Here is a 144,179-nt window from a genome sequence, read left to right on the forward strand (position 1 = left end):
TAGACGTTTCATAATTACAGTGTGAAGATTTCATATGCCTCCTTATAGCCTGTGTTCTGAATCTCTCATGACCATGACTGGCCACCACTCCATAGCTCCACTCAGACGGCCACCATCTAAAGATGTGATCTGTAGAAACAATGGCACTTAGTTAGCCTCTGAAGGGTTAAAGAAGTCAAGTCCTTCACGACTAGGAGGAAAAGGCACAAAGGAATCTTGTTAGGGTCTGTTGAAGATTAACAGACCCCCACACAAAAGCCCCAAAGCATCCCTCGACCTTCTGAAAAACATGTACTAAAAAGGTTACCATGGGAACAACCAATTAAATAAACTAATAAAAGAGGACAACTATCTACACCTCAACCAAACTACACAAACAATAAAAAAAAAAAGCACCATAAATCAAGTTTTAAATGTAGCCAGAAATGTTGAGGGTGGGGGAAGGAATAGGAGAGAAAAGAAAATAGAAGCCCTTAGTCCATGATGGTTAGAGCAAAGCCAAAATAGCAAAAACACCATCAGCAGTGGGCCCAAGACTGAAAATAGCATCTCTAGCTTGAAATTTGGAGGAGTCTAAAAACTATAGGCCCTCCTGATTGATGTTTCTGTGGGAGGTAAATCCCATAAGCTCATGGGCATACCACTGTGCTCTCTTTAGGCTTTAAGATGCTATCTCATGGACTGAGAGCTTCTGCTGGATGTCAAGGCCATTCTCCCTTGCCTCAGAGAAAAGAGGTTTAATGCCCAACCTGCAGCCAACTGGAAACAAGTTATCCGTAGGCTAACAAAGTAAATTCACTGTCCCAAGGCATTTCAGGTGCTGAAAGCATCTTGAGTCATGGAATCATGGGCCAGAGAAATTGTTTAGAGAGGATTAGGAGGAAAAGTAGGTGAGAGGGTTTTTTGTAGGATTGACTGATTTAAGGAAAATCTTAGAGAAAGGTTCACCTCACCTCTTCCATGCTTTGCAATTGCTCTCTCTGTCTTTAAAGATTATTCATAGAGTTAATTAAATGCATGCATATGACTTCCAAATTAAATTTGAGAACAGAGATGCTAACAGAGAACAGTAACTGTCAAGCATCTCTGGAGAGCCACACCTATCGTGAGAACTTGGAAATATTTCTTTGCGAACAGACCCCTCTTACACTTCTTAAAGACAAAATGGAGCCCTGAGAACTAAGAGACACTTGGCAACATCTGGATAGAGCACAGAATCCATACAGCCCTCACCTCCTGGGGACTTGCTATAACTGGCCTACATGGAAGGGGGCCAGTTATGTTTGTTTTAATTTGGGGGAGTATTAGATTCTAGGAGTTGTACTTGAAGATGCTCAGTGATACTGGTCTCTGGATTTTAAACATGGTTTGTTTGTACAATTATCCCATCACCTGGATTCTTAGCAAACTGTGATGTAGTCATTTCATTCTCTCTCTCTCTCTCCTCTTGGCCTCCCTCCCTCCATAGTCTCCACTTGTTCTTAGGGATAATGCACATTATGATATTTAATGACCGAAAATTTCCTTTTGTGTTTTGGGTCTGCTGGAAGATTTTAGAATACAAAAATTGTTCCAGTTGCCTATTGTGCTTGGAATGAAATGTTTTATATTTAGTGACATTGTTATTTGCCGTTTCTGTGTTCCCTTAATCTCTAGGGCAATGGAAGTTTCCTCAGCGGTCTAGACTGAGCCACGTTGAGGGAGAGAGACTTGATAGTACCTATTACTGGTTCTGTGGAGATACCAAAGTCATTGGGTCTTAACTATTTGTCAGCAACCTGTGGTTCCTGAACAGATGTTGTTCCAAGGTCTTCAAGTTTGCCATGTTTGTGGTCTAAGGCAAAACCATTCTCTTAGAGGGTGGAGTCCACCTCATTCTTTTCGTTTACTCATTGTGGGATTGGAAACATTACTGGGGCACTGTTCAATTAAAAATAATGGAAAACCTCACTTCATTAGAAGGGCAGTGAGCATGCTTTGAGAGCGGATGGAAGAACTTGCTGGACTATTTTAGCTGCAGTTCAAATTTCAGAATCGAATCTGATTTCTTTGGTGTTTTAGCTTCGTTGCCACTGACGAAATGTTGTTTACTGCTTCTAAAAGACTTCAAACTTTAGAGGGTATCCTGAGATCAAATGTCAATTACATGATTATATTTTGATGATTGAGGTGGAAATGAATCAGAAGCATATGACAAATCGCGAATTTTTAAATTATGGTAGCATTTGTCCAAAGAAATACATGTTTTATTTAACTGGGCAACATAATGATTTATCATGTTCAAAAAAAATGCTAAACTCTGAACTTGGCATAAGTCAACCTATGTAATACTCCATGGAATGATTCAGAATGTGAACTCTTTCCCAAAGTATGAAGTACAATGACCCATCTAAAATAAAATAGTGCAAAAGTGTTATTTTACTGACAAGAAGATGAGCCACAGTGAACACACCCACTCTTAAAAAACCTTGGCACTGGTTGGGTGAATTGCTTTCACTTCTGTGTTCACTGGCACTTGGAAGATCTCTTCTGCTGTAATGTTCTGCTCACGTGGGATCCAAGTGCACACATGTGCACCACTAAAACATCAAAAATTCACATTAATCTTCCAGTGATACTATAAACAATGTTGGATGACAAATGACAATCCTATGTTCATTGCAGCTTTGATTTTCTTTTTCTAGATTTTTTTTGAGATTTTTATTATTTATTTGACAGACAGAGAGACAGCAAAAGGAGGAACACAAGCAGGGGGAGTGGGAGAGGGAGAGTCAGACTCCCCATGAAGCAGGGAGCCCGACACAGGGCTGGGTCCCAGGACCCCGGGATCATGACCTGGGCTGAAGGCAGACAATGACTGAGCCACTCGGGTGCCCTACAGCATTGATTTTCAGTTGCCAGAGAGTCAAACAACAGAAAATTATCATTATAAATTTCATCACAGATACTTTCACACTACTCATCTTTTACTTTTTTTTCTTTTCTTTTCTCTTCTTTTTTCTTTCTTCCTCCCTCCCTCCCTTCTTTCCTTCCCTCCTTCGTTTTTTCCATCCTCCTTCTCCTTCATTCCTAGGAGCTACATAGGGAATACAGACTGATCCAAAGGAACATCAGGACCATGAAACTCAAAGTGTACAAGAGTAGAGTTTTTGTTGTTTTCTAGAAAAATCCATGAGGACCAGTACTGTGACTGGCACTCGGGTAGTACATGCTAGATAGACCTGGTGTGTGCAACCAGACTGATGAATTCCTTGAATATAGTTAGAAGGTGGTGTCGTATGCCTTACTAAATTCTCTCTGCTCAATTAGGTATCAGTGATTTGTCTCCTTAGTCAGGCCATGAGTATAAGTAGTTTCATTGCTACTTCATGTAGGATATGCAGACCCTTTGTGGTCAATTTCTGCCCTGTGCCCATGCTACTCCATTGTCCTGAGTGACAACTTTTTTGGAGTGGGGGAGGGGGTATGTTTCCTCATTAGCATATAAAATATATTCACCTTGTTTATTCTTATTTTTAACAACTCTCTCAGTTAATATAAATGGAGAATAAGAGATCCCACTAGTAATTACAGAACTGAAGACTGGAAATAAGAAGATAAAAAGAATAAATCATGGTACATTAATTGTCGTAGTTTGTCTCATTAAAAAACACATTTCTGTAAGTACTGATACGTAACTATCTTCAAAAAATAAATGAAAAAATGAAGGTGCCGAAGAGTGTATGTCATATCTTAACATCTGTCACTTTAAAAGGAACATGTCCACAAGTCTGTCTGTGTATAAACCCACACATGTATATGCTTAAACTATTTCTATGTGGAAATTCAACAAGAAACTTGTACCATTGATAGCTTTTAAGTTGCAGGGGGGAAAGTGGGAGCTGTAAATGGGGGGTCAGAGTGAGACGTTGCTTCCCTTGTATGCTCCTTTTAATGATTTGATTTTATCAAGTGCATATTTTACTTTTGAAGAGAACAACTATTCTTTAAATTTTTAAAATAAGTACAACTTCATTTCAACACATTTGGAAATACATTGGAATGAGTAGTTTTCAAGGAAAATAAAACTAACAAATTTGTCTGAAGGTGATGTAGTAGGCCTTAATACACCAATCTAGAAAAAAGTTAAAATGGTGTCAAAAAGCACCAGGCTCAAGATAGTTTTGGATAAGCTACACCAAACTTGAAGGATGCATAATTCCCATATGATGTATTTTTTAAATTCCAGAGCATAGATGATGATAGGACATCACGTGACTCAACTTCATATAGCTAGCACGACTCTCATAACAAATCAGACAAAAACAGTATAAGAAAGGAAATATGCAGGTCGTTCTTGGGAACACAGATGAAAAACTTCTAAATGAAAAATTAGCCACACCTACGGATAGGCATATTTTTTTACATCATACATAATCTATCGTCACCATCTGGAGTTTACCCAAGAATGCCAAGAAGGTCCAATCGTAGAAATCAGTGACTGCAATTCACAGAGGAAAGGAAAAGTTGTTACTAGAATAAAAAGCGTGTTTAACATTTCACAAAATTGAAAAAAGGAATATTAAAACCACTAGTGGAAAGTAGGAAAGCTTTGGATGATTCCACTAAGTTCTGGAACAATCTACGATGAACAAACAGAAAAGTGGATGGGCGTTTCCAGCTGTTGAGAACCTGCACGGGTGTCTTTGCTGTGTGGAAACGGATGACGTCTGTGAAGGCAGAAGACCAGAAAAGGAGGACTCGGGGGCCTCACCTTGGCCAGTGTGCAGTCACGAATCTGCATTCTGCTTTTTCTCTTTTCTCTCCACTTCCTACTTTCCCCTTCCTCTCTCTGCTGAACTTTTAGTTCCAGAGATGTGAAAATTCACTTTTAGGAAAAAAAGTTTCCTCCGGTTAAATGCACTTGAGAACCAGGCTGAAGTCTCTTCATTGGATGTTCATAAAACACGATGGCATATAAAGGCTTCTGGAAAATACATAATAAGCAACTCTCCCTGCTTTTTTTTAGAAACCAGCATTTCCCTGAATCATGGGACACTTCTTGTCCTTGCTGTTCCTCAGTATTTCTTGTGACTGCAGAGCCTTGCTCCGTGGAATGCGAGTTTGGGAAATGCTGCTTCAAATATAGAACATTTTTGTTGATAAACTACATGGAGCACTCCCAAAGACCAAACCACAGAGTTCCTTAATGTTCTGACCCCCACCACGTTCAGAAACCCTTCTCCTCCAGCCATCAGGGACTTGCTGCCTCCGAGGTCCTCACAGTTAAGTCCGGTCCATCAATTTGGAGGTGAGGCTTGCCTCTTTTCTCCCCGCACTTGATTTTCAAGTCTCAGGAGTATCAGGAGTCATGGAAGTCTTCTGTGCCCATTTCACATAGCATGGGCTCCAGACCACCTGACTCACCAATCAAAAGGCAGTTTGCTGGGATCCCCTGACCAACGAACCCTCCAAAACATCAGTCCCTAGACGCAAAGTATTATTCTCACCCCTCCTGCTGTCCTGAGTCCCTCTGACATCCTCACTAGCTTCCCCAAGGAATTCTGAGCCCATTGGCGCACCCTAAGATTTTGTTCCTTTACTTAAATGTTTCCATGTCTGTGAACCCTCACTTTATTCCCTCCTCACGTTAATCCCACTAGCCCGACCCTAATCCCATCTCCTTCCTTCTGCGATGAGCACTGCTTTTCTGATTAATCCCATCTGACATGCTTTTAGGATGCTTTGCTCTATTAGCACAAACTTCAGTCTTTTTCATCTAAAATACCAGTGTAAGGGTGTCTGGGTGGCACAGTCGGTTGAGTGTCTATCTTCGGATCTGGTCATGACCCCAGAGTCCTGGGATCGAGCCCCACATTGGGTTCCCTGCTCAACGAAGGGCCTGCTTTTCCCTTTCCCTCTGGAGCTTCCCCTGCTTGTTTGCTCTCTCTGTCAAATAAATACAATCTTTAAAAGAAATAAAACGCAAGTGCCTGCAATCCAAGACTGCAAACAAAAACCCATCTCTGGGGGCACCTGGGTGGCTCAGTGGGTAAAGCTTCTGCCTTCATTCAGCTCAGGTCATGATCTCGGGGTCCTGGGATCGAGCCCCGCATCGGGCTCTCTGCTCCACGGGGAGCCTGCTTCACCTTCTCTCTCTGCCTGCCTCTCTGCCTGCTTGTGATCTCTCTCTCTGTGTCAAATAAATAAATAAAATCTTAAAAAAAACAAAAAAAAACATCTCTGGCGATGCTTGCCTCCTCTCCCCTTCACAGCAAGGTTCTTCAAAACAGAGGAAAGTATTCACATTTCAAAAAGCTCCATACATCCATAGAACACAAAATGGAAAAAATCAGAAAATGAAAGGAGAAATAAGAATCACTGATTTCAGGGACGCCTGGGTGGCGCAGTTGGTTAAACGACTGCCTCCGGCTCAGGGCGTGATCCTGGAGTCCCGGGATCGAGTCCCACATCAGGCTCCCAGCTCCATGGGGAGTCTGCTTCGCTCTCTGACCTTCTCCTCGCTCATTCTCTCTCTCACTGTCTCTCTCTCTCAAATAAATAAAATAAAAAAAATCTTAAAAAAAAAAAAAAAAGAATCACTGATTTCAGATCCAAGTACCTATTATTCTGAGATCATACTGTATTTCATGACTTTTAAACATAACATTGTATCTTTGAAAAACTATAACATTATTTTAATGCCCGCAAAATAGTCTATTAAATGGGCGTAACATAACAGTTCTTCCTTTGTTGAATGAGTGATTTTCTCCCAATTTCTTTCCAGTAGAAATAATACTGTAATTTACCTTCAACACTAGTCTTTGTTTGCTTTTACAATTATTTTCTATGACATTTTCCTAGAAGTGAAATTCAGGGACAGGATATGATTTTTTTTTTTTAAGGTTTTATTTACTTATTTGAGAGAGAGAGAGTGAGTAAGAGAGAGAGAACAGAAGTGGGTAGGGGCAGAGGGAGAAGCAGACTCCCCACTGAGCAGGAAGTCTAATGCGTGACTTGATCCCAGGACGCCAAGATCATGATCTAAGCTGAAGGCAGAGACTTCACTGACTGAGCCACCGAGGTTCCCCGATAGAATATGATCTTATTTGAAGTTCTTATATGCTGCCAAAATATATTCCAGAATGTAGGTACTAATAGATAATTTTGTATCCATTTACTGTGTCTCTAATGCACAGTAGTTGAATATTCTGATTCTTTGGAAAAAGTAACATTGCCAACTTAAAAATTTTTATTGCAGTTACAGTTGTGACTGCCACTAAACTCTGGTGATTATATCCTGTAATTAGTCATTTCTAATCTATATGAAAATTCTAGATATGAAGGTAATGATATGATTTTATGGAAATTTCATAGATGGCCATGTTCAACCTTCCCACTTGCTTCTAGGAACCTTACAGCCACAGTGATACCTTTAGAAAGTATATCTAAATTTAAAGTATGAAATAGAACATATAACACTATATAATTCACTATTCCACATAATATAATTATTTTTGCTTTACCTTTATATTTATTTTTAGGTTATTTTATTTTGTTCTACCATATATAACTTTGTAAACATCTTAGTCTAATTTTAGAATAAAATGGGACATAAATAAGTATCAAATTTGTGATATTTTATATTTAGCCTTTTACTAAATTCTTTTATCTTTACTAGCTCTTTGTCACAAAGAACAGCACTCTTGGCTTGATTTTAATACCGCTGATACTTATTCCTCACAGAAACCGTATTCAAAGTGCTGCGTTAATGACCCAAAATGGGATTTTTTGTATTAATTTATATGTTCTTTTAGGGTTTTCTTTGTTGTTCTTGGATTAACCTTTAATCTAGCCAAGATATATTTTAGCTTAATGTGTAAGAGAATAATCTTGTGCCTATTTCTCCCCAAAATTGCCCATTTGACCCTGATTATCAAATTACTCATCTCTGGGGTGCCTGGATGGCTCAATGGGTTAAAGCCTCTGCCCTCGGCTCAGGTCATGATCTCAGGGTCCTGGGATTGAGTCCTGCATTGGGCTCTCTGCTTAGTGGGGAGCCTGCTTCCCTTCACCTCTCTCTCTGCCTACCTCTCTGCCTACTTATGATCTCTGTCTGTCAAATAAATAAGTAAAAATCTTTAAATTACTCATCTCTTTTTCAATGACTGGTAATCCTTCCTATAATTTATACCAAGATCATAGCTATGCATATGTGCCAAATTAATCAATTATAATACTTCCAAGGAAAAGCTCACCACCTTATTCTTTAAAAACAAGCAACAGCAATTATTTTTGCCTTATTATTATTAGAGTTTAACTTTAAACTCAGCCCATGTATGGACTTACAAAAACAATGTATATACTAACCAAGAAAGGGTCCACTCTTTTCCTGGAATTGCAGTGGTAGGTATTCTGTTTGTAAAATTTGCAGGGTATCATTAAACCCAAATATTTTCAAACTTCAGTCATTAAATTACCTTCTTTCTTGTTACCATGTCTATGAAGTGTTCCTTAGTTAATATCTCAATGATCCTTGTAAACCAAAAAGTAAGCTAGGAGAGGAAAAAGAAGAATGGAGTGGGGGTGAGGGGAAGGAATCTGGGTGGGAGGGCTGAGCCAGGTCTCCCCAAAGCTGCTCTTCCTACCAGTGACAAACTTGGTTTCTTTTGTTGATTTCTTTCTAGCACCTCTCATCATGAGTCATCACTCTTGACTGCTGTCCTTGAGGCCAGGGCTATCTCCTAACGCACGCATCTCCGGCTCCTGCTCTCAGCTTAGAGCCGCTGAAGCCAGAGTTGGCCGTAAGCCATTCATTACAGTGCATCTCCTATTTTGTTCTGTGTTTGATCAGTAATTTATTGAATCAGGTGTTACTGAATGTTGGCACATTCTGCTTTTATATGTTAGCTTCATCTTAATGCCGAAAGACAGAATGGTTTGGCTTTGGGTCTTCTATGTAGCCTTTAAACTCATGATGCATGTACAGCAATGGAAGGGAGAAAGGCAAGTCAGTGTCCAGGAGTTTCTCATTCAGAATCAATCCATTTCAACCACAACAGAAAAATTCACAGGAATTTTGTTTACGAGTCCCTTCCACTTAAACTTATGGTAGTAGCCAAGTGAATAGAGGTGACATTCATTTCTTTATTACTGTATAATACTAATAATACTGCATAATACTAGTAATAAGATCCCTTGCTAAGATATAGAAGTAAATATGTCTTTAAACTTCACAATTAGTCCCTCTTATATTTTATTCAGAGCTATATCTGTCTTTAACTGCATTTAATTTGTCAACTAAGTTTTTCGTCTCCGTCCCTGGAATTTTTATTTCACTTTAGTTCATCTTAGAGTCTAAAAATTCCATTTTTTTCCCTAAAACTGCCTCTTCTTTTCTCACTATGTCATATTTTTTCATCATATTTCTAAACAATTTCAAAACCAACGTCTTTTGTGCTTTCTTCTTGATCTTGAACTCTGGGGATTCTGATCTTACTATAGACTTTGCTCACTGTCTCCTCATGGAAGATGGCTCCCTTGTGGAGTTTGTGATATTTTGTTAATGAATTGATCTGCTGTGTGTGAAAGTGTGTGAGTGTGTGAGTGTGTGTGTGTGTGTGTGTGTGTGTGTGCATGTGTCCAGTACAAGGTAGAAGTGGTATTAGAAAGGATTTTGCATGTGTTACATCAAGGACACCACCCACTAGACTTAGGGTCCTTCCTAATCAGCATGACCTCATCATTTCTTGATTATATTTACAAGGCCACTATTTCTGTATAGGTTCACGTTCCCAGGTAGCTATGGTTAGGACTTCAACATGGGGTGCAATTCACCCACAATAACACTCATGCAAGCAAGATTATGCTTGGGAAAGAGAAGAATTCGCGTATCTCTGGGCCAGTGTGTGTGGGGTGGGGTTTCTGCTGGCACCTGACATATTTATTTCATTTTATAAGTATGTTTCAGTCACTCACAGCTAAATTCCAAATTATGAACCCTTTGCTCAGGAATGTGCAATAGGTATAAGAATTGAACCAAAATTCTTCATATTATTCTGGTATCTCAATGGGCACATGAGCAAAATCTTAGAGATTGCATCCTTGTAAAAAGGTGCTTGACCAGGATAGATTTCCATCTGGAAGTGCCTCTTACAAGCTGACACTCAGAATTGACTCAGTTTTCATTGGTTTGTCCTAAGCAGTGCCTTCCTTGAATAAAATCCACATGAAATATCACTGAAATTGCGAAGTGTACACGGGCCTTCCCCAGTGAAACCTGCACTTTGGCATAATACATTCATTATTCAAGGGACCATTCTTCCTGGCAACGTCATTGGGGACTTATAAGAAAAATACTGAAATTAAAGGATTGCATGCAAGAAAAATAAAACTATTTTAAGTGAATTTAAATATATATTTTCAGCCTTGGCCACGTCTAGAAACTGTATAATAAAAGAAGTTGTCGAAAATGAAGAAAATGAAAGATGAATTTGGTTAATTACATGTATAAAATACATATCAGTTAAAAAAAAAAGAGATCCTTAAAAGTTGGTAGTAACCAATAAACTGAAGAATAAAGCTCTGAAAATGCAAGTATATTATAAACATCAAATACTTCAGAAAGGTCTTTGAATTTCTGATGGCCAAAAACCACTTTTTCTTTAAACAGCTGCTGCTTTTTTTTTTTTTTTTTTTTTTTTTCTTTGCGAGAGGGCAGGAACAAGCAAGCCAGCTGCTGGATATCACTAGTATCAGCTTTGCCCAGAAAATAAAAATCACATTCTAGCATTTCCAGCTCAGAGCCCCACAAGTACAGAAAAATTATTGCAAAATGACACTGTTTCTATAAGAGATAAAAGAAGCAGAATTGTTAGCAAATCTATTATTTCAAGCTTAACACTTAGCTCGTGGGAAAGACAGCAACTGAACAGCAGTTGGATGCTAGGAAATTCTGGAAAAGGCATATGGTGTTGTGTCAAATGCTAAAGAACTGAAGATTCCATTCTTGCAGATAAACCAGGATGCCAGAAAAGCAGCCTCTTTATATTTAAGTAGATTACATGTCAAATGGTAGGAAATGTCTAGCTGACTAGACAAGATGAAGACTTCTCCGTGTGGAGAAGCTCGGGGTGGGCTACTTCCAGGGAAGGCTACTTCCAGGGAGCCCTCCTAAGATAACGAGCTTGAGGAAATGTACCAGGACACGCTTCTATTCCAAGTGGTTCAGTCAAAATATAACAGGAAGCCATGAACTCAGAAAGCTGCCCAGAAATGTTGAACAACAGCAAAACCATCCAGCCACTGGATGTTTCTGTCATCGCCATTTAACCATTTCAGGCGGGGGTGGGGGGGGTTACGCCATTTCTAGAGAAAAAGGCAGGAAGGAAATGTACCAGCTGTTGGTAACATCACTAGTTCAGCAGAAAACCCTGTTCTGGAGCCACTGGAGGCCAAGAGAGCAGGGACATGGGCTCCCACCATTACGGCTCAACAAACAGCAAACGTCAAGAGCTCAGACAATGGAATCAGACTGTTGCAAACCCCACATTTTCCTTGTGAGGCTTTTGGCGGTGGATATAATAAATCAGCAATGAGTCCACAGCCAACGCTTATCCCTCACCTACTACATGCCAGGCCCTATTCTGAGTTGATTGCATTAAGTTAGCACAATAAGCAAGTGGGAGGTGAAGGAATCCAGGGTTTCTTTCCCGGAAGCCTGGCTCCAGGCCCCATGGCTTCCCCTCTTGGCAATGCCTCTTTGCCCTTCCTGAAACCACAAAGAGAAGCTGGACCCCTGTGTGACCTTGGGGAAGCCACTCAACCTTTCTGTGCCCTGTTTTAAAACGGGAATGAATAGTAATAGCACATCTTTCATGAAATGCCTTTAAGTTTTGGAAAAAGTCTTGTTCACGTACTCCTCCCACAGCCTCTGACACATTGTAATCCACCAGAAGATAATTAATATACTTTTCTCCATAACCATATCCCTTCAGACCCATTACGCAGCCCAGATTTCTTTGGATTCTGCAGTTTATAATTATTGATAAGGTCGTGTGAACCATAATTATGAAATCTCACAGGCTTATGCTTCCCTGCCCTCTGCTCCTTATTTCAAGCCCCTGTCCCACATCCTTTCCCCTCCTAGACTCCCAGTTGCCTCAAGGATTCTGGGGGGCCTCTCACACACACTCACCAACAGACCCCTGACACTTTCCACTGCAACCCATAGGCAATGCCCAGTGTCCACAAAGCCACCTAGGGCAGCCCCTTGCTCTGTCCTTGAAACCCCCCACACTGTGCATGAGACTGTGGTCCTTGGTGTTGGCTCCCAGGGCTCACAAAGCTACAGATTCCTAAAGACCAAACAAAATGAATCTGTGTTTTCCTCGCTGAGCCTCACCATGTCCCCTTGACTTTTAATCAGTCACCTCCAGCCGTTGGTATAAAACAATGTCCCTCAGGCTTTGTCCATAGCTTCTCCCTGCCGGGCTCAGGTTCCAAGTCCATGTCAGGGGTCTGGGGAACAGACACCATCTGCCAGGCTGAGTCTTGTGATGAACAAGTGTGGAGATCCCCAAAGGTTGCCCCAAACCAGTGAGTCTAAGCTGGGATCCCCAGATGACCCATGTGCCTGGGTGTTCCTGGTTTTATCACCCATCATCTCCTTTTATGAGATTGCCCTGCTATTCCCTCCTGGAACAGTCGGGCAGCCTCCTTTAAAAACTCCCAGAAACATTGTGAGCCGCATCACGGAGCTGGTGCTCCAGGCCTGGGGAGGTCAGAGGGAAGAGCATCCGGAGGGCTGATGGTGAGATCACAGACGCCACGGACCCTGCCTCCTGGCACGTGCCTGGTGTTTCCCTACCAAAATGTTTGTTGTGGCGCAAGCCTGTGTTCTGTCTCAAGTGTCTGTGTTGGAGAATTAAGAGGACTGCATTTGCTTCAGCCAAGTTAAGATGATTTGAAATGTCCTTTTTCAAGAATCCCACCCCTACCCTCATTCCTGTCTCTCTAGATTTTCTGAGAATTTCTGAGTCTCCGCTTCCTGCAGCCCTGCCAGGGGGAGCCTGCCTTCCGTGTGTGTGGCCCACCAGGGTCCCACACTGCTTAATTGGGGGCCTATGGTTTATTCACCCTGTATCATTTCGCCAGTGTTTCTTTTTTGGCAAGGAAACCTTTTTACATCCCACACTTCCGATTACACGAGTCCCAGACTGCATCCCTACAGTCTTCCTGCTCTGTTTCTTTCCCTTGCTTCTCCTTTCATTCCGTTTCATGAGAAATCATGATGACTGGAAAGATGGAAAAGTATACCTTGGTTTGCCCCCAAATTGGCTGTTTTTAAAAACCTCCTAATACAGGGGCACCGGGGTGGCTCAGTGGGTTAAAGCCTCTGCCTTCGGCTCCAGTCATGATCCCAAGGTCCTGGGATCGAGCCCCACATCGGGCTCTCTGCTCAGCAGGGAGCCTGCTTCCTCCCCTCTCTCTCTGCCTGCCTCTCTGCCTACTTGTGATCTCTGTCTGTCACATAAATAAATAAAATCTTTAAAAAAAAAAAAAAAAACCTCCTAATACAGTTTAAGACGGACTTCATGGGTTTGCTGTTTCACTCTGGGTGATCCCCTTATGTGACTGGGAATCCCCCTATATGGCGGGAGATGCATCTCAGTATCCCGTCCATCCAAGTCAGCCAGCTGCTGAACACCCTTCACATTATCCCTCCCTTGCTGACATGGTTGGGGGGTGGTGGGGAGTGGGGGAGAGGAGGGGTGGGTGGGATGACTTCCTCTCCGGGCTGTGTTCAGTGGAGAGCTGCTGCCCATGGAGCCAGAGCCGGCACCACAGAAACTCTTATCTTCAGCTCAGGTCGGGGGAGGGGGAATGTCTTGCCCTTACGGGCAAACGGTGGCTCTGGGACCCTGGCAAGGTGCATCTTGTGACCTGCAGACTCAAGGCACTCTGCAGGGAGGCTAGGCGGCTGGCCTGGGCCACAGGAGGGACAAGTATGGAACAGTCAGTGAGACGTCCTATGATTTAGGACTTGACGTTGATAGGAGGGCAGGGTTGTTTCTCAGCAGTTTTGTGATGGGAAAAAAATTCAAGCGTTAGGAATAGGTCAGCCACATGGCCCCCATACCCTCCTAGGCCTGAACCCCAAAACAGGATAGGTTTTGATTTTCTTATCCACAGTCATTTCCCAGAGGCAGGGGAGGGCCCAGAAAGGCCAGGTCTGGTTTTATTTGGGAGGCTTCCCCCTCCAGATGCCTTCCTGAGAGGGGATACTTTTTCATTTGAAGAAATTCAGTGCCCCGGGGAGCCACTGTGGGATTTTACAGTGCACCCACCACCCCTCAGAAAGAAAGCTCCCCCTGGCCTGGGAGAGGTGTGGGGGCTGCTTATCTCCCAGCACCCCAACATTTTAATAAAACATATAACATGGTCTTCCATATCCTGTGACTGCAGTTTCCAGCCATCCCTTCTTCTAACGGGTTTGCAGCCCGAAATTTCTTTTTATTCAGATTCTGAGGTCACTCTTCTCAACTGAATTCCTGTCTCCACATTCCCTAGGACATTGAGAACACTCACTCTGCTTCATTCCCAGCACACCACCCCTGGTGGTGTGGAACTCAATTCCTTCTGTTCTGTTTCCTAAGGTACTTTTTCAATATCAAAATCATCTTTTGTCCGAGATTTCTGATGTCTTCGTAACATTTCTGTTCTAATACCAATCGCTGTAACGTTTATCGCAGTAAGATTTCTGGACTTCGCCATCTAAATATTGGTCAAATGTTTGCTTATTCTGCTAAACTTTAGTCACCACCGGGGGAGGAAGAAAACGTGGTCTGTCTTCTGCTGCTGTATCTTTAGTTCCTTGAACAGTTTTGAGAGCATATTTTGGTCCAATAAATATTTGTTGGCTGAACTGAAAAATAAATGAATGATATTATAATTTCACTACAGAAGAAATGACTTTTTAATGGAAACCACATCACACAATTTCAAGACAGTCTAATGATGGATGCAGAAGAGCATTTTCATTTCTGGAGAGCTGGAGACGTGGAGGGAAACAACAAGGCAGCCAACATATGGTTATTGGACCCAAGGAGAGGTCAGGCAGGAACTTGCCGGGCACGGGTTTTGTTAAAGTGTATATAAAACAGACACCAATCATAATTTTGGATATGTAATTAAGCCTTTGATTTAATCTCTATATAATTCATTTCCTTTCTAAGGAAAACGAAAAGTAATAACTTCAACTGTTCTTTTAAGTAGAAACATTTTTGATATCCTTGGAATGGCAAAAGGGAAATGAAGAACAAATTTGGAGAGGAAGCATCAATGAATTTCTAAACTGGGAGGTTTGTAGTCCACATTGCTTGAGCTCCACTGGTTTCCTTGCTGTCCCTCCACCATACCAAATATGTTGTGGCCTCAGGACCTTTGCATATGCTATTTGTGTGGCCTAGAAAAGCTCTTGCCCCAAATTTCTGTCAGATTTTCTTATTTTTATCAGGCTTTTATTCATGAGGATTCTACCTAACTCTGAAAAAAATAAAGCCTCCCCCCCTTCCTTGCTCCCATTAGACTCCTAATCTTTCTTACTATTCTCCATATTTTTCCATGGAAGTTATAACCAAATGACTTACAAGCTATTTATTTGTTTTAATTATCTGTCTCCCCCACTAGAATATAAACTCCATGAACACAACTTTGTCTGTTTTACTGTTAAATATTTCCTTCCTAGAACAGTGTTTGGTGAATTCCAGTGTTTGGAACAACAGTGCATCACTCAGTAAATATCCCAGGAATTAATACTTGAATGAAGTTGGAGTGATTGTAACTGTCCTGCATCAACCATTGTTTTAGACCAAATGCGGATGAAAGTCTCCCGTTAGTGTTTAGAACTGGCTCACAGCAGCTTAAGAGAGAGGCTGACATACGTGCTTTTCCAACCAGCATTCCTTGACCTCAAGCTGGTAACTTAAACCTGGCCATTGTGGGAGTATTTACACCAGAGAAGTAGGCAAATGCTACACATTAAACTCCGCCCCCCCCCTCCCAGAGAATCAACTGCTAAAAATTTTCTAGCACACTGTTGTTCTTACCCAGATATTTGCCTAAAAAATGATGATGCCCATATATAAACACAATATTCAAAAAAAGTACAGGCATACCATGGAGATAATGTAGACTCAGTTCCTGACCACTGCAATAAAATATCACCAAAAAGTGAGTCAGATGAACGTTTTGGTTTCCCAGTGCATATAAAAGATGTTTATACTATGAGGCTGTTTACTAAGTGTGCAATAATAACATTGTTTCTAAGAAAACAGTGTGCATACCTTAATTAATTTTAATTTATTACTAAAAAAATGCTAGCCATCCTCTGAGCTTTCGGTGAGTCATAATCTCTGATCGCAGATCACCATAACAAATACAATAATAGTGAAAAAGTTTGAAATATTGCCAAAACTGCCAAACGTGACACGGAGACACACAGCAAATGCTGTTGAAAAAATGGCACCAGTCGCTTGCTGGCCTCGGGCCTGCCCCACAGCTTCAATTTTGTAATAAACGCAGAGCACAAGAGAGCAAAGCAAAAGGAAACGAGGTTTAGACACATTAGCAGTTCAGTGCCCTTAGGGCGAAAAGGAGTTTTAGAGGACTCAGGGGTAAAAGAAAAGTCCAGTAAAATTGGTGACACATGGGAATTTGAGATCTTGGGAAAACCAAATTTAAATGACTTCAGAAAGCATGCATCTTGGTGGCTCAGTCGGTTAAGCGTCTGACTTTGGCTTAGGTCATGATCCCAGGGTCCTGAGATGGAGCCCCGCATCGAGCCTAGCATCGGTCCCACATTGGGTTTCTGCTCAGCAGGAAGTCTGTTTGTCTTTCTCCCTCTGCCTCTGCCTGCTGCTCCCCTGTTCGTGCTCTCTCTCTCTCTCTCTCAAATAATTAAATAAAATATTTTTAAAAATAAATAACCTCAAAAAATAAGAAAATGGATTCAAAGTATAGAAAATCATTGAACACAGGTTCTGAAAGACTATGAATTGTGTAAGAATATTGCATGTAAAGGATTTAGAGTGGGGTCTAAGAACACAAGAAGGCCCGGAGGTGTCTTAGACTCAGGATCTTCGTACAACCCCGCAGCGTCAAACAAACAAAAAAACAAAACAAAACAAAAAAACCCTCCTTAGAGATGGAATCACAGGCCAGCTCTCTCCCTGCACTGACCTCATACACCCTTCTATTCTTCTGCTGTCTCAGTGAGCTTCGTGGGAAGGAGCCCCGGGGTCTGGGCTGGACTCCCCAGCAAGTTCTGACCTGCTCCTTAGAGTTGCGAGTCCGCTCTGTTCATGCCTTTCCTGCCAACCCCAAAAGTGCCATATTGCGACCTCCGTGATTTGGTGCCTGACGCACCTTCCCGCCCCTCTGCCTGAATGTGCATCTCTCCTCAACCAGCAAACTCCTCCTTCATCCAGATCCATCTCAATGGAAATCTTGCCTCACTTTCAGCACTTTGGGGGATCAAAAAGGCGTAAGTTTCCCATTCTCAAGGCATCAATGAGGCATGTCACCTGCTGCCTGTGTGGAGGTGTGGATGTTAGCAGTGTCAAAATCCCTTTGCTTTGTCCCCGTTTCTTTGTAGGTCTTGTCTCACTGATCTTTATTATTTATTTATTTATTTATTTGACATCATAGTGTACCTTGGCAACTTTGGGTCTGCACACAGCACCAAATGTCAAATGATACATTGTACTTCATTTCAGAAATCCCCTTGTTAATGGATATCTAGCTCTTTGGAATGTTTGGCCACTTCATACAAAGTTGTAAAAGACATCCTCCAGCAGGCATCTTGGGGAACGTCTACATTCTACAGGGCACATTTCTGAAAGTGGTCTGTGTTCCCACCACAAATCCCCTCACCCTTGCCAAAAACAGTGGGTGTTATCAGCTTTTCCAAACACTGCAGTGGGCTTGAGAGCAGGCAACTCAACGGCTTTGTTTGAGGCTGAAAGTCAAATCCTTTAGTTTTACGGTTGGGGTGTGTGTGTGTGTGTGTGTGTGTGTATTTATAAAAACTTCAGATCCATAATTTCTGTGCAACCGTAGCTGTTTTCCTTTTGGCGTCTGGTGGTATCTCCTGCCCTTCAGATGGAGAGTGGCTCTTGGAAGCCGGCCGGCCAAGGTTATCATGGGGGGCTCTGTTGAGTCTGTGCCCTGGTGATGCAAGCCGCGCCTGGGGGGCCTTCCCGCGGCAGGAGCAGGTGTGCGGGGCACATGGCACCGCCATCAGAGGAGGTCACTGCAGAGGGCAGAGCCCCTGAACTGGTGCAAACAGTTCCGGTGGCGGCGGCCTGGCTCTCCGCACCAGCCTGGCTATTTAGTCTGGGACGATGAGCAGGGCACACACAGACACCGCGGCGGCCCTTCGCATTCCTCCAGGCGAGCTCATTTATCAGGAGCCAGGCTGATTAAGTGTAAAGGGACGGGTGTCAGGGGCCAGGTGACACGGTGCGTGCTGCCTTTCACCTCCAAGGAGTGAGGGTCAAGTGTCAGCCCTGGACACTCTCCAAGTGCCTTCTCAGGAGGGTTGAGGCGCCTCCTTGTTCGGGAACAGGGATCTTTTGTTCACACACACACGCATGCGCAGAACCTCAGTTATCCTTCAGCATCCGCACGGCAAGCCCTGTATGCAGATCCTAGGGTGCCGAGCCGCCGGCAGAGATGCTGCGTCATGCACATGCCCATAGGCAAACACACACGCAACCTGAGCCGCCAAGCCTGGTAGAATGCTTACCGGTCCCGGTGGGGTCCATTGGCCAGGGGAGGCCACGCATGCTCTGCAAGGAAAGAACAGTCTCATGGATTATTCAGCTCCATGGAAGTATTCAACTTATGCTATTGTGAATTTTTTTTTCCCTCCCAAAGTTGTTTTTGCTTATATTTGCTTATATAACCAAAAAAGGGCACAATCTTATAGTGTCTTGCTTCACTGTGTGTCTCCCCCAGTGAGGGGTGTGAAAAATGTACATGCAAGAGGTGGAATTATAGAGTAAGGAGGCTTTCTTTCTTTTTTTTTTTTTCTTTCAAAAAATGGTTTACAAATTCAAAATGTATCATTTTTCTGGGGAAAAAAAGATATGTGTGATAGTACCAGAGTTCTGTCCTCCATGAAAGAAGTTAGGGCATGTGAAGAAGAGGTTTCTTTAACAACCTAATATCCCTTTATGCCCACACTAGCTATTTAAACGGAACCCGTGATCACTTTTTATAAAAGTAGATTGAGTTGCACAACTGTAGGAAAGGGGAACCCTGCTCTCAACGGCTGTCATATTAATTGACTTGAGGGCACTGCCACTCCCATTACGGACTTACAAGGCACTTTGAAGGTAACAAAAATCGGCAAATGTCTCCTGAAAAATAACATGTATTATACATGTTAACGTACATGTATTGTATTATACATGTTAACGTACATGTATTGTTTTTGACATATAATAAATGCACAGATCTTGAAGAGTACAGTTAAATGAGCATATACATGTATTTTTTTTAAAACATAGGAGCATACTTTATGAACTTTCCTGCAATTTGCTTTCTTTCTTTTTATAGACTTTATTTTTTTTTTATTTTTTAAAGACCTTTTATTTATTTATTTGACAGACAGAGATCACAAGCAGACAGAGAGGCAGGCAAAGAGAGAAAGGCTGAGCAGAGAGCCCGACGCGGGGCTCGATCCCAGGACCCTGGGATCATGACCCGAGCCGAAGGCAGAGGCTTTAACCCACTGAGCCACCCAGGCGCCCCACATACTATATTTTATAGAGCAGTTTTCGTTCACTGCGGAATGGAGAGAGAAGTATAGAGTTTTCCCACAGACTCCTGCCCCTGGATGCATGTACACACACACACACACACACAAACACACACGCAGGATGAACACACCCCCCCCCACGATTGCCACATTTGTTACAATTGATGAATCTGTGTTGACACATTCTCACCCAAACCCATGGCAAATTTTTTCGAAGTGTACACAGACTGCACGCCATTTTTTCAGGTACATTGCCACACTGAACATAAGTGGTATAGAGGAAAGCTTCTGCAACGCTTCTCCCCAGAGATTAAGTAGATCCGAGAAACAGAAGTAGAATGGACAGCCCAAAGGAGTGGGGGCATTGAGGGTATTACTTACTGTTGCAATTGTGCTGCCTTTGGTTGTTTGGTTTGATTTTTCCCTAAGTCAAATGTACCAAACACTGTTCTGAATTTGTGGGAAGATCCTTTTTATCCTCCCCACCCTCTGCGGAAAACCTAAGTAAGGAAATGTTTCTAAACATTTGTTTCAACTAAACAAATGTTTCAAGTTGGTTCCAAGGAGCCAGGTAGGAGAAACAATCATCCAGAAGGGAGGAAGTCTTCCAGGCTCAGATCTTATAAGGTTTCCTGCAGCCCTCCCCCAAGTCACATTGTCTTCATTGCTTTCCTTGACCCCCTATTACCCTCGTGATCTCTGCCCTGTTGCCTGCGTGATCTTTTCAAAACACAAATCCATCACGCAATTCCTCTGCTTGCTAATAGGACGAGATCCAATTGACTCTGTTGCTTACAAGATGAAATACTAATTTCCTGACAAATAGGCATTTGGGTTTCTGTTACACCTCCTGATGTCCCTTTGGCCACTGTGGAACTGCACCATCACTCAGCAAGGCTGGCTGGCCTCTCCATGCAGAGTCCTCTGTGCATTTTCATCCCTAGAGAGCTAACTCCTCTTCTGCCCCCTCCCTGGAGCCTTCCTCGGTTGCTCAGGCAGAGCAAGTTTGTTGCCCTCTGTCCAACCTCAGCATCGCTGTATTCCTCCCCCTGACCAGAACACCCCATATTCTCTCTTATTGCTTTTGTGCATAAGCCAATCTCTTCATTAGACTGCAAGTTTGCAATGGCAAGCATCGCTCTTTTCTTATTTTTGTAACCCCACCATCTAGATATCTGTGCAGGCAGGAGTTCAACGAACGTGTTAAATAAAGGAATAAATGGTAGTATTGCCGAGTTAAGGAAACTGGAGAACGTCGATTAAATTGGGGGAAAAAAAAAAAAAGCCCAGCTGTAGGTTTGGTGATTGTGTTAACAACTATAAATTAAATTCTTCTTATGTACCTGGGACTGTAAGCATACATATTCCCGAAGCCATTCCCGGAGACTGCGATTTGGGATGTCTGTCATCGGGCTCGGGCCCCTGGATGCTCCTTACTTGTCCGAGGTGGTACCTGTGACTGTAATATACACACACGGGAAATTCCAAGTGGGAACAGCTTGTTGAGCTGTTAGGGCAGATGGTGTAACTGACTGTCCCAAGGAGGAGCTTACAGTTACCATGGGCTTGCCAGAGGCCAGCCTGGTACTTGAGTGGCCCTAATCATTTTCAACCTCTTGCCCTACCAGCCGTAGGGTCTCGATCTCCCAGGGATGCTTCCCACGTTAGTGAATTCAGAATAAATTTTAGTTAACTAACTGAATCCCATTCTCTTGCATAACGTGAATCTCTAATGTTCTCCTTTCTTGTTGTACAACATGGTTGCATAAATTCAAGTCCATGGCTAGCAATGGTCATGTTGACTATCCTCTCCAGAATGCCACACTCCCAGCATACCCTCAAAAAAAGAGTCCTGAATTAGAATGCAATTATCTCCTTGGTGAGCGATAGCCCACAGCAGTTCAGAAGCTCTGGTCTGAGGCCCACTTCCGGCTGCGCCTCCCCTATTCTATCATGCAGGAAGTGATCACCATGCCCGGTCAAAGCTGAGATGTGGCAAATATTCATTTGCATTGGTTTATCCATCTATTTCAGACCCAATCCTGGAGACAGGTTTTGAGGGAGGGGAGGAGTCAAATCAATGGTAGACACGACAAGTGAAGTTATGAGGTGAGGGGGGTCAGCCATACCCGGTACCCGAGGGTGGAAAGGGATGATGGCCAAGGCATTTCACTTCAACCTCCTGACATGAGTCTGGAGTCTTATTTACAGGAATAGTGCAGTGATTAAAGACAAGCATTCTTGGTCTCTGGATGTTAACAGCTACATTCGAGCAGCACAAGAAATTGTTTTTCAATTCCACGTCTCCCTTCCACCATAGAGAAGTGGAATCCTGCATCCCATAGGGGCTGCAGACATTGCCCTTGCCCAGCCCCTGGAGGGCACACGCCAAGGTTTCCTCTAATCAGGGCCACAGCACCAAGAACAGCGCTCAGACAGTGGAGCTTAGTCTCCTGCAGCCTGCTGGGTGGGCCCCAGACACCTACCTACCACAGGTGTCTCTTGAAACAGTCACCATGTGTCCAGAGCGTCTGCTGCATTCCCTCCTAATTCTTGCTTAACACACTGACGGTTTTTCATCTTAGAGTTGCTTTTCTGTGAAACCTAGAGGTGTTTTCGTTTTTTGGCACAAGCAAAGACATTATATTCACCCCCTTAAATTTCACATTGTTTGATTGCGTCACTCTCTATCATTTATTGAGATGACTGTGAACAATCTAATTTTGTTGACGTATATATTTTCTGAGCCTTTCCATTCAATTTCTCCTAAAAATCCCATAAGCCTGTTTCCTTTAACCAGGTAGTTGATAACTTTTGTGACTGTACAGACGTAGTATATATAAACAAGAAATCTATAGCATTATCAACATAATATATTGATGATATCATGCAAATGTATATTACACCACTGAGAAAGTGATAGTACTGTTACTAATCAGATAATGCTGAACACAGAGCCATTGGTAGCCAGTAGCCAGTAGACATGTCCTTCAAGTTGCTTCCCTTCCTCTAGTCACTGTGTTACCTTACAGAACTAGAATACATCTCCATCCTTTTCTTAAAATTGAAAACATTTTGCTCCTCTCCAGGCAATCCCCATCACTGTCCTCCTTTAAATGTTATCAAGAATAAATTAACAATCTACTCAGCATGTTTTCCTCTTGCTTTATCCATCTATGTCTTCATAATCAATTATTTGAGGATTATATGATGACAATCAATTATGAGTTTCATCTTAATAAAAATGTCAGAACAGGGGCGCCTGGGTGGCTCAATGGGTTAAGCCTCTGCCTTTGGTTCAGGTCATGATCTCAGGGTTCTGGGATCAAGCCCCACATCAGGCTCTCTGCTCAGCAGGGAGCCTGCTTCCCCCTCTCTCTCTGCCTGCCTCTCTGCCTACCTGTGATCTCTGTCTGTCAAATAAATAAATAAATAAATCTTAAAAAAAAAAAATGTCAGAACAGCCCATGTTGTGTCCATGATTTTTGGAAGCCCAAGTTTATTTTCTACTTGGCTTTTCCTAATATAACTACCAGAAATTACAGGAAACTTGTTTTTTTTAATCTTGAGCCCAACTTAGAACAAAATTTCCTCATATCTGAATTCACAGAAGTGCTAATTCACAGTCAACAAACGTGTTCAAATAATTTTATTACTTGAAATGTCTACCATATATCAATGTCTACCATATATCAATTGTTTTCCACATATTTAGGGAGCAGAGAATCTAAAAAGTCATGTTGTTCTTTACAGGGCCCCATAAGATATTTAATTCTATGTTACACCACAAAATTATTTGTCAATAAAACACATACATCATTATGCATATGAAATATCAGGTCATGTGCATAAGTACTCATGAAAATGGTATCTTATTTTTATTTTTTTAAAAATATTTTATTTATTTGACAGAGAGAGATACAGCGAGAGAAGGAACACAAGCAGGAAGAGTGGGAGAGGGAGAAGCAGGCTTCCTGCCAAGTAGGGAGCCCGATGCGGGACTTGATCCCAGGATCCTGGGATCAGGACCTGAGCCAAAGGCAGATGCTTAACAACTGAGACACCCCGGGGCCTGAAAAAAGGTATTTTATCAAGCGTGACCAACTATTTACAAATTTTTCCGTGACAGTTAATTTGCTGCTGATTTCACTGGGCTAATTTGTAGGAAAGTTGGAGCATACACGGTACCCATTTTTCTTTAAAAATATTTAAGGGAATTCCATGGAAAAAAACCCTAAAATTCTTTTTACATAAAGTCCATATTTTATAAAGATGTTTGAGGCATTCTGGACAACATTATTGAATTTAAGATATTATAACCTGTTAGATAACTATCATCTTTCCCAGTATCCAAATAAGAAAATCGATGAACCAGGTTGTTAAATAAGTTTTCCAATCTGATATCCGAGCTCATTCCCACGACACCATCGCACACCTCCCATTTCTTCTCCACTGAGATCATTTGTAATCAGACAGCCAGAGCTATGCTCCCTAACCAGGATGGACAGCCACCTGATGAAGAGCTCTCAGACACGCTGCTGAGGTTTCAATGCCAATCTTGTCACTGAGCACCTGGATGGTCTTGTAGAATCACCTTAATCGGAGTCTGCTAAGGAGTGCAGAGTCATAAAACAATAGCGACTATGGCCAGGATCATGGAAACAACTCAGTGAGGTGAGCTTGATAAAGGATATCGGGAAATGCCTGGCAGAAAATTAGCCTCCAGGGTCAGCTCTAACAACTGAGTTGTTGCTACTTTCTGTTACAATATGATGCAATCCTTATTTCTCTCTTTTACTTTTTGATCTGTCTTGTTTATGACTTAAAATACGCATCTCAGTATACAGCCTATCTCATCCTCACAAAATTTGCAAGGTACACGGATGCATTTTTTCAGCTCTGATCCCGTCCTCTGCAGCAGCATCTGAGTCCCAGGGAGCAGTTAGCAGGTGCAAAGAGAAGCTAAGAAACCCAAGTCATGCCAGATGCTGTGCTTTTGCAAGATTAACGTTTCCAGGTGTCCCGAGGGAGAGGTTCAGCATCCCTATCAATCCTCCCTTTATGCCCAATTTGCATCACCATGAGAACTACATCGTCCTTGGCCTTCTTCGGTGGCTGCTGCCTTTAATATTAGTCTCACCATGAAACGGGTTTGTCATTATTTGAATCTGGTAGATCTTTTCAGCATGGAACTGTAACACGGACCTTCATCCATCCCTTTCCACGCCTATAAACAATGCTGCCAAGACATTTCAGAGTGAGTTGATGTCAATCCTGATTTCCTAGAATCCCACTCTGGGATCTCTTATTTCTGAATTCTGCCTACAAACATTCATTCGTTGATGCTGACACCCTTCAACATAAGATTTTCTTTCTTACCTCGATGAATATTTCCCATGAGGCAGGACTACCTTCAGCCCCCTTTCCAAATTAGTGTGAAATATTTCTCTACCCTAAATGGAACCAATAGCCCTAGGAGAGAAAAAAGAATTCTCATCTTTGAAAGTATACGATCTTTGGATAGGTGAGACGGAACACAGCTTTAAGTGCATTCTATATATTTCCCAAGAGATCACTTAATTTTCTCACTCACTGGCCCACTCCTTCATTCATCCATCAGTATGACTCTGCCAGAAGGAGGAGAAGACGTAGTTTTGAAGACAACAAGCAGGCAGGAATACGGAGTTCGAAAGCAGTTCCTGGTAAAATACTCTATCTGAGGACATGAATTCAAGCCATGGGTTGAAAAGAAGATGGAACGTCTTGAGTCTCCTGCTGCTCTCCCCACTTCTCTTGCCTTTCTGGTGGGGTGCACTTGCCCATAAAATGGAAAAGCTGAAAACTTACATCTTTTCAACACAGCCCAAAGGTGTCATGAAAATTAGAAGCCATAAAATCATAGATTCTAAAAGTTAGAAAAACCTTGAGGGTGATCTAGTTAATGTACAGACATAGAATGTTCTTCAGCGGGATGCAAATGTTCCTCATATTCTTCCTGGGAATTTTTTTTTTTTTTTTTTAAGATTCTATTTGTCTGAGAGAGAGAGACAGAGCACACGAGACCGCAGAGAGGGAGAAGCAGATTCCCCGCTGACAGTCTGATGCGGGGCTCAATCCCAGGAACCTAAGATCATGACCTGAGCCAAAGGCAGACATTTAGAGACTAAGCCACCCAGGTGCCCCTGAGCATTCTTTAGAATATGAACTTGTAGTTTTGTGTGTGGCTGCATGTTTCTCTCATCTTTAAAAACTAATTTATCCTATTTAATCTGAGTTTCTTGTCTTTTCTTTTTTTCACATAAATGTAGTTGTGTGAGGGGATGGACAGAGCAGCTGAGGGCAATGCTTCCTGTTAAACCACATCAATTTTTCTCTTTTAAGAGCATCAACGGAGGCCTTTCCTCATAAAACACACCATGGTTTTTGACAATTGGTCAGACGCAGTGGCCGCTATAACTGGAGAGTTAGCTAGTACCTGGGAAGTCACCAAACTATGTGCTTGGACATTTCCAGAGGGGACGGCAACCAAGTGACAGGTGCCCATCTGTAGAGGACTGAAATGCCAAAGAAGAGCCAGTCAACAGCCAACTGACAAAACTCATTCCCAGTCTTTAGTTAAATCAAAACCAGTTGTGCCTCACTGAGAAAAATAGCCAATTATCTGGTTCTTTACAAAAGTAGACAGAAGAGCCTTCGGGCCATATTCTGATGTTCTTGTCTGAAGGGGGTACCCTATGGAAATCATAAATCAACAAATTTCATGGTGAAAAATATCTGATTTCATGCCTACTTACATTTCTACAAATGTCATATTGAAACTATGAAGTCTGTGCTATGGTGGGGACACCCAGAGGCTCGCTCCCCTTAAAATTCTCCTGTATTTTGTTGGCTTCCGCATGATCTTGCGAGCTTCCTGAATCACAGCTATGGAAAATGCTGGTTAAACATTTTTTCTAGGCATGTTCAACTTTATAGCATAGGCTTGACTATTTTAAAATCAACTTCCATCCTGCTTACTTTGTGACCCTGTGACATGGGACCAAACGGGCTGCTCCTTAGTCTCCTCTTAAAGAAGACATTCTGTAGCCCAAGCCCTCCCAGGACCTGTTGTACACTGGAAGTGATCTGTTAAAGGGGTTTCATCTCCTTCAGCAAAATTTATTTAGCTCAAGGGCTCTTGAGTTTCTTCCCTTCTAAACTGAGAGGCTCCATGAGATTTCTTACACCCCGCACTGAATGTCCACAACATTCTGGTCTGTTTCTTCCACCCTTTGGTATCCACTCATTTCTTCATGATCCTCCTGACACTGTCTCCCGGAGAAATGTACCACGCCTTTCCCTCTGAATTTGGAGGTCTCGGACCACTCTGGTAATGAACCAACTCCATTCCTTCTGCACTGTTGGTAGGAACGTTTTGTTCCACTGTGAATATCACAGCTAGGAATCGGGGAGCAACCTTTCCTTTTACCACCTATCCTAGTACCAACACAACAAGGGTGAGCCTTTTGCTCCCACCCCATCTCTACTTCTGGTGGAGACCTGCCCTTTTTACAGGAAAGGACTGGAAGTCAATCCATGTGTCCTGGAAGTCAATTTCATGTGTCCTGCAACGTTGAATCGTCCCTCCTCTGAAGTGCTCAGTCCATCACCGGACCTCTCTCTCTCTGCAGGGGGAAAGTCTCCCTTGCAGGAATGCTGCTGGAGAGATTTGGAGACGGCTGTATCCCTCTGGCCTCTTAGCGCTGGCCCTGGGGAGAAGCACACGGGTCTTCCCCATCAGACGGGCTTGTGGGGCAATACTGCAGATTAGCTCCAGGGGTGGCCAAGAATGGGCCCAAAGACAGAGGGTCACAACAGAGAGAACGCTAACTGGCTCCCCACAAGTCTTCACAGGCATGGATGATGATTTTTGAATAAAAAGTTTGAATGTCCTTCCAGTTCATCTTGATTAGCTGGGGTATGTCTTCCAATGTGCCACAGATCCTGCTCTTTCCTACTGTTTATACCTTTTCCTTACCTGGCATGACTTACTCACTCGCATTCTTCTGCTTCCTGAAGGCAAGTGGTTTCCAGCTCTGAGACCCTGTGAATTAGCATCCCAAATGCCCACTACGGAAAGAGCTCCAACATTTGGCAACTCTACCATATTTAATGTATGTTAATGGGTTGAATTCACAAAGGAATGGCTTTTATTTTTTTAGGCTATCCATACACACAAATACAGAATTAGGAAATAAAATGTCTTCATGTTCTGTGCTTAGCAAGACCCAGAAGAAAAATACAATCCAATTCTCATGTTATTTCTGATGCTACCTAGAGATCCAGCAGAAAAAAAGCCAAACCACTCTAGTGTGGGAAGGATTCTGAGTTAAGAACCTAAAACAGATTTTCTAATAGCACAGAACCAAGAACCTCTTCACAGGTCACGCGGACAAGAGCGGTTCAAGGGGGTCGAGGTCCCCAGAGAACCTTTCTAATGGGCGCAGCTGGGAACGCCCCTTTGCTGACAGCGCCCGTGCAAGCTGCGTAAGGACAGTGTCCTTGGACCTGGGAGGGTGGGGTTCTACAGGAAGAAGCTTCGCGAGGTTGAATGCACATCAGTGGTGGTTACAGCAATTCTGAGTATCCTGTTTGTCCTGACCTCCCTTTAGCACCTGGTGGTGGGAGGTTTGGACCAGCCAAGAAATAAAGCTCTCGGAACTGGTAGCGCCTTAGAAAGAGCCCTAGATTAATAAGAAAAGTCCCAAGAAGATGGGTAGGGGTCCCTAAGTTTAATTCTTTTGACCAGATACTTGGATAGAATGTAGTATGTGTCAGGCACCATTCTAAGCTCTTAAAAATGGCAACCTTAATCATGATAGCCACTCTGGGAGGTCAGTGTTATTATTATTGTTGCCATTTTCCTGGTGAGGAGATTGAAGATCAGAGACCTAATGTAACTTGCTCCACACAGCTCCAGGAAAGGAAGGAATCAATCCCGTCGTCTTCCTGCTTACCTAGTGCCTTGCGACTTTTTCCTAGTGAAGTGCCAGGTCTGCTGGCCAGGAGGTGGGGTTGGCTCAGGAGGGCAGTCTTTTCAAAATGGAACCGGATGACTTTCCCTTCTGCCTGCTCCATTGTTTGGAGAACAATGAGAGAAGAAAGTGAGAAGAATGGGCTTGCTCTGCTCCCCACCCTCCTTTGCCTGACTACCCCCAGCTCCTCCCTGGTCCCTCCCTCCTCCTTGGCTGGGAGTGGAAACACTTGCAACAGAAGTATTTTAGGAGTTCTCCAGGAAGTGAACTGGATTAGGAATGACGAACACTGGATTCTAGCATTTACTCTGCCTCTAACCAGCTGTGTGACCTTTGGAAAATCAGAACGTCTCTGGACTTAGGATGCTTCATCCGTAGAGAGAAGAGAATAATGCTAAGCTTCTGTAGAGTTCAGATACTCCATGATTCTATGATATAAACAAACCAAATATTTTAGCAAATGTTCCTAAAATGTTGATAAAACAACTTAAATTGACTGTGTTAATTTCAATTCCATGCATTTCAAAAACAGGATCCTCCCTCGTTTTTGTTTTCACTCCTGTGTTTTGTTTATATAAATGTTCTTACTAGTTATCACAGGAGGTAAGGAAGGCTTCATACTGCCGGACCAGGTTGCACTGGATTTTATTATTTTATATTATGTTATATTATTTTATAGCAATCTGAATGTCATAATACGAATCAGTATAGTCCAAAATAGTGCAGAGCCTGTCAAGATTTTCTTGAGGAAATTCACAGGAACTTCCTGTATTTTCACAACCACTTAGCATACGCCAGATGGAGAAAATAATGCACTGCTTCCCAGGGAAGTGGGACATTTAGTAAAGCGGGTTTTCGCACATAAAAATACTATCTTTTCTCTCTCAGATCAACCCATGGGTCTCTGAAGGGGAAAATGGTCAGACATCTGCACTGCTTTTGTGGGAGGAGGAAATCACTCTCTAAATGGGAGAAGGACTCCTTCCAGCTCTGTTAGGTAGAAGTGCTTCCCTAGGTGTGGAGACTTGAATATGAGACAGGCCTCCGGCCCGGCTTACAGAAACGAGGCTTCCAGAAACAGCAGAGCGAGCGCTCTGAGCACGTCCAGGCCAGATCAGTAGTTTGCGGGCTGCCTTCAAGGCCTGCATCTGAAGCCACTGGCACCTTATAAAAACCCAGGACCGAGACTGGTTAGCCCAGAGAATCCCTGTGGTATCTGGCCGTGACCTTCTGCTGTGGTGGCTGAACTCATTAGCATCTCCCCGCCCTGGACCCAGATTCTGCCTCCCTGGCCAGGCTCCCCTGCAGGGCGACCTCCTGAAGGTTGCCAGGCCTCCACATGGGGCCGTGAGGCTTCCCTACAGAGAGGCTGTCTCCTCCACCCAGCACTGAGGTGCCTCTGGTCATCCCTGACTCCATCTCTCATCTCGTATTCAGGGATCAGCTGCTGTATCTCCAGCCTGCCCTGAACATCATGGTTGTTTCTGCTCCAGGTTCTGTGGGGAGGCCTGGGCCTCGGCTAGATGCTTCTGCTCAGGGTCTCTCATGGGGCTGCTGCAGGTGACAGCCGCTCCGACCAGCCCCTGGGGCTGCCCGCCCTTCAGGCTCCTTAGCAGGCTCAGCCTCTAGGTGTTCGCTGTGCTCTGCTGGGTGACTCAGCCTCTTGGGGTTCGCTGTGCTCTGCTGGGTGACTCGGCCTCTGGGGGTTCACTGTGCTCTGCTGGGTGACTCGGCCTCTGGGGGTTCGCTGTGCTCTGCTGGGTGACTCGGCCTTGCTCCCGTCAGGTCATCTCAGGCCCTCTCGCTTTCCACGTGGTCTTTCATGCAGGGTTTCCAAGCCAGTAGCCCAACTTCTAACATGAACTCTTAGGGCTTCCAAAGTGACCAAAGCCCGAACTGCCAGGCCTTCCACAGAATGAGCTACGGGAAGCCAGTGAGCAGGTGCAGGAGGCAGCCCAGGGAAAAGTCTGGGAGTGCCGGGGTGGGTTGGCCTGCCAGGTCAAGCCTGCTCTGCAGTGCTCCCACATGACACCCCCGGCTTCCTCCTTCTCCTCCTCCAAGTCCTCCCTCTGACCTCTCCCCCTCAGAGTCTGTGCTCCGCTCCCAATCTGGAACTGTAGCGTCACCCTTCCTACTCTCCGCCCCCTTTCCTAGCTTTACCTTCCTCCTTTGGACCATACTCCTTAAACAAAACGTCTGTTTCACCTTTTGATCTCTGGCCATGATAGGAAGGTCGGGAAAGACAGAAACCCCCTCATTGCTGCATCATGTTGGTTGAAGTCCCTGCAGCATCCCCAGTCCTGAGAACAGCACGTGGCAAACGGTGAGATTCCCCAGACAGGTATGGAAAGAGTGAAGCCTGGCTCCCACCTCCCCTTCACACCCCTGCTTGGTGCTACTCTGGGTGACTGTGCCCCATTTTTCTAGACGTGAGCAGGCTGGTCCCTGAGTTGTCGAGGTTGACAGCAAAGGGGACCCTCTTGGAGTGGCTTTGAAAGACAGGGAGGGATGGGTTTTAAACAGGAGATGCTGGTGGGAAGACATCCCGGGTATGCTTGGTGTCCTCCCACGTGGTGCATGAACGGAGGGCAGAGAACGATCTGCCATGGTGAGCCTTAGCTGGCAGGAACCCAGGATTCCATGGGAAAGATGTCGAACATCAGTCACCCTGCACGGGTCTGGGATTTCTAGGCTGCAGAAGTCTATGAAAACCGGTGTCTCTCCAACAGGACATTAGCATCTCAAACTGTGAGCTTAGGGGATTGGCGATGCAAAGGAATGGGCGTCAGCTATTGACCCAGACGTCCATACAACGCTAATCCTGACCAAATTGCTCCCATTCCCCAGATGGGAAAATGGAAGTTACATAACCAAGTCAAGATCCAGAGTAAGATGAAATGTACACCCCACCCCATCCCATGCCTGTCAGTGTTCCGTATTTTAAGTAATCTTCCTGCTTGATGACCTTCTACTTTCTTACATTCGTCAGCAGAGGAACTTGATCCTTTGTGTGTGAAACTGGGGAGAGACCATAGAGATGGTTTTTGGATGGAATAATGAAAGAATCTATTATCTCCCAATTCATCTGGGTGCTAAACTTCAGAAAGTTATTATTTAAAGGTATTAATAGCCTGAAGTTATCAGGAAAGCAGAAATTACACTTTACATAACATTTCACCGCTCCCCGCTTCACCAACTACTCAATTTCTTAGAGCTTTTAAATCCCAGCTTCCAGTTTGTGAATGTTGCATTTGGCAAGTAGGGAAATGAGTTCTTTCATACAATAGTGAGACACCAATATTTTATTCCCTTTGGTTGGCCTGCATTCTTGATCTTTCCAAGGGCATGCCCATGGATTCTCTAAAAAGTGATGGGTTCCCTGTAACCGAAATTATTCACCAGAGAGCTGGGGACGATTAGGGGACCTGCATTCTGTGGAGGTGAGGTGAAGTGACTTCATTGTCACTTCCAGCTTGAAGAATCCACGTTTCTTTCTAAGATCTCCCTTAAGGACGCAGGATTTGTAAAGGAAGTGGTAAAGAATTTTGGTAACTGACAGCATAAGATATATACGGTTGAAGTAGTAAAAGGCTAACAGAGTGAGTAGAAGTCAGAGTAAAATGGTTTATATTATCTATTTAAGTAAGGAAAGGCTGTTGAAGACTTCAGACCAAAAGCAATTTTAAGCAGCATAAAGCTATTGAAGAGAAGGGGATATGTAATATAAAAAAGATAGCACAAAACATTTAATTTGGGTTTGGGCTTATCAGATTTCTGAGTCTGTGTCCACCCAGTATGGGAAGACTTTTAAGCCTTGTGATCGCGTGTTAAATGTGAAAAGATGTAATGTTTTGGTGAAACTTTCAAAGCATCCATTGAGTTGCTCTTAAGGTGTCATACGACATGAAGAGAAAGAGATGACGATTTTGACTAATTTTATGTCGTCATTTAGAGAGTGTGAATGGTCAGCAAAATGCCCTATTGGAAAACTGGATAGTCACAGGCAACATAACGGAATTGAACCTTTCTCTTCTACCACTTACAAAAATTAACCAGTAAGACCGGAAACCATGAAACCACTACAGAAGACGTGAGGGAAAGCTTCTTGATGATTATCCTGGCAACAATATTTTGGATATGACCCCAAAAGCACAAGCAACAAAAACAAAAATCAGTAAGTGGAACCTCAAAACCGAAAAGCTTCTCTGCAGCAAAAGAAGCAAGCAACAGAACGAAGAGATAACCTGTGGAAATATTTGCCAACCATAGTATCTGATAAGGGCTTAAAATCCAAAATATGTAAGAAACATACAACTCAAAGAACAACAACAACAAAAAAGACCTCAAAACAAATAATCGGTTAAAAAATGGGCAGAGTACCTAAATAAACAAGTTTTCAGAAGAAGACATACACATGGCCAATGGGTATATGTAAAGATGCTTAGCATCGTGAATGCAAATCAAAACCACAGGGGTTGTCATCTCACCCTTGTTAAAATGTCCAGTGCCGAAAAGACACGAGACAGCATCGGGGAGGGCATGTGGCCCAAGGAAACCGAGGCACTGTTAGTGGGAATGTGAATTGGTGCAGCCGCTACGGAAAACAATACGGAAGCTCCTCAAAAAATTAAAAATAGAGTAACCCTATGATCCAGCAATCCCACTTCTGGAGATACACCCAAAGGAGATGAAATCACTGTCTTGAAGAGCTATCTCCACCTCCATGTCATTGCAGCATTATCCACAATAGCTAACATATGGAAACAACTTAAGTGTCCATTGATGAATGCAAGGATATAGAAAGTATGTGTCTGCATATACACGTACGCACGGGATGTTAGAAGGGAATTCTGGCATTTGAGACAACATGGATGAATCTTGAGGACATGACGCTAAGTGAGATAAGTCAGACAGAGAAAGCAAATACTGTATGATCTCACTTATATGTGGAATCTAAAAACATCAAACAAACAAACAAAACAAAACAAAACAAAAAAACGATCTCATAGAAGCACAAAGTAGTATGCCGGTTGCCAGGTGTTGGGAGATGGGAAATGGGGAGATGTTGGTCAAAGGGGACATACTTCCATTTTTAAGATGAATGAGTTCTGGGGACCTGATACTTAGCATAATGACCATGGTTAACATATATTTAACATATAGGTGATTATACTTGAAAGTTGCTGAGAGTAGATCTTAAATGTTCTCAACACACACACACACACACACACACACACACAATTATAATCAGGTCTTAGATGCATTAACTAACCCTACCATAGTAATTTTTCACCATTTACATGGTGAAAAATATCTATATGGTGAAAAATTGTGTGTGTGTGTGTGTGTGTGTACAATCACATTGTACGCCTTAAACATAACATAGTTTTCTGTCAGTTACACCTTGGCAAAGCTGGAAAAAAGACTGACACACCCAAATCGAAGTATTGTTACGTATTTCTTTATTTTATTTAACAGCTGTGTCGAGGTATCCTTTACACAACTTAAAATTCACCCACTTCAGATCTCCAGTGCAATGAGTTTTAGTAAATTTACACATAGATGCAAACTGTTCCCACAATCCCGTTCAGAATATTTCCATCACCACCCCCCACCTCCCCAAATTCCCTCAGTCCCTCTCAGCTCTCACCTCGGCCCCCTGGCAACCAGCCACCAATTCTTGTCATTATTACAATTGCTCTATTTCACAAGCCATGGGAGAGTTTGTGTGTCTGAGCGTGTATAGGAGAGTAAGCCTAAGAGATACGCGCAAAGAGAGATAGAGAGAAAACGAATCATGAATGGCTGAAATATGAGGCCAGAAAATAATTCTTTTTCAGGATGTGTGCTTGCTAATACTTTGTTTTAAATAGCTTTTACTTTTTCAATGTTTTCAAATGCTGTAAGAAAAGAGTGGGGGCCTTCATTTTATTTATTTATTTTTAAAATGTGTATCCTTAAACCTAGTTGTTTTAAGGAGTTTCGAAGTGATTTTGTTTGCCATTAGCATCGAGGCCTCCCTTTTCAAACAAAATCTTAACTGGGACCCCAGTGTATAAAAGAGGAAAATCTTAGCAGCCATCATGGACCGGAGATGGAAACCCGAAAGTGTAGTCCCCTGGACTCTTGCCCACACCCGCTGGCTTCTGTCCTTCCCTTTCAGCTCCTCTCCTGCTTGCCAGGTGGTACCTCGAGGACTACCATCCAATAAATGAAACCTTCTAAAATGTCTACATTCCTCCTGGATGCAACTTCCTTCTGTCGGGGCCATGTGCTCAGATGGTTCAAAGGGCAGGGTGGGGAGGTGTCCGGTCATCCCTGGCCCCTTTAGAAAACACAAAATCCTCCCCTTTGACAGTTGTGGGTAAGGGATGTCCTCACAATTTTTATTCACATATTTGCAGATGACCCCTTGCTTTACTTCCTTAAAGTAGTAACTATCTGTTATTAGTGGCTTTGATTTAAACTTATTTCCCCAATACACAAACGCTTGATGACCACCTCTCTGTCACTTCTAGTTACTACTAACATGATATTTCATCCCTTTTGAATATATATGCTGATCTGATTTTGATGACATTTTTAACTTCATGGTTAGGAGATTTTTCTCCTTTTGCCTAGGGATGTCCTATATTTTATTAACTGATTAAATAATGGTCACACGTTATTGTTTTCTGACATAAACCCCCCTTGGTCATGGGGAACTCTTCATTTAATGCATTATTAAATTTTATTCCTGATCGTATCTTAACTACTAAGCTTCTGTATCGGAGTTCCTATTCTGTTATTATTTTTTCTTTTTTCTTTTTTTCAGGTATATGTTATCAGCTTTCAGTATAATTTATGCTCACCTGACTTGGAAAGCTTGGTCACATTTTTTCATGGAACAATTAAAAAGTGTGGGAATCCCCTCATCTGAAAAAATACTTCAGTAAAACTGTCTGGATCTGGATCTGGAGTTATTTTTGGAGATAATTTCTTGGAAAGTTTTTGTTTTGTTTTAGTTTTTTGTTTGTTTGTTTGTTTTTCCTTTTTCTCAGTATTTTTGACCCCATTGGTGTTCTGTTGCTTCATGTTCTATGTGGTGACTTACATTTTTCCAGAAAATTATCCTTTCAATAAAATTTTCAGGTGTATTTTGTAATAAACTTTGCATTGTTTTCTTTTCTTTTTTAAAAAAAAATCGCCCATGTCTTTTTTTTTTTTTTTCCTATTCCTTATTATGGGTGATTTGGTGCCTTGTCTTAATTTTTCCCCTTGATTAATGTTGCCCAAAATGTGTTCTCTGTTTCTCTTTTTTGAAGAACTTGTTCCTAGGTTTATCAGTTGACTATTTTCTGGTTACCTATTTCATAATGTCTATTTTTATGAATTATTTTTTAGTCTGATTTGCATTCAGCTTATTTTGTTATATATTTATAAACATTTTGAATTTAATGTTCAGGTCACTTATTTCATTTTTTAAAACTTGTGTTAATGATACTCCTAAGGGCATTAGCTTACTCTGAAGAGTTTTGGCACATTTTAATATGTTTTCATGTGCGGCATTTTAATTGCTTTCTAAAGAGTGGGTAATTCTATCCAAGAAATTAACAGTTTCATCCATTTTATTAAACACACTGATTTCATTTTCATTAAAGAAATGGACACTTTGATCCCCTCCCCGTCCCAATCTGCAGACCTTCCCCTGAGACCTCTTGACAATCGACACTGGGCAGTCTGAGGCAGACTTGATGTTTATTCCTTATGAAGCAGCCTGTTTTCTCCACAGCCTTATTCCAACTTTTAAAAACTCATAGAGCCACGGTCCATGTGGCTGTGCTAAAATAACTTTGGTCCTCTGATTCCCATAGCCTGACCTTCACCTTGATTAAAGAACATATTCTTTCATTCCATGAGGCAGTGAAGGAGTCTTTTCCGTAAAAGGTAGGCAGAACCAGGCTCTCCCCTGTGCTTCTCCCTGGCGCTTCCTCTCAGGGATCTTACTCCATGAAGCAAGGTGCCTAGGCCCTGCCTCAGTCTGCCATTTACATTCATGGCAGTTATAATCTCCCAATGGGCCACGAAAGACATACACGGGTGGATGCAGACTAGGAACAGGAGGTTGTCACTGGCTGCCTCAGAAAGATGCTCTCTCCAAACTAGACTGCTTCTGTGGGGCTTCCCGTAACGTGTCACATGTGTGAGATGCAGGAATGCGAGTGTGAGAGCTTCCCTGTCTGCTTCACATCGTGTCCTCTTATGTTTTCTCTTCAAAAGGAACATGTGGTGGCTTCAGAAAGTTTCTCAATCCCATCCATCACTCATGTAACTCTCCCTATGACTTTCAGATGAAGGAAAATTATAAACGAGCTCTCTCAGAGTCTCTGCTTAGGCAATGCTCTACCTCCCCATAGGTTTTGTGGACATTTCCAAGGAAAGCTGAGGGAGAATAAATTAGAACAATTAACTAGACGGGACCACAAGCCTCTGATTGTCCAAAAAAAAAATAAGCCTCTGATTGCCTTTATTTAACTTGATAAATCCTTGAGCTAACTTTACAGTTATTAGGCTTTCACTCATAACTCACATGTTCTGAGGACCTAAGAGCCAGAATTAACAAGGATTCTTCCAGAACGTCCTTCTCAGAAATGCTGGGCTGCTGAGACTCAGCCCTTACCAGCTTCTTAAATGTCTGGTTTATCTATTAGAGAAATGTTTGGCCTAATATAATTAACATGCAGGCTGTGAAACAAAAATATTTTAAAATATCCTAAATATTTTAAAATATCCTAAATATTTTAAAATATTTTTTTAAAAAATCTATTATTAATAAAGGCACCGATCATTGCTATCAGATCTGCAGTAATGTCATAATAATACCTCACACCACACACAAGGATACAAACCATTGCTTTCTTTTGATTTTCAATATGAATCTTCAATATAGTCATTCCCAAATTTACATATGATGTAGAAATTTGATGAAAATAAGATAAGTAAGACTTAAACTCTGTATCTCAACTATCTATAGTCAACCACGGGGCGGGGGGAAGAATAAAAAATAGAAATCAAGAACAGACTAAAGCTTATCCAGTCTGCCTCGTGCTTTAAACATCGAGACAGAGTTCCCAGCAAACCCATTCTTGGTTTGGCAGTTTGAGATAAATGCATGGGGGTGATGCTCATTTATGGGATGAAGGTGGAGACCCAAGCTGTTGATTCCAGCTCTCCTTCTATTTCCTCAAACTCTTCCTCCCAGTGCTTTGCCCAATGTGGTCTTTTATATTCTAAATCAACTTAAGTTTGAACTTTTTAACTTAACATTCTAAGTACAGTAGTCTAATGATTGCTGTTGATAAAACTAATGGGATTTTTGTTTATTTCTTGTCACTGCTCTTCATCCCTTCTCTGGTACCCAGAATAATGCACGATACACTAAGTCCTCAATACATATCTGTTGAATATTGAAAGACTAAAACCCACAAAGCTGTTGAGTAATAGATAACCACATTGAAAACAACCCATAATTTCATTTCTATTTTCCTTTCTCATCTTCATCTAGGTGGTTTCCCACAGTATTTGTAGATATATAAATATAACGCATTTACTAACTTTATCACCCTTTTTTAAAAAAATTTTTTTTTGAAGATTTTATTTATTTATTTGACAGAAAGGCATAGCGAGAAGGGAACTGAAGCAGGGGGAGTGGGAGAGGGTGAAGCAGGCTTCCCGCTGAGCAGGGGGCCTGATGTAGGGCTTGATCCCAGGACCCTGGGACCATGACCTGAGCCGAAAGCAGACACTTAATGAGTGAACCACCCAGGTGCCCCTTTTTTTCTTATTTTAAAAAGCAGATATATGGATAAATGATTTCTCCCAAATTCTGAGAGTCAAAGCGAGGCTAGGTCATCATTAAGGCCATCAGCAGTTGTCTCAGAAAGAACATGGCTCTCTTAAAACAAGACTCTCATCCAATCAGCCTGTCCTCCTCGGGGCATGTCACAGGAAGTCTTGGACTTCCAGAACCTTTGAGATGGTATGTCTGTCACTCAAAGATCACTATAAAATCACTACAAATTAGTGTTATTACTGCTGAAATGTGTGATATTAACATTTTCTCCCTAAATTTCACAAAAGTTTGGCAAGACATCTATATTTCTGACCAGAAAATCCTAGTGTGAAATGAGGACAAAAGAGTTAGGGGGAAAGAAGGAATCGCTGTCTCAGGGGTGAGGAGGGATGGAGCAGTCAATGACCTTGAGTCAGTATAAACGTGCTCTTCTGGAATGCCAGTCAACCATTGGTTGGAATTCAGGAATTCAAGAAGAGAGATGATAACAGGCCAGAGTTGTTTAAATGTTTTCTAGGAAAAGGCAGACTTTGCTTGGGCATTATAGAATCTGTATAATTTGCAGAGAGGAGGAAGAGAAGTGTATCGTAAGTAGGACGCTGATAAAAACTCCAAACAGCACGCAGAGGCATGGTCTACTCAGGCAACCATGAGGTTGTTGGTTGGGCTGAAGTTATAAGTTAATATTAAGGAGGCATATTGAAATAATTTTTGGAAAGCAGATTTGGGATTGCTTCAGGTGCAATGCTGGGGCCTTTAAATTAGGCAGACTCAGCATTGTGTAATATATAGAATTATAGAATCACTAGGTCGTGCACCTGAAACTAATATAACATCGTATGTCAACTATATACTTGAATGATAATTTTTTTTTAAAAAAGCACCATCATCCTTCTCAGAAAAAAAATAAATAAAATCTATAAATAAAACAGGCATCCTCACTTAGGCTTGACTTCACAGATTAGAAATAACCTTCTAGAAAGTCGAGCAGTGTCCCGGTTTCAGTTCCAGAGAACTGAAAGAACAAGCTTAACCCTCGTGGTAACATCTGGACTTGAAAAGGAGAATAAAGGGGAGAATCAGATTAGAAGATAATGTTTAACATGAAATGCTGGATGTGAGGTCATCAGACCTTAATTGAAGATAAAAGAAATTTCTAGAGATTTTGGAATTGCATACATGTAGGAGACAATGACAAAGTGGAGGGATTTGAGTGAAATTAGGAGTTTTGGAAGATTGAACTCAACCCTTCATTTGAGTAAAACAAAGTGTATTTGACATGACTTCATTTGTTCTTAAATGAGCATTTGTTGCATGTAAAATCTGAAAGCCTTTTTTATTCAGAAGCTATTTTAAAATGTACTCATTGAATTTGCTTTTATATGTTTTTAATTGTTTTACAAATGGACATGCACGCTGCTAAACTCATTTCTCCTAAACCAATTTATGGGAAACAGACATACATTGGGGAGAGTTAACCATCCACATTATTAATAACACAAGGAAAGTTAATTTGTTTTCTGGTTTTTGTGTTCTCTGCCGTGCTGAACAGACAGAGAAAGCAATAGATCTCAGAAGGAATCTAGGTGGGAAAGGAAAGGGAAACCAAGAATTTGTTAGGATAAAGCTGGGGGCAGAGGCAACTTTGTCCCATGGGTCATAGAGGCAGAGATGCCATTGCTATCAGTTTCTGGTTCTTCTAATGCTCCCTTTGCACCCACTTTACAAACTTCTGGAAAGCCAGAGTTCATGTAGACACCACTGGTCTTAGCTTATTTTTAAACATGTTGCAAATACCTGGAGGTGAAGATCCCGTGCTCTAATCTGTTGTGAGAAATAACCCTATACCGGGAAGAAGCAAGAGTGCCCCAGGACGAACATTTTGCAGGCTGGTACAGAGTGGGAGGTGCGGGCTCTGGAAGTCTGGGTGACACTCCTGTCCCCAGTTACCTCCCGGCTCCCAGATTCAATCTCCTTAAGCTACAGTTTCCTCAACGGTTGAGGAAGAATCACACACCATGGGAACCTCACAGTGTTGTTGTGAGAATCGGCGGAATCCAGTTCAACCCCGAGTCCGGTGTTTGGCACCTTCCTTTGGCTGCTACAGTCGCACCCTCTGTGGAGAATCTCTGACCGGTTTACATTCCACCCCCGGAGAAGCTCTCCATTCTGTACCAGAAATAACTTCTCCTGGGCAGTCTTTAAGTCTACTTCTTACTCTGCATCTGGCTTTCTAAAAAAAAAAAAAAAGAAAAGAAAAAGAAAAAGAAGGAAAAAAAAAACGTTATCTCTCTTTACAGTTCTGCTTCTGAATCTACTTAGCCATGGGAGAGAACTCACAGCAAATTGCATGCCAGTTATTAATGTCATCTTGTTTCCATGTCATCTTCGCTCAGAAATCAAGATAGAGTTCAAGTCTAAAACCACGCAACATGCAGAGAAAATGGGCGGTTTTGTTTTATTAAGGCTATTCATAAAGAGTGTCTCCTACCAGGGGCTTTCTGGCATTTGGACGATGGATTACTAATAAAAGTAAGAACTTTTATTAGGTTTTACTTTGTATGATAGTCTTGTTTCAAAAACGAGGCAGCTATTACAAGAGTAAATTTTATCTATTTCTGATGCCTTTTTTTTCATCTTCCATGCATCTGTTGGGGTGGGCCCCTTTAATATCCCAGAGAAGTTTCCATTGCCTTGTGATGAAGTGTGGCTCCCTGCCTCTGCTAGGCGCCTAGTTCTACTGCACCATCAGTAAACAAACACAGATATTTTTCCTGCTCTTCATCTTCTGTTGGTGGACTGATAGTCACTGTTGTGGATTTTCCATATCCTATTTTGTTCTTTTATTAAAAAATGAGTTAAGGATCCATTCTTTTTTTTTTTTTTTTAAAGATTTTATTTATTTATTTGAGAGAGAGAGACAGTGAGAGAGAGCATGAGCGAGGAGAACGTCAGAGAGCGAAGCAGACTCCCCATGGAGCTGGGAGCCTGATGTGGGACTCGATCCCGGGACTCCAGGATCACGACCTGAGCCGAAGGCAGTCGTCCAACCAACTGAGCCACCCAGGCGTCCTTCTTACGAAATTGTGTAATTCTGTTCCTCTGCGGCATTGTCTAGCCATAAATCTGGCATTTCTGGTGGCCTTTATTCTCTACCCACATCACCACCCATTCATGTTCAAATGCTCAGAGAGACCCACTCCAGACTCTCCTGGGGGACTATCGTCTCCTTGCCTCAGCGTTGAGATGTTCTCTGTCAGCCATGACAGGGACAAGCCAAAGGGAGTGGAGACGTGTGCAAGGGGTTGTTTTGTCCCGATCTTCAGGTGTCATCTTGTCCACAAATGTCCTTCCCGTGATCCTTGTCTTCTGGTACACAGCTGCTCACAACGTGTGGTTATTTGAGGGTAATTGAGCAACCCTTTGTGATGAGGCTGATGATACAGAAGCAGCCGCTGAAGGTCTTCCCGTCAGTCTGGGGCAATGACTGTGGGACAAACTCCTAGCCCTGCTCCTTCACTCTTCTCATTTACAGCCATGGGGAACAAAAAAAAAAAAAGAGAGAGAGAGAGACAAAAAGAGAAAAGCAAACATCTGTAGGACTCTTCTGACACACAAGGATGTGTTTGAACATCGTAGTAGCATTTGGAAGTGCCTGTTCCATTTGACAGAATTTGCAAATCACATTTTCCCCCCTCAGAATAACTTGCAGTGTGGAAATGCTTCCATATGCTACAAGTTGTTCTCATCATTTTGCTGAAGGGGAAACACAAAGAAGAGAGCCATCGCCGAGTCTGTGACTTGCACAAAGCAGAGAGCTGCAGTGGGTGCACGCCTCATGGCCGCCTCCTGTCGGGTCTGACCTCAGGTGTGCCAGGCTCGTAGGTCATGCTCCCCACCTGAGTTCTGGTAGGTAGCTTCTCTCTTTAAAAGATCACCTCAGCACAAATTCATTAATAAGTCTGCTACTTATTACGACAGCCAATGTTTCTCAGTGCGTTTATCGGTGAAAAAAATTCAGCTCTTCTGTGTGTCACAGTCAGAAAGTTCCATGTTCCGATGGTCTTGCTTTCGCACGTCCTGGTGGAGAAAAACTCTCTGTTCGTGTGCTTGTACTAGAGTCCATTTTGCTAATTGTCTTGATAAGAATAGAGCAGCTTTGAGGAGGAGAGTCAACAAACGTCTCAGCTTCAGGCAAGTTTTGTGTCCCCTGCCTTTGCATCAGAAAAATGGTCTTTATCCACTGGGGTAAAGATGAAGAAAGAGTTGTACCATGCATGCAAAATCCATGACAAGTCAAAGCATGGATATTGGGTTCCAAGTTTGCTAAGGAGCTGATTCTTCCCTCAACGTTCAGGACTCAGAAATACTGATATTCCTTAGTCTGTTGACCATCTCGACAAAGATTTATTGAACATCTACTACATGCTGGACCAGAGATACCAGATGAGGTCATGGTCCCATAAATTGAAGAGCTTATATTCCAGAGGAAAAAATTTGAAAAAGCAAATACTTAATGCAAGTCATATTACAAACAGTAACTGCCCTCCGGGACAAAAGACAGAGTGGTTCATTTCTGCTTGAGGAGTTGAGAAAGGCCTATGGAGGGCATGACATCTGAGCTCAGTCAGAAGGAAAAGAGACATTTTTCTAGGTGCAACATTGAGGATAAATATTTTGGTCTGAGGGAAGAGCACACGCAAAGGTGTATGAAGTGTACTGTTTTCAGGGAACAGAGAAAGGACCTGTGTCATTACAGCATAAGGCCACAGGAGACCCAGCCTGAACACGGGTCTGCCACAGTAAGGGCCATTCATTGAAAAGGAGCAGTGGGGATCATGACTTAGAAAAGCAACATCACTGAGGTTTTATTATAGAAAAGTACATACAGAAGCAACATGAAGAATGAAACGGAGGGCAGGACAATAGGTAGCTGACCAATGAGGGGGCTGATGTCAATCTAAGCTAAGAGTCCCATGGGTCAGCTCACCCCAACTATCTATGGTGTTTGCTTTTAAAGAATGTGGTAACACTGGCAGAAAATATAAATATGAATCATCACATTAAACATGAGACTACCCAAATATTCTTCTTTTAAAGGTAAGAATCCATTCCTTCTCTCAATTCTCTTCCACTGCAATAAAATACAAATTAAGAAACTGTATTTTAAATAGCTTTATGTAGGTCTTGAAAAAATAAGGGCCTTTGCTGCTAGTGTGGCATATTTTGTTTTATTTTATTGTGTTTTATCAGTTTTTATTGCCGGAACCAGTAGTTGGGAATTTAGAAGCCCTACCTCACCAGCAAAGCTAGAGATGCAGTTTTTGAATCTGACCCTTCATTCTGGAGACTCAGTTCATTAGGTGGGTCAGTGAGTGTCTTTGTGTCCCTTGGGCAGTTTAATGGCTTTTCTTTCAGGTTTGGGCCTTATCATTTCTTCCCTTCCAGAACTTCACCTCTCTCCTGTATGCGTTGTCCTTTTTGACTTGGTGAGATAGAGCGTGAATTCAAGAAATTCCTAAAGGGAAAAAGAAAGGAGCAACTGACCTTTTTTCTTAACCGAATCTCATGACTCACATCCAAAATGATGAGTTTTGAAACAAATAAAATGAGATCCATATCCCAGAGCATTCTTGCATTTGAATGATGAATTGTCAGATGAGGGCCCTAACTTAGGCTAAAAACCAGATCAAACCAAAGAAAACCCTTGGCTATAACTTCTGAAACCCGGGTGAACTTGCAGGGGAAATGAAAAGCCCTCAGACCCTTAGAAGGCATTTTCTACTTGTTTTTGAGCCAGGTCCCAGGATTTGTGATGCGATTAAATTCTCTGAACCTAGGTGTGTTATTGAGCGAGATGGGTCCCCATTGTGGTCCCCATTGTTGCTGGCCGGGGCGTGCCCACGGGAGAAGTGCAACATGAGGCATCAGAACGATGAAAGATACAGACTTCAAGGGAAGGAGCAGAAGCTAAATCACGTTCTTTGTTTTCAAGGCGCATATACCAAGATGGGCCATTTCATGAGCACCGGCCTATGGCCCTCTCGGGGCTATGGCAGAGGAGGGCGAGTCCTTGCTCCATCCCCAGGCTTCAGAGGAAGGCTCCCTCCCACAGGTGGACAGGCAGTAGGGAGCCATGCCCTCGGGCTCTCCCTGATGCCCCTGTACAATGAACTCTTTGATGGGGGGCTATGTTCTCATGACAAATCTAGTTCAGGCACCAAAAACGAGAGCAGGCGAATTCTGCGATTCTGAAGCCCAACACAAATGGGTCTTCTGTGAAAGACGACGTCACCCACATGGCAGTGGCTCTGATGGGACTTATCTCATTTTCCTCCTCTATTCTCTGTCCTTCCCACTCGCGTCCCCGAAATACCCTGAGGGAAGCAAAGCAAGATTGAAGAAAAAGCACGTGCCCCAACATGTGGGCAAGCATGTGGCACCTGGCAAAGACCATGTCAGCTCGACCTGCTGTCTGTCCCCAAGCTCACATAACGAGAACACTTCGGGCTCAGTTCTCAGCAGATGTGACAGGATTCGGCCACATGATTCTCATTAAGGGTCCTGGGAATCTGGCTGTGGAAGCCCCAGCCCTGTGCAGAGAATCATCCTCATTGTTTCGTATATCCCCCGAAGTCATAAACGGTTGTTATGTAAATGTCGTGTTGCTTAATTCCCAGTGTACCTTTATTCTCTCTAATCTTCTGCTAGACGTTTATGTGCCCACAGAGCCGGGGTGACTGACCAGAGATTCCCCATGCAGGCAGGTTTGCTCAGAACTGCCTTTCTGATAAAATCATCACTGAAATGGGCAGAGAGAGAGGACTAGAAACCGTTCACAAAACTCTCTCAATACCACACCCCAGAGAAACGAATAAGCCATTGCCACAGAAAGATGTCACGCAAACAGAAAGGAGGAGCCATGCCTGCTGCAAGCCCTCCTGTTCTTAAACAGCGATTTGCCAGCCAAGACTGCTGCTTCTGGATCAGAGCCCAGCCAAGGGTTTCGGCACCCACCACGCTCTTCCCCTGACTTCCCCACGTGTGAAAAGGGATGGCTGTAAAGAGGCGAAGGCAGGCAACTCGGAAGTGTCAGCTGACACGACCTGGGAACCCAGACACCTGTTGATGGGGACAAACGTGCCCTCCGGGTAGAGTTTGCCACTTTCTCTGGAGGGTTGGAATTAGATCTTAGTTGTTGCAGGTGTCAAGGTTAGAGAACAACATGCCAAATTTGCCCCATCTCCTGCAAAGATAGAAAATGATAAAGCACGAGTGTCGAGCCTAACAAAAGCCTGTCCCATGTTACACAGTATCTGAGCGGCAAGTGGTCCCGAGGGTCTTGTAATTCCAAGCCTCATTTTATAGGTGAGAAACTGAATCAGAGACTATGTGTGACCTACTCGATGCTGTCCAGCCTTAGGCCTGGCGGCAAGAATGAACCTTGCTTCACCCACGAGCATTCTTTCCAGGAACCTAGACACGAAGCATTTTTAAATGCTTTTGATTAACCCAGAACTGATCAATCTAATTCTCAAGTTTGGATGTAAATAAAACTCTTTGGGTGCAGTCCTTTATTTTATCTTCTTTTATTGCATCATTAAACTGGTGGATTATAGAATCTTACGGATTTCTTTTTCTCTTTGGCTTTATATTTCTTTTGTGAACACATTTTAATCCTGACAAAATGAAATACTATAGGTAAACATTTGCATAATGAATGTATTTCTATTTGTCAAAAAGTAGTTTGAATAATTTAAATAAGAAACTTAATTTCATTACTCAGACAGAGCTTGAATTTCCTGCAATATAAGTTCTTTTGGCAGACTTTGGCCTACATTGGGCTATGTGAAGGGGAAACAGGGCTCAAACTTGCAAGCCAAGGCTGTGGAATCAGGAGAACTTGAGTTTAATTCTCTACTGATCTTGACTGAGATACTTAATTGCCTGGAGTTTCTGTGGCTTTCCTTGGAAAATGAGAATGTTCATATTGCCCATATTGCTGTTATGAAGAATAATTGAGATGATTTAAATCAAAGGAACAAGAAAATGCTAGAGTATCTTATTGCTCAATAAATGTTGGTGACTTTTGATTACTGGTAGAAATGAACTATGTAGGCATACTTAGGAAAAGGCAGGATTTGTCCCAAGAGATTTCTAGCCTTTTTTGTGTGTGTATATATAAAATATATAAAAATATTTTATATTTACCACATATTAGTCATTCACGTGTGGCACACACACACACACACACACACATACACGCTCGCTCAACACAACTTTTCCCAAGGTCTGCAAGTGGTTTTCACAACAACAGGAACAGAGTGAAGAAGACAAGGGAGGGGGGCCAGGATCATTCAGACCTTTTCACTCTGTGCTTTTGTATTTTCCCACGTGCAACTCAAGAGGTGAATAACCAGGTTTCTTTCTGAAGCTTAAAAGGAGAGAAACTTCGTTACTCTGTGGCAAGTGTGATGTAACAGGACATTTGGGGGATTTTCAGGCAGAAGAATAAATATAGGGCCTATCACAGTGCCTTGCAGTCATTTAATTAGTCAATTGCTATTTGCTTATTTTGTTTGGTCGCTTCAGCCAAGTCATAACTTTGTCTTGAGGCCTGCCAACGTCCAGGAGCTATGGGAAGGGTGGGGTCCAAATGATAAGCAAAGGAGGTATTGTTTTGCCTGGTAAGGAACCCCTTTGTGGTTCCCAACAGTCTCTTTTGTTTTTCCAAATCTCACACTTTGCAAGAGCTGTCTCATTGATGATGATTCAGCAGCCAAAGCTACAGGCACAGTCACTAAAGGATGACTTGCCCCAGGCTTTGGACACTCTTACTGCCTGACATAGCACTTTCTTTTCTTTTTCTTTCTTTCTTTTTTTTTTTTCCTTCTTGGTATAACCTATTCTTCCCAGAATTTTTTTTTCCTCCATTTTTTGCCCTCACTCTAATTCAATGAGAACCAACACTTCTAATAGATTCTGAGTTGCTGAATTTTTCAGTATAGCTATTACTTGTTTTTGACTTACTTTACAAATTACACAAAATTAATTAAAGCATTTGGAAGTCCCAATGCTACTTCAAAGGCATACATATCAGGTAGACTCAGCAGAAGAAAGCAGCATTACATGAGTTATTACCATTTTGAGTTTCATGGAGTTTACTTCTTTTGCTTTCAGACCTTATCACAACACAGCTGAAGAGTCATTTTTTTCTTATTATTTATCTCTGCATTTACCTGGTTAAAAACTAACTGCTTATGCCCCCCCCCCAAAACTTCAAGTCATATCCTCCATCACATACAAAAGCATACCTGAACTGGATCATAGACATAAACATAAAACATAATACTTCTAGAAGAAAATAGAAGAGAAAATCCTTATGACCTTGAGTTCTACAAATTTCTTGGATACAGTATGCAAATCGCTATTCATGAAATAACAAGCTAATAAATTACCTGTTATCAAAGCTAAAACTTTTTGCTCTTCAAAAGACCCTACTGATAGAATGAAGAGACAAGCCACAGGTTAAGAGAAAAATATTTGCAAATCATCTAGCTGTTAAAGGACTTCCATCCAGAATATATAAAGCACTTTCAAAACTTGACGATGAGAACAAATTATCCCTCTCCAAAAAATGAACAGAAGTTTTGAACAGACATTTCACCAAGAAAATATATGGATGCAAATAAGCACATCAAAAATGCTCAGCAGGGGCACTTGGGTGGCTCAGTTGGTAAAGCGCCTGCCTTAGGGTCAGGTCATGATCCCACGGTCCTGGGATTGAGCCCCATGTCAGGTTCCCTGCTCAGTGGGGAGTCTGCTTCTCCCTCTCCCACTGCCTGTGTGTGCTCTCTCTCTCTCTGTCAAATAAGTAAATAAAATCTTTAAGAAAATGTTCAGTAGCATTAATCATTAGGGAACTGCAAATAAAATCAAAATGACATACTACTATAAACCTCTTAGAATGGCTAAAATTTTCAAAAACCAGACTGTATCAAAGTGTGAAGATATGGAGCAATTAGAACTTTGTAAAGTGGTGCAACCACACTGGAAAACAGTCCAGCAGCTTCTTATAAGGTTAAACACCTCCTATTGTATAATCAAGCCGTTGGTATTTACCCCAGAGAAACAAAAGCATGTCTGTTCAAAAACATGTACGGGAATGGTTATAGAAGCTGTATTTGAAGCAGAACAAGACTGGAAGCCCAAATGTTCATCGGCAAATGAACAGAAAAATGTGGTATAGCCTCACAGTGGAATAGTATTTAGCACTAAAAAAGGAAAAAAACGAATTGGACACAACAGAGTGAATGAGTCACAAAATAATTATGCCCAGTGAAAAACATCAAAAAAAGTATATACCATATGATTCCAATTATGCACAATCCTAGAAAATGTAAAATAATCCATAGTGATAGAAACCAGATCAGCCAGGAGGAAGAAGTGATGAGAAGGGGTAGAAGAAGAGAGTACAGAGGAGCAAGGGAGAACCTTTTGGGGGAGACTGATGTGTTCATTTTCCTTTCTTTCTTGTTTTAAATTTTATTTTATTTCTTTTTAGTGTTCCAGCATTCTTTGTCTATGCACCACACCCAGTGCTCCATGCAATCTGTGCCCTCCATAATCCCCACCACCAGGCTCATCCAACCCCCCCACACCTCTCCCCTCCAAAACCCTCAGTTTGTTTCTCAGAGTCCACAGTTTCTCATGGTTCGTCTCCCCCTCTGATTTCCCCCAACTCACTTCTCCTCTCCATCTCCCTATGTCCTCTGTGTTATTCCTTATGCTCCACAAGTAAGTGAAACCATATGATAATTGACTCTCTGCTTGACTTATTTCACTCAGCATAATCTCTTCCAGTCCCGTCCATGTTGCTACAAAAGTTGGGTATTCGTCCTTTCTGATGGAGGCATAATACTCCATAGTGTATATGGACCACATCTTCCTTATCCATTTGTCCATTGAAGAGCATCTTGGTTCTTTCCACAGTTTGGTGACTGTGGCCATTGCTGCTGTGAACATTGGGGTACATTTTCTTAATTTTAGTGAAGGTTTCATAAGTATATATAGATGTCAAAACTTAACACATTAATGCTATACATGTGGGTAACTTATTCTATGTCAGTTATACCCTAATAAAGCTTCTAAAAATAAAAATATAGCAAAAAAAAAAAAAAGCATTCTAGTCACTTAGGAGGTGAATCTGATAAAAGGATGTGCGAGAAAATCTTAGCCCAAGGCAGGTGGCTCTCCCTGCCACTTAGGCCGTAAAGGACCCTTACGCAGGTGAGTGAAAATCCAAGAAGGTGGGAGACTTGTGCCCGGTGCCCAGACCCTGGTTAGGATCCTCGAACAGCGAGTCCAGTCATTGCTCTTAAAAGGTGTGGTGGATAGAGTGTAAAAATTATAAAGTAGGCTCCTTTCCTCCCACTGTTCTTTGTGTCTCAGCCTTTGGCTTCGGCCAGTGCTCTGCCTGGGGATTGCACTAACAGTCTCACTGTTTCTTCACTTTTCAAGCCGTGGATTGGCTATCGGTAGATCAGTCCATATCAGGTTAACGAGAAAAAGCTACCCCATTGGCTCTCAGGGGCTCGCTGGCCCTCCTTATCTTTAAAAGCCTTTTAAACTTCATGTAGACACACAATCCTGAGGCAGGAGGGAAACGTTTTGGATTAAACAATCCAGCACAGTTTGTAAACACTTGCCTTATACAGCCACCGGTATTATGCTCCCCGTACAGGCTACCCTTTTGTCCTATAAAAGGGACACACAATACCCCTGGGATTAGACTAGCTTTAAAAGTTCAACAGTTTCTCAGTTATCTCCTTCTTCTTCTCCTCCGTCTCCTCCTCTTCCTCCTTCTTCTTCCTCTTCTTCTTCTTCTCCTCCTCCTTGTCCCTCCTCCCCGTCTTCTTCTTCTTCTTCTTCTTGGTAGAGCAACTGTCTCTTTAAGGGAAGTTTGCTTTTTTAGCCCTGTGTCCTCTGAAAAAGTACGTTTTTTCTGTTTTCATGTAAATTTCACTCTCATTATCATCTTCTCTGGTGAGAGATATTTTACAGTGAAAACCTTTTCTAGGGCTGAATGGAAAACCGATCCCCTGAATGGTACCTGAGTATTAAGATTGCTATCAAAAGGTGTGAAAACATTGTTTTTGGCTGGGAACAAAGGAGTCCAGAGTCTCACCTGTGGCTTCAGCCATGGATGAGAAAGCGCTATCAGGACCAAGTGTGACAGAGGGACTTTGGAATGAAAGCCATGATTGTGCAGCCCCATGCACGTAACAACAGTGCGCCCGGCCTGTGAGGAGAGCAAACATACCAGGAACTGTTTTCTGAGCAGGAGGAAGAACTTAGCTCCTCGTGACAGTCGTGACAGCCTCCTGGGGTGTGATCCCATCTGGGGTGTGACCCGTGTGGCTCAGGAGAGCTAATGGGCCCACAATAAACCAGACCTTCGACCTGAGGCTCATTCACTAGCAAGAGGCTCTTGCCACTTGAGCTGACCCCCTGTAGACAGAATGGAGAATGATGCGATTACCAGGGTTCAGCCTCCCGGGTGATAACAGGACATAGAAGCTAGTCGTGTCCTTGATGGTAGCCCTTATGGGAGCCTTCTGACGGCAGCTAGTTCGTTTGCTTGTGCCGTGCTTGATGCAATCAGAAAAGCAATGCTTTCACACAGTCGGCTGGCCCAAATTGGTAGTAATGAAAATTAACAAGTAAGATTTCCATGTTTCTCTTGTAATTATTTAAAGCGCTAGAAAGGGTCGGGGGAGAATTTGATTAACCCGCTGCTGGCATTTAGCTGCAGTTCTGTGGGTCTAGACTGGTCTCAGATTTTCCTGCGTGCAGCTTTCCAGAGGGCTGTGGCTTTACACTGAGTCTTTCTTTCGAAACAGTAGGATTTGGGCTCCGTTCCAGCTATATGCAAGTATTTATTATTAGTTCTCGTAATCATAATCACTATAAACATTAATGCATTTTAACAATCTGGCAGCCAGTATCTTAAATCCCCAGGAATCTTACTTAAATCCCAAAGAAAACTTTCTAACAGTTGTTTGGGGCACTAGGCGTAGCATTTACAAGCAAGGAAAGACCAGTTTTCCAATTTCAAAACGGCCTGATTGATAGTTGAGGACTAAACTAGCGTTTCGGTCCCCTGGCCTTTAGACCGTTGCATCATATGAGCACACAAAGAAGATGTAATTGGGGCACATATAATCCAAACACCTCCCGGCAGGATTTTTTATGAAGGGCCATAACCTGGAAAAGAGGCACAGCGATTGCAACAGAGTCAACATGTTTGAGTTTGTTGTGGGATCTGCCAAGAGCACAGGCCATTTGAATTTCATGGATTCATAGTATTGGGCCTTCGATGACTCTTCTGCTATCAGAGGTCACTCACTCTTGGTTCAATCAACTTCCTGTTGACCCAAAAAAAAAAAAAAAGAAGGAAAAAAGAAAAGAAAGAAAAAGCCCCAAAGGCTTCTTGGACCTTAACAGCTCTTACAAAACAAATTATTATGATTTAAGTATGAATGATTCAGAAACATATGGATTAAATTTCCTTTCACATACATGTGGGTTCAAATATTAAAGGGGAAAATGCCTTGGAATCCTGCATTTGGGGTTTGAGCCCGTCTTATGTATTTGACTTGTAGCTTTAAACACACGGCGTGGGGAGGGGATGCTGGAAACCGCCACCAAGCAGGCGCTCTTTCTCTTGCTTCTATTGCACATGGAGATGCTCTGTGATGGCAATTAGCCATCATTTCAAGTTGACTGTTCTCCAAGGGACACAGACATCTCAAGGGCAAGGACTCTGACTTTTTGTCTTCGACTCTCTAGACCACAATACAGTGCATGCTACATATCAGGAGAGCAAAAGAATCTTGGTGATTCGGATCCACGGACACATGGGTTCATTAACTAGTCAGTTCAAACCCACTTCGCCTGGCCTTTCGCCATCTGAGCTTCTGGTGCAGGTTGGTTCAAACTCAAAAAGCTGGAGATGGCCAGAGACACTGGCTCATCAGGGACCATCCCACAGCGCTTCAAAAACTTTCAACCAACCACCCTCAGCATTGAATCCCCGGTGGGTGACTCTCACTATGTTTTCAGTTGTCAGTTGTCTGAAACTATCCCCCACACCCCCCACCGCCCAACAGTTTGGGTTTGGTAAAACTCAGAACATGTTTTCCTAAGAACATCCCCCACAATCCAAACCCATGTATATTTTAAGGGAAATTTAATCCATGTGCCCCTCAGTTCATTCGCACAGATCATCACCATGCTTTTTAGTAAGAGTTATTGTGAGATTTTTGTGTAAATATTTTTTGTCGTGTAACTCTGAAGTTGTATTTTCTCAGTAATATCTGAGGCAGGCTATGCTGACTGCCCACACTCCAGTTTCCATTCTTCCTGATTGAATTTCAGTTCTGTTCTGATACTGGGAAACCATATGTTCCAGACACCTCCTTCCCAGGCTGGGCAGGAGTGCGAGCGGAGTACGGTGAGGGGCTGGGATTTATTGGGCTAAGCAAGGATGTAAATATCTTCCCCGGTGATTAGTTTGAGTGCACGCATATGACCATCTCTTGACCAGTGCGTGTGCTCCTGGGCAAACATCTGCAACATTTTCATTGCTCTTAAATGTGATTGGACTCTTCCTGCCTCAGATGTTGTCTAAGAAGACATGGTCCTTGGACCTGCTACAGCCATTGTGACACCAAGAAAGAAAGGATGAGAGAAGGCAGCTCCGAACCTCGACATTCTTGGGCTTCTGAATTTACCAACCTGAAACCAAACTGCCTCCAGACATCTTGTCAAGTGAGATAACAAATCCCAGTATCTTTTAAGCCTTGATTAATTGAATATTTCATCTCTCACTGCCAAACAAGTTGCAACCAAACACAACACATAAACTCTGATTTCAGAATTTCTGGATCGGTATGAAAAACTTCAGAACACATTGATACGAAGTCCTACACTCTGTGGCACAACTTGCATTTTTACCTTTTGTAGTTCACAGCCTTATGGGATTTCTTAGGAATTAAAAATTAATTTTAAATAAATATAAATAGTGGAGGGTTTCTGTGTGTGGGTTAACCCTTTCCTCATTTGCTTTTGGTGTTCAATTGCTGGTTTTATTCTTCTTAAAGAAAATTGTGAATCAGTGTAACAAAGACAAATTCTTTGATTCCTTACTCTTTCCTGAATTTGAATCAGGCACTCGAAACAAGCACTTGAAGAAATAAATTGAACTGTTTAAAGTATATTACCTAAAATGATGAAAATAATTAACATAACTTAATCCCTCCTGTCTTCTTTTACGCCTTGCTCTAAGCCACGTTTCCAAATGCTCTGATTTGTTAAGATCTGCTTCTATACTTGCTTATTGACCCTCCATGAAGACAGTCATTTGAAACAGTGGTACAGATTTTGGGAAAACAAAAACCAAAGTAAGGATTTTTCCTTGATTAGATTATGAGCTGCATAAGACACAGATCTCATTCAATCATTCTCTACAACATATAGGGCACAGTGCTTTGCAGAAGAGCGATCAATGCAAAATAAGACACCCAGTTATGGGTTGTCTGGTTTTCCTTTTTTTTTTTAAGATTTCATTTATTTATTTGACAGAGAAAGAGAGCACGAGTAGGCAGAGGGGCAGGCAGAGAGAGAGTGAGAAGTAAGCTCTCCACTAAGGAGGGATTCCTACGTGGGGCCCAATCCCAGGACCCCGGGATCACGACCTGAGCTGAAGGAAGACCCTTAACTGACTGACGCCACCCAAGCGTCCTGGGTGTCTGGTGTCAAATATAAAATCCTGGACTGTGAGAGGTTAGACAGACCAATGGAGGTAAACACATCTAGTGGATTTCAGAATGTGCCTGTCTGTGGTCCAGGCCATACTGAATCACGTTGGTGAACCGGCCATTTTATTCGTGATGCCAAGTTCACACAAGGGAGGCCACTAGTGTGAGTAACACCAAACGAATGTCCCCGTGTGTGGTTTCAGGCAACACCTATCAGAAGAAGGACAGTGTTGGGATTCCTTTCAAGTCATGAAGCCATCCTTAAAGGGCAGGATTTGATTAAGTCACGAAGAGCAGGGAACTTCAGGAAGGACAAGAGAGCGCGAGAAAAGGGACTTCTGCAAAAGCAGCCTTCAGTGTAAGCAGACACTTGTGTTGGGGGATAGGAAAGGTGGGACAGGCAGGCACCGCTGCATTCTGAAGCTCATTAGCGAGCTCTACTGATTCTCAGCCTTGGGGTGAACCAGTCCAACCATGGATTCCGGGACTGCAGTGTGGGTAGGGCTCACCTGGACATCTTGTGAAAATGCAGAGTCTCAGCCAATGGGACTGGGGGAGCCAAGAGCCTGCATTTCTACGACGCTCCCCTGTGAGGCCTCCTGCTGCTGGTCCCTGGACACACCGACTGGTTAACATTAGGCCAATGTTGCAGAAATCTAGCCAGGAGTTAGGAACGCTCTTGAAATAATAGTGACATGGAAAGGGAGAAATTTTGAGAGGCCCAGAGAATGAAAATCTCAGTATTACTGGAAAAAAAAAAAAAAAAATGACAGCAGTTTGTTTTCCTAAGTTAGCAGTCTGTTGCGTGTTCCTGGAGTGAATTTGTGTTGCGTGCTGTGTAGTTGAAGCTCGCAGAGCCCAGGGGGTGAATCTTGCTTCTGTGATTTCCAGTCTCGTGCTCCCTGTGTTTCCAGTCTGCTGATTGTGGCTAATAATTTGATCTCTGTGGGGCTGGTGGGAATGGTTATACCGATTCATGTGTCCACCAGGCACCCTCCACCAGGCACTGTTATTATTGTAATCATTCCTGTTGTTATTTATGAATCTTACAAATCACGTGAAAAGAATTTTTAAATATCCCCAAGGAGAGCAGATATCTGCACTCCTCAAGGTACCTTTATTTCCATAGAAAGCAGGTTAGCCTCTGCTGATCGTCTCGAGGAAACCGTTAGGTGATGATATCAAACAGGATTTCCTTGTAACTGGAAGAATCTAATTACTTCCATGTGTAGGTCTGATGAGGTGGGAAAGAAAAAACATTTATGATCTGAACCCCTTGCAAATGGCCGGGGCTGTAAGACGTAATTCCCACCAGTAAATACATGGCATAAAACTTGGAAGTGATGAAGCTTTGAGTCAGCGAGGAAGGCCCCACCGCCCACAAGGGACGTAACTGTGCTGTCACAGTCATTTAGATGAGTTATTTAATCCCCTTCTTTCTGTGAAAACTCTATTCTTCCTCAGGCACTGTCTTCATCCACGCCCGCCCCCCTCAGGTGACGCACCCTCCCAGCCTTCACACACACACACACACACACACACACACACACACACACACACGTGTGTGCGCGCGTGCGCCCAAGGCGCTCGTACAGTAAACGAGAGCTGGAAGGGACCTCGGAAATCATTATTATTACAATGACTTCATTCTGTAAATGAGAAGACAAAGGCATTTCGAGCTCACGTGTTCACCCAACTCACACAGAGGGTTCCAGCGTCCTCGTGTTTCCTCAGGTAAGAGTCAAAGAAAAATCTGTGAGGAAAGGAAATCACACCACCTTTTATGATTCCTCTTAGGGAAACCGTTTCCCTGGTGTGTATTTTTGGTCGTATGATGAAATAGGCAGTACAGGGCAGTGGTTGAGGGTGTGAATTCTGGCTGAGGCTACCTGTTTCACGTCCAGCTCTATTTCTTGCTGGCCATGGAAGCCGGGACAGGTTCTTAACCGCTGACCCTCAGTAACCTCATCTTTCAAGAGGGGTTCCTTATACAGTCCCACTTTGCAGGGTGGTCGTTCCACTTAAGTTGCTTGATAGACATTGGGAGCTTGGAGTCATACCTGGTCCATCACGGTCTTTCCGCACCTGGCATTTCCTCAGTTGACGCGAACTGAACACACTTTTTCATTGAGATTTGGCTATCATTCCAGCGATTCTTGCTCTCTTCACTCCAATATGTGATTGATATAGCAAAGATCACCCCATGATAGGTGTCATAGAACATTCTTCAAATGACCAGAAAATCAAAATGCAACCATTAATGTAAATAATGGGCAAACTTTTTATTGGGAAACATTTGGCAGAGGATAGGCTCCTAAAAGGCAAATACTATATTTAAGGAAATGGTTTAATGTTAAAAAAAAAGCCTTTAGATACTATCAACAAAACCAACTTGCATAACCCCACTTGCCTGCTTCATTATATTCCTAGTGTTCATCTTACATCAAAAGCTAGATCTGATCTAGATTAAAAAACAAAAAATGTTTCCTGAGTCTGCTTTCCACTATCCCCAGTGGAATCCGTCTCAAAATTCAAAACTCATGAAAACAGTGAAAAGAAAAATGTCGGCATAATAGACTCGAGCTAAGAGTGCTTGAGGATTTTGTGGCCAATCCTTCTGGAAAAAATTGCACGGGCGCCATGCTCCCTTATTTTGCATTTCTAACCACCTGAAAAGTATCCCACACCGTACTGGGGAACCCATCTTGGACTGGGCACATTTCTGCAGAAGGACAGCTCCCAAGCTGAGTGAGTTCATTGGCAGCGACCCCTCCCTTCGCGCTGTCAGCCATGTCGCGGTAGGTGGGGAAGGAAGCAAGAAGTTGAGTTGATGACTAGGAAAGCTGGCAATCAAAAGGCTGCATGATTATTCGCAAATACTTTCTTCTTCATAAGTTTCTACCATCTGACATTCAGCACAGTAGAATGAAAACAGTTTTTTGAGCAAAAATTGAATAATTAGAGAAGAAAACCTCCCTCTCCCACCAGATTGGTGGAAAGTCCTCCACAGGGTTAAGTCTAATCTTCAGGCCAAAGGTACCTTGCTTCACTTTGATTTCAGATCAGTTTCTGACTTTACCTCTTAAATCAGGTTCTTAGATGTTGTTCAGTAAACTCCAACGAGGTTGCAAAAATACCAGTAAAGGCTCATAATTGTTTAGTTTCTTAACCCCTAAAGAATGTCCACCCATGGGTCCAGCTCGGGCCAAGCGTCCATCTTGAAAGGTTGCTTCTCTTTGATTCAAGCAAGGCCTGGCTCGTGGGAATCTAGCAATTTAGGGGAGGAACAAGAGGCAGAAACTTCTGTTGTTTCTCTCAGAAGTCAAGGATCTAATGCTTTTTAGGCAGGAAGGCCATTTTTAGGTTTTCCTTCATAACTGATTTTTCCTCCCTCCAGAGTAAATTTCCCAGCCCCGTTATCTGTGGCTGCTGGAAAACGGGCACATTATTCATTCATTTATTCGTTGGGTCTGAGCAAAACAAACATGGTCTCTAGCCCGTGATGTTTCTAATCTATTAAGAAAATAGATAATAATCACAAAATACACAAAAATATTTTAAAATTAGAAGAGTGATAAAAGCTCCAAAAAGGAAGTACAGCATAATATAAGAATTTTAAGTAGTGTGATTGAATTTAGGAGATATAGTAGAGGGGCATGAAGAAAAGGTTTACCCCTGCCCTCCCTCCCCCCATTCCTACGATCTGACTTAAAAACTTCTGGTAATGACTCCACCTACCTTTTAGGAAAGCTATAGAAATACACCTTATAAATATGCATCACTGGTATGTAGGCTACGGAGCAGGAAGTTCATTCAACAAATGTTTTCTATATCTTCTCCTTGCCAGGAATTATTCTAGGCGCTGGAGATGGCACAGTCACCTGAAAAGACAAAAACCCCACAGAAGTTACATTCAGGAAGCGGAGACAGAAAATGAGGAAGATAAAGAAATAGGATGGGGGAGGATAGAAAGTGAGCGAGAGGAGGAGTGAGGGGCGCTGAAACGTCAGAGGAGGTGTCCGGGGAATGCCTCCCTGAGTAGGTGACACTTAATACAAATCGAGACGTTGAGAGGGAGACCCTTGTTTGTATCTGGAATCGGGACACACCACGAGGCTAGAGATTAGACCCAGGCCCGATTAGGGGAGGTCTGGCCTGTTGGCTCTTGTTCAACCTCTCTGACCCCCTCCATTCCAGAAAGCCCGCTCTGACTCTTGTGCAGGGAGCATATAGGACAATGACAAGGAAATTGAGAGCGATCAATAACAAGAGCTCTGAAATATTCTAGACCAGATAAGGTGGGAGCTGGGCTGGATCCCAGCAGCAGAGATGAACAGACACAAATGAGTTTAAGATGTTGTTAGAGGAAGAAACACACAGGGGTCCGGGGGTTGGGCACACCTGCTGTTTGTGTTTGGTCCAGCCTGGTACCCAGACGGCTGTGTTGGGCCTCAGGCTTTTTCCACGTGGTGCGGTTCTTACTGGCGAGCCAACGTATATATTGTTACACTTTAGCGAAAAGTTATTGCAAGTGGTTTCCAGCCAGGTACCTGCTCCGAGGGGAGACGTCAGCAAATGTGGCCTGGCTGTAACAAAGGTTTGTGAGCACGCCCGCGGAAAGGTTAAACGCAAAGAATCCCGGCGAGGGTTGGAGCCTCACGCTGTCGTGAGATGTTCACGGCACACAGGGCGGTAAAGATCTAGAATCTCTGGCTCAGCTGGACGAGGTGGGAGGCACAAATGTATATGCGGAGGAGCCTGCCAATGGTTTATTGGCATTGAAAGAACTCAACTTCCCCTGTTCCAACTGGAACGGCTAATGCAAAGGGTTCTTCCAGCAGTTTTAAATATATGTTCGTAAGGCTCACAAAAAACAAAAGGAAGGTGGAAGCTTCTTGCTTTGGGCCAAATCTCTTTACCGTTTGGAACCCCCAAACCTGCTAGAGCCCACATGTCCCAGGACGGGACCATGAGAGGAAGGCCCCTTCTCCAGGGATAGCGGCAGTTTCAATAGCGCTGTAACTTTTGTTATTAGACTCGGCACTCATTCAGTTCCCAGGGGAAAAGTCCTGCTGGATCCCAGGCATCTAACACAAGACCATTGGGCCCATCAGTGCCCAACTGAGATGACTGAGCTCATTGTCTCATCCGGCTGGGCTAGGTCAGAAATGACCAACCACTGCTCTGGTGGGGTACTGAGAACTTTTGCTGGTAGGTTTGCTCCAACAGCTGAAATGGAAGGCAAAGATTATTATTATTACATAATACATGGCACCTAAAATTAACTCCACTAATAACAAGAGAATGGGATGAAGAGATTGTGATATATTCATAAGATGGAACTCAAGATGGCCATTAAAAAGAAGTTAAAAAAAAAAAGGGGTGGGGGAAGTACCTGGGCTGTTGAGCATCCAACACTTGATCTGGGCTCAGGTCTTGGTCTTAGGGTCATGGGTTAGGACCCCAGGTTGGGCTCCATGCTAGGAAGTTTAGGCTCAGTGGGTTAGGCCGCTGCCTTCGGCTCAGGTCATTATCTCAGGGTCCTGGGATCGAGTCCCGCATCGGGCTCTCTGCTCAGCAGGGAGCCTGCTTCCTCCTCTCTCTCTCTCTGCCTACTTGTGATCTCTCTCTGTCAAATAAATAATAAAAATAAATAAAATAAAATAAAATAGCAACTCCTGCTGCTGTCAGTTTAAAAAAAAAAAAAAAAAACGGGGCGCCTGGGTGGCTCAGTGGGTTAAGCCGCTGCCTTCCGCTCAGGTCATGATCTCAGGGTCCTGGGATCGAGTCCTGCATCGGGCTCTCTGCTCAGCGGGGAGCCTGCTTCCTCCTCTCTCTCTCTCTGCCTGCCTCTCTGCCTACTTGTGATCTCTCTCTGTCAAATAAATAAATAAAATCTTAAAAAAAAATACCTAAAAAAACAAATAATAAATAAAATTCAGTTAAAAAAAAAAAAGTGACCTGGGGGAAAAATCAGGTTCTCATCTCTGGGATTGACCCATTTTCAAATAAAATTATATCTACACACACACACAGACAAAGAAACAGAGAGATATGCAGAGACAGAGACACAGAGAGAGAAATGACTAGGATACACATGTTAGTAGTTATTCCTGTTTTGAAGAATATAGGTGAAATTTTCTTCTCTATAATAATCTCTATTTTCTGAGGCTTTCTTACTGAATTTCTATTACCTTCTTATAATAAATAGTAAATTTACCTCCTAAAATTGGGACATTATAAAGGAAACAGGTTTATACATCTTCCCATTTCATATTCGGAACCCAAGCACAAACGCTCTTAACTCACCCCTGGCAAAAATTCTAGACACTCAAAAACAGGATTGTTTTTGTTAATAAAACATTTTGGTTTTGTTCATAAAACATTGACATGGTCCATTCATGACTGTTTTCTGTTCATGAAGTCCACCCCTGAAGGATAAACACCTCTCCCTCAGAAGAGGAATCTGTCACTCCCTTGGGGACAGTCTTCCTAGTGCTTGTCCAGAAGTTTTCCTTTTCATCTCAAACTGTAGGGGAAAGTTTGCCGACATTATACAACCCCAAAGATCAAAAAAGAGTGTCTCAAGTGGACAGTCTCTCAAATGGGAGCATCATTGCAGACACATTCCTGCTTTACCTATGTGGGCCTGTGCCCACCCTAAGAAGGGGTGTCAAGGGCAACCCTGGTCCCCACACTGAAAGGGACCAGGAGAGGCAGGACAGATCCAACATTTGGAAGGATGGACTGGCAAGATTTAACTTATGACCCCTTCCAACCCTGAAATGGATACACATCCTAAATTATTACTCATGAAACTATAGAATCAGAGAGGGGATCCTAAAAACGGTCTAGTCAGATCTCCTCATTTTCAAGATGAGACTATGTGAACTCCATGCGGTTAGGTCACTTTCCCATGGTCCCATTATTGTCAGTGGCCGCAGCCGCGAAGTCGCAAAGTCTCATATATTGTTTATTTTAAAATGGACTGAACAGTACATAAATGGCGTCTGAGGAGTTCCTACAGCCAACATTCTTATAGACAGAGCATTCAAGGGAATAAAAGCTCCCAAAGTTAATAAATAAGTGAAACGCAAGGAAAGGATTTTAAATATGGTTTAGAAAAGGGAGCAAAGATGAGGATGAGTCAGACACTTACCCTCGAGCTCTCCATGGAGGAAAATTTTTTACTCCCCCTGGGAAGATTTGTGGCCATATCAGAATAGACATTAGACATTGTGATGACCTCAAGTTCTATGTGTGTGTAAAACACTATTCTGCATACCCCAGTGTCTTTCAAGGTTACTTTTTCTGATCACCTAATTCTTAATCATCAGATACAGGTCAGATTCACATTAGTGATTCCTGGGATCCACCCAGGATCTACTGAATTAGAATTCTGAAGGGTTGTATTTGGGTGTCTAGAATTTTTGGCAGCTCCCCGAGCAGTCCTAACAGGCACCAAGCTTGAGAACCACTGATATGAACACACAATCCACATATCACACAATGCGCATATCATGCTTGATTCTTCCTGTTTCACTCATGCATATTCAAACATGTTGAATCAGGTTTGCTGAGGACGAAATGACTTGAACCCTTGCCTTGCACGCTATCTCATCTCTTCATCACCATCCTTACTCCTGGGCAGGAGCTATCACTGATCGAATCTTCTACATATAAGTATACCTCCAGTTCTCAGAGAAGGCCATTGCCAGAGTTCACGTCCTATGGCCGTATCTCTTTTCTAACTTCGAGCTCTCTATCAGCTTTGTGACTTTCAGTCTTTCCTCACAGCCAGCCGTGTTCCAAGACGTACAACATTCTCACTGCCACACAAACCTAATTCAAACCCTCAGTCTTCTCATGTAAACAATTCATGGCCCTGTCAGGAGTCCCTGTCTCCGTATCTCTTCCAGGGGTGACATTGGCCAAGCGAGTCCTCCCAAGGGCCTAGCATGTTTCTCCCATCCACATAAGGTTTTTGAAGATCATTCCTATGAGAGTGGCCAACAGAATAAAGACTAAAACCAATGACCTGACTTTCAGGCCCTCTCTGCGCCTGATCCCAACCTAAATTTGCTTCCCCATCTATATCCCACTGAAATCCTCCAAGCCTTCTGAGTACCTTTGCTTTACTGTCAGAATAACTTCTCCCCTCATTTCAAAAGCTTAGCCATCAGGGGCACCTGGGTGGCTCAGTGGGTTAAAGCCTCTGCCTTCGGCTCAGGTCATGATCCCAGGGTCCTGGGCTCAGCAGGGAGCCTGTTTCCTCCTCTCTCTCTGCCTGCTTCTCTGCCTACTTGTGATCTCTGTGTCAAATAAATAAATAAAATCTTAAAAAAAAAAAAAGGCCATCATTTGGGATGGCTTCCTTCAAAAGATGCCTCTTCTATAAGGCCTTTATTATTTCCCTCTGTACAGTGCCTGCTTTTTGTTTTACTCCAAGGACTTTCACACTTATCCTTAAAAAATTTATTTGGATAATGGTCTCATCATCTGCAACAACAGAATTGGCATGTTTGCTCCATAACTTTCTTTGAATCAATCTTACATTAGAGTAATATTTCTGGGTGAGTTTTTCTCCTTTCCCAGCATATCTGGAAATTTCTGAAACGTAGGGTAAGTTTACTTTCCACTAGCAATGTGAGAAAAGGTTTTGTGGAGACCTCAGCCTAGTGATCATAATACTATCTGCTAGAAACGCCTGGGGGCTCTCACCTGGGCTCTGGTGAGCTTCCCACAGACATCTCCAAACTGATGTTATGACTGGACCGACCCTTGTGGTTCTTACTATGATTGCAAGACTCCCTTCAGCAACAACCATCAGGAAACTTTGAAAAAATGGAGGTTTATTACTTAGAAGACCTGGAAATTACTCAGCACACCTGGGGCGACACAGCAAGGTGCAGGTAGAGAGCGCACACACTTGCCCAAGAGCCTGGGGTGCTGCGCCTCGGGTCTCACAGGCCCACTAGCTAATGGTGAATTTAAAACATAAAAGTGGGAGCTTAACACAGAGGAAAAGACACTGAGCCCTAAGACTCAGCATCCGCAAGGACGGAAGACCCTGGATCCAACCTAGCAGATCAGAGGAACTGGTTCACAACGTGAGGCATGATGGTCTCCTTCTGGGAATGTCACTGGGTCTCAACCTCAAACGTAACATCAGCTAAGCCTTCATTTTGTTGGATATTGCCTCCTTTCTTTTTCTTTTTTGTAACTTTTTTTTTCCCAATGTCATTAACAAATCTCATTTATTTTCTCCCTAGAGAGCCACTTTCTGGGATCCTTAAAGTTTTTCAACTCCCCACCACCATTCTGGTTCTTCAAGGATTTCTCGCTCTCTAACTTTACTCGGGGAAAGCCTCTTGGCACCCTTTCTAGATTGGCAGCTTTATGAAGGCAGGGATCACCTTTTCCTGAGATTCCTATGCTCTACAGAGTGGAGCAGTGAGTAGGGATATATTTACTCTCGGTATATACAAAGTAAAATCTTAACCAAAAGCTCTGAAGTTCAATGTTACATAAAGATAAAATAGAATAATATACGTGAAGTGCTGTCCCTGATAGAGGGCAAGGAGTAAGGGGCAAATGGCATGTAAAAGACAGACAACATTGGCCAATGCCCTTCTATCCCTTGCAACAAGTGTATTGATCCAAGTACCTTGTTTTTCTCTTTCTGGTGGCTTAAATTGAAAGCCAGCCCTTTGTGATTTTATTTTATTTTATTGAAATTAATTAACATATGGTATATTATTAGTGTCAGAAGTAGAATTCAGTGATTCGTCGGTTGCATACGACACCCAGTCCTTGTTACATCACGTGCCCTCCTTAATGCCCATCACTTGGTTACCCCTTCCCCCCACCCACCTGGCTTCTGGCAACCCTCAGTTTGTCCCTAGAGTTAAGAGTCTCTTATGGTTTGTCTCCCTCTCTGATTTCATCTCATTTTATTTCTCCCCATTCAGTTTTGTTTCTTAAATTCCACATATGTGTGAAATTCTACCATAATAGTCTTTCTCTGATTGGCTTATTTCACTTAGCATAATACCTTCTAGTTCTAACCACATCGTTGCAAACAATAAGATTTCATTTTTTGATGGCTGCCTAGTATTCCATTGTATATATGAACCATGTCTTCTTTATCCATTCATCTGCCAATGGACATCCGGGGTCTTTCCACAATTTGGTTATTGTAGACCCTGCTGCTCTAAACACTGCGGTGCAGGTGCCCCTTCGGATTACTAGGTTTGTATCCTTTGGGTAAATACCTAGTACTGTGGTTGCTGGCTCGTGGGGTAGCTCTATTTTTAACACTCTGAGGAACCTCCATACTGTTTTCCAGAGGGGCTGCGCCAGCTTGAAAGTCAGCCCTTTGATCCCATTGGTTGTACATCCTAGGGATTCCAGTGACTTTAAAGTCACATATTTACTGGCAGGCCTGCGGCTCGTGGGCAGACATGGCAGCTCTGTAGGCGAACATAGTAATAGGACACAGCTGTGAACAGCAAGTTGCTGCTGCCAACAGCGTTTGCCACGCCGAATACGCAGGGGCTGGGCAGACAGAGTGGAATGCCATTAGACAATACGTTAAGAAGAAGTTGCCTCAGGAAGCCAAATAGTTTATATTCACTATTGTCAGACATGCCGTTGGATAAAGTTTTTAAGAAAAGCTTACTCCTTTCCAAGAAGTAAATCCTGTAAGTACTGGTGTCAAGTATCCTGGCTCTTTCATATGTAGTTTTGATTTTAACTAACTCTGGGAGAATATTATTTTCCCTGAAGAACTTTTCTTTCTACATAAGCTGAGAAAATTAGGTAGCTGATACAGAGGGAGATTGAACATCCATTCTCAAGAATTTTCATGGGGTCAACCACTGAGAATTCAAGATTCGAATACTTATTTCTTAATCTAAACATGTGGGTGGAAAATCCATTTCTTTAATGACCTTACGATAGGACATCCAGAACAAAATTCTCACTTTTAAATAGAAGGACATCTGAGCACATTAAAATCTCATGGGTCCAATACCTCCAATGAACACAACACTCACAGTCTCAAAAGAAACACGAAAGAAGAATACCAGGTTCATTGGTGTTGTGTTTATCTTGATAACATGATATGTAATATGTTTTTGTAAACCATCTGCATTAGCTATGCACTATGGATTCAGCTGGCTCAGTCTCCTTTCGATGCAATGATGTCATCCTTATCCAACCTAAGACAAAACAGGTAGCATGGCTTGTGGTTAAGAGCATGAACTCTGGATCTGACCTGTTGCTATTCAATCCCAGCCTTGCCTTTTCCTCCTTGGAGGAGCCTATCAGGTTATCCCATGTTTCTGTACCTCCTCTTCATCATCCGTAAAATGAAGATGGTGATGATAAAACCTAGCTCACAGGGTGGTTATATGATAAATATTAAGACGGAGAAATTAGTAGATTGCATGAGTGGCACCTAACACACTGAAGGATTTCTAGAGAAGCCTTGCTGTGGAAAGGCTGTGGGGATATTAAATCTTGAATGAGAGATAGTTGAGGGAAAGGGTGATTCAAGCACCAAAGCAGTAGCACTTAGGGAAACAGCTAGAAAAACATGGTGTGGCCTGGAGAGTACTGAAGATGTGTGCTGAAGGAGTCTGCCCAGCCAGATCTTAAAGACTCACATCAGCCATATCGTGGACACTTATCAGTTTTCTGCAGACAATCGAGTCATCCCAACGCTCTGAGTAGGAGAAGTCACCTTGATGGTAACATGTCCTCTATAATTCATGACCATGAACCTCATAGGAAGCCATGCCTGGCTACTGAGTACATTTTCTCTCCCACTTATTAGACCCCTATTTTTAATTTCCTCCTCCCCCGAAACTTGCAGCACCTTCCTCCTCCATGCTTACTGAGCACCAACAATCTTGCTTTCTACTCTACTGGGAAAATAGAAGCAATGGGGAGAAAACTTCTACAAGCTCCTTTGCATCTGCTCCCCTACACTCTTTGAAGATTTAGTCTCCATTTCTCTTCTGTTTGCAAAGATGAACTGTCCATGTCCCTTGATTAAACTGTCCTCTCCCTTGGTGCACTGGAAGCCATCCTCCCGCATTCACTCAAAGACATCTCTCCAGGCTTTCCTTCTGCCTCTCCTGTGTCAGCAATCTTCCACTCTCAGGCTATTCCAAAGAGTGGAAATTGCTTATTTCTCTGCATCTTAAAGAAAATGTACTCTTGACCCCACTTCACACTCCATCTGTTGTCCTACTTCTGGCCTTCCTTTTGCGGAGAAAGTCCTTGAAAGAGTTGTCTGTTGCTGTGTCCAATTTCTCTCCTCCAATTCTCTTTCAAACCTCATCTGGTTGGGCTATCATCCTAACCACTCTTTCGAAACTTCTCTTATCAAGGGGACCGATGACTTCTGTTTCTCAAATCCAATCAATTGTCCTCCTTCACCCTCATGTTAGGTCACCTATAAGCAGAATTTGATGCACTGGATGACTGTCTTCTTGAAACTGTCTTTCCTTGGCCTCCAGAATGTGTATTTGTCTGCTTTTCCTCCAACCTCTGTAGCCTCTGCTTCCCAGCCTTTTTGTCAGTTTCTCCTTGTCATCCAACATCTTCATGATGGTGCCTCCCGACCTTTGCAATTTCTTCTGTGTGTATAACTGCACTCTTTGTAATCTCACTCTTGTACCGGTTACCCTGACATTCGTATCTTCACCTCGAATTCTCCCCTGAATTCTAGAGTCATATATGCAACTGCCTACTTGATGTCTCCTTTGGTTATTTGATAATATTTCAAACATACCCCCAGGGGAACTCCTGCTCCAGTCCCAAACCTGTTCCTTCGACTTCTCTGTCTGGATCACAGACAACTCCATTCTCCAGGTGCTCAGACCAGAAAGTTTAGTCATCTTTGATTCCTCTCTTCTTTTACACGCTACATCAAAACATCAGCATATCCCTTTGATTCCACTTTTTAAAAAATTCCCAGAATCCAGCCCCTTTCCAGGCTGCCCTTCCTCTCACGTCTTCCCCCTTCTTTGCTTTCCTTTTCTGCTAAGAACTGAATAGCTCATGAGCAAACATATAACATACTTGTTTTATGTGCTAACTTTCTCCCTCAGGAGTACTAATTTGCTTTTGTCTCTCCTGAAAACCAAGGGTATTCTTTGATTCTTCTATTACATTTTGTCACTCCAATGGCCTGTTTCTCCTGAGGCTTACCTTGCACAGTGTAGGCATTCACTAGATATTTGCTGAATGCCTGTGCAGAACATGTGCTTTCCATTATTTCCTTGTGCCCTTCCCAGTGATGCCCAGAATTGTGCTGACCTTTGTGTGTGGCTTTAATACATAAGTTAGTGAATTTGGGACGAGGTCCATTTTTCCTACATTCTTTCCCTGGCTTATAGTTGATAGTTTGGTATTTATTATTTTATGAGTCAAGTTTTAGATGACTTTCTTCTAAATTCATGTCTTTCCATTTGCCCACACTGAAGCATCTCTAGCCCTCTCCTTACCACCCACAGAGCTTTGCGGTTGTGACCATTGCTGGCTTGGCAAATGTGTGAACTTAATACCATTTTCAGAACTGGAAATTCCATTGTGTGTTCCATCATCAAGATCTCATATTAGAAGACAATGATTTCAGCTCTAGAGAACTCTGTCATTTCCATTGTCATATTTAGAATATTTTCTACATGTCCTTTACCATTCGTTGTCTTCAAATAAAAGAGTTTCCTATATATAATAAAAAACATACCTCTCCATATGAACTGAAGTTTCAAATACATCAATCCTTTCTATATCTTTAAGCTTAGGCTTTGGTGTTCTATATACTTTGTTATTGTAAATAAGACTGTTTCCTCCCCGCTGTGTTATTCGCTAGTCAAGGAATTGGAGATGAATCTATGTAAAACAGCCAACCAACTCTGAGGAGGCAACCATTGGATGAGCCATTGAGTCAGTAGAGTGGCTATTAAACCACTAAACTATTTTTGCAGCCACTGAAAAAAAGCAGCGCTGTGGTGAGGACTTCAATACAGACTGATACAGCTTCACAAAAACCCAGGGCCACCTGGGTGACTCAGTCGGTTAAGCACCTGCCTTTGGCTCAGGTCATGATCCCAGGGTGCTGGGATCGAGTCCTGCATTGGGCTCTCTGCTCCCCAGGGAATCTGCTTCTCCCTCTGCTCTCACACCCCCATTATAAATAAATAAATAAAAATCTTAAAAATTAAAAACAAACCCTGGAGTCCAGGTAACCTGAGGCCTTTTCTGGTTCTCCAGGAACCTAACAGGCAAAATAAGTGGCCCTCTCATTTATTTATCTTACTCATGCTAATGTTTGGTTTGTTTGCTTTTCACATTATTCTATTAGCTTCTCCAGCTAGGCAACCGCGCTGTCTGGGAGTGGTAGTACATTTGTTGCCACCTTTCTAATACTTGTAATTTTATTTGGGTTTGCTTGTCAAATAAAGGGTGGCAAATGAAAAATATTTTTCTCCCCTGATTTTATGGTAGCATTTTAAATATTTTATCACTAATTTTTTAACTGGATTGACATACATATTCTTTATCATGCTATTGATGTATTCTTATGTTTCCAATTGACTATTGAAAAAAACTGATGTTTAACTTGACCAAATGCATTCTCAGTATCAATTATGATACTCATGGCTTTTCTCTATTGACAGAGTAATATGATTAATTACATTAAGCAAAATCTCATAATGAATTTCCCTTGTCTTCTTGCATAAATCCTATTTGACCTGGGGTTATTTCACTTTTAAAATTTACTAAAAGCTATTTAGCTAGACTTGAATTTTTAAATAATAGACATAATGCCTGTGTTCATAAGTAAAATTACCTTTTTTAAGTGCGTGTTACATTTTTCAGGTGTCTGTATCATGTCTCTGCTAGTATAAAAAAAACGAGTTATGTGACTCTTGTTTAAATTTTGTGCTCTTACACAATTAACAAAGCGTTGGAATATTTTTCCTATGAATATTTCAAAGAACTTGCCTATTCTTCTATGTAGTGGGTAAATAGAATCTTTCAAGGTCAGAACGGAAAATGGAGTAGTTAAGAAGATTTCAAACTTGTATTTATGTGATTGTTGTCTTAGGTGTTCTACTTCTTGCATGACATTTGTTTTTATATGCTGTGATTTTTCAACTTCATTAGCAATCAGTGAATTGAAAATCATAGTGAAAGTCATATTGACAAAATTAGCAAATTTTTAGTATGGGAATGTCTTTTGTAGATGAAAGTTGTTTGAAACTGATGCCTACGTGATGTGCTATGGCATTGTTAATTTTTACAATTTTTTTTGCAATTTTATTTAAAAAAAAACTTAAAATCATCACATTTCCTGACCAAGTAATCCTATTTTTAGAATGTCTTCTAAGGAAATTATTCACAAACAACAAAGATTGATGTATAATTATTTTCATCCCAGTGTCATTATTATTGGAAACAACTCAAATGCCTAATACAGGAAAGCTGAGTGAATTATGGGTTATCCATAATAATATTACAATATTATGTTGATTGTTCATGATGTTTATGAAGAGTTTTCAATGACATGAGGGAATTTGAATAATATAATGTTGAGTATAAAAAATAAGATTAAGAAATTGCACATGCAGTATGATCTCAACTTTAAAAAATATGCATGACATGGAAGAATCTTGGAAAACTTTAAAGAAAAGGTTAACGGGTAGAAAAAGTAACTTTTTTCCTTAACATTTTAGTGTTTTTTCAAAGTTTATAAGTACCAAAATAATGAACAAATACACATTTTATTTAAAAAGTTTTCTTGCTCTATTCTTCATGAGCCATAGGGTCCAGTGCCTTTGCATCCCACGGGTACTCTTTGTTGGTACTATGGGGGTTTGTATTTGCCCTCAGTTTGTTTCATAGAAAGTATGCATGCAATGCTGCCTTTTGGTCATGAGTGCCTTCCAACAATTCGCTGATTGCTCAAATTGACTTCCTTTTCCAACTCACTTTATCCATTACTTTATTCACTACATCCCATGCTATGTGTGCACTGTGCCTCACCAGGGTCATTATGAGCTCCATGGAAGTCTTGGTCTTTCCCTGGACCTCAGCACAGTTCATCTGCAAATAGAGCGTATTCCCCTGCTGTCTATAGCTTTCTCTGAGGCTCTCGCCTTGCTTTTGAAACCACACCCTCCATTTCCGTGTATACACCAGTGGATCACATCAGCCTCTAGATTCATCCTTCCTCTTGGTGTGTGATCTCTGCTTCCTTGAAGGAGGCCATTGTTCTACTGGTGCCAGCCTTATTCTCAGTGACTTTAGAAAGCAAAACTGGGATTTGTCATATTTCACATAAATAGGAGGGAGAACTTTCTAGAAATTAAAGCTGTGGAAAATAAAAAGAGCAATTCAACATACAGTGGCTGGGGGCAAGGAGTAGGAGATGAGGGAATTTTGCATTGGCTGGGAAGATAAAACCAATACATCCTGAGGTTTATTCTCCAGATGGGTTCCCTCTTCTGCCTGCTTCAGTGACTCAAAGGGGATCCGGGAAGCTGACCTATAAAGAAAGAATTTTGCCACCGTGTGGTCAATCACTGTTGTCACCAACTGGGGTGACAAAGACTGAGGGAATCCTTCAGAGAGAGAGAGATGGTAGAGAGAAGGGATTCTTATTTTTACCTGGCTGGTACCATCAGAAGGCCAGGATAAAGTTCTGAGGAGATAAGTTTTGCAAAGAAAACCCAGCAACCAGAAGCACAAATGTTAATCAGGCTTTTTAAGGTCACAAAGAAGGAAGACAGTCGGGCTGGGCCAATTGGCAGGGTCTTCTCGAGAGGGTGGAGAGAAATGAGGAAGACCAGAATCCAACCAAATGGGATTTTAAGCGGTGAGTCTAGGAATATCCTGGGAAACTAAGATAGTTTGACATCAACCCAAGATGTGGGCGGGGAGAGTAGCTGCCGCCCAGACCATGAGACATGACTGAGGAACCTGAAGAATTTTCTGGATCTACTGACTGAGAACATCTGGTCAACCTCTCCACAGCCAGTCTCCACTGATAATACATCAGTGCTATTATTTGCATATACATTTACACACACACACACACACACACACACATTTTCTACACATATACCTGCATAATACATACCTAGGTATGTATTCCAGTGTGGGGCAGTGGGTATAGTGACAAGAGCTTGGACTCTGGAGCTAGACTATCTGAGGTTATAGATCAGCTATGCCACTTACCATTGGTGTCCCCTCAGGCAAGCTAATTAACCCCTCCGTTCCTCCATTTCCTCATCTGGAAAATGGAGAAAATAATTCTAACCTCTAGTTACGTTGTGAGATTTAAGTGAGAGAGTTGAAATAAAGTAGACTTAGAATAGCTCCTGGCACAGACTATAATAAACGCTCAATAAATTTCAAACATCCACTATTATTACTTTTTTCTGCTCTCCCCTTATACAGGCCCAGCTAATCTCTGGCCTCTGCTTCTCCTTGTGTGTCTCTCAGCCTCTGTCCTTGCCGTCAACAGTCAACTCTCTACTGGTCAAATTCCTATCGGGTTAATCATCACCATCTCTGCTGGGCCAAGCTCTGGCACCAGACCCCCTCACAGGGGAACTGCTTCGTCCATAGATTGGGCACACTTTTTGCCCAATCGACACTGTTAACAATAATTGCTAAAGCTTATTAAGCACGCTAACAAGAGTAGCAGGGTCAGGTGGTAGCAGCCGGGTGGCTTCAAGTCCTCTATGATGAACCTGTATGGCATCACATTTGTAATTAAGGGAAAGGTTATCTTAAAAATAGGTTATTTTAAAAATAGTATGCGTGGACTCTGACCCTGCCTATTATGAAAGCCCTGGGTTCAGGAGCTTCACGAGTCATTCCTCTCTCCCTAGAAAAGGCTAGCATTTCCTGATGGCAGAAGTGACAGCCTATTGCTAGAGGCCAACCCCCTTGTGGCTGAACTATTTGCTTCATGTTGAGCGGGAGCGTCAGCCAATGGCCTCATAGTCCCCATCCTTTCTTCCATTACAGACCCCAACAACCAGTATGGGACACATCTGCATGTCTTTTGCAATCCAGAGGTAATTAGCTGCTCAGGTACAGGAGCTGTGTTCCCTCCAGTGCCTGGCCCATGGGAGGCCCAGTGATACCCATGGGCTCTTAAATACCAACTGCGAAGGTCCCAGGGGCAATTCTCAAGGTGGGCTTCCCAACGCTCCCCTTAATTCGTGGTCATTCATTCAGACGCTCCTGCTTGGTGCTCATTCCTAGGTGTGTAAGAGAGTCTTGGACCTTGTTCTCAGGGAGTTGACTACGAATAAGCCTGGGTACTTAATTCAAAAGGAGGAACAAAGATTGAAAGCCAACAAACCATTCTCCCTATCCAGGACCCCTAAAGCCCTCCTGTCTAACTGTCACCGGCTATAGACTTAATCGCACATCTCCAACACTGAGACCTGGCAGAAAAACAAACAAACAAAAAAGGCAAAGGGAGTCTATTATCCTTCATTAACTGAAATCTAAAGAAATTGCCCACTGCAATTCAGAGGCTGCTGGGGAAAGGAGCTGGGGTCATCTCAGGGGCTGGGCACTGGCCCGACAGGACTCACAGTTGAGGAATAAGCCTTCACGTGTAACAACCCAATAGGAGTTTAACCGGTGCTCAAATCGGATTGGCTAATGTCAGGTTTCAACCCCGCCCTTTAATTAGAGCAGAATCTCCCCAATAACATAGGGTAACTGACGCTTTCTCTCCCAAAGGCCCCTCCGTTGAAATGACTGTCCTCAGAAGAGCAAGAAACGGTGATAAAAAGGAAACACAATCGTGTCACTGCCCCGATCGAGGCTCTGACACAAATATTTACACTGCATTTTACATTTTTTTTACTCCCATTATTCTGAAAGGGATTTTATAGTTTTTCTGACATATGCCAAAGCAGGTTTTTACATTTTGCAAGTATGCAAATAGCAAATGGAATAAGAAATTCATGCAGATACTTTCCCAGATTTTCAAATGCAGAACATCGTGTTATGCTGGTTCCAGAAGTTATAATTGCACTTTCAAGTCCTGCCTTAATGTGGCATTCAGGGGCTTTGGGGACCCTGGACACTAATGCGTGTCTGACTTTCACAGCTCTGTAATCAACCCTATTCACAAGAACTGGTTTATAGAAAACACATTTGTTCTTCGGAAGGAGAAGCAGGGACTGCTCATGACTTCAAGAGCACCTTCTGGGTCCTGCAGAAGTTCAGGAAACAGATGGCTCTCTAGCCATATGCTGGAATTTCTGCCCCTGTCCCAAATCTCCCCTCCTGCTCTCTGAGAACCCTGTCCTGCGGTAATGCGCGCAAAGCAATATCTCCTCTGGGCCAGGATCTATTGTCTCTGCCTCCCTCCTTCCTCCTTTCCCTGGAATCTCTTAGTAATCTAGCCGAAGTGGCAAACTTTCAGGAATGCCCTCTTTAGGAGTCTCACAAAATGTGTAAGCTTGTATCATTCCTTTCTTCTTAGGAATAAAGGAAAGCTCTTTATAGAACTGGAAACATTTCCTTTCAAACAAAAGCAATCAAGTACTCCCCAGGGCTGGGCCAGAGGGATTCATTCCTTACCCTCCCGAGACCAGAATGGTGAAAGGCATGAGTGTCTCCCCTTCAAAGGGTTCCAAGAACCTCTCTCTGAAGGACACTCCCTCCAGAATTTCTACGCACAACCAGGCAGACAGTAGCATCAGCTCCTGTGTCATTCTGGTTAATCCAGGACATCTGGCCACCCCATGTGGGAACCGTATTCTGTGTGCCCTCCAGTGTAACCAGGAGGGCATGTCCTACATGTGGGAGAGCTGGCTGCCATGGAAATAAAGCCAATTAGAAAGACTATTGTGATAAATCTCGTTCACAGGCTGTGTTTGCTTTAGAAAGTAATTACAGCCGAATACATAGTCTTCCGTCTCCATGAAATAATTTTCAAGACAAGCCAGCATCTAACCTAAACTTCTATGTGTTATTGCTTGCTTTATGATTAGTAGTGGTACTTAACCTGGAAGTTCTGGATTGCTGATTTACAATGACAGTGGCAGTATTTTGTGGTGGGGAGACACGTTCCCTTGAAGCCGTGGAGAAGGGGGTGAGCCCAGGAGTCCTTGCTGATGGGCAGTGGCCCAAGGGCAATGTGGCTATTGTCAACCCTATTGCCTGGAGTAGTGCTTGTAAGATTGCTAACCTGGGAGACAGAAGACCTGCGTTCTCGTTCTTCTCCACATTAACTGGCTCCCAGATTTTTTTTTTTAAGATTTTATTTATTTATTTGACAGACAGAGATCACAACTAGGCAGAGAGGCAACCAGAGAGAGAGGGGGAAGCAGACTCCCTGCCGAGCAGAGAGCCCGATGCGGGGCTCGATCCCAGGACCCTGAGATCATGACCTGAGCCGAAGGCAGTCTTAACCCACTGAGCCACCCAGGCGCCCCTGGCTCCCAGATTTTAAGTTAGCTCTTAACATTTCAATTTCCTTACTCCTAAAAATCACAGAACTTCAGAAAATGGAAGGAACCTTGTTGGGGGTGAGTGGAGGCGGGGGAGGGGGTAATGTAGTTCCCTTTTAGCTGCTTCCTTTTCTAAATTATAAAAGTGATACTTGCTGTATCCAGTTCCCAAGCTGAGAAGGTCAACCAAAGTTTCAGCCTGCTTTGGAGAGTCTGGGGTGGTATAAGACTGTTAGACAAACAAAAGAAATAGTAATGATGACTGTTATTCACACTTTTTAAGTGAGAAAATCCTTCGAGGTTCAGCCTACGTACATATACCGAAGTAATATTATTTTTATTATCATTAAAAATACCCACATTTGCTAGATATGGATACTTTTATTGCCTCCAAATTTCCAAATTTCACAAAAGGATGATTTTCTTTTCTCTCTGTCCAGACAATTAATCATCTGTCGTCTCAAATCTAGGCAGAATTTCTTAAACAGCACTCTAAACTTGTACACAGGTTCCCCACCAAGCTTCCAAACCATTATACCAGAGAATCCAGGTTTCGTAGTTATGTAAGAAACAATCGCCTCGATTTCTACCTTACACTGAGCCACAGGTCTGCTTTGCACTGCACACAGACCTCCCGAAGTAAGAGTTTCATTTCTCAATACAACTTTTTGCTTTAACTTATAACTTAGCCTGGACTCCTCCTAAAAGTTGAGTTGAGTTTTATTTGATGATGCGATCTCAGGGAACAGGATGAGGGGTCAGGGTGAGAGATGGGGTGGATAATGGAAGGAGGGAGAGCCAGTTGAGGGATGCACGATCAAGCTGGTGCCCAGTCTTCAGACCTTCGAAAGAGCCTTATGAAATGTGTGTCCCGGGACAGACAGGGAGAGTGTTCAGGCAACCGGAGCTATGAACCGCAGGGTTGTATGAGCTTGAGGACAGACTCACGCCCTGCAGGGGCCCCTCGCCACAGCATCAGCAGAGCTCCAGATCCAGAGGGCCTTGGCAGATCCAGATTGCATCTGATCCAAGCTGATTGAAGCCTGCACAGAAATGATCACTGCGACAGCATCTGCTTTAAGGCAGGCTGCGAGGGAGGGTTCAACATGCACACGTGACTTACCAAATACTCATGAAATTCCCACCAAGGTATACATGGTCATTTCTTCACGGAGAACAAGTCTTTGGAAGTCTCTGATTCATGTGCAGACCACCAAGATTCCCCGTCAAGTCAAACAACCCAAGGTTTACTCCTGGGCACCTCTTGGCACAACGTTGGAAAATGGCGCATTTATCCAGACTTAGCCAAAGGAATGTTGCAGGGCAATTTTCCATAGGGGGCAAGTTTAAAAAGCTTTTGCATAAAGTAGGTAAATTTTGCTTTGGCATATCTCTGTGTTGCTTGAGACAAGAGAAAAGCCTCGCCATATGGATACCTGGTGTCACACTCTAAGACCCAGCCATGTTTGCATAGCTTCATTCAGTTCAGGTTTGAAGCACTGCCAAGTTTAAGGGCTGACCTAATAAGCATAAGGTGGGGCTGAGTGGACCACGAGGATGATTTACTGGAGAAAATCCCTAGGGCAGTGATTCTCTAAGTGTAGTCCTTGGACTGGCAGGTCTGGCACCTACGTAAGAACTCGTTAAAAATGCAAATTCTCAGTTCCCACCCCAGACCTACTGAATCGGAGACACTAGGGGTGGGGTGCAGCCATCTGCGTTTTAACAAGTCTTCTGGGTAGTTCTGAGATACGCAAATGTTTGAGAACCACGTGAATCTCTTCCAGAGCACTGGGCGGAGCAAGTCAGTATGGCAGCAAATCAGTGATCAGAAATACACCCGACCAGTACATACTGTTCAAGCACTTAACTGGGAACTAGTTACCGTTCTGGGTTCCAGGGGTGCAAAGGTAGATGGACCACAGAGCCCTTGATCTCAGTAGGTTTACAATCTAGTGGAAGAGACAGACAAGGACACTGAATAATAACACACCAGAAAGTGGGACGCCTAAGAGTGACTAGATCCAAATTTGAAGGGGGTGTCAGGAAAAGGGGTGACTTCTAAATTAAGCTGTGAAAAACCAAGGGTGCGGTGTGTGAGACGGAAGGACTCTTCCAGCAGACAAGGCTCCTAAGCCAGCATCCTGGGAAAAACCGAGCCAGCAGAGTCAAATGCTTCCAAGCAGTTGAAGTAGAGGTAGGGTACAGGGAGGCAGTAGGGAGAGAAGGGGTTGAAAAGATAATCAAGACACAGTGCATGAACTGTTTAAAATGTAAAGAAGCTTGGATTTTATTCTGAGAGCCAGGAGGAGCCATTCAAGTGTTTTGGCAGGAACCTCCTCTTGGTCTGTCTGTCAGATCCTCCTTCGCACCCTGGGCACAAATGTGGGCAAACAAGAGCTCTGCCTTGCTATCTCATCCAACTCAATGGCTTTAAATGCTGACCAAGTAAGTGCTTGACGGCCCCTGAGTCCATCTATCCAAACCTGCCTCTTGCCCAGATTTCCAGATTGGCATCTTCACTGAGACGTCGAAAAGAGGTTTCAAACTCAACTTGACAGGAGTGGAACACTTGATTTTCCCCTCCCCCTCATTCTTGTGTCTTATTCAATCTTTCCTCAGCTCAGTAAATGGCAAGACCATTTATCCAAATTTTCAGCCAAAAATCTAGGACATGTTCAAGAGTCTTCACTTCTTTCATCACTTACCTCCAAATCTTAAGAATACCCTGTCAATTCAGCAAGTTTTGTTGGCACTACCTCCATAAAATATCCTGAAGCTTTCCATTTCTTTCCAGTCCTTCTACTTTCTTGACAGCAAGATGGCTTCCAACACCTCGAAGCCCATTCTATGGTCAATTCTCTCAGCATCTTTTAGACTTTCCCATAGAGCCCTGCACTGGGTTTGATTTACTTTGACTGGGTTTTATGTTCATTCAGGAACCAATGACTGTGGTGATCCTGGGTCACAAGCCCATCTTGGCAGCCAGAGGTGGAGAGAGTTTCCCTCAAACCACACAGTGGCTAGGAGTGGAAGGGACTGTGGAGAGAGTGGTGGTGGTGGGAACTGTGGGGGTCGATAGTCCCCTAAGGAAGTGGGGGTGTTACCAAAAGAAGCGTAATGGATACTGGGCATGTGGACAAGAAATTTCCACCAGAGTGGCAAACCGAGAAACCACTGAATGATGAAAAGTAAAGGAGTTTCTTTTTGAAATGCACTTGAATCTTGCATTTTCGTAAAGTATCGACGTTTCATTTCTAAGAGTTTAAATTTAAATCAGAGTCATTTTACATGCCCTGGGCACTCATTCACCAACATTATAATTAGTTTGTGGCTGCTTGTGACATTGGGATGGATAGTCTAATCCCAGCGGCTGTGATTTCCACATTCTAGTAAAATCTGAGTCTCATGCAAAGTGTTTAAGTATCTGAACAAACACTGCCCTATCTCATACACTAGAATAAAGGATTTATGTTATCTATTTGACATATGACCATATATACAGTATATAATGATCACATAGGACATATGTAATGATGATTTTTGGAGGCAGTGTTACAGGAGTGTGTCCATGGCACAAGAGCAAAGCCAAAGACTTACAGAGTCCATACAGACGTTGACATAAATAACCCAGAAAAACAGAACTCCATTTTCCCCCCATTTTAAAGTTTTTGAAAACCCTTAAAGAAAGACAAATGCAATGCTGGCATGGAATGAGAACGTCAGCAGACCGTGTGTGCTGTCCTCTCCGAGCACGTGCAGCCACATGTTCTGTGTCTATGGAAAGATCTGGCACATCTCCTTCTCTTCTAAGCAGAGAGAAAGAAAAAAGAAAAGTGCTTTCCCAAAAGGACTCTTTTTTTTTTGGTTCCATAGCCCTTAACCTTGGTCCCAAAGAAAGGCTTCTGATTTTGAGATCTTTTCTTCCTCTGCTGTTTGGGATCACGGGATTCGATCCCTGCCATTCTAACCTGACACCTGTCCCCGTTTTGGTGTGGCTGCTACAATTCTAGACAAACATATTCTACTTTAGGGTGAGAATTAAATCAGGGATTTAATCAGGATTCTGCCCACGCATGTGTCCACATGAGCTCCCAACCCGAAAAACTTCTGGAGGAAAGTGTAAAGGATACGGTTACAGACTGAGGAGAGGGTTAGAGGAAGATACTGCTTGTTCTCTTTGCAGATCTTATCTACCCAAAGGTGTAGAAATGAACTATTTCCTTGGCTTAAATAATGAGAAAATGTCTATATTTATGCAAAACAGCTAATTTATCACAACAAAAAGAGCACCTGAAGGACTGAGGGCAAGAAACAAATCCAAGAGCAAACAAACTGGTATCTCCTTCGCTGCAAAAGGCTTAATCCTGACGGCTTTATTGGATTTTCTTACAAAGATCAGAATAGTTACACTTGCAATTAGCTTTTGAAATGAACTTGGAGCTCTACACTTAGAAGTTGGCTGGTAAGCAAGTATCATGTTTTGCTCTTTTGTTACCCCACCCTCTGGTGCCCTCTCCCTTGTTTGGATTTCCACATTTTTCTTCTTTTCTTTTGGAAGATTCCAAACACACTACTTTATCATATCTCGGGGTCTCGGAATTCAAAACTCCATGGAAGATTCTTTTGACAGCGGAGCTCACTAATGTGACAAAGGTACCCGCACAAGTATGTTGTTGAGGGTGCAAAAGAATCCCACTGGATAAATGCTTAAGCCTCTTCTGTTTTGTACTACTGCTTTTCCAAGGCAAGATGCCTGGGCTCTTCTTTCGCAAAAAGTGCAAGGAAAGCGGACTTGACCTTTGCAGACTGTCTTAAATTTTAGGCTCTGTTTGTCAGCTGCTAGCGACCTCACCAAAGCAGAGAACTGAGAAACAAAGAGAGTGAAACTGGAAATGCCGCCTGAAAAGGAAGCATTTATCTCATCACAATAGTCCCTTGTCTTTCCTGAATTTGGATTGGGTATCTGGTTTAGTGTCCAGATACACTAACCACGGACACCTGACTTTCTCAAGGACAAAATGGGGAGGAGGGGGCGGTGCTGGCCAAGGTGTTTTAAAGTTCAAGCGTGAGTGGATGGGACTGCTTTGATGACTTCTGTCATAGAAATCCGGGCAAGCAAGGGTGAGAGGTCCTCCATCCAGACAGCTTCCAGCATCCACAGCTAAGATGACTTGGTCTCCCCCTTTCGGCCCCGCCCAAAGGACTTTCATCGAAATGCGTACTGCAAGACACGTTCCAAAAATACTTCTGAAAAGATGTATTGTATTGTGCCTGGCCTCGAAAAAAAGTTTGCATTTGAGATTTATAGTCAAAGAAATAGGAGTTGTTCACATTTTTCTTTCCATTTACAACCCCCCTCCCCAAAACTCCAGAATTGGAACAATTGAAACAATTAGCTGCCTCCTGTTTATCATTATAAGAGCATCATCGTAATCCGTGGGCTGTGCCAGGACTGTTTTCTTGAGCCGTATATCCCTGAGTGAGGCCCAACTACTGTACAGAAGGACTGAAATCTGAAAACTACTTAGAATAACATTTCAGGGCCTCGCTGCTGCTTGATCTGTTTCTTTTTAGCTTGTCCTAGAAACAGCGAGGCACTGCCACATTTGTAAGGTGGGGCGGGTGGGGGATAACATCTAAATTCCTCGTGTATCTCAGAAATCTAAATTAAAACATTGAGGAAGCAGTTACTAGGTTGTTCTGACAAAGATAACAAGGCTGCGAGGATTGGATTTAGAAATGAGCATTGCAGGGCTCTCTGAGTTGTATCCAATCTGGAATGTCACACTCCGACATACAAGTAGTTAGGACAAACTTAAATAGCCAGACCCCATAAAAGAAAAAAGGAGCATTGCACGGTATTATGAGCTGTAGGGCTTGGGACCATTATTATAGAACGCTGGACCATTCTGTTTCAATTAAGGAACACAAATAAATCACAATAAAAAATTGTTCAATAGGTTTGGAATCACTCTATATAGTCATAAGAAAGCTACCACACTGTTTAATTGCCCGTTGAGAACCATTTGGTAATGACTAACAGAGAAAGGAGACCAAGGGCCTCCTTCCTGACATTCTGTAAACCACTTGGAGTCCCATTCTCTTTTGATCACCCCCTTCAGTTAGGAAGATGGAGGGGACAGAAGGAGCCCAGGGTCACAGGCAGGCTCGCAGCAGATAGCCAGGAGACCAAGGCCATGGACTACCGCCCTGGAGAACCAGTGTCAAGATAAGCAAGTCTCAGTCCTCCCGTCCTGTGGCTCAAGGGCACACCCCTATCTCACTGTGATAGCCCTAGTCCACAGTCCGAGGAGAGAGAGTCTCCATGGAGCGCTGTCATCCCAGCAGGTTGGTTAAAACACAGAGACTCTGAGGGGGCCGGGAGATCCCTTTGCTCTGGAAAGAAAAGTCAGAGATTCCCACTGACACCCTCCCTTCCCCAAAGCCATCCAACAAGGCTCAGGCAGAGCTGATCAGACAGATCCTGAAATTTCTATTACATCAATATCACCATTGTTAGAACAAAGCATGGAACACTCATCCGTTTTACAGAATTGATTTGCGCTGCTCATTTTGCCTTTATTAAGCAGGCTGCATAGAACGGGCGAGCATATTCCCAGGAAACAGCTCCCTGATAACTTAGGAGCCTTCAAGTCTGCAGGGTGTTGCTCTAGTTTTAACAAAGAAGCGAGTGTTGGTGCTTCAAATAAAAGTTATTTTTTGCCCTCCTATAATTGAGTTTGGGTGAATTTCCAATGCAATTTTTTTTTTCCTTTTAAAGGTGTTTATTCATTTTCTTCTACTACAACTGAAGGTTTTTTTGTTTTGTTTTGTTTTGTTTTTTGGTGGGATTTCTCCTGTTCACTTTCCTCTCTACCTTCTCATCCTGAGGATTATAAAATCCCCCAGTTTGGTTTTACTGCTATGAGCATTAAAAAAAAAAAAAAAAAAAAAAAAGCAGCCCGCTTGCGTTTTGAACAGAGCAGAGATTAAGAAACTGACAGCCTTGAAATAGCTCTTTCTCAGCTTCCATTCCCATGAGGTTATCCACATCAACGTGCTGTTAGGACAGGGTCAGTGTGATGAAATGTATTTGTTGGGTCTCTTTGGTGCCAGAGTTTTTGCCAACAATCTGATCTACCTGATAGTGGGGCTATTTCAGAAACGTCCGGTCAGTAGAGCAGACCCAGGGTCCACCAACCTTCAGGCACGGCGGTGAGAACTGAAACCACAGCCAGAAAGGAATTTAGTTTTCTCTTGTTTGTCTTTAAAACCAGGCATGTGAGAGAAAATGAGGAAATAAACAGAGTTTTTAAAGAGGGAGTTTTTATTTCAGTGTTAAGCCCTCATTGGACCCCAATTTAAAATCCTGCTGGGGTTCTGAGGTTTTAGCATTTCCTCAGATCCATATAGCAGGGACAGCTTTGAGGAATCTCTAACAAGAAGAGAATGTGCAAAAAAGTGCAAAATGAGGTATTAGAAAGGTCTTTAAAACAAGGCACCCCCCCCAAATGTACCATGTTAGAGCAAGGAAAAACAACAATAATAAAGTGACTGAGATGCAAACATTAGAAGGTAATTCTAATTTCCTAATTTACTTGAAAATGATTCGCTATACCAAGAAATGGCAACATCTGTGTTTTTCTTACCTTTTCATTCCCTGCCTTAAAATCCCTTGATTCTGAGATCTATGTAAAAGTCCAAAATACACCAAAATAAAATCAGCATTTATTTTGATCGCTAGGCCCATAACCATTCACAGCTCTGCTCAGATCCCGTGAGAATCTTCTTGGGTTAAAACATCCTGTCCCAGAGGTCTCCAAGTGAGATGACAGGTGTGCGGGCAGGTTGGAAAGCTGATGATGGCCCTTCTTGACCTTCAAGGTTAGCAATGAAAGAGAACAGTCAAATAGGAAGGAGGAGGGGATGGGAATAGGTAGGACAGGAAGATAAGAAGACCAGCCTTTAATATATGGCTACCTCATCTTGCCCAGATAGAAACTTTGAATTCAACCCTAAAGTTTTTTTTTTTTTTTTAAGATTTTATTTATTTATTTGACAGACAGAGATCACAAGTAGGCAGAGAGGCAGAGAGAGAGAGAGGAGGAAGCAGGCTCCCTGCCGAGCAGAGAGCCAGACATGGGGCTCAATCCCAGGACCCTGAGAGGAAGGCAGAGGCTTTAACCCACTGAGCCACCCAGGTGCCCCTCAACCATAAAGTCTTAAAAGAATTCACAGATATCAATATGAACGATGCCCCTCTACAGCTTTTCCTCCTGTCTCAAACATAAAAGCAGTCTTAAAATAAGTCACAGAAGGCTCTGGAACAAGGAAATGTATTGGCCTCAATAATGATTCCTGTGTACAAGTCTGAAATTTTTGGCCAACGAATTACAGAGTTCAGAATTCCACTCAGTTCCATGTAACCCTAAGAGAGTCCACCAGCATTTTGGCCTGTTAACTCATCTCTCACCCTCCTGAAAATGGGGGAAAGATCAGTGGGTGCAGGGAAAGGATTAAGGAGGCTAAGATACAGAAGCAGGTATAAAAAGTGGAAAAAACCATGCAGATCACACAGGAAGTGTGAATTCTGCCACCAGGTGATTCCCAGTTGGGATATAGTACCAACATGAAGCCTGTCTCTAGAACACCTTGGTGTACCAGGCACTTTGAGCGTTTCAGATGGAGTATTCATTCCACTTTGAACACTGGAGAGTGAGGCTCAGAGAGCAACTTGCTTAAATCCACACACTTGCCAGTAGAACATTGAATTAATTTAGGTATTCACTCATTGAGCAAATAGCCATTGAACACCTATAATTTTACACTGTGAGGTGGCGGACAGAGAAGAAAGAGCAAAAGCATTCATGTCTTATTCTCAAGGGGCTCGTAGTAGGGTAGGCAAAGAAGAACCATTAATCTAATACTCACATGGATAACTGCTCAATTGAAAATTTAGGGAATTCTCTGAAGGAAAGAACCCATTCCTGGAAGGGCAGGTAACAGATGAAAAAGATGGGGTGGACACTGAATGGGTGGCCATCTGGGGAGGCTTCCTTGAAGATGTGATCTTGATCTGGAGTCTAAGAAATGAGAAGGAGCTAACTAGGCAAAGGGGTAGCATGCCTGCGTGTGCACATGTGCACAGGCGCGTGTGTGGTGCGGGTGACATGGAGACGGTTTCAGAAAAAAGAAACACACGTGCAAAGTCTCAGAGCTCTAGGATAGCTGGAATGCCAGAGTTAGAAGGCCTAGAAGACATGGAAACATGGAAGCTTTGCAGAGGCCTTACAGATGTGAACAGGTTGTGGTTTCTGCGCTAAATTTCCCGGCCCCCATCCCAACTCCAGATTTCAGAGCCTGGGCCTTTCACATCTATTTCTGAGAACGGGCTCCTCATCCGGCCTGCCCTATACACATTCTCCTTGCTTCTCTGACTCAGGCAAGAGAAAGCTCCAAGCATACCCCTTGCCTGCTGCTACTTTCCCCAGACCAGGCAGTGGAACAGAGTGGCTAACTGTTTTTGTAGTCAGATGGGTCAAGAATCAAATCGTGGCTTGGCTATTTAATAGGTCTGTGAATTTGAGCAAGTTCCTTGACCTATTAAGGCTTTGGTTACAGGTATGTCAAAGGTTTGAGGTGGGGAGAAAAGTAGATGATTCTTACAAAGGACTCAGGCTCACACAGACTGAGGTTTATAAGAAATGTCTGCCCTTCCTGTGTATATAAATGAGCAAGTGACACATCCTGACCCAGACAGCAGCTGTATTCCATAGACCTCTGCCCCAGCAGGAGTGAGATCCCTTGCTCTTCTCCCTCTGGTTCAACTTTAAAAGCAGCCTCGTCCTCTCCTCAGGTTAGTGAGCTAAATACTTGTTATAGAAAATCCATTCATCCAAAAATATTGTTGTTTTAATGAAAATGCATTAATCCAGAAATGCACTCATTTTATCCAAAATCCTATGGGAGGAGGGCACCAAGTTTGCAGGAATTTAGCAATAATCAATCAATGAATCAATCAATTTACAAAAAAATAAATTGAGCTCCTACCCCGTGCCCAGTGGCCCTCCGTACAATACAAGAAACACTCTGTGTGTGCCTCAGGGTATTCCCAGGCTCATGCCTTTTTTTTTTAATCTGTAAATGATGGAACATCAGAAAAATATTAAAGAAAATTCCAAATAGTTATTTTCAATAGTAGAAAACAGGTAAGTAAAAGACCATGAAATTTCAGAAAAAGAAAGTCTAACAGAGATGGCTTCTAAGAGAAGATTAGACCTTCAAAGGTGGTGAAGGTCCAATACAGTGAAAAAGCATAGAGCATTGTCATCAACACAGATCTGGTGGGTTAAGTTGGTTGGGCGGCTGCCTTCAGCTCAGGTCATGATCCCAGCGTCCTGGGATCGAGTCCCACATCGGGCTCCTTGCTTGGCGGGGAGCCTGCTTCTCCCTCAGCCTCTGCCTGCCACTCTGTCTGCCTATGCTTGCTCTCGCTTCTCTATGACAAATAAATAAAATAAAATCTTGAATTTCCTTATCTGTAGAAGTGAGGAAAGCACCCATCAGAAAATAAGAGAACAGAGGACTATCTGGCACATTAATGCATGGAGATTATTATTTCATTTTACATTTAACATCTAGAGCAAGCAATGTGTGTTCAAGCCCTAATGCTGCTTCCAGCTGCTACAGGACGGTGGGCAAGTTACCCGGCTTACATTAGCTTCCGTTCCTTGATGTCCAAGTCCAACACAATCACGACCGCCCTCCTTATGATTGTCGTTGCTATTATTATCATCATTATTGGCTAATGGAGGATAGGTGCAAGGAAAGCAAAGAGAAACAGTAGGAGAAAAGTCCCAGCAAAAGCCAAACACCTGGAATGAAATAAAGAAACAGCTTTCACGGAAGAGAGAGCTTGGATCTGAAAGCAGTGACACAGCTAGAGACAGGAAGAAGTCAGATTAAGAACTGAGTCTGGGAGACACCTGGGTGGCACAGTTGATTAAGTGTATGATTCCCTGATTTCAGCTCGGGTCTTGATCTCGGGGTCATGAGACTGATACCTATGTCAGGCTCTGCACTCAGCGGGGAGTCTGCTTACAATTCCCTCTCCCCCTCTGCCTCTCCACCTCCCCTCACAGCATGTGCGCATGCGTGCTCTGTCTCTAAAATAAAATAAATACTAAAAAAAAAAAAAAAAGAATTCAGGGGGCTATTATAGGCCCCAATGTGTCCATGCAGTCTTGAAAACTTTCTAGAGATTTTCAGGAAAGGGAAGTCCACCGTCTTTCTTAGTAGTTCATCATTCTTCTTAGGACACATCAGATTTTAAGATTTTCTTCTCTTGTTGTCATAGTATAATTCCATTTTTTTCAGTTTTATTGCAATATAACTGACCTATAACACTTGATATATAAGCTTATATAAGCATATAAGTTTAAGGTACACAACATACAATCATTTGATATACATATAGATTGTGAAATCATTACCACAATGGGTTTCGTTAACCCTATACCTCAGAATCTAATTCTTCATTCTACTTCTATGCAGGAGGAGAGAAGTCAACAAACATGTGTTGGGAAATACATTGTATATTCTAAAACACTGTATTTAATTATATTATTGTCCATTTTTAATAGCTATCTATGCTATTGTTATATGGGTCAAAGTGGAGTACTGTTGTGCCCCCAATAATCATGATGACATTGAGCTCCCACTGTGTGTCAGGAACTCCACAGGCAATATGGCTGATTGCACTGTTTTCATTTTACATATGATAACATGGCTTTAAAGAAGTGAAATGAATCTTCCCTTTAACATGGCCATGAGGAGGCACAGCCAATGATGACCCCAGTTTACCTACAAAGTTCATCCTGTTCCTGGAGAGAATTCCCACTGGGTTCCTGTAGTTATTGGTTAATATCCCCTTCAAACATGGGTGCTGGCGGAGTGTAAATAGGGACAAATGAGCTCATTTACTCTGATGTTTCTTCACGCAGTCATTTTTGTTTCCCTCTCTCCCTATTTAGTAGTATTTCCTGCCTGCTTACCATTTACTTGCCCCAATTAGCCCCAACTAGACTTGAAGAAAAAAAAATCAAAATATTAATGGAGGAAAGAAGAGTCAAATAGTGAAATCAATCTCATTCCCAAAGCAATGTGTAACAGACTGTTAATTGGTGAGAAGATCTATCAACCGTTTACACATATGCTCACATGAAAATCCATTTTCAGGTTATGATGTAAAGAGTTAAAATGAATATTTCTCAATCACTAAGAATCTCTCCCCCCAGGAACAGAGTTTCTGCAAATTGATGGGCAACTCGGTCCATCTGAGGCCAAGTCTGCAAGGGGGATGCAAACACCACAGCCTGCAAAGACAGCCCAACAGCAAGAAGCCATGTGGGGGGCCTGACTCTTTGGACTCTATAGGCAACTCTGTACGTCACACACACACACACACACACACACACACACACACACACACACCTCACTTCCATGCAGAAATACGCTCTCACTTTTTTTGGTTTATTTGTTCTTTGAAACATATTCTTAAAAACGTTTTGGTTTCCCTTTTTGACTTTTGCTCAAGGCATAGCTACAAAAAATCATTTCTTTAACATGAAGCAAACAGGGCAAAAAACAGTGTGGGCCACAATGAGAAGGGACACACATCACCCCCTTCCACCACCACCAAGACACACTTGACATTTCTGTTTGTGGAAATCCAGAATAAAAGCATTACAGCAGGGTAAGAACTGCAGTGAGGTCTTGTGTGCTTGTGTCTGTCACGACCACCCGACAAACACAATCCCCGCTCCAAACTATGGCCATGTGTGCCTTCATTATGATCCTCATCTAAAATATGTTTCTCCTTCTAGAAGAAAACTCTGGGACTAGGATGCAAAGAAAATTCAAGATGGCAGATTGGACACTCGTTGGAACCTAAAGTTTTCAATACAATCACAAATCATGGACTAAATGCTTTAGAAGACACACTGTGGGGACGCCTGGGTGGCTCAGTTGGTTAAGCCACTGCCTGCGGCTCGGGTCATGATCCCAGTGTCCTGAGATCGAGTCCCACATCGGGCTCCTTGCTCAGCGGGGAGCCTGTTTCTCTCGCTGCCTCTGCCTGCCACTCTGCCTGTTTGTGCTCGCTTTCTCTGACAAATACATAAATAAATAAAATCTTAAAAAAAAAAAAAAAAAGACACATTGTGGACCAGGACCAGAGACCAAACTCATCAAGAAGCAGGGATTAAAGGTCAGAAGGAACTTACACTGGAGCATTGCCCTTGGTGCTGGTGTCTTACAGGCACAGGGGGGATAGGGGCCAAATGCCCACTGCGTGGCAGTCACTCCATCAGAAGCCGGGTGTGGGAACCAAGCTGCCTCCTATGTATGAAGACTGGAGGACTTCCCAGCAGTAGAAGCAGATTTGACACTTAAACCTAAAACCAGGTATAATTCAAGGCCTGAATTTTTGACATCCTTCTGGCAGGAAGAGTTTAAAATCCAGTCTCAAGCCACATACTTTACAGAGCTAAGGTGGAAGCAGAAGGAAAACCGTCCCATTAACTGGGAAAAATTCCCACAGATGGACTCGAAGACGAGAATTATGAAGCAAATGAGGTAGTCTAGTAGCATAAAAAGATCAACAGATTCACCAAACAACAATTCACATATAAAAATAAATGTCATGGGAAATTTTTCATTTCATGAAATAAATATGGTGTTCTTCAAGAAATGAGAGGAGAAATAGTACCTATTACAGAAAGAAAGAAAAAAGAAAACAAAAGAAAAGAAAAAAGAAAAGGAAAGGAAAGGATGTAGGCTAAGCACCTGACAATTAGCTTTTCATTTGTAATATAAGCCCATGACATTAGGCTCTGGAGGGCCGAGGCATGCACTTCAAAGACATTCCTCTCAAATAAAGACAGTGCCAGCTACAGGACTAGAGGAAGAGTCGGGCCACCCCGCTCATCAAGTTCCCTTTGACCACTTGTTTTTCCTTTTCTGAGGTTTATTTCCTGCTCTTCTGTTTTAAATTCACTAATTTCCCTAAAACCCCTAACCACCCCCAGCCTTCAGCCCCACTAAAGGCAGTATCGCAGGGCAGCAACCATCCTGTGACCTTGCCCTGCGGTCCTGGGTGTGCGTGTGCCCCCCAGGTTTGGGGAGTAATAGTACTGCAGTCAAGGTAAGAACAGCAGGGGCCAATCCAGCTACAATACCCTGAAAGGGCGGTGGCCCAGGTGAATGCCCCAGGCATTTCCAGCCAACAGCATCACTATCCTCACTACTGATAGGCAGACACTAACCCAAAACACAGAGACCTGTGTATATACAAAACAAACAAACAAACAAAAAAACGAAAGTGTCATTAGGTGAGTTAAACTGATCAATGAAGAGGGATGAAGACACAACTTTTTAAGGTGAAACCTACGACTAAGAAAATCACAGAAAGCATTTTAGAGTGATGAAGTCTTGGAAACAGGGGGAGAAGGAAAGGCAAAGATCAAGCAGTTCCAGCTTCATACAGATTTAGAAAGAAAGACTAGAGAGGATGGTAGAGAGACAGTGTTCAAATGAATAATGGCTCAGAATGTCCCAGATCTGAAAGTGAAAGCCCTAATGTTTTCCATTCAGGGACAGTTGGGAGGTTTTGGAGAAAACATAAAGAAAAACAAAAACACCAAACTATTCAGTCAATGGAGTGAAAAGACATAATCCTGAGATAAAGAGAAAATCCTAAAAGCTAACAGAGCTTACAAAGAAATGATGATTCTCAATAGTAGCAATATGTAACCTAAGACAAAAGATTACAAGCTTCAAGGTATTCAGGGAACATATAATTACAGTTTACATTATGTAATATACAAATAATATCATTTATACAAGAGTAAAAATTAAAAACGTTACAAACCTAAAGTATTTTATTATTTACAAAGAGCAGTCACTTTAGAAGGAAATTGGTAACTGGTAAACAAAATGCATAATTTCCAAAGTGGAAGAACGGGACATAAGAAGAAAACAAAAAATTTAATAAAAATGTAATCTATCCATCAGAATCTCAAGAAATACGGAAAGTCAAGCAAGAAGAAGATCCTAAACATAAAGCATAAAATGTGATCGAAACAATAAATAAATATCAATAGCATAATAAGTATAACTGGGGTCTATCAATTAAAAGATGATGTTTTAAAAACTCCAGTTCTAAGTATTCATGAGCTATTCCCTTCAAAATATAAAATGGTTGAATATAAATACAAGGAAAAATATATCTTACATAAATACCTGTCCCCCGAAAAGGCACCAGAGCAGGGTTAATATAATTTTCATATTAATACAAGCAATATTAATATAAGTCAAAGGAGAATTTAGGCTAAAACAATCACTTTGGGCACCTTTCTTTTTTTTTTTTAAAGATATTACTTATTTGAGAGAAAGAGAACATGTTGGGGGAGGGCCAGAGGGAAAAGCAGACTTCCTGCAGAGAAGGGAGCCAAATGCGAAGCTCCATCCCAGGACTCCAGGTTCTTGACCTGAGCTGAAGACAGTCGCTTAACCAACTGAGCCACCCAGGCACCCTGGGCATCTTTCTTTCTGAGTTTTCTCATCTGTAAAACGGAAATAACAATAGCCATGATCTCGTTGTGCCTTGGTAGCACAGTGAACTGTGTGCCATGTGACTATGGACTCATAGTACCATCACCTGTTTATTGTTATTAGTGTTGTTGTTATTATTACTAAAGAATAATGAAGAGAAATTAATGCAGATCAATGTAGAAAATCCCAAAAGTTGAAAACTGAACAACATGAGTTTTGTCGATGATGGGGGAAAATGTACACTCATGCAGGTTTTTTATTTTTTTTTTAATGAGTCGTACTTTCACATGGTTTAAAAATCAAAACAATATAAAATATAATTGGGAAATCTCGCTCCTGTTTCTTTCCTCTGATTCATTTCATACTCCATTCCCAACTGTAGGCAACTACTTTTATTAGTTCAACTTATGGCAAAAAAAAAAAAAAAATCTGTATGCAGAGACCAGTAAGTACATGTTATTTTCCTTTTTCTTACACAAAAACTAACACACACTATTTCTGCACTTTGCCTTTTTAAAATGTATCCTAGAGACATTTTCCAATGTTAGTACACAAAGAATACTTTGAGTTTTTATAGCTGCATAATATTCAATTTTGTGAATACACCAAAATCATTTAGCCTGTTTCCTGGTGATGGATCATTGGGTAGATTACCCACTAGTCTTTCGATGACATCATCAACGCTGTAGTAAATAATCTTGCTCATACACCACGAAATATGCATAGGGATGCCTGCAGGACAAATTCTCAGGCGTGGGATCACTGGGGCAAAAAGCAAGTGCGTTTGTACTTTTGGTAACAATTGACGATTCTCCTTCCGTCACAGTTGGTCCATGCTGCAGGTCATCTGCAATGTATCTCATTTAAATGGCATAGGTGATTCAGAGAACATTTTTTGGTCATCTAATAAGAGTGAGTATCTATAACGTTTCAACTCCTAAATGCATCATCTAAAGAAATTCTCAAATATGAGCACGAGATGTGTAATGGCTCACTGAAGCATTATTTGTAATAATGTTCATCTGATGGATACAGAAAAAAAATGTGATGTATTAACATACAGACTAAGAGCAGTTAGAAGAAAGAAATTAAAGCTATTTATAACAAGGCTAGATGGACCCATGACGTTGGGTGAGAAAAGGGAAGTTCCCTAACTATACATACAACATCATGTTATTCACAAAACTTAAAAATACACATGAAAGGAGCACCTGGGTGGCTCAGTGGGTTAAGCCTCTGCCTTCGGCTCAGGTCATGATCTCAGGGTCCTGGGATTGAGCCCCGTATCGGGCTCTCTGCTCAGCGGGGAGCCTGCTTCCTGCCTCTCTCTCTCTCTCTGCCTGCCTCTCTGACTACTTATGATCTCTGTCAAATAAATTAAAAAATAAAATCTTTTAAAAAATACTCTAAAGTGTTCGTGGATATGCATGTTTAGACATGTGTATGAAAGTATAAAAAAGACGGAAGATCCACATCTGCTGCTTCTCAAACTTAACGTGAAGCTGTTGGTGGTGAAGAAAGGGAACCAGTGCATAGTCAGCACCGGACACAAGTTCTTTGATTATGTTTTTATGATTAGACGCAAATGAGAGAAATCATTAACCATTAGCTGTGGATGTGGTGATAGGGGTATTTGGTTTCTTATTTTCGTCCTTTTCTGTATACTTCATGTTCTAAAATATTTACTGAAGAGAGATATGAGACCCTGAATTTCAGTTAAGCTAAATACAGGTTTCTGTGCAATATTTCTTACTCTAAATCTCTCCCTCCCTCCCTCCTTCCCTCCTCCCCTTCCTTCCTCTCTCTTTTCTTCCTTCCTTTCTTCCTTCCTTCCTTCCTTCCTTCCTCTTTCTTTTTGTCAGGAAATGAGGATCTCAAAGTACAAATAAAACTGCCCAGGAGAAGGAAAGCTAGGTTCCAAATACTCAAGTGTTTTCTAGGTTTTAACTCCTTATTGCCCATTCCATCTTAGAATAACGTATCAGTAAGGAAGGAGCTTGACGAGCAAACAATCGATCATACTTCCGTCTCTGGATGACCACCTATTTCTGGGCAAAAATAGGACACATCTTGAATCAAACTGATGTCTTTCCAACATCTTTTTTCTCTAAAAAAGGGGTAATCCAGGATTTCTTATTGTGATGGAAATTATGAGTAACTTACATGAGTTTTTAAACTACTAACTTTTCTGGGTTTTGTTTCAGGAAACCACAGGCATGGCAAAACCCATATAATGTCAATAATTAATAGTCACAGAGCACAGGCTGTGTGCCCATCACCGTTCTGGGCACTTTATAGGCATGAATTCACTTAATCCCCTGTGAGAAAGGCTTTATTTCAATGTTACACCCCAGAGGAAAGTGATGCACGAGGTCAGGCAGCCAGGGGGAACAGAGCCGGGCTAGGAGTGCAGGTGAAGCTGACATCTGAGTCCTGTACCAAGCAAAGCAGGAACTGTTTCCCAGCCACACCAACACCGCCCAGCCCACACTCCTCCTTCCTGGGATGGCCCTGAGAAGGACTGGAATCTTCTTCATACTGGGGAGATACCCTCTTCCTCCGTCTCTTAAAATGCAACCAAAGGAATTGGGAAATGACTTCTTCTTCTTCCCCTTCCTCCCACTCCTCCTCATCTCCTTCTCCTTCTTCCTCTCCTCCTCCTTCTTCTCCTTCTCTTTCTTCTTCTTATGTTTAATCCAGAAGGCCAAAGTAACCTTAAAGCTTCTCTCTCCTGAAAAGCCACAAGGAGGAGAAAAACAAATCTGGGACCACAACATCTCCATGGTTGCAGGGAAGGCACTGGCTGTGCTCTGGGCCAGTCCCAGCTCCAGGCCAAGAAGTAACAAGTTGCAGCTGCAGGGGCCCTTGGGAGAGGGCAGGACAGGGGACACTTGCCCCAAAGCTTGCTGAGCAGGGTTGGGGGAATCCCTACCTGACAAGGGAGACTGGCTAGGCCAAAGGCAGCCAGAGCAGGTCCTTAGAGATCAGCTCCCCTGGTGAGTCTCTGGAGAGGAGTGGTGGGAGAAGTGTTTTAAAATAAGACAAAGTGACACATCTCCAGGAGAATGCCACAGCCTTGTGCCTTGTTCTCTGCCTGGATCCTTTTCTGAAGAGTATTGTCCTGTGAGCTGGTTCTCAGGCTTGGGGCTGCAAGCTCAATGCATTGTGATGAAACAAGAGGCCTGGGGCAACAACAGAAAACTCCACTTGCCATATGTGTGTGCTGCTCTGCCTTCCACTGTCCTCCCAGCCTTGTTCTTTCCCGTGTGCGTGCCCTTCTAGAAGCAGGGCTTGTGCCTCTCTTATTGTGGAACCCATGAGTGATTGGCAAAATGCATAGGGGAAGCTAGCTCTGCACTGATGTTTGCATAAACAACAATTAAATGAATTCATTCTAAGCAAATGTTCCCAATTGAAGGGGGTCAAGGCCAACTAGATGAGAAAAGTCCTGTGACTTTATGAAACTGAGATCGGTTTTCCTTTAGAGCCAGTGGCAAACAGGTCTCTGTGGGAGCAACAGAAGCAAGGACAGTAGCCAAACAGTATATGAGGAAATGCTAGTCATCAGAGAAATGAAAATCCAAACTCCAGCGAGCTACCCCCTCACACCTGTTAGAACAGGTGGTATCGGGGCACCTGGGTGGCTCAGTGGGTCAAGCCTCCACCTTCGGCTCAGGTCATGATCTCAGGGTCCTGGGATCTAGTTGGAGCCTACATACCCCCCTCTCTCTGCCTGCCTCTCTGCCTACTTGTGATCACTCTCTCTGTGTCAAATAAATAAATAAAATCTTTTTAAAAGTTTGCTTTTTTTTTTAGAATGGCTGGTATCAAGAATACAGAGGTAGGGGCGCCTGGGTGGCTCAGTGGGTTAGGCCGCTGCCTTCAGCTCAGGTCATGACTCAGGGTCCTGGGATCGAGTCCCGCATCGGGCTCTCTGCTCAGCAGGGAGCCTGCTTCCCCCTCTCTCTCTGTCTGCCTCTCCATCTACTTGTGATTTCTGTCAAATAAATAAATAAATCTTTAAAAAAAAAAAAAAAAAAGAATACAGAGGTAAGTGTTGGCGAGGATGTGGAGAAACTGGAACCTCGCTGCACTGTTGGTGGGAATGGAGGTTAGTGAAATCAGGATGGAAAACATTATGGAGATGCCTCAAAGAAGTAAAAACAGAACTACCGTATGATCCAGCAATCCCACTTGTTGGTGTATACCTAAGGGAAATAAAATCCCTATCTCAGAAAAATGTCTTCCGTACCCCCACGTTCATTGAAGCATTATTCACAATAGCCAAGACACGGAAACAACCCAAGTGTCCACCAATAGATGAATGGATAAAGAAGATATGGGCGGGTATACGTGTGTATATGTGTGTGAAAGAGACAGAGTGAGAGAGAGAATGGAATATTATTTAGCCTTTATTTTTTTTTTAAAGATTTTATTTATTTATTTATTTATTTGACAGAGAGAGATTACAAGTAGGCAGAGAGGCAGGCAGAGAGAGAGAGAGGAGGAAGCAGGCTCCCTGCAGAGCAGAGAGCCCGATGCGGGACTCGATCCCAGGACCCTGAGATCATGACCTGAGCCGAAGGCAGCGGCTTAACCCACTGAGCCACCCAGGCACCCTATTTAGCCTTTAAAAAAGAAGAAATCTTGATATAAATGAACCCTGAAGGCATTTAGGCTAAGTGAAATAAACTAGTCACATACCACATGTTTCCACTTAAAGCAGTATCTAAAAAATCAAATTCATAGAAGGAGAAACTAGAATGATGCTTTCTGGGGACTGGGGAGGGGAGAGGAAAATGGGGTTGCTTTTCAGCTGGTATAAAGTTTCAGTTATACAAGAAGAATAAGTTCTAGAAATCTGCTCTGCAACATGGCACCCATACCTGAATGATATCTATAATTTAATTGTTAGTATTGTGTATCCAAACATTTGTTAAGCGAGTAGATCTCTTTTGAAATGTTCTTACCCCAATTTTCATAAAAAGGCAGGTAAATGAAAAATGTATTGGCCATCATTCTCTACACATAATGTGTATCATTCTATACCACAATATAAGCAACTGTAGAAAAACATGCATTTTTGAGTTGTGAATCTGGTGATAGCTTCAAATTCAAGAGATGGCTCACACAAAAAACTAAGTTACAAGTGGTCACATTTCTGTGTTTTGTATCTGACAGACTCTGTTTTGTACTCACGTTGTTTTACTTATTTGTAGATTGAACTATCCACTCAGAAGATCATATAATATTTTACTGTGGAGACAGTGTGCTTTCATTAATTTACTCACCAAATATCACTTGAATATTCATTGTGTTCCCGGTACTGGGTGCATACATGGGTGCTGGAGATGTGGCTGTCGATAAACTCCATACTGAGGATTTGGCTTGAGGAGAGACAAACCTAATGGCTGTGTGAATGAGCGCCACTGAGCTGACACCTGATGAAATAAAACAGTTTGTCTTGTGCAGCTCTGAGAAAGATGCTTCCGGGCAGAAAGACTGACATACATGGAGATCCTGTGATAGGAATGCACTGGCCTATTTGAGGAACAGCAGGGCAAGCAGGGTTGGAGTTATGATTAAGGAAAACGGGGGTAAGGCAGCTAGATCTGAAGGGCAGGTAGGGATCACAGAGGCAGATTGTGGGAAGGCATTTCCATGTTACACCAAGAATAGTGGAAAGCCAATGGATGATTGTGAGCAGGAAGAGATGTTACCTGGGTTATATTTTAGAATGCAGAAGAGTGAGACAGTTGCCAGTCATGCATTTATCATCCATTCCTTCATTTATTCACTCCATCAATACATATCAAATACTTCCTATGTACTCAGCCATAAACTAGCTAATGATGGGGCCAAATCAAATGGTTTCTGTGTTCCTGTTTCCTCACCTATAAAATCCTTCTTACTGTCAAATATCTGTTTCTGGAAAGAGGCAGCAGGCTCTCTGCCCTTATATTTCCATGTCTTAGAGATTTCTGCTCTGGAGTTGTGTCATAACAATGCAATTTTTGCAAACCTGCCCATTCACTTGGAGGTCCCCAGAAGACATCACACACTGCGGCTATATTTGCATAATATAGTATACACTCAGAGGTCCAGGCCAATTTGGATCTACAGAAAGAATGTAGCTGAGCTCTGAGTCATGTGGAGATGAGAGTAGAACTGTCTATAACGGCCCAGGAGTTTGTGAGAATATTAAATACAGATAAATATTTATCTTCTGTGGAAACATAAAGAGCAGCAGAATCAGAAATTCTACCTGAGAGTGGTTATAGTCAAAGTAGAGTTAAAACATTCCTGATAATGATGAATTTATGAGCAAAACTTGAAGTAAAAATAACGAACCTGTGGCCCTTGTGTAAAATAAGGCTCTTTGCATCCTCCCCCACATCCACAGTGCCCATCAACCAGTGCTTCCATATTGTTGGGTTTTTTGTTTTTTTTTTTTTTTTGACAGACAGAGATCACAAGTAGGCAGAGAGGCAGGCAGAGAGAGGAGGAAGCAGGCTCCCCACTGAGCAGAGAGCCCAATGCGGGCTTGATCCCAGGACCCTGGGATCATGACCTGAGCCGAAGGCAGAAGCTTAACCCACTGAGCCACCCAGGTGCTCCTGCCATGTTCTATTTCAAAGGCAGTGAACTCTCAGCCCCAGAAGCCATAGCAGGCATGGTGGGCCTGCAGTGCCATTACACCCGATGACCAGGGAGCACAGTGTCCTTCTGGCATGAAGCAGTTTAGTCAGTTAGGTTGACCATAAGCCACTGGCTTCAATGATGCCATCCTGTAATGAAAGGAATATTTTTAAGAAAAAAAGAAGTAAGTCATTGGAATAAGGGACTCAGTGAGCTCATGGGCTTCGGAGAAAGGCAGCCTGGTGTGTTGAATCCCTGCCCGCACCACTGCAGGACACTCTCAACCTCTCTGGATCCTGGTTTCCTCATCTGTAAAATGGTTCAATGGCACAGCCTTCTCGAAGATCTTTGTACAGTGTTTGGCAAATGCTCTTTTGCTATAAGCTACCATCATAGTGTTAGAGAAGAATGGATGCTTTTCTGCTGAGCCCAGGGACTGTAGCTACACAGTCTCCCACACACTTATGGAGTCCAGTCCCTTTACTGACTAGAAGAAACAATGCTTTAGCTCTTGTGTGGACACAACTGAACTCTCTGCTTTCAGAGCCTAGGACATCAGCAGGCTGTCTCCTTAAAAATCAAGCGGTTAAGCATTTATTACCTCTGGGTCTAGCCCAAACTATCCAGACAGAGTCACCTGACTTTGTAGACACTCTGATGATGCATCTAATTCTTTAGGGCAGAGTCACCTTAAGCAAGCTGACAAGACTGATGTATATACCAGCATGCCACAGACAGAGATATTCTTGTAATCTGTGTGACTCCATACATGTATTATTTATATCACTGTAACAACACTGCAATAGGAAGGGAGCGCCAACATACTGACTTATGATGCAAAGAACGCTACAAGCATTTCCGTGTTCCAGGTCTGTGTGGTCAGCACACAATGACTCTGGGGGCTGAGCTTCACAGGAAGAAAGAGCATAATGAGAGAGAGATTTTGGCTGAACATGGAATCAAACAAAGAATATTTGAATGGAATGTTTGAAAGGATCAACCTAATCCATTTCACCCCAGGGTGGGACCTGCCAAAAGCACAGAATTCCTTGAACTCCATTGGTTACAATACCCCCACACCTCTCCCCACATACAGGGCACTCTTGCCAATGGGTCTGGAATCTTTGCAGTCCTTTGGTTACTATTTTATCTCCTCACTCATTCCTCCAACGAGCACTGCTTTTTAGTAACTTGCTCTTTTCTGCTCAATTCCCTCATCAACCCCTCTGGATAGACTTTTTCCTGTTTAGTCATTATTAATACCAGGAGTCAGGGAAAGAGTTAATGAAGATGTGGACAAGGCATTCTCTTAGATATTTATATAATCTCTGGACCATTCTATGTTTTTTGTTTTTGTTTGTTTTTTCTGATGGCAGTTTAATTCCAGTTATTTCCAAGTGACTGCAAGAAGATTTGTAGATATCCTCAAGTACTGACAATAAAAACTAATCTCTCTGGAGTCCCTGGAGTCTTCCTACATTTTTTTTTCTTCATTCTCTTCTCACATCCTCTTGACATCTTCTTCCTCCTCCTCCCCTTCCCTCCTACTTCCTTCCTTTTTACTTCCTTCCCTCTCTCTCCGCCTGCCTCTCTGCCTATATGTGATCTCTGTCAAATAAATAAATAAAATCTTAAAAAAAAAAAAAAAAAAAAAAGACTAGAGCAGCTAATGTTCCTCAAAGCAGCAAGTATCATTTAGAGTTTTGCTTTGGACAAAAATAAATAAATAAATAAAACCCAAAAAACTGAATTTAGAATGGAGACCCCAGCCTTGTGCTGACAAACTCTGCATTATCAAGCTGACAAACGAATTAATCATGCAAGAATGGAGGAGGGCCACAAAGATATCCGTACACGCCAGTAAGGGTTCTGTTGATCCCCAAGAGAATGAAGGTTGTGTCAGAGAGGATATGCAAAGTCATCACAAATATACATCACATCTGTGTTTCCAGCCTAATTGCTCATAGCTAAATTGGAAATAATAGAAATGAGGTTTTGTTTACACAAAGTGTGAAACTTTGTCCTGGGAACTTTTGTCCTCCAAAGAATTCCCAGCAATGTGGAATTTGGAAGGTGACTGACTGTGAGGAGTTTTAACAGGAAGAGTAAAGAGAATCAATACTGAGGCTAAGGAAATGTCACAATGCTGGGGGATACCACTGATTTCCTCTTTGCAGTATCAACGATGGAGGGGCCGTAGCTGCTCAAGGGAGGAAACAGATGCATTTTCCATGCTGTCAGCCTTGTCCCTTTCGAAGGTAGCCACAATCTGTAGCCCAGGTAAATCCGGTCAAAGATCCTATTGCTCAGCTCCTTGCAGTACCAGGGATCACCATCCTGCTGAAAACCGGAGTCTTCTGGAAAACTTTATTTCTCAGCATTACACTGTACTGTTGTTTTTGGAAAATGATGTAATGAATCTACTGAAATAACAGCCTCTGTCAATGCAATTGTGTCTATGAAATCATCTAGCTGCTCTAATGAACATAAATTTTGGGCCGTACTCATTAAGAGTAAGGTTAACAAGTGGATATTTAGAGATATCCCGGAGTCAAAGCCATGGCTGCCTATTTTCATTTTCCTCTGACACACTTGATCTTTTTCTTTCCCACATACCCTTCATTTCCTTGGCTCTCTTTAGGATCTGCTTCCAACTCACTTGAAACTGCTCAGAGCATTTTGCCTTTCTTTTTCTCCTACAGATTTCTCAGTAAACCCTTCCTGAACTCCTTTCCCTCGTTGCTTCTTTCTGTTAACCTTCTGCCCACTCTCCTCTTCTGTCAATGGCCGCAAACGTTTGTACCCTCCAAAGAAGCCAAATCAACCATCTACTAATCATCGGGGCATGAAAGTGCTCTCTCCATGTTGCTGGAGATTTATTTAGTTTAATTATTTGATTCTTATGCTTCACATGCCATCTCACAATCTAGTCATACACCTAGAGTTCACAAAAAAAAAAAAAAAAAAAAGAAGATTTCAAAATGAGGCACTTAGAAAACAGGTGCAGGGGACCTGGGGCCACTCAGAGACAAGTCTTGTTAAAAATAAAAAGGAACCACATTAAACATTTTAAGGGTTGATCTGAGCAAAGATGGATTAAAATTGGGTAGCACTAAACCACAAGTGGTTAAGGACCTCCCACCAACAGGAGCTGGAGGGAAGATTTTATAGAGAAGAGACAGAAGCAAAGCCGGGAAACTATTTGATTATCTAGCATAAGTGTTTGTTTTATTTGTGAAAACTCAGTTGGCTGCTGGTGACTGGTTGTCCGTAGGCTTTGATTTCTTAATCTTAAGCATTTAAGGCTTAGCTCTTGGTGGGCTTACTTACATAAGTTACTAAGTCATTTAAACCACTTCAATCTAATCGCCTCTTTCTAGAACCTATTTAACGATTCCCCTCTTTTGGTCAATTTCTCATATGTGAGAGATAGACCAAGACTTTGGTATTAGTGGCATTCTTGGCCACCATCAGGGTGAAGTTGTTCTTATCTTATCATGAAACTCATATGATGTGAGGTCCGTGGAAGAATTTTTTTTTCCTGTTCATCTCATTGTTCATCTCATTTCTCTTTCTCTAATCACACTGAGAGACCATCTGATGTACTGCTGGTGGCCAGGAACATGTACTTAAGACCCTTGAGAGAATACAGCACACAAGGAAGATCATGGCGATGACTCTCAGGGTATGTGCCTTAGTCAGGGCCCTCAAGAGCCAAGCCAGCTGGTGTCAAATAAATCAAAGAATGTATCCAAAGGGGTGTGGACCTGTTTTAGCCAATGAACTGTTTTCCAAAGTCTTGTATTTAATACAATATCAGAGGCACTGGTCCAGGTAAATTAAAGCAGGAAGTATTTACTGTTGTACAATCTCCTCCTTGTTCAGCCAATAAATAATCTAAAGCAATTCTATTATCCAAAGCAACCTTAGTAAGAAACCTTGGGGACTTCTGTTGTGGAGCCATGGCCTTAGCAGTTTACTCAGCAAGAGCTGCCAGGGTTAAGGAATGGTGTCTGCCCATGCATTAATAGAGAGAAAAAGCAAAGAGCAAAAGAGCACAAGGAATAGAGATAGATAGAAACATAGATAGATAGATTGATCGATCTTGATCCATGATCTTGGGAGAGCCATCCACTTCAAAGTGTTGCCTGCTTCTGGGGAGAAACGTCCCTAGACATTTTTAATTTTAGATCTCCAGCTGGTGTGTAGTTCCAAAGTTTAGAGGAGCATTTTTAATTGGGAGATGTGGACCCAAGGTTCAAGGCTCTGAAGTTTGGCTGCCATCTGGGTAGGTTTGGTCCTTTCCTCCAGTGCTCAAGGGCAGTCTTTGTTCTTAGTGATTCCAAGTCAGAAAGGCAGGCAAAAATTGGAAATATTATTTTTGTTAGTCATAGCCAGATATTTGAGAAAATGAGAGCAATTCAGAATCTAGTCCAGTTTACAAGTATAACAAAACCTCAATGACACTGAACAGGACTAGAATTTAATACCCACAAGGGTGTGCTAGAGTTTCCCATTGAAACATAATTTTTGTCTCTATAGTTACACCGATTTTTATCAAGGTTAATTGAAGCCAGACTAATTTGCTTGCAAAATTAGTTTAGTTTCATTAAATCTGGCCTGTTTACATAAGAAAAGCAAGAATGGTGACTGGTCATACAGGCTCTTTTTAAGGTAGTTTTGCTGGAACTTTTCATAAGGAATTCAAGATTGGACTTTTTTACCCCATTTTATTTTATTTTATTTCTTTCCGGTATTCCAAAATTCATTGTTTATGCACCACACCCAGTGCTCAATGCAATACGTGCCCTCCACAATACCCACCATTTGGACTTTTAAAAGGCATCTCACGGCTTAGAAGACAAGCCAAAGGCTGACCATCAGATTTTTCCTAGAATATCTATAGATTTGGGTAAATCCCTTTCTTTCTCAGGTCCTCCAGTATTTTAATGTTCCTGAGTCTGCCAGGAAGTGACCTTTATTACTCACCTTGTAAAGTTTGGAACCCTGTAAGCAAGAGACCAGGTAGTTTTTCTAAGAGGCTTTATTGGTTCCATAAAGTCAAACTTAGTTCCTTAAAACTGTCTGGTCACATCTGATTATATGCACATCATTCTTAAAGATGACATTCTAGTCAAAGCCTTAGTAATGTAACCAATATCTCTGACTGTGTCCTGTTATAAGAAGAACAGAGTCTTATGGAACATTTGCAAACTGCCATGAAAATAAGACCACTCAATAAGTTTCTGGAGGGATCATGTAGGGAGAAAAAGTAAATGTTTCAATTTTGTTTACGAAAGTGTATTTTTACCAAATTGCTATAGGTCATAGATAGCTTAAGAGAAAAGAGAAAAAGGCTTCCTTAAACCTGAAAACCAAAACATTAAAGAACCATTAATTTTTCAAACAGAGACACTAAAAATTATAATCATTGCCATCAGTTCATTCAATCTCATGTTATCAATTTTTGTACTCTTTGAATACAGCTTTTCCATTAGACTTCTGGAAATTCCTATCCAATTGTCCAGCAGTACAATTTCAAAGTCATCAGAAATCTGGATTCCAGAGTACGTGTCAGGGCCTTTCCATAAATCCCTCTGAAGACAAAGAACTTTTGCAAAGTAAAACAATAACACTCTATAGAGAACAAAAAGACAAATGGCCATGGTTGAAGATCTAATGAGAGTTCATTTGATAAGAAAATGTAGTTATTTCTGTGGCATACAACAATTTAAGGTAATCATTAGACAATGAGAGTACTGATAAATAACTATGAACTTCAGTTTCTGGAATACCTATATTAGAAATGAATGTCCATACATTAAAAATTTAGAAGGTTTATCATCACTTATTTGATAATACTTCCCATGTAATTTAACATGACAAACTGAATTAGTTTAACAACTCCTTTATATCTCCAATCCTTTGAGATTTTCCAGGGACCTTTGGCAAACCTCAAAGTAAATTTGAGGTGAAAAAGCTTCAATTAGAATTTTATTTTTAGAAAGTTGTCAAAATGTCAAAAAGTTTGAACATTTGATTAAATAAGATCACAGATCATTGTGAAATAATGCATAATTATCTATATAACCAAAGTGACAATAGAAGATTATAAAGGCAAATAAAGAAGATTACATGGTTGCGAACAAAACTGAGCTCTTTTTAAAACTAGGAAGACTTGTTTCCCCAAGTAATCAAAGACCTGGCAAAAACAAATGAGGCACAGGATATTATTTCATTAAGACACAAAATCTTTGCTTTCTAGGCAGATACCCCAAACGTAAAGGAATACCTTACAAATACCTTCACAATACCTTACAAAGAGCAGACCAACAGGCCAAGAACACTTTGTACTTTTAACAGAGGGGAAATCAAATTCTAATTTTGTACCAGCATACTTCTGATATTTTGGCTCACTATTTCAAACTTAAAGAAACCCATTCTCCTAGTAGCTAGCTAGACCACACATTAAATTTCCTACCCAGTGGTTCTTTTCTACAAACCTTCTACAACTTTTTGTATCCACTCATCTTTTGTGCTAAATTTTTTTCTTTCTCATTCTGGAACAATCCGTCATTTTACTTTACGACTCTTTCTACTCTTTTTACTACATCATTCTACAAAACAACTCTTTTTCCCTCAACAAAAACACATCCTCCATACATTTCCTTATTCAAAAAATACATCCTAATTACCTTACCCACTTTTCATACACAGCTGTTTCCTTTCACCTTTATTATTTCCAGTAGTTTTAATTATGTATATTGATTACAATTCTCAACCCTTAGAAATCTTAATGTGCAAGTTCCTAGTGAAAAGTAAGAAATAAGCAGGGGTGGAACTGTTCTGCTAGCACTTTATGAGTTGGCAAATTTATAAATACATCCCATAATTTCTAGAAGCATATTCTTCTTCATAGTAAATCTTTCAATGTGGCACAAGACATATTTAGTAATGACCCAAATATCTTTAATTCCTCTGTAATAAGAAGCCAAAAGTAGATAAACCCATGTTCAGTGACTAATGTTTTACTGTTGGATCTTATTTAGAAAATGATCTAGCTATTCAGTGAAAAGCCATCATTTAACTTAATTCAGTATTAACTTTGAGGTTTCAAGTTATCAAAAAAGTTTAGAACTATTTTGAAGGTAGCATAACATAAAACACAATTATTGTTGAAAAGTTCATTCATAAACTTTTATCTTGCTTACATCTATTTATAGGTTCCTTTTAAAAACTTTTTCCTGGGGCATCTGGGTGGCTCAGAGAGTTAAGTATCTGCCTTTGGCTCAGGTCATGATCCCAGAGTCCCAGGGCTTCCTTCTCACCAGGGAGTCTGCTTTTCCCTCTTCTCTGCTCCTCCTCCTGCTCATGTTGTCTTGCTCACTCACTGTCTCAAATAAAATAAAATAAATAAATACAACTAAATAAATAAATAAATAAAATCTAAAAAAAAGGCAACACTTTCCAGGGGGCCCTGGGTGACTAAGTCAGTTAAGTGTTTTATTTAACTAACACTCAGGTCATGATCTCAGGGTTGTGAGATCAAGCCCCACCTTGGGCTCCTTGCTCCGCAGAGAGTCTGCTCAAAGTCTTTCTCTCTCTCTCTCTTCCCTTGGCCCCTCTCTCCCAATAAATAAATAAATCTTTAAACATTTTCCATAGAATTTATTTTACTTTTTATGCTGTGCCTTCTATTCACATGACTTATTCATTCCATAACTGGAAGCTTGTATCTCCCATTCCCCTTCCTACATTTTTCACATCCTCTTACTCTTCACTCCTCTGGCAACCAGCAGTTTGTTCTCTGTATTTATGGGTCTGATTCTACTTTTTGTTTGTTTATTCATTTGTTTTTTTTTTTTTTTTGGATTCTACATATGACCGAAATCATACCATATTTGTCTTTCTCAGTCTGATTTCACTTAACATAATACCCTCTATGTCCATTTGTTGTCACAAATGGCATGACCTCATCCTTTTTATGGATGTGTAATATTCCATATTTTTTTGTGTGTGTATATGTGTGTGTGGGGGGCATGTGTGTGTTGGGAACTTTCTTACCTACTCATCTATCAATGGAATCTATGTTGTTTCCATATCTTGGCTCTTGTAAACAATGCTGCAAAACACACAGGGGTGCATATATCTTTCCGAATTAGTGTTCTCATTTTTGTTGGGTAAATACCCAGCAGTGGAATTATACGATCATATGGTATTTCTGTTTTTTATTTTTGAGGAACCTCCATACTGTTTTCCATAGTGGCTGCACCAATTTACATTCCTAACAATAGTGTACAAGTGTTCCTTTTTTTCCACATCCTCATCAACACTTGTTATTTCCTTGTCGTTTTGATTTTAGTCATTCTGATAGGTACAGGTTATATCTTATTATCATTTTGCTTTGCATTTCCCTGATTAGTTATGTAGAGCATCTCTTCATGTGTCTGTTGGCTATCTGTATGTCTTCTTTGGGAAAACATCCATTAAGGTCCTCTGCCCATTTTTTAATTGGATTGTTTGGGATTCTTTAGTGTTAATTTCTCTGTTCTTAATGATTATATTTAAGCTAACCCGTGGAAATTTCACTACACATTAAAGAGCTAACCAAACTACTAACCAATTTTCTAACAGATAACATAAGCATATGAGACTTTCGGTAAACCCACATAGAATAAAATCTGTATGTGTGCATTATATTTAATGTTGATAACTCTGAAGACATGCCTGTTTTAATTAAACCAACAAAACTTACACTAGCTTTTATTTATGAAAGATCTTCCTAGATGATGTTAACTTGAAAAACATTTGAGTTAGTTTCCATACCTCTGAGAGAATACTTAATTTATATAAGCACTTAATTTTCTTTAAGCCAATTAAATAGAGTTCTTTCACAAATTAAGTCTGGCGATACCATCTGGAAGTACAACAGTCAAACATCGATGACATACGTATACAGACATACATAAACATTCAGGCAGATACAAACAAGAGATTTTTGCTTTTATTTTAAAATTCTAGCAATGAAACAGATACATTAAGTATAAAACTTACTAGCTTACAGAAGAAGAGTTAGACTCAAATTATGTTTCTGGCAGATGGAATAAGTTAAGTTTACCTGCTTAGAGGGCTTAGATTTTTTTTTACTAATAATTAAGGAGAAGACTTTAAAGATTTCACTGGAAACTAAGCGAATGAAGGGTTGCATTTTTACCCAAAGAGGTTCCTACAGACCAGGTAGAACATTTACATCTCAAAGGACATGTTTTCTCCAAGAAGTTTTGTTACCAGTTTCTTGGTCTTTTACAGTATCTTGCAAGTATTTTGAGATGAAAAGGGAGAGCTTGGGGATCAATAAAAGGACAGGTGGGCTTTGAACATTTACATTCTTATAAAGACCAGATTTGTAAGACAACTGCAGTTGCTTTTAATTCCTCAAAAAATGGGGTTGCGACAAAAATGATATAATAAAGGGGCTCATCAGTCCATCTAACTACATTATCTTCAATTTGCATCTTTCTATCAGGGAAAAGTTTACAATAGGCTGGAAATCAAAAAATCCCCTATGTCCATCTTATCTTAGGTGAGAAGGTCTACAAAATAATCCCTGTCAGGTTCTAAGTATCAACTTCCAACCTCTGACCACAGAACACATTTAAAAAAATCCTTTCAAATATTTTATTATCAGGTTTTAGCCTGGACAAACAGCAAAATTCCTGGAAGTCTTGAACTCTTTCATTTTTCTTTTTATTTTAAACCAAAGGAATACCTATGATGTTAATTGAAACCCAAACCAGGAAGTCCTTTATGGCTTGACTATAGACACAATAGGTATTCCTAATGTGGGTGAAAAAGACACAGCCCTACCAAGATCCAGAATCACTCCCAAAGAAAACCAAAAGAAAGAAAGATTTAGGCAATTCTTGTGAGAGCTGCCAATCGCAAGTAGGATGTTAGCTGAAAATCATATTCTTATGATTTTCAGGTCACTCAACCATTATGTTGAGAAAATCCTAAAGATATGATTTTCTCAACAAAATGGTTAAGCGACCTTCACATATAAGAACTAATAACCTACATGCCCCAGACAGACAGAAGGTCAAGTCAGTTCTAAGGACAAAAATGAGACAAACAATAAAGCTGTCCCTGGGAGAGGAAGGGTTGATAATCAATAGGTAACCCAAAACCAAATTCACAATAGTCTTAATTTGGAAAGGAAGGGACAATGTGATATTTTAACACCCTCTCTTGACTGGGCACTACAGATAGAGATTCAGGAATTGGATTTTAGTAAGAATTCTCACCCTCCACTGGTTTCTGCTACTTTTTCCAGGATCCCATCTGCCAGTTCCAGAGTGAGTGGGTATCTTAGTGGTCCCATCTGCATGGCCAGAAACAGTACATTTCTACATTTCTGAGTTCTTGGCTGAGACCCCTTTCTCTCTAGGCCATCTCATAAATGGATAAGATTATCTAGGTTAAAAGTTTTCACTGTGGCAACAGTAATTCAAGATTATGTTTGGTAAGATTAGTTCATTTGTTCAAATGCAGGTTTGGGTCCATAATTTTTATACATAAAGTTAGCCAGAGTGCCAGATGGAGGAGTCCCAGACTACATTTCAAGGAACCCTTTCTCCTTTAAAAACAAAACAGAACAGAAAAACACAAACACAAAACTTCACCTGAGTTTTCCCACTGTACCTAGTCCAGTTTAAGTTGGACCCAGTCTGGTAAAAGAAATGCTCAGATCAGTCTGGGAGCTTACGCAAAAGCTGTGCAGCTGGGATATCCGAGGGGGGCTTACCTGGGACTTCCAAATGCAGGGAAAATCAGTGAGAAACATGGGCTCAGTTGGTACCTATCCCTGCTCATTGCTTGTTGCTCCTGGAGACCTTCAGACCCATCTTCTGATACCAGAACTGTTAAAAGATAGGCAGAGGCATCTTAAAATTTTTAAATTGCTTTGAGCAAAACGAACTTAAATTGGGCAGCACTGAACCAGAAGTGATTAGGAGCCCTCTACCAACAGGAGTCTTTTATAGAGAAGAGGCAGAGGCAAAGCAAGGAAGTTATTTGGATGGTGAGAGCTTATGTGGTTGACTTATTTCTTGGAAGCCTATCTGGCTGTTTGTGATGGGTTGTCTCTAGGTTTTGATTTCTTAACCTTGAGGCATTTCAGGCATAGGTTTATTTTGCTTACATAGGTTATTAATGCATTAGAGACAAAAGACCTCCTTGTTAATTAATTTAACAGTATGGATCTTCAGTAAGCCTGTTCCTTCATAAAAATAATAACAAAAGGCAAACACAAAAAATGGCGGGCTTGGCAACAATGACCTCAGAATTGTGAGGGTGAGGTACTACATATATAAACTTATCTAGTATATACCTAGCACACAGCAAATGCTCAGAAAATACTAATTTTCACCCAATTTCCCCTCCCCCAAGTATACACTCATCAGTATACTCAGCAAATATCTTACATTTTTAAAGTGCTGACTACAGGGACACCTGGGTGGCTCAGTTGGTTAAGCATCCAACTCTTGATTTTGGCTTGGGTCATGATCTCAGGGTTGTGAGATCCAGCCTGGAGTCAGACTCTGAGCTCAGAGGGGCATCTGCTTGAGATTCTCTCCCTCTCACTCTACCCCTGTCCCAGCTCCCCTTCTCTTTCTCCCTAAAATAAATAAATCTTTAAAGTGCTGAGTATATGATTCACAAGTCCTATTTTGTGCGTTTTGGTCATTCCATAACTGGAATGACATTAGTCATAATGTCCCAAAGAAAGCTGTAATTTCACAGGAGAAAGCAGCAAGGGATGCTAGGCTGAGGCTGGGTGGAAATACATTTGGTGTCCCCTCCTGTTGTTCTCACCCCATCCCCAGATCCCACTGCATTCTGCTTTCCTGCTTTATTGGGGGATGTGGGGTGGGGGGAAGAACAGCAGGACACGTGGGCTTAGGAGTTTCCTGGAAGATATTTTAAACCATATCCACAGTTAGACTTTAGACAATGAATAATAATAATAATTTTTAATTTACTGCATCTTACTCCCATTTCTATGGCTTTAGTGACACATTCCATCATGTAATCACCACTACCCTCCATCATTCCATCATGTAATCACCACTACCCTAATCACCCTGTGCGGCAGATACTATGAATATGCCCATATTAGGTAGGTAGGCAGGTCGGAAAGAAAAGAGAGGTAAGTCACATGGTGGTCCCTGAACTCAGGTGAAAGCTCCTGCCTTACTGTCTTGAGTGTCAGGGAAGGAATGGAGCCACAGTGAGGCTGCCAGCAGCTAAATTATAATGGCATTCTGAAGAAATCTGGTGGACAATTCTATCCCGGGAGGGAGGTACAAGGGGTGATTAGCTATGGCTGGCCATGGGGCCTGTAGTTGGGAGGAGAGTCACTCAAATTGGTATTTGGGTATTTGGTATTTGCTTACAGTCTGACCCAGCTCATTGACCCTCAACCCCACAGTACAAAGCCTGGGGATGTTTGGCAGGGGATGTTTGACGGAGCCCTGATTCTGTGGCCAGGATGCCTGGCAGTGGTGGCCACTGGGGGTCCTCTTTTAAGTGTAGGGGGCTGTCCAGCTGTGGCCCACCAGCAGGGTTTGAGAAAATCTGCTTCCTCCCACCCATACTTGACATCTTCAGGTGTTTTCATCTCTGTCATAAGAGCATAAGAAAGACACTCTCTTACTGTTTGATTAGTATTCCCTGTTTGCTGGAAAGCGAGAATATTTTTCTATATGTCTAGCAAATATTTTTATTTCTTCTCTGAATTGTCTGCTTGAATTCTTTAAGTGCTTAACCCACTTCTGCCCATGTTTTCATCTTTTTCCTCCTGTCCTTTCTGCCTTTTTCTTATCGATCTGAAGGAATTTTTTTTTTAATGTGTAATTTTGGATAACAATCCAGAACATGTTGCAGCTTCTTATGTATGTTGTAAATATTTCCTCCCTGCTGCTCATTTGTATTTCAATTTATAAATCAAGGCATTCCGCGTTGTACAAAAGTTCCCTCAAAAACATCCACTCGTGTGAGCAAGGTATTTAATTTATTGGCAGTGTATCTTGTAATCAGGGGAAGAAGCGAAAGCAATTTGAATTTGCTTCAGCAGTGGAGCTGTCTACTTAAATTATATACATCCATCCTGTGGCTTGCTTCACAGCACTTAAAAGGAATGAGTGAATCTACTTTTATTAATATACAAATATCCCCCAGATGTACTATTGTGTGAAAAGGCAAATTACAGAATGAGCACTTACTATTTACTGTTTATGAAAAATACACATAGAGGGCGCCTGGGTGGCTCAGTGGGTTAAGCCGCTGCCTTCCGCTCAGGTCATGATCTCAGGGTCCTGGGATCGAGTCCCGCATCGGGCTCTCTGCTCAGCAGGGAGCCTGCTTCCCTCTCTCTCTGCCTGCCTCTCCATCTACTTGTGATTTCTCTCTGTCAAATAAATAAATAAAATCTTAAAAAAAAAAAAAGAAAAATACACATAGACAAGTAACAATGCTAGTATTTTCTATAAATATAGATAGAGAGATGGATATAGATATATTCTCAATCTCTCTGAGGTTGGGAACAAAGCCTGGAGTTATGTCCATCTTTTTTTACTTATAGGAATATAAATATACTCCCATAAGAATCTTTATATATTTATATTTATATATGTATACATGCATATATATACATGTAATACATATCATGTATATATGATATATACATATGTGATATATGTATATATGATCTAATACATATCATGTATTACATATATATAAATATCATGTAAATATATATACACACACAAAGACACACACACACAAACTAAAAACCATGGTTACTTCAGTGGAGAAGGGAGAGGTGTAAGGCTTTGGAGTAGTAAGGTCTTCTGCCTTATCTATGCTATTTTAAAAAGGTACAAGAATATTGTTCATGAACTTTGTGAAACTTAATTAAAAAAAAAAAAAGGAACGGGGACACCTGGGTGACTCAGTGGGTTAAGCCTCTGCCTTCGTCTCAGGTCATGATCCCAGGACCCTGGGATCGAGTCCGGCATTGGGCTCTCTGCTCAGCGGGGAGCCTGCTTCCTCCTCTCTCTCTGCCTGCCTCTCTGCCTACTTGTGATCTCTCTCTGTCAAATAAATAAATAAAATCTTAAAAAAAAAAAGGAACGGAGTGAAATAAGTCAGACAGGAAGACAGATAGATACTGTATACATGGAATCACTTATACACGGAATTTTAAAAAGCCGAACTCCTGGAAAGAGAGATAGAAGGGCGGTTACCAGAGGCTGGGAGCGGGGATAATGGTGAGATGCTGGTCAAAGGGTCCAAACTTCCAGATGGAAGATACGTAAATTCTGGGGATATAATACACAGCGCGGTTACCACAGTCAACCGTACTGTTTTGCATACTTCAAAGTCACTAAGAAAGTGGATCTTAAACGTTCTCACCAGACGCACACAGAGGGGGTAACCAAGAGTGGTGACCAACGCCTTAACTAGTCTTACTGCGTAATCCCGCCAGTGCGCGCGTGTCACATCCACCTGTTGTAGGCCTGAAAGGATCGCAGTGTTACGGTCAATTACGTGCCAGTAAACAGAAAGGAAACGAGAAAGGGGAAAGCACTGCCCTACCAGGGGAGAAAGGTTAGAAGAGGAAACCCGCAAACCCGGGCTAAAGGCGAGAGTAAGAACAACGCACCAACAACATCAAGAAAACGCAAACGCTTACCCCGCACCTTTCGCCGTGCCCAGCATTGTTCCACGCATTTTAAAGTTTCATGATTTCCAAGAGGCACACGCCCAGGCCCCGAAGCCTGCCCTCTGCTACGAATTCTCATCAGAGTCTTCTCTCACCAGGATATGACCTCGTCAGAGGAATTCTGACAAATGAAATTCTCTCCTCTCTAAAGTATCGCGTTGTTTGCAGCTTCCGGCTTCTGGTTTCCAGCTTCCGGGAGCCCGTTTGGGACCCTACGGCCACGTGACCGGAAGAGGCCGTGGAACTGGAGACGTTCCAGAGGGCTGCACTTCCATTCTGCCTGAACGTGGCTAGCTCCCCATCTTCCTGCTTCTGCCCAGGCTTTGCCATGCAGACTGTCCAGTTCTGGCCCAGGGTGGAGAGATTCTACTCCATGCACTTTCTTCTGAGTCTGTACAAACTTGGGAGAAGGAGATGGCTTCTCAGTCCCTGACTAGCAGGCTAGTTTGCAAATTCAGTGGTTTAAATTTATTTCTCTCATTTTACCAAAACCTTTCAAGACCGGTAGAAATGCAGCCATAACCATTTCAAGAGGAAGGTGGAAAGGCAGTCAGCATTCCTTGAGCTCTTCGTTTGACACTGTGCTGGGTACATTGTGTACCTGTATCAGCTGATACAGCTTTACTCCTGGATGCAAGGGGAGGAAGTAAAGGAAACCGGGCTGAAGTTACTTTAACACTACTCAACATGGTGTCTGTCACACCTGTTACAGGTGCTTGCCCACTCTTGTAAATTACTATGGCTGAAATTGCTGCAGATTCTGATTTCAGAGTTCCCTTCCTAGATCCTCCCTGGCTCTGCAGAGCAAAGGGGAATTAGGGGAGTGTGAAGCAAACTTGTTTCCAACCAGGATTTCCCTAAGCACCTTTTCCAGATCTTTGTAAACAGAACTTTATATACCTCACTGTATTCTGCATTCCACAGGTTATTAAGGGGGAAATGGAATACCTCCAAGGCTGGCTCCAGAGGTTGGAGGAAGTAGGAGTAGCAAAAGGAATAGTCCACAAGTAAGGAAACTCTGGGTGCAGTGTACTGGCTCTACTCTTAGCTGCCTGTGTGTCCTTAGGCAGGTTACTTCACTACTCTGAGGTTTTGCTTCTTTGTTAGAAAAATGGAGATAATATTAACCCCAAAGTATAGACTGTTAAGAATTTTACAGTCAGTATTGTATGTGAAACCATGTTCTGTTCCACCAGGAAACCGGAACTTAGTATCTCTCACCACTCCTTTCCCACTAAGTTTTGAAAGCTGGTAAGAAAGATGCCTTATGAATAAGGTGATCACATAATTTATCACCCAAACCAGAATATTTCTGAAGCAGAAAGGGCCACTCTTAATAATCACATGAGGACAACACACATAAATTGAAACATCCCAGAAGAACAAGTTGCACAGGCAGAGAAATTAAAGGTCCAAAAATGCCACAGGACCTTGTTGCCCAATGTGTCAGAAGCTTCTAAAAGTAGACTTGGAAGGGAAACAAAGTCCACAGATTAAGAGAAACAGACATCATGCCTTAGAGATAAATAGGGGCTAAGAAAGAGAAGAGTTTAATTTGAGCCTGGGGCATATTTAAGTTAGTGTTAGGAAGAGAAACTGGAGACAGGAAGAAGGAAAGATGGCCTGAAGAACCCGGGTCTGAAATGAAACTACATACCTACAATTTGCCTCTGCATTTTGGAGTTCATTATAATATAATAAACCATGTTTCTTACATTCCAGATAGCTGGTTATGCTTTATACTGTTGATGACTCATTTTAAAGGGGGGGGATATAAAGCAAAAATATTAAGAGATCAAGGCATACAGAACCAGAATGAAAAGTTCAAGAAGCCCTACTCATTCAGCAGTAGAGAGTTGCTTCTGCTGGATCTGCCCAATCTTGTCCTGGAGATTCTTACCATATAACATTAAGAGCTGGGCAGCAAGGGGCTGGACATTGTTCTTGAATTGTAATATGGCAATCCTCCATCAAGAGTGGTTTTACCTGGCAGTCTGCAGTCTAGCACTTTTAGATGTGTGTGCTCTGTGCATGATGTAGTCTAGTCCCCTTAATCAAAAGGAGCCATCAGTATGTCCCCTCTACCCCATGGTATACATGTGGGCAAATGGAGGGCTTAGAACAAGGAGAAGAAAGCAGGGCTGGCCCCATCCTCTCAGCTCATGCAGAGAAGACTAAAAGCAGCAAAATGGATCCTTAACTATGGAGATAATTTTTTCAAAAGGTCAGAGACAAAAAATTTAACGCAACCCATTTTTCTAGGACAAGCAAAAATGAAGCAAGGAGAATTCAAATCTAAAACGCCTTAAATGTCAAGCAGTTGAGGCCAGTTCCAAAACTTACAATGAGATACAAGCTAAATAATGAAAAATTGTGGAGGAGATTTTTCCCTACCCAACTTCTGTATCAATGCAATAGGATTTTCTAAAAATGAAAAATTCATTATTTTGAGGATTGTCTATTGGGACAACATTTCTGCACCAACATGTTTTAAGAGTTAATTTCTTCTAAAACTTTTATTTAATGTGCTTTTAAAAAATGTGAGTATTAATACACACACACACACACACATAACACACACACACACACACACACACACACGCAGGATGTCCATAAAGTCTGGAAACGTTTTTTTTCAACAATGAAATATCTTTGACAACATTATACATATTCATCTATCTTTCCAAACTTTAGGGACATCCTGTAGCTCTAATACCATTCTCCTTATTTTTATTCTAATTTTCTATTTTGTATTTGACCCCAGCCTTGACATTTGTGACTTTGCAATGCATGGTGCTTTCCTGGAAAGAAACTTCTCTGTATATTCCAGAGAAGACATCAGTATTGTTAAATAAATCTTTTACAGTTTTGAGGCTCAATCCTTTATTTGTGGTATTGTTCATTGATCTACACACAACATAAAAATACACACACAGAGGAGTGTCCTTTTTAATAATTCTTATTCACTGGTTTCTTTCTTTATATTTACTTATAGCTACAGTTAATTGTGTCTCTGTCATGCCAAGCACTGTGCTAGAAATCTCACACATACTCTAATTTTTATGAGAACACTGAAGATATTATCATTTTCACTTGAGACCATAAGTTTGAGATTTTTCTCATGTTCATGCTGTCTTTGCGGCACTGACCCTTCCAGTCAACAAATCCTGTTGGTTCTTCCTCCTAATTATTGAGCAAATCCATCCCATTCTCTGCATCACTACTAGCTCTACCCTTTTTAGAAGCCCCACACCTGTGTACATTTGCAATGACCTTCTAAGTGGTCTAAGGCTTCTGGCCTTACTTTTGTAAAGCTACCCTCTGCCAGAGGGATGTTCTTAGAACATCATTGTTTTAGTATCACTAACTTACATGAAATCCTCCCCTCACATTGCCTAAAAGGCAAAATCCTGCAATGTGCCATACAAAATCCTCCTGACTGAATTCTGCGTTATATTTTTCCAGTGTTTCTTCCCATTCTCTAATTTACACACTAGTCTTCTAAGATAAAGAACTCCCCTAAGCCTACCATTCTTTCTTTCTCCTTAAGTTGTATATGCTATTCCTTCTTCCTGATGCTCTCCTCCATCTCCTCTGTCTGCCTTTCTTTTAAATATTATCTAACATAGTTTAGTTTACATTTTGTCTTGATCTTTTTAGTCTGAGGATGAGAGAAGAAAAGACACTAGTCTAAATTATATACCCTCACATTATGGGCATAAAACTGACCCAGAATTTGCACTATTAAGTACCATAATAAATTCTAGAAAGTAGTGGTTCTATAGGCTAAATTTCTGCCAGCAATAGATGACTAGTCCTCAAGGATAAAATAGTGGCTCTAGTAACCAGTCTCTGAGATGACCCCTGATAATCACTGCCTCCTGGGTAGTGCCTGGTGTAGATCCCTCCACCACTACCTCATGATAGCAGGGTTGGTCTGTGAAACAAAAATAAAATAGCAGAAGTACTAATATGTGATATTGAGGCTTCTGCTCTGCTCTCTCTCTCTCTGTCTCTGTCTCTCACTCTTTTGTCACTTGCTCTGGGAGAAACTAGCTGCATGTCATGCAGCCCTAAAGAGAGTTCCACCTGGCAAAGATTTGAGGCCTCCTCCCAATGGCCAAAGGACGAAGCCATCTTGGAAGCCATCTTGGGGCACCAGCCAAACCCTTAGATGACAGCAGCCTGGCCAGCATCCTGACTGCAGCTTTGTGAAACACCCTGAATCAGAACCACCCAACTAAGGCCTTTTTAGATTTCTGATGCTCAGATGTTGTGTAAGGTATTAGTATTATTGATCATTAATTTTGGGAGTAGTTTGTTTTGGAACATTGACTAACAGATACAGCACCCCAATCTGATCAACATGCCTTTCACATGTAATGAATCTCTCTCAGAGATCTGTTCTGGGAAGGGGATGGGCCCTGGAAATCCTTAGGAACTGCTAACTAAAATATAAAGACAGCTGCTGCTTCCTAGTTGAACCTTCTGATTATAATCTAGTGTGAGAAGCACACTTAGAGATAGATACCATTTCAGGAGAAAATTAAAAAGGAGAAAACATATTTTTATAAATGTATCAGTCAGAGGCAGTGTTGAGTGAACTCAAGTGTGCAGATTTTGTCTGCTGGGGCTCAAATGTTGTTACTTAATCATGCAACTAGGAGCAGGGCCCTCAATCTCAGTCGCTTTGTCCATAAATTGGTAATAAAGAATGAGGGTGGACATTTTCCCCGAGGAGGAATCTGTGACATTAGGGGAATAAATAACATTGCACTAGAGGCAGTCCCACTCTAGAACTTGTGGGGTTATCTACCACACTGTGCTGTCTTTCAATAATAATATCATGCACTTTGTGTCAAAACTTAAACCACAGCCTACAACGTGATCATCATTTAACAAATGTCAGTGCTTTATTTAACCCAGTAGCTCATTCCCAGACCTGAAAACTATGTGGTTCTTTAATTTCTCCTAGGATAGGTTGGCTGCCCTGCTTTAGGATTGTTCAGGAAAGATAGGACTAAGTAAGGTCAGGGGATGAGTAGAAACAAAGTGGCACTTTCCTCTCTACAGTTTATTTCCACTTCAAAAGTTAGAGTTCTCTATCTTTGGAAGTGTCCTTAAGGCCCTACTACTTAAGAATCCTTTCTACCAAAGCATTTTTGGTTTCTTTTTTCTCCCTCTGTTACCAGTTCATCCAGAAAGAGGGGTCAACGGCATTGGCTCTCAAAAAAGGAAGCCTGAAGATGAGATGAGAGAATTGATTTTGTACAAAGCAAAACTAGATAGCAGAATTCAAGGTCATCTATATTGGACACAAACATAGGAAATAGTGATGTTTTATACAAGTACAGTTTGACTTGGGTTAAGTTACTCAACACATGCAGCCATCTGTTGATAACCAACCAAGTAAAAAATGTTTCAACATAACTTCAGAAACCTTTTCAATATTTTTATCCCCCAAATTTGTTTCTCGCTGATTTTGTTCCTTCCAATGTATTGTGATGCCATGGTGAAAAGTTCTGGGTGTGACCTACTGAAAACTACATGTGCATTTTAAATGCTCACATTCTGTTACTCATTATAGATAAGACATTTTGTCCCTTTGTTGTAAAGTTACTTCTACTTCAATGGGCCAGTTTCTGTATCAGCAGGAAGAGGGAGAGACGGAAGGGCAGCTGTTTGGATCAACAAGAAGAAGACTCTAGCATTTGCCAGCTTACAGAAGGGCATTCCCTCTTTGGATTTCACTATTTGGGGACTTTTTTTTTTAATTTTTTTTTTTTTAATTTCTTTTCACCGTAACAGAATTCATTGTTTTTGCACCATACCCAGTGCTCCATGCCATACGTGCCTTCCCCAATACCCACCACCTGGCTCCCCCATAGTTGGGGACATCTTATCTAGTTCTTCCACTCATGTGATTGTTGATTTAGAATTATGAAAAGATGTGAATCGGAAGGTGCTGCTTGGAGGGATTGCAGCATGACCTCAATTACGGCAGCCTTTCCATTTGGAAGTTTTAGAATCACCACATGGTATGATCCCGGAAATAAGAGAGAATTGTAAAAGTGAGCTAGTTTGACTGCTGTTCCACCCACTACAGGTTCTCACGGAAAGACTTCAACTGTCACCCTAGGGGAAATAGGGTTCCAGAGAAGCTGACTTCCAACATGCTGTAGAAGCTGTTTACTTCTCTTTCCCTTCCTTTGTGTCTCAAAACTCACCAATTCCACAGAGGCTCAAGAAAGAATGCTTAAAATGAGAGTAAGTATTTTTACATATGTGGACCTTTGGGGGAAAAAAAGGCAATAATACCCTGTTCAGCTGCTACTATATTCATAGACTCTTCTCAACTGTTTAATGGAATACAGTATTTGATTGGTTCAATATATCCCCATCTGGGACACCAGAAGGCCACTGAATGGTTATAGTGTGAAAGCCCAAAATCCCTACTTGGAAAATTCTAAAATACAGTGATTTACTTCTATTTGATGCCTCTCGGAATTGTGAAGTAGATAAAATGGCTTTAAACTGGTGTAAGCCTTTTCCACAAAGCTACTTTAATCACCAAGTGTTGGCATCAGGCAAGCTCCACTGGTCAGTGAAAAATTTAGTGATAAAATCTAGCCCCTATCTGATTACAAAGGCTGAAGACTGTCAACATCTAGTAAGGTCAATAGGCTTCTTTGACAGTCATTAGGAGAGCAAATAGGTAGTTCAGGAGTGACTGAAATAGAAAGAATAAAAAGGATATAGGAAACAAGGAGAGTGGTGGGGTGGGGAATCAACATGGACAAGTAAGAAATTACAGCAGCATTTCCTGGTAATACGCCCTAATAATAACGATATTAGATTTCCCACACTTAGTGACAAAACTTAGCCCAGCGTATTGTTTATTGAACCACTTTCAGGCTAGAAACTAACTCTAAGCTAATGAATGTTGGCTGGGTAGATGGTGTAAAAGGTGCAGTTTTGGGGTAACAATGCTTCTAGGGAGCATGTGCTGAGGAGACCAAATCAGGTATGTTGGATTCAAGTCTGAGCCCTCAATTTTAAGAAGGATATTGACAAGTCACTATTAGTCTCACGGGCAGTAGCTAGCATAATGAAGAGATCGGAAAAAATCGGGGAAACTAGGAATGTTTGTCGTGGAGAAGAGATGTAAGAGACTTGGCTATTGTCTACAGCTGGAGGGAAGTATTCATAACAAGAAAGCGGAGCCTGGGTCTGAGTTGCTTGAAATGGCAAAACCAGCAGCAGAATGTCAACACTGCATGGACTGACTTCTCAGCTCCACCAGGGATCCATTTTCCAATAATTAGAACTGCTGACTATGAAAGCATACAGCCTCTTTAAGAGGTGACAGAAAACAGTAGACAATAGATGCCTGATAAGCTCTATAGAAGCGATTCTTGCATCAGGTAAGAAAGGTGGTGGTTATTATGAAGGGCATGTATTGTATAGAATACTGGGTGTGGTGCATAAATAATGAATTTTGGAACACTAAAAAAATTAAATTAAATTTATAAAAAATGGATAATTGGAAAAAAAAAAGAAAGAAAGTCAATATATTAAAGGTTTCTCAACTATACTCTGTAGAATCCCTCCTATCAGGACACTAACAACCAATTGGCACAGGTGAAATGGACCCTACAACCCTGCTGCTTCCACAAAGCAGTGGCTCCTTTATATATTAATACTATACTTCCAAAGATCCCATGGTCCAATAAAGAATTTTGAAGATCAGCATCTTCCAAGCTGAGCTCTTGCACAGGAGCCAAAAGCCAAGAGGGGCTGCTTGCTCTGTAGAGTCATTTGATGCTATCTAGGTCACATAATAGGTGTAAGTAAATTTCACTTGTATAAACTTTACACAGCTAAAATGTTTAACCCACTGGCCTTGTTCACTGGCAAAATCTGGCTTAATTTTTAGGTTTCTAGGATTTGTATTGCACAACTGACACTAATCTCATCATTTTTAACTAACCCTAGGACTTTTAAAAAATATATAATTTACTATTTCTGAGATAGAAGCAGATTCTTTGGGGGTAAACTGACATTTCAGGAAATTGCAGAATTGAGTCTAGGCCGATAAGAAATTTGCTATAGGTCACAGTGTAAATCTTCGGCAGATGTTAAGACAGTAATAAACCTAAATAAGACTACTCATTTCCGTGTGCTTTTTAGAATTTATAGAAGGTCTTAACTTGTATCATGTCTGATTTCCAGAACAACCCTTTGAAGAAGCTAGGACAGATAAAATTATTCCATTGTTCAAATGAGTAAACTGAGGTATAACAATATTACACATTTTGTAAAATTTCACTTAAGTAGTAATTTATGAATAGGTCCCTCAAAACTAGGTTTTTAGACTCCTGGTGTACTGAATTTTCTATGACCATATAATCTTAGTTAGCCAATCTTATAACAAGAGCTGAAAATTTAAGAGATTTTTTTTTAATACTTCAGTTTAAACTATAGCTTACGGTTTTTGCATACAAAAGTAATATCCTAACAGTCCTTTCTCTCTTCTGAAGGTAAGATATTTTTAGACCTTTTTCTATCTGGATCTTCACAAAAATGCATCACAATTTTAAAGAAATTTGGTATTTTAGTGGACTTCCCCTATCAGAATTTCAGCTTTTGGCCTTGAAGTCAAGTTCTGGTTTTAATTCCTAACAATATTCCATTAGCCTCAATGGTGTCACTAAAACAAAGCAAAGCAAAACTTGGCAGAGCTTCTAAAACAAGGCCAGAAACACTGTGTAAAGTGAAACTGCCATTAACACCTTGGGAGTATTTGAAATCTACCCTTCTAAATGGGTCAGAGAACAGGGGGTCCTGATTTTTAAGTCCAGTGTCTTGTCCAGGGCACACCCTTGGCAAAATTTGAGCCAAATAACAAATGACCACTTGTTATCATGGAGTAATTCTTTACAAGTGGGCAATGATCTGTGCCAATCTGTTATGAGGAAGATACCACAAGAAGAGCAAACTGAGAACTAATCTACTTTCGGATGTCTTGGGTGTCACATTTTTTTAAAAATAATATCAGAGAAGTTTAAAGGAAATATCATACAATGATCAAATAGATGTCCACAAAATGAATGGTATAAGAAGAGATAGTTGATCCTTTCATTTCTAACTCCAAAATAAATCAATATCCGAAGAAATTTTACAAAGAGGGAAAAAGAAAATCACCATCATTAACATCATAAAACTTGCCTCAGTGTTGTAAGTTAAGGAAGAGTGCCTCCCAAGTGATGGAAAATTCCAAGAATTTCTACTAGATGTCTTACAGATGGAATAGAGTTTTAAAAGGACACCGAGGACTGATATGAAACACCTCCTCTGAAAACCAAGACAACAATGTGGCTTCTTTAAGAAGACAACAGAGATTTTGGGACACTTCTTACCCAGGGTCTGGTATTGGGATCAGGTATTGATACGTATATTTAGAAATACTTATTATATGTGGTAGTAATAATTGAAGAATTTTACTTGCATTTCTAGGCATTTGTCTATGGTCATTCTTCTACAGATAACCAGTAGATTCTTTAGGTATCCAAATTCAAGTCCTTCCCTCAGACAGGAGAGTAGTTTTTCGGTCCCTCTGTATTATTTCTATTCTATATTATATGGTCTTTTTTCCTCCCATGAAATCTCTATTGTTTTCTTTTTAAATGGTCAACTTCTCCCTGATTATTGTTCCATTCCTTAGCATTCTGTTTCTCAGCCTGGTCCTTCATATCAGGGATGATATGTTCCAATTCCATGGTTTCTCCAAGGGGCTTCCAGATAGATTCATCTGATCAGAACTCAAACTTTCCAAAACACTTCCCAAATCTGGCTGACCCTTTTCTAAACAATGCTTTCCACCATAGCGAGGAAAGTTACTGGCTCTCCTTCCTTATCACTTGCCAAAGATATGCTGCCAAAGCTCTCTTGTTCTATGTAGTGGGTGAACACTGGGTTCTGATACCATTATCATTGGACCCTAGAGCTTAAAAATGTGTGTGTGTGTGTGTGTGTGTGTGTGATATAGGTTTCCTCTCTCCATCCAATGAGAGAGGTTGGGAGAAGCAATACAAAAATAGTAATGAGGACACCCAGCTCTCAGAACTTGGCTTCTAAATACCATTCTATTAGTGAAAAGGGCTCTTTGAAGAAATGGCTGATTCAGGACTAGGGCAAGAAAAATACAAGGTAAGTCTGGACCATCTTACTGTGGCAGAAATTATGGAGACATACCAAAAGGATACAGATGCCAGCTTTAAAGGAATTCCCATTACCAAAATGGGAAGGGGGATTTCAGTATTAAAATAAACTATAGTAATAATAGATTATATCCTATTGAATAAGATAGAAAACTGTGAGTCTGTGAAAATATTTTTAAATTAAAATTCATGGCTTTTCCCCATGATCCTTTAGTCTTGCAAACTTAAATTCTTTTTAATTTTATTTTTTAACTTCCTCTTTCCTCTTTTAGCATTTTTAACTAGTTTATCTTAACAATACCTTTCTAAAAAATATCTTTTTAAACCTTCATTTTATAGTCATATTTTATCCCTTCATTATATTTAAACTTACTCTTTGTATACATATAGGTTACTTTTTCTAAAAAATTTTGGGATACAATTTCTTCTAATAGATCAAAATATACCCTAATCTAATAGATGGCTTTGTTATAGTCTCCAGCATGAGCACATTCCCTCTTTCTTTTTCCTACCAACTTATCAATTCCTTTTTTAGAGTTTTTTAAAAAATTTTCACCTTTGCAGTTATATTCCATCCCTTCATCGTGTTTACCCTTATTTTTGTATTATATAAGTTTTCTTTCTTTAAAATTTTGAGAGGTAATTTCTTCTAAGAGACCAAAATACACCTAAAATCAAGTGGGTGGCTCTGTTCTATTCACCAGCTTAATATATACATAAATATATATAATATGTATATTATATATAATTTTTTATTTTTTATTTTTATTTCTTTTTTTCCCTATTTCTCCCCCTGGTTTTGGATCTCTTTTGATTTGGTTAGCGTACATTTTTCTGGGGTCTTTGCCACCCTTTAAGTATTTTATTCTCTTATTCATATATTCTTATCTGGATAAAATGACAAGGTGGGAAAACTCACCACAAAAAATAATAATAAAAAAAAAAAAGGCAGTATACCAATGGCTAGGGACCTAACCAATATGGACATTGTTAATATGTCAGAACTAGAGTTCAGAATGACAATTCTCAAGGTGCTAGCTGGGCTCAAAAAAGGCATGGGAGATATTAGAGAAACACTGTCTGGAGAAATAAAATCCCTTTCTAGAGAAATAAAGAACAAAAATCTAACAAAGTTGAAATAAAAAAATAAAAAATAAGCTATTAAGGAAGTGCAGTAAAAAATGGAGGCTCTTACTGCTAGGATAAATGAGACTGAAGAGAGAATTAGTGATATAGAAGACCAAATGAGAGATAATAAAGAAGCTAAGCAAAAGAGAGACAAACAACTACTGGACCATAAAACAAAATAATATTAGAATAATTGGGATTTCAGATGAAGAAAAAAGAGAAAGAGGGGCAGAAGGTATATTGGAGTGAATTATAGTAGAGAATTTCCCTAACATGGCAAAGGGAACAAGCATCAAAATCCAGAAGGTAGGGGCACCTGGGTGGCTCAGTGGGTTAAGCCTCTGCCTTCGGCTCAGGTCATGATCTCAGGGTCCTGGGATCGAGCCCCATGTCAGGCTCTCTGCTCAGCGGGGAGCCTGCTTCCCCCTCTCTCTGTGCCTGCCTCTCTGCCTACCCGTGATCTCTCTCTATGTCAAATAAATCTTAAAAAAAAAAAAATCCAGAAGGTACAGAGAACTCCACTCAAAAATCAATAAAAATAGGTCCACACCCCATCATCTAATAGTGAAACTTACAAGTCTTAGTGACAAAGAGAAAATCCTGAAAGCAGCTCGGGACAAGAAGTCTATAATACACAATGGTAGAAATATTAGAATGGCAGCAGACTTATCCAGAGACCTGGCACACCAGAAAGAACTGTCATGATATATTCAGAGCACTAAATGAGAAAAATATGCAGCCAAGAATACTATATCCAACTAAGCTATCAATGAAAACAGAAGGAGAGATTAAAAAGCTTCCAGGACAAACAAAAATTAGAAGAATTTGCAAACACCAAACCAGGCCTACGGGAAATACTTAAAGTGGTTCTCTAAGCAAAGAGAAAGCCTAACAGTAGTAGACCAGAAATGAACACAGACAATATACAGTAACAGTAACCTTATAGGCAATACAATGGCACTAAATTCGTATCTTTCAATAGTTACCCCAAATGTAAATGGGCTAAATGTCCCCAATAAAAAGACACAGGGTATCAGAATGGATAAAAGACCAAAACTCATCAATATGCTGTCTATAAGAAACTCATTTTAGACCCAAAGACACCTCCAGATTTAAAGTGGGGGGTGGAAAACAATTTATCATGCTAATGGACACCAAATAAAACCTGGGGTGGCAATCCTTATATCAGATAAATTAGATTTTTAGCCAAAGACTATAATAAGAGATGATGAAGGACACTATATCATACTTAAAGGGTCTGTCCAACAAGAATATCAAACAATTTTAAATATCTATGCCCCTAACATGGGAGGAACCAACTACATAAACTAATTATTAACAAAATCAAAGAAATACATTGACAATAATACAATAATAATAGGGGACTTTAACACCCTCCTCACTGAAGTGGACAGATCATCCAAACAAAAGATCAACAAGGAAATAAAGGTCTTAAATGACACACTGGACCAGATGGACATCACAGATCTATTCAGAGCATTTCATCCCAAAGCAACAGAATACACATTCTTCTCTAGTGCACATGGAACATCCTCTAGAATAGATCACATCCCTGGTCACCAAAAGATTGGGATCATTCTCTGCATATTTCCAGACCACAATGCTCTGAAGCTAGAACTCAATTACAAAAGGAAAGTTGGAAAGAATTAAAATACATTAAGGCTAAGGAATATCCTACTAAAGAATGAATGGGTCAACCAGGAAATTAAATAAGAATTGAAAAAATTCATGGAAACAAATGAAAATGAAAACACAACATTTCAAAATCTGTGGGACACAGCAAAGGCAGTCCTGAGAGGAAAGTATAAAGGGACACAAGGCTTTCTCAAGAAATAAGAAAGGTCTCAAATACACAACTTAACCCTTCACCTAAAAGAGCTGGAGAAAGAACAGCAAAGAAAGCCTAAACCTGGCAGGGGAAGAGAAATAATGAAGATCAGAAAAGAAGTCAATGAAATAGAAACCAAAAGAACAGTAGAACAGATCAATGGAACTAGGAGCTGGTTCTTTAAAAGAATTAATAAGATTGATAAAACCCTGGCCAGACTTATCAAAAAGAAAAGAGAAAGGACCCAAATAAATAAAATCATGAATGAAAGAGAAAAGATTACAACCAACACCAAAGAAATACAACCAGTTATAAGAACATATTATGGGCAAATATACGCCAGCAAATTTGACAATCTGGAAGAAATGGATGCATTCCTAAAAACATATTAACGACCACAACTGAACCAGGAAGAAATAGAAAACCTGAACAGACCCATAACCAGTAAGGAGATTGAAGCAGTCATTGAAAATCTCCCCAAAAACAAGAGCCCAGGGCCTGACAGATTCCCAGGGAAATTCTACCAAACATTTAAAAAAGAATTAATACTTATTCTCCTGAAACTGTTCCAAAAAATAGAAATGGAAGGAAAACTTCCAAACTCATTTTATGAGGACAGCATTACCTTGATCTCAAAACCAGACAAAGACTCCATCAAAAAAGAGAATTACAGACCAACATCCTTGATGAACACAGATGTGAAAATTCTCACCAAAATACTAGCCACTAGGATCCAACAATACATTAAAAGGATTATTCACCACGACCAAGTGGGATTTATTCCTGGGCTGCAAGGTTGGTTCAACATCTGCAAATTAATTAATGTGATACAATACATTAATTAAAGAAAGAACAAGAATCATATGATACTCTCAATGGATGCTGAAAAAGCATTTGACAATGTACAGCATCCTTTCTTTCTTGATCAAAACTCTTCAAAGTGTAGGGATGGAAGGAACATACCTCAATCTCATCAAAACCATCTATGAAAAACCCACAGCAAATATCATTCTCAAAGGGGAAAAAACTGAGAGCTTTTCCCCTAAGGTCATTAACATGGCAGGGATGTCCATTATCACCACTTCTATTCAACATACTACTAGAAGTCCTAGCCCCAGAAATCAGACAACAAAAAGAAATAATAGGTATCTGAAAAGGCAAAGAAGAAGTCAAACTCTCACTCTTTGAAGATGACATAATACTTTATGTGGAAACCCCAAAAGACCCGACTTCAAAATCCTAGAACTCATATAGGATTTCAGTAAAGTGTCAGGATATAAAATCAATGTACAGAAAGCAGTTGCATTTCTATACACCAACAGCAAGACAGAAGAAAAAGAAATTAAGGAGTCAATTCCATTTACAATTGCACCCAAAACCATATAACACCTAGGAATAAACCTAACAAAAGAAGCAAAGAATCTGTACTCAGAAAACTATAAAGTATTCATAAAAGAAATTGAGGAAGACACAAAAAATGGAAAAGTGTTCCATGCTCATGGACTGGAAGAACCGATATTGTGAAAATGTCTATGCTACCTAAAGTAATCAAAACATTTAATGCAATCCTTATCAAAATACCATCCATGTTTTTCAGAGAAATGGAACAAATAATGCTAAGATTTATATGGAACCAGAAAAGACCCCAAATAGCCAGAGGAATGTTGAAAAAGAAAGCCAAAGTTGGTAGCATCACAATTCCACACTTCAAGCCCTATTACAAAGCTGTAATCATCAAGACAGTAGAGTACTGGCACAAAAACAGACACACAGATCAATGGAACAGAGTAGAGAGTCCAGAAATAGACCCTCAACTCTATGGTCAACTAATCTTTGACAAAGCAGGAAAGAATGTCCAATGGAAAAAAGATAGTCTCTTCAACAAATTGTGTTGGGAAAATGGACAGCCACGTGCAGAAGAATGAAACTGGACCATTTTCTTACACCACACATAAAAATAGACTCAAAATGGATGAAAGACCTCAATGTGAGACAGGAATCCATCAAAATCCTTGAGAAGAGCACAGGCAGCAACCTCTTTGACCTCAGCCACAGCAACATCTTCCTAGGAACATCGCCAAAGGCAAGGGAAGCAAGGGCAAAAATGAACTATTGGGATTTTATCAAGATCAAAAGCTTTTGCACAGCAAAGGAAACAATCAACAAAACCAAAAGACAACAGACAGAATGGGAGAAGATATTTGCAAACGACTTATCAGATAAAGGGCTAGTGTCCAAAATCTATAAAGAACTTAGCAAACTCAACACCCAAAGAACAAATAATCCAATCAAGAAATGGGCAGAGGACATGAAAAGACATTTCTGCAAAGAAGACATCCAGATGGCCAACAGACACATGAAAAAGTGCTCAACATCACTCGGCATCAGGGAAATACAAATCAAAACCACAATGAGATACCACCTCACACTAGTCAAAACAGCTAAAATTAACAAGTCAGGAAATGACAGATGTTGGAGAGGATGCAGAGAAAGGGGAACCCTCCTACACTTTTGGTGGGGATGCAAGCTTGTGCAGCCACTCTGGCAAACAGCATGGAGGTTCCTCAAAAAGTTGAAAATAGAGCTACCCTATGACCCAGAAAACACACTACTGGGTATTTACCCTAAAGATACAAATGTAGTGATCTGAAGGGGTGCATGCACCCAAATGATTATAGCAGCAATGTCTACAATAGCCAAACTATGGAAAGAACCTAGATGTCCATCAACAGATGAATGGATAAAGAAGATGTGTTATATATATACTATGCAACCATCAAAAGAAATGAAATCTTGCCATTTGCAACAATGTGGATGGAACTAGAGGGTATTATGCTGAGTGAAATAAGTCAACCAGAGAAAGACAATTATATATGATCTCCCTGATATGAGGAAGTTGAGAGGTAGAGTGAGGGGCTTGGGGGATAGGGAAGGAAAAAATGAAACAAGATGGGATAGGGAGAGAGACAAACCATAAGAGACTCTTAATATTACAAAATAGACTGAGGATTGCTGGGAGGCGGGGGAGTGGAAAGGGTGGTTGGGTTATGGACATTGGGGAGGGTATGTGATATGGTGAGTGCTGTGAAGTGTGTAAGCCTGATGATTCACAGACCTCTACCACTCGGGCAAATAATACACTATATGTTAATAAAAATAATTAATAAAAAAATTAAAAGATTGGGGGAAAAAATGGTGAAAGGAACATGTGTCACCATTCCATGCTGAACAAACTAAAAAATCTACAACTCTTCTTAGATCCACCAGAGAAATGAGGTCATAGAGCAAATGGCTAACTTTCAAATTGCAGAGACAGAAAGGTGAATAATATAATCAGAATATGCCAGAGCAGGAATTCATGAGCAAACCTGCATTGGAACCAGTGTCAGTGAAAGAAAAGCTAAATGTAATTGATGAATTGCTAGAGGCTCAGTGTGGACATATCAGAGATTAAAAACCTCTAAGAGGGGCGCCTGGGTGGCTCAGTGGATTAAAGCCTCTGCCTTCAGCTCAGGTCATGATCCCAGGATCCTGGGATCAAGCCCCGCATCGGGCTCCTGCTTCCTCCTCTCTCTTTCTGCCTGCCTCTCTGCCTACTTATGATCTCTGTCTGTCAAATGAATAAATAAAAAATCTTTAAAAAAAAAAAAAAAACCCTCTAAGAGATCCCAGTCAGATTAGTGAACTTTGCTTCTAGTAACTTAACCAGGTTCTCACAGTGAATAACAGGGAAAAATCTTGTCAGTCTTACGGTAGGGAGAAAAGAAAAGGAACCATTTTGATAAATGCCAGAACATTCTATTCTACTTAATGAAGCCTACCCTCAAGAGAAACTATTTTACCAGAGCCTAAATGCTTGGAAGTTTATCAGAACATAACTGAAGGGAAGGGAGACTCTAACCCTCTACATGGAGAAGGGAAATACACAACTCCAGCTCTCTCAAGCCATCCGGTCCTGTGTCAGGGGGTGAGGGACTGAGAAACCCCTCGTGAAGTTTATAGTCTAGAGAAACAGTCTCATTGAAAGACTAAGACCCAATCATAGGACTATAGAACACTTCCCTTCCCTCACTACTTTCCATTTTATTACTTAAGTTCTGTTGTATTTCCTTTATCCCAGCACATCATGTCCAATTATCAAGAAAAAAATCTCAAGGAATATTAAAATTATAAATACACAGTTTGGAGAAACAAAGCAAGCATCAGAACTAGACTCAGACATGGCAGGGATGTTGGAACTATCAACCTGACAATTTAAAACAACTGTGATTAGTATATGCTAAGGGCTCTAATTGATAAAGTAGACAGCATGCAAGTACAGATGGGCAATGTAAGCAGAGAAATGTAAATTCTAAAAAAGAGTGAAAAAGAAATTCTAGAGATGAAAAGCACTGTAATAGAAGTGAAGAATGTCTCTTGGTGAGCTCATTAGGAAAGCTGATATGGCTGAGGAAAGAATCTGTGAGCTTGAGGATATGTCAATGGAAACTTTCAAAATGGAAATGCAAAGAGATAAAAGACTGAAAAAACAGACAGTATATCTAAGAACGTGGACAACTATAAAAAACAACATAGGCATAATTAGAATACTAGAAAGAGAAGAAAGGAACAGAAGCAACAGTAGAAGCAACAATGACTGAGAATTACTCAGTTAATGTCAAACACCAAACCACAGATCTATGAAGCTCAGAGAACAGCAAACATTATAAATACCAAAAACAAACAAACATTTACATCAAGGTTATCATGTTAAAATGCAAAAATAATAATAACAACAACAACAACAAAACCAAAGACAAAGAAAAATTTTGCAAGAAGCCAGAGGGAAAACACTTACTTATAGAAGAGTAATGATAAGAATTATATCTAGCTTCTCAGAAGTCATGAAAGCAAGAAGAGAATGAAGTAAAACAGTTGAAGTCTTGGGTGGGAAAGGGGAACAAAAACTCCAATCGAGAAATCACCCTGAGAAATCATCCACCAAAAGTGAAGGAGAAAGGATTTTCAAACAAACAAACAAAAATTGGGGGAATTTGGCTCCAGTCAACCTGCATTGCAAAAGTTGAAAGAAAATCTTTAGAAAAAAAAACTTATATAGGTCAGAAACTAGTATACAGAAAGGAGGCCCATTGAATTAGAAATAAATGAAGATAAAATAAACTTCCACTTATTTTTCTTATTTTTAATTGATCTAACAGAAAAGTTTGTTTTAAATAATAATGGCAACAGTGTATTTGGTATATATGTTTATGAATGTTTATGTATAAATGAACTTAATAAAAGCAACAGTATAAGGGACAGGAAGGAGAAATTAGGATTACTTTGTTATTCCAAGGTACCTGCACTACCTGTGAAGTGATACAGTGTTATTTGTAAGTAGATTTATATTAGTTGTAAATTTATCTTTCAAACAAGTGGTAAGGCAACCACTCAAAAGAGTGATAAAGAAAGTATGATTGCTATAGTAAGAAAAGAGAGAAAATGAAATTATATAAAATGTCCAATTAAAACCACAAAAAGTAGAAAAAAGTGGAAGACAAATACAGAAACAAAGAACAATGCCAGCAAATAAAAAATGGTAAAAATATGGTAGATACTAATCTATTATATCAATAATCTCTTTCAAAATCAATGGTGTGGGGGCACCTGGGTGGTTTACATGGTTAAGCATTGGACTCTTGGTTTCATTCAGCTGAGGTCATGATCTCCTGGGTCATGAGATCAAGCCACACATGGGGCTCTGTGCTCAGTAGGGAATCTGCTTGAAGATTCTCTCCCTCTGCCCCTCCTGCAGTACATGCAGTGTCTCACTCTCTCCCTTTCTCTCAAATAAATAAATAAATAAATAAATCTTTAAAGAAAATCAATGGCCTAAATGCATCTATTAAAATAAAGAGATTGTCAGATTGGATAAAAAAAATAAGACAACCATATGTTGTGTACAAGAAACACACTTTGACTATGAAGGCATATATAGATTAAAAGTAAAAGGATAAAGGAAGATTTACCATGCTAACATTAATCAAAAGAAAGCAGAAGTAACTTATTTTCAGAGAGAGAAAACTTTCGGGCAACAGAAGTTATCAAAGATAAAGAGTATTGCATAATAATGAAGAGGTCATTCTCCCAGATGACTGAGTAATCCAAAATGTGAATACACCTAACAACAAAACATCAAAACATAAGAGGCCAAAACTATTAAAACTGTAAGAAAAAATGTATCAATCCAATATTATAGTTGGAGACTTCAACACCCTTCTATCAAAACTGGACAAAGCAAGCAGGCAGAAAATCAATAAAGACATAGTTGAACTTGACAGCACAATCAATCAAATGGATATAATTCTCATTTATTGACCATTTCATCCCAAAACAGAGGAATACACATTCTTCTCAAGCTCACTTTTGACATTCACCAAGATAGATTATATTCTACACCATAAAATACACCTTAATTTATTTAAATTTAAAAGAATAGAAATCATATGATGTGCTCCATCAGACCACAAAGGAATTAAACTAGAAATCAAAAACAGAAAGATAACTGGAAAATCTTTCAATACTTGGAGATTGAACAAAAAACTTCTAAATAACACAGGGGTTAAAGGAGAAGTCTCCAGAGAAATTAAAAAATATTTTGATCTAAATGAAAATTAAAATATAACTTATCAAATTTAAAGAATGCAGCAAAAGCAATGGCTAGAGGAAAATTTATAGAATACATAGAATACATGTATTAGAAAGAAGCATCCAAAATCAATAATCTAAATTTTCACCTCAGGAAAAGAAAAACAAATTAAATACAAAGAAGAAGAAAAGAAAGAATAAAAATTAAGCAGAAGTCAATGAAATTGAAAGCAGGAAATAGAGAAAAATCAATGAAACCCAATTCTGGTTCTATAAAAAGATCTTAAAATCAATAAGATTCTATCCAAGTTAACTAAGAAAAAAAGAGAGAAGACACAAATTACTATTATCAGAAAGGAAACAGAAGACACCACTACAGATCCCATAGACATTAAAAGTATATAAAAGAATATTTTTAACAATTCCATGCCCACAAATCTAATAACCTAGGCAGAATGGACAAATTCCTTCAAAGATACAAGTTGCCAAAACTTACACAAAAAGAAATAGACAATTTCAATTGGCCTCTATCTATTAAGGAAATTGAATCAGTAATCAATAAGTTTTCAAAACAAAAAGCACTGGGTCCAGACAGGTTAACTGATAAATTCTATTGAACATTTAAGAGAGAACATCTTCCAGAAGATAGAAACAGGAACAATGCTTGCTAATACCAAACTATCCTAATACCAAACTGAACAAAGAGACTGCAAAAATTAATCCTACAAACAAATATCTTTCATGGACATAGATATAAAATTCCTCAACAAAATATCACCAAATCAAATTCAACAACTTTAAAAATAATTATACACCATGATAAAGTGAGATTTATCCCTGGTATGCAAGGCTGGCTCAACATTAAAAAAATCAATTAATTTAATCCATCACATCAACAAGCTAAAGGGTAAGAACCACATGATCATATTAATAGATGCAGTAAAAGCATATGACAAAATTTAACATTCATTTATGATAATATCTCTCAACAAACTAGGAATAGACAAGACCTTATTCAACTTGATAAAAAACATTTACAAAAGACCTACAGCTAACATTGTACTTAAAGATGAGAAACGAGGCTTTCCCACTAAGATTAAGAACAAGACAAGGATGCCCTCTCTCACTGGTAGTCCTAGCTAATGCAACTAGACAAGAGAAAGAAATGAAAGGTGCAGAGATGGGAAGGAAGAAATAAAACTCTATATGCTTCCAGATAATATGATAAGCTATGTAGAAAATCTAAAAGATGGGAAAAAAAAAAAGGAACTTCTGCTGCTGTGATTATAGCACAGTTGCAGTATATAAAATTAATATAAAATTTTTTCACTTTCTTACATACCAGTAATAAAACAAGTAGAATTTAAATTTAAAATCACAGTGCCATTTACATAACATATCTCCTCCCAAAATAAAATACGTAGGTATAAATATAATAAAATATGTGTAATACCTATGAGGAAATCTCAAAACTCTGATGATCAAAGTCAAAGAACTAAATAAATGGAAAGATATTACATGTTCACAGATGGGAGGAATCAATATTGTCAAGATGTCAGATGTCAGTTCTTCCCAAACTGACCTATAGGTTCAACATAATCCTATTCAAAACCCCAGCTATTTATTCTGTCAATGTCGACAAAATGGTTTTTCAGTTTGCTTTTTGTCCCTTGCATTTTCTTCTACCAAAGGTCTTTCATCACTTTTACTGAGGACAATATGGTGGCCATGTTTTATATCATCATCATGCCTATGTTAAACCCTGTGGTCCACATCTTGAGACATGTAAAAATGAAGAACAGCATGAAGAGTGTGGACCAAGAGGTTGTTCAGCAGAAATAGGAGAGACAGATGGGGCTGGTACAGCCTCAGTTTTGCCATTTCCCAAAGCGTTGCCAGGAATAAGTCAGTCATCATCCCTTAAATCCTATCACACAAAGAAACAATGTAATATAGCATAAAGGTCTTTGGATGTGAAGTCTAAAGACCTAGTTTTGAGGTTTACTCCACCAGTTACTAGGAGTTTATAATTATACAAAGAGGTTTTCCCTTGAAAACCTACTTAATACATTGAGTAGATTAAATGTTTGCGCAGAGAAATTTGACACCTAAACACAGTCTGTTTCATAGTTATTAGTACTGTTGCCCATGTCTGAGCAACAGTCTCTCAGTGCCATGTTGGGTCAGACATACACACCCTAATAAAGGACACAAAAGACAGCAATGACAAAAAAGACAGAGTACTATTGGTGAAAGAATAGACGAATAGGGTTAATGAAATAGAAGAGAGAGTCTGGATATAGACCCCCATAAATATAATCAACTGACTTTTGGCAAAGGAACAAAGGCATTACAGTGGAGTAAAGATTCTCTTTCCACGAATGTACTTGAACAACTGGATGATCACATATAAAAAGATACACCTACATGTAGAACTCAGACCTCTCTCAAAAACTAACTCAAAGTGGGTCATAGAGCTCAATGCAGACTGTAAAACTATAAAATTTTAGAAGAAAATACAGGTAAAAAATCTAGATGATCTTGGATTTGGTGATGACTTTATCGAAAGCACAATCCATGAGACAAATAATTGCTAAGCTGGATGTCATTAAAACTTAAAACAAACAAACAACAACAACAAAAAAACATAAAAAAAACTTCTGTTCTGCAAAGGATACTATCAAAATAATGAGAAAACAAACCACATACTGTGAGAAAATATTTCAAAAGTCATATCTGATAAAGAACTGCTATCTGAAATACATGAAGAGCTCTTAAAATTTAACAGTAAGAAAACAAATGGCCTAATCAGAAAATGAGCCAAAGGCCTGAAAAGGCACCTCAATAAAGAAGATATACAGATGTCATATTAGCGTATGAAAAGATATTTAACATCTTACATCATTAGGGGATTTCAAATTAAAATAAGATACTATTGCATACCTATCAAATTGGCAAACATCCGAAACACTGACAATACTAAATGCTGGTGAGGGTGTGAAGCAACAGGAACTTTTGTTCATGGCTGGTGGGAACGAAAAATGTTATGGCCTGCTTGGAAGACACTTCAGCTCTTTCTTACAAACTTAAACGTATTACCATACAATCCAGTAATCACACTCCTTGATATTTATCCAGAAGAGTTGAAAACTGATGTCCACACAAAAACCAGCACGTGGACGTTTAAGGAACTTCATTAATAATTGCCCAAACTTGGAAGCAACCAAGATGTCTCAGTAGGAGAATGGATAAAGAAAGGTTCATATAGACCCCCATAGACAATAAAATGTTATTCAACAATAAAACTAATGAACTGTCAAATAACAGAAATGCATAATAAACCTTAAATGCATATTATTACAGGAAAGAAGCCAATCTGAAAAAGCTATATGATACTAAATATATGACATTCTGGAAAAGGCAAAACTATGGAGACAGTAAAAATATCAGTGATTTCTGGGGAAGAGCAGGGATGATAGGGCAAAAAGAATTTTTAGGGCAGTGAAACTACTCTATATGATACTATAATAGTGGATACATGTCATTACGCATTTGTCCAAACCCATAAAATGCACAGCACTAAGAGTGAACCCTGATGTAAACCATGGGCTTTGGTTGTGTAGGTTCATGGGTTATAACAAATCCTCCTCTCCAGTGGGAGATTTCCATAGTGCAGACTATGCATACGGAGGGGGAGGGAATATGTGTGAAGTCTCTGCACCTTCCATTCAATTTTGCTGTGAACCTAAAACAGTTCTTTAAAAAAAAAAAAAAAATTAAAAAATGGTAAAAAAAAAAATACAAAGAAACCACTACAACTTATATACAAAATTTTTACTTACTCAGAAGTACTCCTGAAAGCAGACAAAATCAGAGAAGGACAAAGTCATTGGAGGAGGGACTAGTAATAACTGCTTGAAGTTTCTATAATTTTGTTTCAACTTCTTTGTTTTTAGCTGGACACTTGGAATATCTCTTGCTCAGTAGTCAAAGATCTTTGTAAATAAGCTTTTGAATTCTTCTTTTCAGCTTAAAATAAGCTAAGTTCTGAATAGGGTCTCCTTAGGATCAGTACACTTTGTCCACATTTGCTGATGGCCCATCATGGCCACAACAACAGTCTTGCTTAGTTTAGCAGATGACATCATCACCACAAAACTTGTTCTACAAATAACAACTAGAATAATGTTTAAATCTATAATTATTAAATTTAGAAGAGTTTGGTTTTTTGTTTTGTTTTGTATTATTTGTTTGTTTATTTGACAGAGACACAGTGTGAGAGGGAATAATAAGCAAGAGGAGCAGGAGAAGGAGAAACTGGCTTCCCGCTGAGCAGGAAGCCCTACTCAGGGCTAGATCCCAGGACCCCGGGATCATGACCTGAGCCGAAGGTAGCCGCTTAAGGACTGAGCAACCCAGGTGCCCCCAGTTTGTTTTTTGAATGTTTCTGGGATTTATAGGTTCAGATGTATTATCTCCCAATTTATGCATTTAATTTGTGTCAAAAATTAATGATGTTTAAATCATTATGTTTTAAAATCATTATGTTTAAATCATTATGTTAAACATCATGATGTTTAAAATCAAGAGAGAAAGAACAGGTTTCTATAAGTAATGCACAGCATATTAGTTTTTAATTGCTGCATAACTAATTACCACAAACTTAGCAGCTTAAAATGACGTACATTTATCATCTCTCAGTTTCCATGGATCAGGAGTCTGGGCACTGGTTAGCCCAGTGAAATGTCAATGGCTCACAAAGTTGTCATCAAGGTTTTGGTTGGGTTGGGTTTCTCTGGAGGCTTCACCCGGGAAGAATTATCTTCCACACTCACTCAAGCTGTTGGCAGAGTTCCTTGTATCTGTGAAACTGAGGGATCCAGCTCCTTGATGGCTGTCCACTGGAGGCCCCTCCAGCCGTAGGGGCTACCTGCAGTTTCCTGCCATGTGGGTTTTCTTGTGATGGCTGATTACTTTATCAAGCCAGCCAGATCTCTAGAGTGAGTTGGCTAGCATGACAGAATCCCATACAAGGCTAAGAGTGACATTCCATCACCTTTGCCACATTCTGTTGGTTATAAGCAAGTCACAGGTCCAGCTATACTTCAGGGGACAGGATTACACAAAAATGTGAGCCCAGCAGGTGGGGATGATGGAGACCAACTTAGAGTCTGTGCATTTCAAGAGTTAATATTGGACAGCCAGTGCCTAACTCAATGTCAAGCACTTCAGTAAATTTTTGCTTAATTAAGTAATTAATATAAAAATAGATCCTTAATATACCATTCATCAAAACAAACAAATGCCTTAAAAAGTTAAGCATAAAAATCACTAAAGAACTGCTAAATAAATAATAAGGTATTTATATAATTGTGAGTTTGGGAAGACCATTAAAAATGAACAGCACAGGAGTGCCTGGGTGGCTCAGTCATGACCTTCAGCTCAGGTCATGATCCCAGGGTCATAGGATCGAGTCCCACATCAGGCTCTCCGCTCACCAGGAAGCCTGCTTCTCCCTCTCCCACTCCCCCTGCTTGTGTTCCCTCCTCACTGTCTCTCTCTCTCTCTCTGTCAAATAAATAAATAAATAAATAAATCTTAAAAAAAAAAAAAGAACAGCACAATTAGGCAATTAGGACACATAATGAAAAGACTGATGGATGGATTTAAATAAACATTGTAAATGTCTCTAAATGCCACAGACAATATGGCAACCAATGTGAAAAAGTGTTAATATCTTAAAATATAAAGGACAGCTACAAATCTATGAAAAGTAAACATACCAATGAAAACGAAACCAAATACAGGTCATATATAAAAAAACCACCAAGGAAGAAATATAAGTGCTAAAAAATAGGACTCACATTCAAATTCACTAGTGTCAAGGAAAGACAAATTAAATCAAGTAAACATCCTTTTTGACCTTATGATGAGCAAAGATTAAAAAGAATAGTAAGAGCACCTGGGGGGCTCAGTGGGTTAAACCTCTGCCTTTTGGCAGGTCATGATATCAGGGTCCTGGGACCGAGGCCCGCATCCAGCTCCCTGCTCCGTAGGGAGTCTGCTTCCCCCTCTCCCTTTGCCTGCCTCTTTGCCTACTTATGATCTCTGTCTGTCAAACAAATAAATAAAATCTTAAAAAAAAAAAAAGATTAGTAATACTTCATTTTGGCTGGAAATTGTTTCTTATCTCAAAAAAGAGGTCATTGTTACTGTCTTTTCTAGGGGTAATTTCATCATTTACCAAATAATTACAGTTTTCAGCTTTGTGTCAGGCCATCTCTTAGGACACAATTTATCAATATAATGATATCAATATAATTATAACATGCAAATACTTTTGCCCCCAAATTCCACTTCTAGAAACTTATCTTAAGGCACAAGTCAGAACTAGTTATGAAACATGCTCATCTAGGTTTGGTTTTGGGTAGCTAAATATTGGAAACTATATCAGGAATGCCTGGTTAAGTAAATCAGAGTAGAGATATACATTGAAATTTTACATTATAAGCAGTGACATAGTAGCAATATGTTTACTGATTTGGAAATATGTTTTCAGTATATTAACTGAAAAATTTGGGATCCAAAAAATATTTACAGCATTATAGACAAAGACACCATAATTTTGAAAGTGATTTCTTGATGGCAAGATTCCTGGTGATTCTTTTCCCCAGTGCTATGCTTTCTCTGTATTTTCTAAATTTTCTCTGAATGCCAAATTAGCTATAATTTAAAAAATTAATATGTTTAAAACAAACCAAATATATAAAATGAATAATCGTGTTTCTATTTTTCAAGTGGCATGATAAATCTACCACCTTGCTTACTTCTGGATTTAGTTATGTGGTTGGTTAACACCAGATTGGTATATCTTCAAAGTAGATTATGTTAAGATTTGATTATTTATCCCAAGTGATCAAAGCTGGCTAATTATAAAAGCTACCTAAATTAAAATTAGATAGCATTTATGTGTTTAACTGATCAAATTTATTTGGGGCATTTATGTCTCCTATGATGAGATTTAAATGTAAGTTTCCTACATTAGCAATTTACTGATTAACCAATTAGAAGTTTTTAAAATCCACTATCTGTAGCAAATAGGAGTGATTGGAAATGCTGATTAATGAATGACTTATCTTTAGAAATAATTATTCTTTATTCCAACATACCCCTCCTGGCAATATTGCAGAGAATTTCAGAAGAGCATATCTGAAGTTAAACCACCATTAAACAGCCTTTGGTGCTATGTTGATGCCCAGATTTTATTGCATTGTCAGACAATAATAGCTACACGGTCTGAGAACATTTTGAACTTGCTCTTTGAGACTTTAGAGAGCTTTCTGTGCTGCAGACACCATTTACAGGATTTTTCTTTTGTAAGTCTTGGTTTAGTTAATTTTCAAACCACAAAGAAGAAGGAATTTTTAGTAATAATGCAATATAAATGGCATGACTTATGTTCTTTATTTCAATACGGTAGGAACTAGGCGTGGGTCAGGCCAGTCCTTGGATCCCTCAAATATCTTGAACTGCAGCTCATATGTGTTGGGTTTGGCACAACCTGCAAGACCCTGGGCCAGGCACTGTTTCCTCTTTGATTTTTAAGCCCCTGTGTATTTCAAGGGAAACTTAATCCATATGTTTCTGATTCATTTACACTTAACTCATCAAAATGTTGTCTTGAAGGAGCTATTTGATATCCAACAAATCTTTGGAGCCCTTTTCTAGAGGACTTTGAAAATCTTTATTTTGATCCCCATAGAACAGAAAGTTAGAGTTACTCTTTTAGTGTGTGCGTGAGCATGTGTGTATTTCAACAAGCAAATTCAGTCACCCTAAGGCATGAGTTCAATCTAAAACTAACAAATAAGATGTCGGCCTGGAATTTTAACATGCTCTAATGTCCTATCTACTAATTAGAGCCTCTCGTTGGGGGAGGGTGAGAGTCTCACTCTGATCTAAACTAGTCCCAAGTCCATGGAAATGTTCACCATCTGTTAGCAATATAGGACCTAGATGTGGCTGACAGTCATTGCCCTGTTCTTGGTTTCCAATCCACACTGAACTATTTAGAATTATTTTATTGTTATCATGGGTTCTTTTTTTAAACCTCTGATGTCTTGGGTTAAGATGTTATGCCCTAACCTTAGAGAAGAAGGAAGAAATGAAACTGCAAGAGCCTGATAGTTATCTTGCCAATATCCTGGGTTAAGGCTGCTTAACTAGCTTAATTTATACCCTCAGAATCGACCAGATTGTTGGTTTTAAATTCTTTTTCACTAAACCCTTTCACTGTTCATGGAAGTGGTTCATTTTCCTTTCTCCAAAAATATGACAAGCTGAGATGGTATTTTCTGCCATTCAAATCAGAGGAAGAGAAGCTGATGTCAGAAAGGAAAAAGCACTTATGTTACTATCTCCCAAGTGACAAGCACTTTATATATTTATTCATTTAATATTCAACCAGACTTGATTAAGGACCCATTAAATCCCAGCATGGGAGGCACTAGGATAGGCTGGAAAAAAGAGATGAAAGTCCCCAGTGTGCAGGGACTAGTGGGATGGACAGAGATGCTGTTAACTGCACAGAAAGAGTGGGCGCCCCTGAGGATAACAACTGCCAGTTTATCGGATATTAACCGTGTGTGAGATACTACAGCGGGTTCTTCGTAAGTGTCATCTCACCGAATCCTTATAAGAACACTGTTGTTTGCCCTTCTGTAAAGATCGGAAAGCTGGCCATGCTGGCTTCTGGGGCTAGGTGATATGAGTCGAGCGTTGACAATCTTATCCTCCATAATCTGTGGCTGCCATTCTCATGGCACTTACTGGGTTGACTCTATTAAGCCAGTTACAGGATGTGTCCATTTCCACTCATGATAGTTATATTTTCTCATTATCTTTATCATTATCTGTGAGTTGAGGGGTGCCTGGGTGGCGCAGTTCAGTTAAGGGTCAGACTCTTGGTTTTAGCTCAGGTCATCATCTCATGCTCAGCGTGGAGTCTGCTCAAGATTCTCTCTTCCTCTTCCTCCCCTTCTGCTCCTCCCCACCACCTCTCTCTACGATAAAATAAAATAAATAAGTAAATCTTTAAGATAAAATAAAATAATCCATGAATTGAGTATGTGACTGTCCAATAGATAAAAAGGCTGAGATGCAAAGGTTGAGAATCTTCTTCAAGGCCATGTAACCAGTGAGTGGCAGAGCTAAGACTTTAACCCTCATCTGTCTGGCGGTGAAGCTGGAAAACTTTTCACACTATGTCACATTGTCTTGCATTCTGTGCTCAAATCACCTTCCAGTGCATTCGTTTTGCTATTGAAAGGCATGAATTCACATCAGAATGGGTTAGTAAACATAACCTCCCTTTGGCTAGCCTGTTTCACAATTCAGAAAATAAAATTTGAACTGTTACAAACATTTGCATCTTTTGTTTTCACTGAATTCATTTGCCAAGGCCTCAAGATGGACTCACACAGCCCTTTTAAAGGCCCATTCTTTCTGTGGCTGTTAGTCATCTGTCTGGTGTCCTCAGTCATCTGTGTTTGGATTGGGAGGTGTCTTTTTTGGTTCATTTCATTTTGCATTCCTATCACCTGAACACAGAAATTTCCAGAGTCCCTTGAAAAACGCACCATTGGTAAAAGTTGAGACCTCATGGAGGTTATTAAATAGCACAGGCAGAATTCTGCCTTTTCGGTATAAAGTACGTAAAAGGAAGTCTATAGGGGGAAATGGTAACCCGAGGTACCTGAGCAAGGGTGATGACAAGCTCTGGGGAAGAGCCCAACATTTCATCCCATCCAATCTTGAGTAATACTGGAGGGCCTTGACATATTCCTGGCACAGCTCGGGAGCCTTCTCCCCTACCTTGACATGCTTATGTGCAAATAAATGCAAGCATTGCCCAAGTATAATAATCACAGAGAGTTCTGTGTAATGAGGAAAATTGCCTGTAAATATCTGACAGCTGATTTAGGCTCCATTTGAAGTGGTATGAAAATCAACATGTTCCATGAACTTAGCCTTGCGTCAGAGTCTCCTAGAGTAAAAACTATTCCCAAGTTAGAAGCAGGGCACTTTGGGAATCCCTGTTAACCACTTCAGGGCCTTGAGGTGAGTGAAATAGTTAGCTAGATACACGGCATTCTAGCGGTTACCACCAAAGCAGTCTTAAGACAGTGTTTTTTTCATTTCTCTTTTCACTCTGGGACATAGTCACTAATAAAAATGGAGCCTTCTCAGTAAAACATCAGACTGTGGGAAGAAGCCAAATGCAGCCTTTTCCTCTTCCTCCACAGATACTCCTGGGCCTCCTAGCTCTGGTCTGGGAGCAATAAGGACCATTCTTTAAATAGCAGTAATTACCAATATTGCTGCCCATCTTCACTTTCTTGTCTCCTTTGAGTCTCCGAGAGTCAACTCTTTCCACAAAGGGTTTTAGAAGGCTAGAGGAAATTGCTCTCCGCCATCTTGCAGACCCTTAGCCTTCCCTGCCTCCTTTCTTATCTTTATGAAAAGGGTCCAATTTCTGTGTGACATAATCCTCCATCTGTGTGCTCTCCCCTCTACAGCTTAAAACTTCTTGGGAACATTGCGTAAACCTTTCATTCTTCACCTCCTTTCTTCAAAAAACAACAAAAATCACTGGTGTCAACCCTCCCACGCCCTGTAGCTATTCTTGCTCTTACCCTATCTCTCTCCCTTTTCTTTAAGTTGTGCTTCTTGAAAGGGTCAGAACACTAAATGCTTTCTCTGCTCCCTTGTTCCCAGCCCCTCCACTCAGCTGAATCAGCATGGCCAGCATCTCTGTGAGTTTTCCTCTTCCTGCTTCCAAGGAAAGGTTTTCCTTTCCAGCCTGGTTTGCCATTCTTGTGGCCCATCATCCTTGCAGCTGCTGTCTTGAGGTCTTATTCTGTGACTTCTGCCACATATGGTGTTACAGTGTCCCCTTCATTCTTCTAGCCACCCTTTCCAGATTCCCTCTGTGGATTTGAATTCCCTTCTTAAGGGGCCTCAGTCATTGGTGCACTTCAGAATCACCTGGGTACTTGTATAGCATGTGGATTCCTGCTATCTCCCTCAGTCTCTTACTGGATATAAATGGATGTAAGCATTATATATACAATCAGATGTATATTTGGAAAGAATAAATACACCCACACAACTTTGGAGGTTTGCCCAGGACCATGCTTTTCAAACAAGCACTCCAGTTGATTGTAATGCTAGAGACCTGAGCAGCACTCTTGGACAAACTGTTTGAAAATGGATGGCCTCAAATTTCATCTTTGGTTCAGGGTCCTCCTGAGAGTAACCCCTTAATGCTCATGCATGACTTCTACTCCTACCTTCCCACGCTGTCTCCCCGATCTTTATTTCCAACTTAGACATCTTTCTTTCTCTGTACTACATTTCCCTCTCTCTCTCTCTCTCTCTTTCTTTTTTTCTTTCTCCAGGTAGTAACTTTGAGTGTCTGTGTATGTTTTACTGAAGTGTTATTGACACACAATGCTCTATTAGTTTCAGGTGTCTCTTTCTTTCTCTCTTCCTTCTAGATTTATAGGTTCATCTTCCTACTTGGTATCTCTAAATGAATGTTACACAAGTTGCTAAAACTTAAAGTAATCAACACTGATTTCATTGCCTCTCAACCCAAACAACCCAAACAAGCAAAATGAAAACCCAAACAAACAAGCAAAAGCCCAGCTATGTTCCTGGATTTTATTAATGCCTTTATCTTCAGTCAGTGATGACCTTCATCATACTACCTTATAACCCAAGCCTAAAGCCTTTCATTCCCACAGTCAAATGATCTGGAGACCTTTTGATTCTATTTCTCTGACAATTCTTAATCACCCTGCTTTGCTAGCATTCATACCTCTTTGCCAGGTTGTATTGGCAACAATTTCCCAGTTGTTCTCCCTGACTTTGCTCTCACCCTTTAGTCCATCCTCTACCATCAAAGTGACCTTTCTAAATGGAAATCTGATCACACCATTCCCTTACTAAAACAGAGGCTCCTGCAGACTGAGGATGGAATTCCATAGGCTTCTGGGACCCCTTCTGATGCAACCTTGTCCTAGTTTGCCATTCTCTCAACCTCATCCAAACTCCAAACTTTCTAACTCCTTTAGAGAACTCTTATGTTTTCTTGCTTCCCATGGGCTAGTCTATCAAGCCGGAATGGCATTTTCTACTATGTTTCCACAGGCTCTCTCTAATAACCAAGATGACGATGACAATGATGATAAATAACATTTAATGAATGTTTACTTGGTAAAATTCACTGCTATATACATCTCATTTAACCTTCCCCATCTTTGAGTTTAAAAGTTTTG

Source organism: Neovison vison, chromosome 4 (genome assembly GCF_020171115.1).
Source record: "Neovison vison isolate M4711 chromosome 4, ASM_NN_V1, whole genome shotgun sequence".
Classification (NCBI taxonomy): Eukaryota; Metazoa; Chordata; class Mammalia; order Carnivora; family Mustelidae; genus Neogale; species Neogale vison.